Consider the following 131,701-nt stretch of genomic DNA (forward strand, 5'->3'; position numbering starts at 1 on the left):
AGCCTGACCGTGGTCGTTGCTACTGGTCCTCCTGAGTTATATTCCTTTCGTTTCACCTTCGAAAGCAATGGCTGTAAGTCTGCTCGTGTTTAGCATTATTTAGAAATGTGTTTCAGAGATCGTTTTCCCTCAATTGTTGTCATTGGAAACTCACTAGCTCAGAGTACTGCAAACGACGTAGCGACGATGCTAAATCGGTGCTAACAAGCTAATTAGCATGCGAAGATGCTGCGAAAACGCATTGTTTATCGTTGTTTGTCACATTTTGAGCTGTATTTATGTCCTTTGTTAACCCTCCTGTTGTCCTCGGGTCAAAATGACCCGTCACTGTGTTAAAAACGCCCCAAAAAACCCCTAAACGATAATTTTTTAACTTGAAATTTTATGACTTTTCCTAGATTGGCCCCAACTGCAGAAAAATTGAATTGTTGTTTTTATTCACATTTCCATGGAAGCTGTACAAAAAAAAGTACAACGGTGGTCTTTGGGTCAAAATGACCCATGACGCAAATAGGGTTGAAATCAAGGTCACAAAGTTATTTACACACCATAGAATGTTTCAGTGTTTTAGTTGTGTCTCAGATCAATTAGTAGAACACGTGAACAAGACAGTAGCAGACATAAACAAGACAAGATAGGTGGCGTTCTCGTTGATGGCAGAACTATTTTTTTGTGGATTTCAAGGGGCTATAAAAGTGCTACAGATGACAGGACTCCGAATTCTCTCTGTGCTGACGCCATGAGTGTGCATTATGACATTGAAGTTGCTCTAGAGCTGATTTTTTTCTGCTGTCCAGCAAGACAACTGATTCAGAAGAGGAAGTAGAGGATGTCTCAGAAGAAGATGGGGAGGAATATAACCCAGAATATGATGAATCATCTTCAGAACAAGAAGAAATCCCTGAAGCTGAAAGAGAGACTTTCCTTTCAAAAAAATGGCAAAATAACATGGTCCTCAGCAGCATACAACCAACAAGGCAGGCATGCAGAAAAAAACGTACAGGAGCTCCTGAGAAACCTGATGATCCACCTTCCACAGCCACTTCCCCAGCGAGGGCAAGTAAGAAGAAGAAATGCCAGTTCTGCCCTCAAAAGAAGGACTGTAAAACACATACTGTGTGCTGTAGGTGAAAGAAATATATCTGCAAAGGCTGTGCACTTGCATACTGCACTACATGTGCTAAGTAGTTGAATGGGTTATCTTATTTTTCATATTTTTGTCTTGTATTGTATTGTCCTAAATAGTTTACTGGAGGGAAAAAAAGAAAGAAACTTTCGTCATTCGAATGAATACAAATGCATCCATAACTCATTTTCGCACATTGTTTTCCTTTTCTTAAGCTATAGAAATCCAAGTGAAGAGGGAGAACTATATCACACATAATGTGGTGAAGGACAAGTTGTTTCTTCAAGTAATATGACATTTGGTGTTTAAAATTCAATTTAGCTGCTTATTTGGGGGGTTTAGGGAAGATGGGTCATTTTGACCCGGAGGACACAGGGTGTGTACAGGAAATGAGGACAACAGGAGGGTTAAACACTTGACGATTTGTGTTGTATTTGTGTACACAATATTAATGCATGTTTTAAATCTGTTCATTTCAGTTTCACTCTACAATTCATTGAGCTGATGTCACAGTTGTTCACTGTACGCCGTCAAGAAGACCGTAATAAAGGAGCAAGACGCTCACTTTCCTGGATAAATTTGGATAAAGATCCCAATGACTTCAATAACCTTCCTGGATAAAAAACTGTCTCAGTTTCATGAATAAATGAGTTTGGCTTGCTGTACCTGTGTTAACATACTCATAGTATCTAACACGTAGCGATAACAGTACATTGTATAATTTTAATGGTCCGGTCCACTTGACATCTACCGAGGCCGTATGTGGCCCACAATGTGAAATGAGTTTGACACCCCTGCACTATACTTTGACCTTGTTGCCTCGCAGCAAATCTGCACTATATTTTCAGTCACAGGTCAGTGATTCACTTTTCATCGAATGGTTAATAATCTCCAACATTTTTTTCAATTCTTTTTTTAAACTAATGAGTCTGTGATTGCAGTTATGTTTATTTTTTACAGGAAGTCGTTTACAGGAATGAGGAGCGGCTACAATGGGGAGTTGATAAGGAGAAAAAAACCCCAGTGTAAATAAAACCCATGTACAAACACCTGACAACAACTTTTTTAAATAACATTCAGCGGTTATTCTCGGTCAAAACATTGTACACTATGTAAGATTTGTATCATTTTCTGCTGTTTTAGGTTTAGAATTATCAAGAGCAGTATGTAAGAACATGTATCTACATATCTGCAATATCTTATTAGTGATCTATCTAGCTAGCTATCATCTGAATGTGTGGAGTTATTAGAAGTTTTCCCTCATTTTCATTTCATTTTCTTACTTTCCACTTCCTCTTCCTTTTGTTTCCTCCTGAGTGACCTACTTACTGTCATTTTAAAATAAGAGGTCATACCTGACAAGCAGTTGCCAGCAGTGAGGACTTCACTGTACGGTATTGATCTATCTATACTGGAACACAATCACAATAAGCTACGAATCCTCACAAGGGTCGCGGGCATGTGGGAGCCTATCCCAGTGCAGGGCACACACATGCACACACAAAGAACACATGCACACTTTTATGGCGTGGCACTTGCCATCCCAAAAGCGGGTTTCCCTTGAGGGGCTTAGAGCTTCCACATGCCAGCCCACAGCATCGTGCTTGGCTGTGCCAGGTCAGACCTGGACCTGGTTCGGTCAGGTCCTTCACCGTCCTCATGACCGCACCCGATGCTTGGACGTCATTGCCTTTGACCTCCACCAACATTCAGTTGCTATGGAGGATGTAGAACAGCTGGCACAAGACCAGCAGCGCTGGAAAAAATAGTTCATCTGGTTGGCTCAATGCACAGGAACGAGTTCCCTGTCCCTTCGATGGAGCCTTAAATAAAACAAACAGATAGTTTGTTCTCAGAAATCATGGTCCAGGAGTGTGACATGTGAACCCAAAACTGAACTTGTGCAACTTGTGAAGCTAATATGTGCTTTTCATCAAAACTTCTTGCAGTGCAAGAATAAAAAAAAAAGATACTCAGACCTTTTTTCACAGGTGATTGTTCAAAGTTGCGGTGTATTCTGTGTTACAGTTGTTAAATGAACGTCAAACATGGAGCACTCAAGTGCCAAATTATTTTTAAATGGATAATTTTTACACTTGAACCCCATCACACCCTTTCTACAAAGATATTCAGAGCTTCTCCTTCTAAGTATAGTATTTGCTTTCCAGCACGCCAGGCATGATGATGCCATCTCCATGCTTCAATCGCCGCTTCCATGAGGAGTGCCAAGTTTACAACAGCTATTTAAAAACATTATTTTCTTCACTTAAACTGCAAGTTACTATTAGTGCTGATTTTAGGCAATTAGATGTTGTGTATCCCAAACATGTGGTAAACGAAACTTCATATTTAGGGAGATAAAGGCGTTGGCAACCCAAGCCGCAGCCTCACGCGGCTGCATGTGTCATCAAAATGTGAAGCGTGATTTCAGCCTGGAGGAGAGGAAAAAAAAGCCGTGGCGGTTACCTCAATCGGTAAATCTGTAATGGTTGGCCACAAATAAGGTAAGTTACTGTATTCAAGACCCTGGAATGCATTAGACAAGGAGTGGCCGACCACCCCAAGGCAAAGAGACACAATTTTGACTGTCTTACTGCAAAGAGCCACACCATAAAAATGAGCATACATAAAATGCCCCATCCCATGCTCCCTCGCTCTTTCACATGTTTTGACGAACCCGTATGCCTTTTTAGCCCATGCAATGTTCCAAGCAAATTGATCCAACTCCTTCATAAATTATGGGAACAACTGTGTCTACTCTTCTACCTGATCTTTAAGTGAGAAACCTGTGCTTGAAGTTCAGTCCCTTTCGGAAATTCTTGGTTTGCATGGAGGCAGCCCAGTGGTCGACTGGTGAAGCGCGTCGGCCTCACAGTGCAGAGGTCGTGGGTTCGATCCCGGCTCCAGCCTTCCTGTGTGGAGTTTGCATGTTCTCCCCCGGCCTGTGTGGGTTTTCTGTAGGTACTCCGGTTTTCTCCCACATTCCAAAAACATATGTGGGAGGTTACCCGAACCATACCTGTCAACCTCGGCTAATAGCTGCCCTTATTAATGATTACGATTCCCCTTACAAAGCAACAAAACGACTTACCGGGCATGCGCACATCATGCTTTATCAATTCTACCGTACGCAGTGATGAAAAAAAATATACGATTGAGGATTACTTTTGCTGGTTTGCCGTGACAATAGTAGCGATCGACGACGGCATTTTCGTTGGCTGCCAGCAGGTGAGACGATCTGGATTTGAGCCAAAATGGTCTTTGAGAGATCGGTTCACAATTCCCCCCCCCCCCCCCCCCCCGTATAAAAGTTGTAATACAGCGTACATGATTTGAAATGATGAAAGAACGTATAAAATATGGGAAAACAGGTAACAGGTTGACAGGTATGATGGAACAAATTGTTCCGGAGAGTGAGTGTGAGTGCGGATGGTTGTTTGTCTATGTGTGCCCTGCAATTGCAGTTCAGGGTGTCCCCCGTCTACTCCCCGAGGACAGCTGGCATCGGCTCCAGTACACCCCGCGACCCTTGTGAGGATACGGGGATCAGAAAATGGATGGATGAATGGATGCTTGCATGGAGAGAACTTGCTGCTGAAGATTTTAAGCCTCGAAACGCTCCAATGATCCCCGGGCAAAATGACTTGCCATCACATTCAGACAAATCTTCACAATTTTGTTCAGCATTTTCTCTCACCTTTTTGAGAGCGAGTATGGTCGGCCAAACACTCCTCAATCTTTTTTACCTCAGGGCAGTGCTTTAATCAGAATCTGAATCAGATTTATTGCCCAAGTATGCAAGAAACACAAAAGGAATTTGCTTCCCAGTTACAACCCGTTCAGAGGAACATAAACAAGACAGCAATAACCAACATAGTGGAAACAGAACGAGAAGCCTGGCAGGTCGCTGTTAAGCGCCCCGATATCTTAGATATGAAAGGAAAAGAGTCGGGAAGAGGACTCCAACCATTCTCCTTAATGGGAGGATGCTTTGACCCAGAGGAAAAAACCTCAGGACATGTAGCGTACATTTAAAAACATACACATGGTACAACAATTATCAAGACTTAACATGTAATGAACAGAGTGGTGGAAGGAGGGGAGGAAGGTGGGGGGAGCGTCACAGTCTGTGAAATGAGCTGCACACAGTTGGTGAGATCAGTCTCCCGGTTGTTACGTGGGAGGGAGCAGTGAAGACTTTGACATTGCGCCTGCAGCTGCAAGGCCAAAACCTGATCAGTCACAGGCTTGGAGGAGTAGGGGGAAGAAGCTTTTGCGTCCGTTTGACTTTCCATCCAGGGCAAAGTCCAGGTAACAATTGTTTTGGGAACAGGCCGTCAAAAATTTCAGACAGCCTTGAATGTCTTTTAGCACTATCCATGGCGTCAATCTGCAGAATTCTTGTTTAATCAGTCAATCAAATTTCCAGGTCGGTGCAACTATTCCCGTTTTTTCCATATTGCAAAGTCACTCCTACACCACATCCACCTTGCGGTTGAGTTCGGTCAACGCATGAGTCTGAGTGTTGATCACCCGCCCCCCATCTTCTATGCAAGCCGCCAGCTTGTTGTCACCCAATGAAGCTGCTCCTGCCGGCTGAATTTTGCGATAGATCAGAAAACTGCTCATACCAAACAGCAGGATACCTGTTATCAAAAGGGCAATAATGGAGATGGATGTCTGCGATATCCTCTCCGGGCAATATTGTCAAGCACACAGTTCTTCACTTCTGTCAAGGATCTAAGGCGGGGGTCGGGAACCTATGGCCCGCGAGCCACATGTGGCTCTTTTGGATCATTACTCTGTATAAAAACACACAATATTGGAGAAAAAAAAAACAATTGTGAATTTTTGTACCTAAAAACAGCAGTGACCAAGAAAAATAGGCTTGGTGAGTCATTTTATTGTCTTTTTTTTTAATCAAGACAATAGAAAATCACTTGGTGATTCAATAGTGCAACATTTAAATAAAGTCAGTAACAATAAACCAACCGGTAGGAGCTTCAAATCTGAAACAACTGTAAATACAATACAGTACATCTTTCTACAAAATAGCAACTGCTGCAGTTGTAACAAAGCGCTTTACAGAATATTGACCATAAAATAACAAAAATAATTCTACCGAACACGTAACAAAAACATGGACAATAATGCAAAGTGATACCTCATGAACCAATGTATCAGCCAATGCGTTTATAACTCGATGTTTCATTCATATTAGCTCTTGCTGCACAGTGAGCAGTCTTGGAGTTTGTATTTGAGATGAAAGGATATCCTGAAGCATCAACATTAACTTTTTATAACTTGTTTTTCTCTCAACACATACATACATCATGACACAAATATAATTTTACAATAAAGTTGGTTGGTGAACGACTGTTGCATTTTATTGGTTTTTGTTGAAGAAGTCAGATTTTTCCAATGCCGTTGCACTTAGTCTATTCCGACACCTTGATAAAATTTCACCAGCTTTTTAGGGGCGGGAGGGGGGATTTAACATGGTACAAAGGATGCAGGGGAACAAGGAAATTGGCGCGCCAGGAGGGAAAGGCCTTGCTGTGGCTCCAGTGTGTAAGCGGGTCTTATTCTTTGGGTTTATAATTGAATGAATGGATAGCTACCTGACTGACAAAACCGACTGATTTTAATAACTAACTCAAGTTTAATAAGTCGCAAACAATACTATGCGAAAGCTCGTTGTACCTGGTCACTGTCTTGATATGTGATTGTGATACATATAGCCAACAGAGGGCGCTGTGTGTTAAGAATTGATAGCACATGACAAGGCTTCCGGTAAACACAGTTCACGGAGATCACCATGCGTGCTGGCAACAATAAAGTTGAGCTCAGGCTCATTTGTTCACTAAATTATGGCTCATCACACTAAGATGAACAACACAGTCACGTGACTTTATTCCCTCCACACGCGTAAACGAGACGTTCCCATGATAAAACGTCACCAACGAGACGCGTCTCGAAAAGAGATTTTATTTGTCACGCCCACTTTTATTCGACACAGTGTTGTCAATTTAGCAACTTCCCTGCAATATTCAGTGAGTTTTCAGAGCCCTGTTGCGACTCCTTTTCAAATCTATCATGTGTTTCTGGTGTTATTGGAGACTCCGATTTAAAAGCACGAATCTTTCACATTGTTCTCGACATGCAGCGGGTGCTTCCGTCGGCCTCTCCCCGCATCCCAAAGCACTCACAGGCGTCCCAGTCCTCTCGCGGTGCTCCTCCCAGCTGCAGTCAGGGCCGGAGATGTTCACTGTCCAGTCTGCAATTGAATCGCGCATGCCAAGTCCTCTCGCACAACGTCCATTCCAGCATGCACATGGTCATTTAGCGACCTCTAGCTACTTTTTGGACCCCCAATCGCTACTTTCCCTACTGAGGAGTGGGCAACACCGTGTTATTTTGCCCACCATTATTTGAGGATGAATAAAAATATATATATATATATTCATCCTTTTTCTGAACCACTTTATCCTCACAAGGGTTGCAGGGGGTTGGAGCCTATCACAGCTGACTTCTGGCAGTGGGCGGGGGACACCTTGAACCAGTTGCCAGCCAATGAAGGGCACACAGAGACAAACAACCACCCGCTCTCACACTCACACCGAGGGACAATTTAGACTAGAGTGTCCAATCTGCCTGCCATGCATGTTTTTGGAATGTGGGAGGAAACCGGAGTACCCAGAGAAAACCCACACAGGCACGGGGACAACATGCAAACTCCACACAGGGCGGCCGGAGCTGGAATTGAACCCGGTACCTCTGCACTGTGAGGTCGACCTGCTAACCACTGGCCAATAATAATGATAATATCCATCCATCCATCCGTTTTCCGAACCGCTTAATCCTCACTAGGGTTAAACAAGCGAATATTCTGTTCACCCAGTGTGCTGATGGACTTTTTTTATGCGTTCTTCTGGCGCCACACAAGCAACACGGAAGTTCAACGTTGAAAAAGAGAAAGACGCACTTCAAACACGCAGGAACGCCACAAGGTGGCACTGCAGGACCGGAACATTTTGTCTACACGCGCCAACCAATCATCACTTGAAAATAATAAGATCACTTTATCAGGCATTTACCCTCCTCCAACCCAAATCTTCCTGACCACATGTTACCTCTGATGGTTTTCTTCCTTGAAAGGAGAAATCAAATCATCGACTCTGTTTTTCTGCTTGCTATGATGTCAATATTTTCAAATTAAGTTTGCTCAAGGCATTCGGAATTGCATGAAATATTGTTTTAATCTTAATTTGTTTATAAAACAATACATTTACAAAACTGCAAGTGTTCGTTTTTTTTTTAAATGTTGGGGTTTGCATGCTGAAAATTTGAACAATTTGATGTTCTGAGAGTTGAAAAAAAATGGTATGCTCTTTGCACTAAATCTAAATGTATGCTGTTTTTGAAAAATGTGAAGAAATTAAGACTATAGACACAAAGTGTAGTAGTAAGCGATATCTAATTCTATAAATACAGTACTTCCAGATGGTTGCGAAGTGGAATTCATTTGTGAATCAATCAATTAAAAGCAAATCAATCAATACCCAAGAAGCTCCCAGTTCAAAAGTGCCGCCATGATCCTGTTCTTGTGAGTCTCCAACAGGTGGCAGAGGAGGGATTTCCCTCCAGCGTGCACACCTGCTGCCAATGTTTACATCAAGTTAGCCATGTGTTTAAGGACTGCCTAATTGCCAAGTCCCCGTTGGACTGTTGTCCTTGTTTGCTGCTCATGCAAGTATTGTTTTCTAGGTCTCTTGATCTTGTCATTGTCTTTTTTGCTCTCTCGTCTCTTGCTTGTAGGTATTGATATTATTATCTTTTGCTCTAATTCTTGTTTTGTTTCGTGCAATTAGACTCTTGTCATTTCGTTTATATTCTTGGATTTACTATTACCGTATCTTTGCAAGCTCTTTCTTTGCATGCATTGTTTTTCCCGGTTCCTTGTGACCAGCGATGACTGTTTATACTTTGTCGGTGCTCTTTTGTTAATAAATGAATATTTTTTGTTCTGGATTTTGTTTATGTCTGTTTGTGGGATCCAAACGCCATTCAGTTCATCCGCGAACTGTATCCAAAAGGTGGGTGCCCCCTGCCTTAGACTATATCTTGCAAGACAGTGTACTATCGCTGTTTCAAGAAATAAAACTGTTATCTCAATTATACATTCAAAATGTTGATTTTTAAGTGCAACAATTTTATATGATTACAGAACAGGGAAACACTGCAAATGTAAAAAACTACAAGGCCCACCAGCCATTTCAGATCAATCCTATAACAGTCGCCTGAACAGTTCTGTGAATAATGTCATTTATGCAGCTCTCTGTATTCCCGGGAATCATCCATTCAGTTGTAATTATGGCCGTAGATATCCAAAGGCCAAATGTCATTGTTTATTTGTTAGAGCTAAATCGTTGAATCTCTTAGGAAGGGATGAAAGGACAGCATTGTATGTGGTGGATACGTAGGTGGTGCGGCATACCTCAACGTCTGTTCGGAATTTTTTTTTGCTCACAATGGACGTAGAAGGCCGCCCTCAACTCCTCTTTCAAACCATCTCTCTTCTCTCTCCACAATATGTAAATTCTTGTACACAAAGAGTGTTGTTTCTCTTTGAAGAGGTGGTTGGCAGTGACTTGTCAAGTTGTCTTTTGTTGGATTGTTTAGGCAAGCGCGGCAGTTTTATTTATGTAGCACATTTCATCCACAAGGCGAGTCACTGTGCTTCACACGAGCAAAGATGCAACACCTAAAAGCATTTACAAACGACAGTAAATGAGTTTCAGAAGCAAAGCAGGGAAAACAAAAGTCTTACCAAAATTACTAAAAGAGCGAACAATTAAACCATTTAATCTTTACAGTTTTACAATCTTTACATTAACAGAACACTTTCATTAACAAAAACCTTTTGAAAGTAAAATACAATTTGAAAGAAGGTTCTAAAATGATTTTAATTATTTTAAATTCCTAAAAGAAAAATCATTTAAAAACAGATGAGAAGACCTTGAGCAAAGATATTGAGGGAGCAAAGTTTTTCATTTGCCGCTGACTTCCCTTCTGTTGCCAGCTTATTCTATTTGTGTGCAGCATAACTACGAAATTTCACCGTGTTGGCTTTGAACTCTGGGCTCCACTATATGACCTAAGTCTACATATTTCAGAATCCGACTGGCCGAATATTCAATCAGCATTTGTTTAACGCATTCATGAGACAAACCATTCCCTGATTTATAGACCAGTAGCAGAAGTTTAAAATCTATTCTATAGCTGGGTGGGGGCGAGTGGAAGGCCTTCTGGGCTGGAGTAATAAGTTCTGGTCTCTTTGTTCTGTTCAGAACCCGAGTTGCAGCAGTCTGAATGAGCTGCAGTTGTTTGATGCTCTTTTGAGGGAGTCCAGTCAGAGAAATAATCATCATCAATAATCAATAATAAAGACAGACTTAATCTGTAATCAAGTCTGCTGATATTTGAATGATCATAGCAGAATGCTAATTTGCTAAATACATAAGAAGACCAATTTGATGAAGATGCCGTTGGTTTGCCTTCGTACCCCTGTGGCTAACTGCAGCCTCACAGAGCTGCTTGCACAGCTGTAGACTCTGCTGTGTTGTTTAAAGTGGGCCTCAAGTTGTCACTCAGCCGGTGCTGTCCTGTAAGTGGTGCTCATGGTTGTAGGTGTCCGTGGTCTATGTTGGACCACATAGATCTTGAAGTGGCCCGGGACTGTTATGGCAAAAAAAAAGAAAAAAGGAGTCTTCACTTGTAATAACCCCACATTCTAAATAATCATGAATGTATTTTGTGTGTCCTACTGCTCAAAGGTCAAAAAGCATCGCAGAGATTTTACCTCCTGTCATGTGCCTTTGCTATTCTTTTGTCACCAGAAAAGAAACCCCATGGTTAATACGTTAGCCATTCTGCGGTCAAGCGGTGATGGAGTAACTGTGTCACGATCAATTCAGGAGGTTGCCGTGAAAACCAGAGCAACATATTTTTGAAATCCTACAAGACCAAAACTTCATGGACTGCAGCTCGCCCTCATGATGTCCTCGGAAGGTACGAACAAGCAGAATGCAAAAGTCTTTTCAGCAGACCCTTGGGATTTGCATTGTTTTAACTTAACGTAACACAGAAGGAGCGCAGATTGTCTGAACATTGTTTCTTCGTATTTATTGATTTACTTGCAACAATTTTGAGTATATGTTTAGGCAAACCACACATATAATGATCTTAAACAAAATGGGATCGCGTTGCATGTGTACAAATATTGAAATATGTTGCATGCAGACACATTCTCAACACTTTTTTTTCTTTTTTTTCCAGTAGCAGCGGGACACGAACCAGCAACAAGCTGCTTTTTGAATGAACTGTGACAAGGTGTTGTTCTTCCACCCCGCCCTCCTTCTGTCGTCTGTCTTCCGGGAACACTAATAGGCTCCATGCAGAGTAACGTGACCAATTGAATCATTCTCGGCCCGGAGCTGGAAGTTGCCGATCCGCGGTGCAGAGAGCGTCGCGCTCACTCCAGCTGCAGCAGCAAAAAAAAAACAAAAAAAAAACCCACTCAGTGGTGACACAAACGGTGTTTGTCTCAGGACTTCTCTGGGATTCATACCCTGTCCTGCCAAAGGAACTACTACAGCATTCCGATCGGTTTCGTCGGCTTTTTTCCCCCCCTTTGGCAGACCTCAGACCAGTTCATTGGTGAAAAGGTCAGCGGGCCCCTCTCGAACCCTGACTGCATATTGAGGTGAGTAGGTTAGAAAAGACACTCAGATCAGGACAATGAGTTGCAAAGTGGTCAGTCTACTTAATTTGAGGAAACTAAATAACCTGGCCTAAAATTTTAGGACAAGTGTATACTCATGCAAGGTATATACTGTATAGGTTGATGTCAGTACATATCGTGTAATGAGCAGTCGTTAGTACTATTTTTGACAGTGTATGCACTACATTTAAAATACATAGAAGGACCTCAGTGAATGAATACATGTTCAGTCTAGGAGACTGGATTTGACATGAAGCCTTGTGAGTTAGTGATTGAATCCCATTTTTTTTTACCAGTTTGACTCGGATTGGAGATAGGGGAAATGGCTGACTCGTCTCAGTCTTGTGTCATTACCTTGATGGGGGGTCAATAGAGTTGTTGTGCGTTTTCCGCCAGCCTCTGGGAATTTTTTACTGTATGTTACGCAGAGCGTGTTTTTTTAAATTTGTCAGTTTCATCAGACATTTGGACAAATAAGACATTGATTTTCATAGATAGTTCATAGATGTCATATATCATGTATTGATTTAGAGTGGACTGTGGGGTAAAAACATATTCACACATTGAATTGGAGCCATATTAGCCCCATAGACTCGACAATTGAGGGGTCATTTTAGTTTCAGTTGCCACTGTTTAAATTCATTTTAAAGAGGTCTGATAGTACAGAATAATCTTATAATAGACTTCAAATTTAGTTCTCAGGGCCCAAAACGGGCAGAGGCCAGTGTGGAGTTTTGATGGACCGGCACTCCTTGTGCTTCAGTGGATTTCCAGCAAGTACGCCAGTTTTCAGATATTGATGGCTTGTGACCAGTCCAGGGTCAGAGCTGCTTCTCGCTGAAAGTCAGCTGGGATAGGTTCACCCACCCGCTACCCAAATGAGGACAAACAATATCTAGAATGGAAGGAAAGATAACTGAAAAGAGAAGTCTTGTTCATTTAACCCTTTCATGCACAAATAATGCTAACCTGTCACCTGATAACCTGATCAAGCAATCCACTGTAGTAGCTGCTGTTACATTACTTTATATTGTGAGTCCCAAAGTTCCACTGTCCACATGGGTTGGTTATTACAGTTCACATTTAATAATACATCCATGGCTTGGTGAGAGGCTCATTGCTATGGATGCCCTGCCTGACAGATCCCACAATGTAATGCAACCAGGCCACATTGTGTGCCCAGGACGGATTTCGTGTTAGGGACAAAGAAGGTTTACAATAGCACTTTGCATTCCTTGCACCACCACTTTACAGCAGGCCCACCAGTTTTAAAGATCGCGTACCACTGAATGATTCGCGTACAGTACTTGTATTGTGTATGTCTTGATTTTTCCTACCCTATTTTTAATTAGCTATTTGGTGGATTGGACTTGTCACAAATTGAGGGTTATTGTGGTGCTTGAGGCAGAAATGTGGAGGACTCATGTGCAAGGGAGCACGCAAGCAAGCAAGGAGTGAAGGGTCTGTTTCACAAAGCAGGTTTAGTGAACTGTGAGTCTGTTAACCCTAAAATGAGAGGAAACTCTGAGTAAAGGGAGGCAACTCAAATCAGCATTTTCAGACAATTTTCTTTGAGAGCAGTACCGTTTCATGTCCATCATCAACATACACAACCTAATCTGCCTTTACATTTGCAACTTTACCAATCGTAGTCACGCTATCTCATCCCAGCAGATATTTTGTGTTGCTCTGCGTTTCTTCCCAAATTTAATTGTTTTGTGCAATGTTGGAGATGCTTGTTCAAACGGTCTCACCCGTTTGAACAATATTTTTATATTTCATCTTCAGCTGTTCCCAAGTGCCCTGCGGAATTGCACAAAAATTCAATTAATTGATAGGCAGCAGTTTTTCCCTGTTATGTGATTGTGACTGCAAAAAATTACATTGAAAGTTATAACCGGAGCAGCAAAGGTCTCCCTCGATTTAGCATCCGCAGCGGCGTTGCACTTCTTCCTGAAAATGTGTTCAAACTCACTGCATGAGCGATTTAATATTTCCAGTTGTAATGGGGTGACAAAACACAGCCCTCCTCTTCCCCGTTGCCATGGTGACTCATCAAATTGGGGATTCATTGATACTGGATTTTCATAGTTGCGGTGCACACCCTTAACTCCAGGTGAAGACAGTTGATTAAACTGTTTCATATTCGCTGCTCTGTACCCGGAAACTCAAGAGCTTCCTATCTCAGAGCAGATCAACTCGGAGTTCAGCGTTGAACACAAAGTTTGCTGAACACTCTTTGTCAAACGGACCCCTGGACTGAAAGAAACCAGGGAACTCTAGACAAACAAACTTACGAGACTGCAAGGAACAGCTGGACAAGATACAAGTGCCTGACAAGAAGACAACAACGGTACCGGGCTGACGAGAACAAGCGGACACAAAAATCTATTTAGCAAGACAAGACACAACAAAATGGACCCAGAGAAAACATGAAACAAAACATAGATCATGAAAAACTAGTGTACTGTGTCCCTAAACATAAAAATGACTTTCTGGGATGTGATACCAGTCTTGTTTACAAACGCATATTTAGAAATAGACAAACCATCAAATTTAATGTTTCGTTTTCATAATTTCACACTTAATGGGTGGGTAGACACTTGAGGAACACACATTTGATGCAATCAATTAAACCCCCACTTATGTCCCCTTTAGCCCTTTCATGCACCCTGTAACCCGATAACATGATAAGCTGTCCACTGGAGTGACCGCTGTCCCTGAAAAGGTGAAAATACATATTGGGAAAGAAATGAAAAATAATGCTAACTGTGTGTGAGAGATGCTCTGAATGTTGCTAAGGTCACTCATTCAGACAGCTCTGACAGACCGACGCAGTATAATGAAGCCTTATGCAGCATATGATTCGCATGTGACCACTTTGACAGACTCGTTAACAGTCAGCATCAGTCTGATGCTTTTCCCACCTCTTTGTTAATGTCCTCATACCGCACATTGAACAGTAGTCAGATGAACATACGATTCTTTGAAGGGGTAAATGTGTGTTTGTTAAACAGATTAGTTGTGGATATATGAATTCAACAGACTATAATGTTAATATTTGCATTTGACCTTGAAAGCATACGCTGAGCTCCAATGTTGGGAAAGTTCATTTCCTATTGTGAAGTCGTAGAAGTCCACCTCACAAATGTTGAAATGAATGCGTTCAATTCCTATAGATCATAATTGAAATTGTTTTTCCCCAAATGAATTAGTTCATAGTTATTTCCCCCCCCCCCCCCCCCCCCAATGCATTTCTGTGAGCTGTTACCCTCTTTGCATGATGGCATTTGCCCATTGTTGCCACCCATTCAGCCCACGCTAGTATCCGGGTGCAGCCATCACCTAGAGTCCCCCCAAAAGTCGGCAGTCTTATTACATGAATTGTCTTCTCTTTTTAATGAATGAAAACAAAAACAGGACTGCGGTCCTGAATCTGCAAACATAATCACGATCTGCTATAGGAACCAGGCTTAGGTCGGAAACAATCAATCAGTCTATCTTACAGCTGCACTTGGGCGATGACAACAAAGCCCCGACTGCTGCGCAGCTACTTAATGTTTTTGGGGTGTGGACTGATCAGTTGCCGCGTTTTAATTTTTAAAAGTCACAGCCGATACTGTATTTTCACCTTTCGTATCTTGAAATATCTTTCGTAACTAGAGGCAATATTTTCCTGTTGAGGCGTTTCGTAACTTGATATTTTCGTATGAAGAGACGTTTGTCAGTAGAGGTACCACTGTATAGGTCAGTTCCAACTTGTGATCGGAAGAGACAAGCTGAGAGGGCTGTCGCGAAGGAAGGAAGAGGGAGACTTGGTTGAGTGGGGAAGGCAGAAGTCGAGGCGGAGACTGATTTTCTAATGGACGAACAATTGGTCTCTCATGGCTGAAGCCAGAGGGCAGCCACCTTATGTTGTTCGTGTTTGTGCAGGTCGTGAATGTTTGATTTCTCATCAGGTTTCGTTCATGGTCGCAAACATGTTGAACATGTTCGAAATTTCCTTGCGACAAGAAAAACTGGCGGTGGCCATTAAAACTGTTGGCCAACCTCCAGCAAATGTCTTTGGGAACTTGAACAAACCCTTAAGAAAAATCTAGATCTGCTACCCTCGCAAACACTCTCAAACATTTGCCACTAAGTGGGAGATGGGCTTCACTGATATATTGGTTTTTGTTTTTTGCTGAAAATGCTGGTGAGTGTTTTATATCCTAGGACCTCTGTATGGAGTAATGAATGCTTGTCAAAGAATGCATTTCACAGTTTGGATCAACCATTCACAGTATATTATCTCAGTATCATTAATCATGATTGACATAGGTTAATTTTTATTTTTACAGCAAATTTTGTCCTGATGGGTTTTGCTTTCAATTCATTATTCGTGGCTTTGACAACATGATGCCAGTGGCGGTTCTGGATCAATTTCACTGAGGGGGCCTGGCTGGGGCCAGGGGTTTTGATAGAGGGGCACATTCAACCCAGGGCAAAAATAACAAAGAGTCAAAATATTATTTGACTTTTTATTTTCATCAAATTTTTAAACTTTTGCAGACATAACATTACAGTGAAGATGAAAAACAGCATAACTATCACAGTAGTACTGAATTAAGTGCTAAAAAAAAGATTCATATAGGTGCAGATCTCGTGGAACAGTCTTAAGCTCCCCCAACCGTATTCTGCGATTTTGGGGATTTCTGGCAAACCGTCCGAAGTGATTCAAGATTCAGTGCTTTTGACCTCCGAGACTCAATGCAAAGTACAGCAAGATTGCTTAATCTATCATCATTCATAGTGGACATGAGGTATGTTTTCCCATGATTTAATGTGGAAAAACTGCGTTCTTTTTGTGCCACTATTATTATATTGTCCACATGCCATGGACAAAGTGTCTCAGTTTCCTCATACTCAGGATCTTGATCTGTCTCTTCATTTTTAACTTTAATTATAACAATTAATTTAATTTTTAACCGTGAAGAGGAATTACACTTCAGCAACCCTACTGTTGCAGGCTTGCTTGGTTTTGTGTTGTGGTCTTACCTTGACAATATAATATCACTCGTCGTCGTGGTAATCTTGGGACTGCTTCTCTGGGGGCTGCTGCTCATTTTCGCGCTCGTCTTTTTTCAGTGGTGCAGCACTTTCGTTCCACCTTTTGCGTCAGCGACTGGGCGCTACTGTATAGTCTACGTTCAGAGGGGGGGGCCACAGGGGGGTCCAGAATCAGTGCTACAGGAGCACTGGCCCCTGTAGGCCCCTCCCCAAGAACCGTACTGCATGATGCAGACAAACCTTTGGCTAGCACACGGAAGTATTAGTAATCCCTTATTTTTCGTAGTTAATGGGGACCAGAAATGCCACGCAAAAGGTGAAACCCATGAAGTAGGATCCCTACCCCCAGCCCCCCACAGCCTCAGGATTTTTTGTGTATGTGTGTGTGGGTACCAGCATGTTTCAAATATGTAATAGGTATTTATACTTTATATATTTGAGAGAGGGTGGCTCAGTGGGCCTCACAGTGCAGAGGTCGTGGGTTCAATCCCTGCTCCGGCCTTCCTGTGTGGAGTTTACATGTTCTCCCCGCGACAGCATGGGTTTTCTCCGGGTACTCCGGTTTCCAGCCACATTCCAAAAACATACATGGCAGGTTCATGGAACACTCACACATGAATGGTTCATGTCCCGAGGTTTGAGTGTGAGCGCAGATGGTTATTCATCTCTGTGTGCCCTGCGATTGGCTGGCAACCGGTTCAGGGTGTCCCCCGCCTACTGCCCGAAGACGGCTGGGATAGGCTCCAGCACCCCCTGCGACCCTTGTGTGGATAAAGTGGTTTGGAAAATGGATGGATGGATGGATGGCTTTGCATTAAAACGAGACTTGATTTTTTTCATATAATGCTCTGAATTTACTGGTCCACATCAAACAGAGCAATGTGACCTTTGAACTACAATGAATTTGACACCTGTGAACTACTAGAGCACAAAATTACCTGAGCTTAGATGCCTGAACATTTTCATCTTGTCCAATGTGCTGTGCGAAAGAAAATCTTCAAAGATCACTTTAGAAACATATGAAATCCCAATTAAATGTGAATAAGAGCTGGCTAAGGAAATCAGTGCGGAGCTGTGCAATTGCTCCGTTTCGAGCTCCCTGCAGATGAAAGACACATTCCTACTCTGCATGTTGCTGTGTTCCTCAGACGGATTTCCAGCTGGGAACTGCTCTAATCACCTGGCAACAATATTGACATAGAAATAGAAACTCTGGAGAGGACAAGACTCCAGCTCTCTGCTTGTCACACATACATCTGGCTGTCAGAGTTCATGCACACACCGTAGGAGGAAATTCACGTTACATGTAGGTTATGGAAAATTATGGAATAATTAGATGGACATTGTAAATCTGGCGGCATTGAATAGAAATGTGAACCAGTACAGGGTCAAGAAAATAAGACCCAATACTTGGCCATGATAGAAGTAATATCCTCGCAAATGTGGTGGCTTTTTATTGATGTGTGTGTGTGTGTGTGTGTGTGTGTGTGTGTGTGTGTGTGTGTGTGTGTGTGTGTGCGTGTGCGTGTGTGCGTGTGTGCGTGCGTGCGTGTGTGTGTGTGTGTGTGTATAGGTCACAAATGTCAAAGTCAAGGCGCGGGGGCCAAATCTGGCCAGCCACATCATTTTATGTGGCCCGCAAAAGCAAATCAAGCAGGCCAAGTTCCATGATGCTTGCTAAAATCTGAACCAAAATTTGAAACTGTCATACGTAATCCATAATAACACGCATTTTCTCGTTACCAAACCCCTTATTACATTCATGTAAACAATGTTGAAACAAGTCCTTATTCTTGACTTGTGATTTTAAAACTAGTTATCCATCAATTTGTTCTGCCCTGTGTATGTAATATGTGGAGGTGATTAAACATTGATGTGGTGGCACAAAACTCATTACGGGCCTCCAAGCGAAACCGTAACTACAATGTGGCCCGCAACAAAAATGAGTTTGACACCCCTGGTATAGGTGATACAAATATGATTTGCTTGCAAATGTGCATGGAGAACATCCTCTGATGATAAACGCTTTCAGGGACGGTGGTTACTACAGTGGACGGCTTATCACTTTATCTGTCACGTAGCAAGGTGGTGGTGGACCCCAAAAAGCAGGCAGGAGGGAGGAGCAGGGTGTATTTGAAGAATTGTATTTAAAACAAAGAAAACTACATCCAAAACAAACAAAGTCCAAAGTATCAAACAAAAACCATGACTAAAGCTAAAACATAACAATGAACTAAACATGACAGAAACTAAGAGCAAACAGCAACACACATGACAGTAGCAAGAGCAACAATGATCCGACACTGAGTGTTCGGGCTGGGAGTCCTTTTAAAGCCCTAATTAGTTATGACCAACAGGTGTGCAGCTGCCGGGGGAGCCCTACAGTGCCACCTGTTGGTCCCTAAACCGAATCATGACATTATCAGGTTACAGGGTGCATGAAAGGGCTAAGGTATTGCATTGTAGCTTTGAGCACAAAGGAAACACCAAACCTGTGTTTCTTTCATTTCTTGCAGGATCTGGAAAGATGACAACCAAATCCAATAGCAGCGCTCTGGACAGCAAGGTGCCTTCCTCCCCTCTTCTGTCATCAGCAAAGAGGCAACGTCTGGTCACCAAAGAAGGGCGCTGCACCCTTCGCCCTCCGCTGTGTCCCTCTGGTTCATGGCTCGGAGCGTCGAGCCGGGCCTGGCTTTTAGCCCTCCATGACATGTGGGGACAGTTGGTGGGTTTGCGCTGGAGATGGGTCCTCTTGACCTTCTGCGCATCCTTTGTGGCCCACTGGCTGCTGTTCGCTTGTCTTTGGTACTTGCTGGCTCACATCAACGGAGACCTCGATGTGCTGGATCACGACGCCCCACCGCAGGGGCATGTGGTTTGTGTGAAACACATCACCAGCTTTGCAGCCGCTTTTTCGTTTTCCCTTGAGACGCAGCTCACCATCGGCTACGGCACCATGTTCCCCAGTGGCGATTGTCCGAGTGCCATAGCACTGCTGGCTGTGCAGATGCTGCTGGGGCTCATGCTTGAAGCATTCATCACAGGTACACTTATTTCCTCCACCCTTCTTTTGACCAACATGAAACTCAAGACACATTTGGAATTAAACAGAAGCCGAGTTGCCCATAACAAATATGTTTCTTTGGTTCTGGAAAAGATAAAACCGGTCAACAAATTTTCCCCCAAATTTTATAATTAAGTAGATGCAAGAAAACCTTTCTTGATGATTTTCTTTTTTTTTTTTTTTTTTTTGCACTTTTTTCTCAAGTACATCAGGCTTTCATCATAACGATAATACAGTAATCTATTGTGATATGTAGTCTAGTCATAAGATAAGAAAACCTTTATTAGTCTTGCAATGGAGAAATTCCCAATTCACAGCAGCACAGTTATGAAAGGAAGAAGTAGAACAACAAAATATAGGAGCTGCTGGAAAGGCAGCCACTCTCGCGGTGCCATTTTGAAGTCAAAATAACAAAAATAACACAACACAACACGTAGGACACAGACAGTCGTGCAATCTCCACCACTTTTCTGCATACATTTTGTTGTCTGAAGCAGTTATAGATGAAAGAGGAGAGGATCAAAGTGTCCTTTCACCAGTGGATCAGAGACGTCATGCTGAAAAATGTGCACACGTCTGCTACAAGCTAAGTTTTGAAAGCAAACAACAAAGCTGTAGCGTCCATTGACGAAAAGAGATTAGTTCACTTCCCCTGTCCCACGTAATCCGCTTCAAACTCCAAGCCGCGACTCCCATTTCCAAATCCGCATCGGCGCTCCGCGCTAACGCTCCTTTCTTCTCATCGACGGCTCCTCAAGACTTACATCCATCCAGTCGCAGACCGTTCAACAGCACCGATCTCTCCGCTGAACAAAGCGAGGCTGTGAAAAATGCTGCCCATATATTCCATATTTTTAATTAAGGATTAGATTCAGCAACAGGTTAATTTTTTTTCTGAAACGACATGGCTATAAATGATAACGCATGGTAAAATTCATATTGGGCAAGCTTTTGAGGGTAAAACTTCAAAAACCCTAAAAATTAAGACATCTTGATGTGCTAGAAAAAGGCCAAGACATGTTTAAAATCACCATTCAAATATATTTAGGGGCACATAGAGCCATCTGTGATTAAAATTTGCTGTTGATCAATTTCATGGAATGTGTCTGAGGCGAGGTTATTCTCGTAAATGAAAAATTATGAAAAAACTAAAACATTAATATAAAAACGGGAATACTAACTGAAAAAGACGAAAACTAACTGAAACTCCATTTTACATTTATAGGACAAAACTAGCTGTAATTTGAGCCAAAATGTCCTCCATTTTTATTTTTGTTAATTAACCCTTTCATGCACCCTGTAAACATGATAAGCTGTCCACTGTAGTAACTGCTGTCCCTGAAATGGTTAATTTCATACATGAGCTTTTCAGATTTATTTCTGTTTTACTGTTTAGTCATAGAACTACGATTGGCTGGCAACTGGTTCAGGGTGTACCCCGCCGACCGCCTGAAGTCGGCTGGCATGGGCGCCAGCACACCCACGACCCTCGTACGCTTAAGCAGACTATAAAATGGATGGATTTTCGGTCACAGAGAAGAAGGAAGGTCAAACTGTCAGTTGGGAATTGTAGTTTACTTTACTACACAGTACGTAGTGACTTTTTTTTTTTTTAACTTGCATTCAACAAGGCAAGGCAAATGTATTTATAAAGCACATTTCAGACACAAGCCAACTCAATGTGCTTCACATAACCAAAAGCACAACACCTAAAATGGGGGTCACCAATTCCGGTTCTCGAGGGCCTCTATTTAGATGTTTGCTTCCTCTAAAACACCTGATTCAAATGATCAGGTTCATTATCAGACTTCTAAAGAACTTGCCGATGAGCTAATCATTTAAATCAGGTGGAGAAGGGGCACATTGAAAACATGCAGTATGGGGACCCTTGAGGACCGCAGTTCGTGACCCTTCAACTAAAAGCATTTACAAGGAGAACAGCTGAAGACCTTGACAGGAAAAGCAAAGAGAACAAAAGTAACCTATTAAAATGACTAAAACAAATAGGACACACACACACACACGCTGATACAAGACGAGGGTCAATATTTTTTTCCCATTTTTTAAATTTATCACAAGATTTCACTGCTAACAATGTGGCAAACATCCTGCAGAGATAAAATAAACATTTTTACTGAGATTTGGGATGTCGTTTGTGTGTGAATGTATTTGGTGTGGTGAAAAATAGCCATCGCGACCACTCTTCGTGACAAGCCAACACACCCATGTAATGAAGAGCTCTTTATACTCATAACATACATGCGTTTCAAAAACAGCTGTTTGTAGTAAACTGGCAGAATGTCAATGCAACACAATACACAAAATCGAGTCCTACATTTTCTATAATGTGACAATACGAAGACAGAAAAAAATTGCGTTACATGTGTTATCTTCTGTGTCCACGTGGTACCCCTGACAATTTACTACTGTAATGTACTTTACGCTTCCACTGGAACAACTTTTGCACGTTAAACCCAAAGTTCAATGAGTTCACTGTAAAATATGATGGTAACATTTAAAACAAACATTCTTCTATGATCACCAAGTAAGCGACATGTCAAGCGTGGTGTCCAGTTTTATTGGTAACAAGCGTACAATTAAATATAGATATCTTTTTTTCACATTTGTTGTATGCGCTATTTCTTCAGTGTATTCTTGCGTTTCATACAACAGAATTTGAAAGTCGCACTGTGCATTTGCAGGCATTACGTAGTTTGTGACGGGAACAACGTCCACGTGAGCCTCCATCGTAACGCTACGTAACATGACTGACATTTTTCACAATTCTTTAAAATAGTTTTTCAACTGAATGTTTTTGTATGAAGAGAGTGAAGCTGTCTAGGTGGTAAAATAATAAATGTATTCTATTATTAATAGAATTAAAATTCAAATAATATTCTATTATTTGAATGCTAAGCGCTTGGTGCTCGGGCACCAAGCGCTCCAATATGAAACAATGAAGTATCATGACATTCAACAGTCTTTTGCGAACAAAATGCTGAGTGAACTATCATGAGTTATTCAGAACACACTGCAGGAAGGGTTCATTTAAAGCATGTATTGTTTTGACCTAGTTTTGAACAAGTTCATTTTTGGGCTATCATGCCACACTCGAGGACCATATACTTTGTGAGAACCACCCATTAACTAAAACTAATATTAAGCTAACAAAAATCAGACTAAAAACAAATTTTTTTGAAAAACAAAATTAATAAAAACTATCAAACATGCATTAAAAACTACAGAATAAAAAAAAAAATTTTTATAACCCTGATGTGAGGCATGGACAAAAATGTACAACGGGCATTTTACATTTGAGTTAGTTTGTTTTATTTCCATTTACAATCTCTGCCATGTCTCAGGTGTCAGGAGAAAACACTTTTTCCATTGATATCACTTCAGAATAATCAATCAATTGATCCATATGTAGCATGAAGCATGACATGAAGTCTATAAAGAAACAGGCATAAATCTTTGGCCTAAATACAAATGGCATTACAAAACAATAAATGAAAGACACACAAAGGCACACAAACCTTGTGGGCTCACATCCGCAAAAGGCTAAATATCTGTAGGAGTCTTGCTTGTCTCCTTCTTCCTTCGTTTAGTCAGTAGTTAACTATGCTTTTGGTAGTATCGTCATTTCATTATGGCTGCGCAGAGCTCATGAAGTAGTTGTCTGTTTGAGTGTGTGTTGCAAATCCACAACTCAATGAGGAATATAAAGAGACTTTAACTGTGGAAGTCTTTGCCTCACAGGTCACTTTTCCATTTCATCATGTGCAAGCCTGAAATGGATGAATGGGGCTTTCATTTCAAAATGTCGAGAAATCTTTTGACATCTATTTGACCAGACAAGTTGTGGTGACAGAAAAGATATTCTGGACTTGAATAGTAAAGCCGGTCCTTCTTTTCGGAAGCGTGTCACAAAATCCCAAACAAAAAGTACATCTTTGCTTCGTGAAAAACAGTGTCATGAAGAACGTAATTTGCCAATTCTCAATTGTCTACCAGGTGCATTTGTGGCCAAGATCTCTTGTCCTCAGAAGCGAGCCGGAGCCATCCAGTTCAGCCACCAGGGTGTGGTGGGCCAGCACCAGGGTCAAACTTGCCTCATGTTACGGGCCACAAACCTGCTGCGGCGTCCTCTGGTCGACGTGAAGGTGAGTGCCGTGCTCTATGAGGAGCACGAAGGCCAACCCCTGCACCAAACCTCCCTGGACTTCTACGTGGACCACCTGGGCCAGCATCCCTGCCCCTTCTTCATCTTCCCACTTACTTTTTACCATCCCCTGGACCGCCATAGCCCCCTCTACCCTGCCCTGCGTGAAGGCACGTCCAATCACTTTGAACTGGTGGTGTTCCTGTCAGCCTCGCAGGAGGGAACAGGGGACACCTGCCAGAAGAGGACCTCCTACTTGCGCCAGGAAATCCAGTTTGATCGTTGCTTTGCGCCCGCCTTGGGGCTGGATGCCTGCGGAAGGTATGTGATGAGCAACCATCACTTTGACACGATGCACTCCAAGGACCCTTTGGACAAGGACTGTGTTGTGCAGATCAACGGTGACGGCAGCGACAGGATGGAGTAAGGATACTGGAGAGGTTACATTGGGACAAAAGGGCAGTTCGTGAGGTACAATTGTGGAGGGTAGATATGGATCAGACGGTATTTTGTCAGCTGGAAAGTAGACGATTTGGGGAAATTACGGTTTGTGTTGAATCATTTTTAGTTGTTAATCATTCAATCTGTTCCCAGAGAATGATCCCAGATGAACCTGAAGGGGCTCTTTATTTTCCGTGTTTCACTCTGCGGGCCCAATTCCGATTAAAGTCCATCAATCCAGTTTCGTACTGCTTTTGCTTGTGAACGGGGGAACTTGAGGCAGGGTGGACTGGCCAGTCAATTGCATTCACATTCACGGGCCCTGGGAGAACTGAGCCAAGATTCGGACTCTCGAATGTAAGGCAGCCATGCTTTCCGCTCATCCTTCTGCCACGAATGCACATAATCTAATACTGTAATGTGTCAGATTTTTATTTTCACTATCTGGACCTTTCTTTGTGCAGTTCGTATGCGTGCATGGATTTCCTCCAGATACTCAGTCCCCTCGCCCATTCACGAAAAACATGCATGTTAAGCCACATACACGCATGCCGACACTTCAAATGTGAAAGATGTGTGTTCTTTCCGCCACCAGCCAAAGTTTGGTTCTGACCACACAAGTAAAAATTTGTGATCCTTTGACAATGTCTTACAATTGTCTGCCACAACATTTTTCCAAGAAAGGAGTGAGGGGGCGGAATTGCTGATTAGACCGCCCATGCACACAAACTCATGTTCACTCAGTGTTCGCAATTGTTTTACAGGCATCCCATCATGCGACCTTTGTTGACTTTAATCGCAATGGAGGCAATCAGCGGAAAATTTTGTACGATTAATGGGAGGTGTGTATCCAAAATGAGGGGGCACAAAATTCGTTCACGTCTGAACCTCAAGTGACATCACACATGACAACTGCTGATGGTTATTTTTTTCCCCCAAAAAATATGCACCAGGGTCAACATCTACAGTCACAGAATCTTATCCGCTTCCATTAATACTGTAGAGTAGTGTCTGTACAACCCCACTCGAGTCACACGCAGAGAACCATGTTCCAGCATTTTTTTAATTTGGTACCTTCTATACAGTCGCGCTTTCAATTGGTTCGTTTCACTACACTGTGGAAGACAAACTTATGACATTTCAAGCAGCCAAACCGTAGGCTATTTGATTAAAGCTGAAGTTTTGGCAGCTTTAATACTGTATGATTATGTGTCGGCATAAAAAGGACACTTTAAAAAACAGCCAAAACTACAGTTACCTGTGAATGTCTTCACAAAAAGGCTTCAAAGTACCTTTCATGAAGTTCTGACGTTTGTCTTGATGAGATCATCCGCCCCATTGTCTTTCCATCAAGTCAACAAAGACATTCAGATTACACTGGTGACTGCAAACATTCAAATGAACAGCATATAATGTTTTACATGGTCAGCAACTGCCAGTGTTCCAAAAATAGCCTCAAACACATGATAAAGCAAAAAAGTTACACTTCTATTTCACATTGCATGGTTTTTTTCTAACGCTAATTGAGAAAATTGAATATTTATAAGTAGGAATAGTGTGCAAAGAAGTAGTAAAAAATGAAGGTATAAGGTTTGTATGTATGGTAATGGAAAGAAGGGACAGAAAGCAATGACTGCATTGATGCTGCTGATCTGTGACCATCAAACACGAGGCTGGCATGGTTCAATATGTCCATCCAATGTCAAGTTGGTTAGTTGCATAATAAAACAAACAAAAGTAATAGCAGAGTTGGGTTCCACACAGCAATTCCAGATCAAACCCCGAAAATCTGAACCGTGAGAATGATACGCAAAACACTCGCTGCTTCACCCAAACTAAACATGTGAACTATCAACACGGGGGGAAAATTACGAACAAACACACAATCTCGTTTAACAAACAGACTGAATCATGCGACTGGAGAAACATCGTAGCTTGGGTTTAAGTGGAGAGTGTTTTGATTGAAAAGGTTTCATGAAAAACTTTGTGGTTTGGATGCCGCTACAATGGCCAACGGCAGTCCTTTATCTGTCTGACATGTTCGAACAGAGAAACTGATGAAAAAGTACTGACAACTGACTGATTTGTAGATGACTACTTTTAATTTTGAAGAATCAATTGCACAAATCATCACGTGAATCATAGTATTTATTTATCAAACATACAGTACATTTTTTTTCTGTGTGCTGTGTTATATAATTGCGTGCTTGTATTGTCAGCGGGATGATGGAGAATCACTGCACAATCAATCTGTGTTCAATAAAACCTTTTTAGCTGCTTCGGCTAAATGAAAAGGAACACTCCACAACGTATGATTGGGATGGGTGAGATGTCACGGTGTCTCACAAGTTGTGGTGCCTTTGTACAGTGTACATTACAAGAAATAAATATTTTCTAAACAAGCCTGGAAGGAGACATTTTTGGGGGCGGGGGGGGGGGGGGCGTGGGGAGGAGCAATATGAAGTCTTCAGCGGCAAGTGATATAACATGAAGGGAAAAAAATGGACTTAACTTCCACATGGAGTAACAATGCTGCCCCCGTGTGGTAGTGGGCCTAACATGCAGGTCTCTGAGCACATGGAAAATAGGCGTCAAGATATAAAATTAAGTAGGAGCGAAGACTCGAATCCCGAACCTCATAACTGGTAGTCAGACATGTTAATCTTTTGGCCACTTTTGAATAGTGAACTATTTCATGACTTTTAATTGTATATTTTTCATTTTGTTTATTTGATGAACAATGTTCATCATTATCTCTTTTACAGCGAATGAAAAGACGAAATACATCACCTCAAGAAATTACAATATGACGTCAGCAATATTTTAAATCAAGAAATTACATAGGAGCTAACCTCTGGGAAAGTCTTTTTCGATGTGTTTTAAGACTCTTCATTATTATTACTAAAGTTCCAGTGCATTGTGGGAAAGACGATAAACCAGCACATCTACAAAGAGATCCTGCTGCATTTGCTTCACGGAGTGCAAGAAGCGAGAATTTTGGCAACACAACTCGTGGCAGCTTCACCATGACATTGCGTCGACTTACAATGCCGAGCATCTGACAGTGACTGGCCAAAGGGAAAATTGCTGTGCTGGCTCTGTGTGATTGCTTCCTCTTTGCCATGCTCAAGGGGGTCATCAAGGCGCACCAGTTTTAAAGACATGGACAGCATCAAGGTGGCAGTGACAACAAAGCAGGTGGAGAATCCTGGAAGAATCCTCCTTGGAGTGTTGGAAGGTGTGGCAGAGATGGCTGGGAAAGTAGTTTAGATCTGTTTAGATCTCGTGGCCTATACTGTATGTTGATTATGAAAAAAAAAGTATGAGTCATACATGAAAATGTCTCCCCTCATACTTGCTGAGTAAGGTTGCAGAATTCCAGGATTTTCCCCAAGTTGGAAATCCCATATACACACATATTCTATTTTCAAACCTACTTATGATGAAAAGAAAATGGAATATGTGTTTTTATGTTTAAAAAAAAAAGAGCAAATGGTCTAACATGTTGGTTGAAATTCCCCAAATTCCTTTGCTAAACTTGCCAATATTCATTTTACGTGATCCCAAATATCAATAATGAGATTGTTTCACTTCATCATGTTTTAGTCTTTTATTTGATTCAGCAAGTGTGATTACAGAATATATTTTCAGATGCGGCGCAAAAATATATTTCGCTGATCATTTGTATGTTAGGCAACCTATAAGACTCTGCTAAAACAAATTATACCGTATATACCATTTTTATCTATGAAAAAATACACGGTCATTTTTCATCAAGAAAATACAAGAGGGTACGTGATACACACAGTAGTCACTCATTGCTATACAAGTACAACATGCAAGGAGTGAAAAGAGAGACAATTGAACCATTAGTGATGGGTGGTTTCACTTTTTAAATTACATTTCTGCTTTTAAGTTGTACTTGACTGCTTTTCTATCATGCATGACATTGAGGCTAACGAGTGAGTTGCATCCTCGAAAATGTTCCACAGTGTTTCTTTCTTTCATCTTTACCGCTTCACATGAAAAGTCCACGAGTAATTTGCATCTTCTGCAAGTAAGTACTCTGATGGATTTGAAAGTACATTTCAAAGTTAACACACTTTCTCAATTTTTATTTATTTATTAATTCTGCGCGCGTACACACGCAGAGAAACATAAAATGAAGCATTTACTTTGGAGGCTACACTTCCAGCTATGGCACAAAATAGCTCCAACGGATATTTGTGTAGTTAAATGAGTACAAAGCAACTCAGTCTTTTTTTAATTGCTTTTATACAAATGTTTGGGTCTCTAAAGTGAAAAAACCCCCCAAGTATTTCTTTGCTAGCTGCCAATTTTCCAAAAATGTGGCCTCGACTGAGCCATTCGACATTTGGCCAGATTGTGACTAACAGTTCGGCTAATTGACATGATGGGTTTCTCTATGGCTACGCCACTTCCACACGAGACGGACTACAGTGGAAACTTCATGTCAATGGCAAATAAGATTGGAGGTAATTGTGTTGGGCTATGTGGCTGATGCACACATCAGACACTAATTGTCAGATGTAAATCAGCAACTGGGTGATGATGCGCTGCCGCCATGAGGTCAAATACAACCCATGCTTCTATTGACTTTAATCAGAGTCACAAGTTCTTACGTTCACACTGCAGGGCGCGATGCCCAATTCAGGTTTTTTGTTAAATCCGATTTTTTTTCAATTTACTCATTTACATTGTAAAAATGAATCCAAATTTCAAATGTGAAAGCATCTGTGACGTGACACGCAAACCACAATGTCAAGTGACATACATTTAAAAAAATGTGGGGGTGGCACAGCATTGACATAAATATGGTCCAGCATGTAGTAGGGGTTCATCTTTTTCTAATCTCATTTTAACAAATGCAGCGAGATGCGGCAGGAGGTAGAAATATTTTGGGGCAATGAGGCGATGCTTTTCGTTCTCATTTCACGGAGATGTCTACGAAAGATGATGTCACGTCATTGCCACGCACAACAAACGCTCCGTCTGCGTGATTGAATTACTACTATAACCACACGTCAACTTGATGCTTCATGTTCCAAGTGGGATTGAATTGGGTCAAATGTAAAGTCAACACTGTGGCTCCAAGCAACTTTGCAGATTCACAAATGATGTCATTGCGATTGTCTGGCAACCAGTTCAGGGTATACCCTGCCTACTGCCCGAAGACAGCTGGGAAAGAGTCCAGCACGCCTGCGACCCTCATGAGGATAGGCGGATTAGAAAATGGATGGATGTCAATAGCCTCTTGAGCACTCTCCCTCAGGCAAGCAGAGGATATTGTGCTTCTGATAAAGTACAGGTGGAATGTGTACGGATGAACGTTCATAATGCACGCGCATCATTTACATATCCGATTCATATCCGCATACAAATGAGGCCCACGTCGTATGTAATAAAAAAAATAAAAAATAAATCAGAATTGTACTGTTTACACTATATGAAAAAAATATGATGCATATCACATATGGGCAAAAACAAAACAAAACAATGGAATTGACCTGCAGTGTGAACATAGCCTAAGACATGTCAGCCATTTTGTTGAAAATGGTTATTACAACTTCGAACTTCAGTCTAACCTCCGCCTATTCGCAGTTTGACAATTGTTTTTCCATGACTTCTCCCCCCCCCCCCCCCGTTACCCCCACTTCTCTTGGAAAATGTACATTTAATGTTAAAATAATGGGGGGGATCTAAATTGACCTGCAATGTGAACATAGCCAAGACTCTGCACTCAACAGGTGTAGTAGCGCCCGCCCTGAGTGTCATGGTGATTAAAAAAACAAACAAAAAAAGCATTCATCTATTGGCTCACCATAATGGTGAGGAGTGTCTGATTTGCATGAGGAACACCCCCGAAATCCAACTGATTTCAAGAAAGAAAGGGGGTAAAAGTGTGCTATAGTTTTGAACCGTCCATGCTGAGCTAACTGAATTTTTCACATCAGATTCCTGAGAATCATGACCAAAGCATAATTGCATATTTTTAAATCAGCATGAGGCAAACTTAACAGCACAGGTGTCAAACTCAAGACCTGGGGGGCCAGATCTGGCCCGTGACTTCATTCTATGTGGGCCGCAATACCTAATTATGTGCACCCACTTCATGTTTTATGCTAAAATACCAAAATTGCAACCTGTCTGAACTTTCATAAACATTGCGATATCGCAATTTTTTTTTAAATACATGAACAAAGGTTTATAGTGGCCTCTGATTTCAAAACTAGTTATTCATCAATTTGTACCTATTCATCGATGATTTGGGTTCAGTCATAACTACCGGTACTGTGGCCAGCGACTAAAATGAGTTTGACACTCCTGACTTAAAGGGATAACATACTTGGCTACTTAACCGCTCCTGCATCTGCCGCAGGTATTGATTGCTACACATCCACTCAACTGTACCCAATTTTATGAGGACAACACATGACACATGTTTTGGGAGACAGAACAAGGCAAGAAAACTGATCACCAGTGACATGAAACACAAAATGAGAAAACTTAGCACTTTTACGGACTGCTCCAAATTAGTGGCAGGCCGTGCGTATGGTGGTTGGTCATTCAGCGGGGACTTATCTGACCTGTTGGTACCATCGCGTCGCAATTAGAACAACCGTATATACAAAAACACACTACAAGGCATAGCATGACCACTCACAATAAACAGCTTCTCTGAAAAAGTCCACCTTAACTTGATGACTTTTGGGGACTTCCAAATTTCAAATGATGAATGTGTGCAGATCACGACTGACGTGGAACTTGACTGCCACAGTTCTGCTGGAACGCTTACTGGAACCAGTGCAGTCAAGAGAAATGCTTCAAAATCAAGAGAATACTGTAGACTAATAGAATATAATGATTTAATGGAAAAAATACCTTAATTTACATTAACAGTAGGAAAGGCCTACCTGGTCCTGACGGCCCCTCACTGTTCAGAAGCAACGTAAACTTAACACAAGTAAGCTGCCCAAAATAGCTAGGAATGCAGAAATGCTTGATCAATTCTTGAATTATAACATGCAATTAAGTTACAAAAAAAGTTCCAAAGGGCAATGACAAAAGATTCTGGAATCAACATGCACTCTGGTCAGTGATTTAAATATCCATCCATCCATCCATTTTCCGAACCGCTTGATCCTCACTAGGGTCGCGGGGGGTGCTGGAGCCTATCCCAGCCGTCTTCGGGCAGTAGGCGGGGGACACCCTGAATCAGTTGCCAGCCAATCGCAGGGCACACAGAGACGAACAACCATCCACGCCCACACTCACACCTAGGGACAATTTAGAGCGTCCAATCAACCTGCCATGCATGTTTTTGGAATGTGGGAGGAAACCGGAGCACCCGGAGAAAACCCACGCAGGCCCGGGGAGAACATGCAAACTCCACACAGGGAGGCCGGAGCTGGAATCGAACCCGGTACATCTGCACTGTGAAGCCGACGTGCTAACCACTGGACTACCGGGCCGCCCTGATTTAAATATTAGATTCCAAAATATTTTGAGTGAATGCGATGCAATGATCAGCACCGATGACTTTTTTGTTTGTTTTTTTGGGAGTGATCTAACTTATCATTGAAACAGAAGACAGAGGCCAGCCGGCAGCAAACACTGCGTTTTAAATTTACAGAACTGTGAATAATTTAATCAGATGTACAAAGTGCCAATTGCTGAGCAAAAAAAAAAATCTTGAGCTGCATTATTAAATGGGAAGTCAAAAACTTTCTATACAATATGTTCTGAATTGTCCACGAGTCTGAACTCGGCATTCTATATTGCGTATGTGGAAGATGAATTTGGCCGATGTTTTTATCCATCTTAGGATGCTGCCATTTTGCTACTTGCTGTCGACTGAAAATGACGACACAGCGACTCAGTGCTCAGCTTGTGGACATCACATGACCAACCCCAGAAAACAGGTGGTCTACCGTGTCTACAATACTGTGTTTGGACTAGTGGGGGCGCATAAACCACATTTTTAATTTGACTTTCCCTTTAAGAGCAAGATTCTAAGTGCTTCCAGTTCCGTATGCTAAACTGGGACAACCCCGGATGAATCCACTTCCAAACAAACATTGAAATCGTGGTATCAGTTGTCATGTCACTGTCAAAAAAAATACACGCTGCTAATATTTATGAAAAGGAAATCAATTCTGACTTTGAATGTTGAGTGCAGTAGTGCACTCAAAATATTTCTTACATTAGTCCAACAGTATGATTTGAAAAATTGCCCACTACCGCTTCAGGCTATTTTAGTTAATAATCACCATCCTAAAAAGAACGGCTTGAGTCATTTTTTTCCCCAGTTTTATTAGAAAACACAACCCACTGAAACAAATTTGGAATATATTTATGAAAATGTTAATTTCAGGGGGGCAATGGAGTGATGTATGCCATGGGTTTCCAAACAATGGGCCGGCTTCCATTTGTGACCCGCCATCCATTTTTCAGCAGCCAGTGACATGACCAAAAAAAAAAAAAAAAAACCCCAAACCAAAAATGATATTTGAATGGGCTGCAAAATTATGTTAAAAAAGGTGAAGAAGGGTGAGAAGGGAGGTTGTCAGAAAAATAGGTGCCATTACAAATAAAAATGTTTATACTGTAGAACTTCTCTATAGTGGAAGATACAAATAAATTATTTATGACACTACTTATCTTCAAAACTCTGTAGTGAATAAAGATAATTCAATTTTAGAGGCAAAATGTGTTTCTTCCACTTTGTGCTATATGGCTGATGTGTTTTGAAGATATCGCATTGATGATCATCAAGTAGACGGAACCGTTGAAAAATGGTCACTTGACAACAATTTGTTCCTTTCTTTTGGTTCTGAATGTGGAAATGGAATGCGGCTGCTATTTAGTGTAGAGCTGGATCTACTCTGGGAGCAAGACGGCTGTTGGCCACCCCAAAAATTTGGAAAGATCATCAACTATTTGCCTTAACACCTTCAACAGAAAGCTGATGGAATTAACTAGAGAATACAAAGAATATATAATTGCTTTCTTGCTGACTGACTTCAGCGTGTTTCAAAAAGTTGAAGAATTTAAAAGCGGCCCTTTCATCCTTCCATTTTTCTGCACGCAGCCCTCAAACGAAAACGTTTGGACACCCCCTGATGTTAGGCGTTTGCAGCAGAGGTGGCCAGCATCAAGAAATGATTTTGGGCACACAAAAAAATAAATAAATAAATAAAGTAAGATAAAAAAATGACTCAGGCCAGAATGGTATTGTTAGACTCACGATTCAGGCGCTAACATTGTAAGGCCTTTCTTCCCTACCAGCCTAGTGAGGCAATATCGTCACGCAAACATATATCTCAATATATTAGTCAAATAAACACACATCCTGAATATTGCAAATATTCACACATTTCAAATGTTATTGTGGAGGGAGGAAAAAAAAACAAAAAACAAGGTGAGGGTGAAACAACATGACCAAACTAGAACGTCACACTTCGTAGACCCAATACACACAATAGTACACTGAAGCCAATGAGGGGATGCGAGACAACATACACTTTACAGTGTTTACGGAAAACAGCACAAAATGAATATTTTGACTTTCGGGTGAAAATGCAAGACAATGGCACACTCACAGACATCCGCGCATCTGGACTGGTCCCTATTTGTTTTCTTATCGGATGTAGTGCATTCACCTTTCCATTGTGAAACTAAATTAATAAAAACGTTGCTCAAATATTGAAGTGAGTGTCAAACTAACTTTGTTATAAAGTGCCAAATTTTGAGTGTTATCGTTTAAGAATATCGGCAACGTGAATGTACTTTTGAATGTGCATTTTCAGGATTGCCCGTCTGCTTCCTGTCCGAGCGTCATGAGCAGAAAGCCGACTGCAGCTGTTTGAAGGCAGCTTGCCTCTCTTTTTTCTCCACTTCCTGCTTCTTGCGTTCTTCCTTCTCCTCGCGGATCTCGGCCTCAAACTTGCTGCCCACAGAGAGTGCCTGCATCTGGTGAGACACACAAACACAATTACTTTGCGTGCTTTCTTCCGTGCAAAGCATCTCTATCTTATGATGGCCTAACATTTCGCACGGTATTATACATCCATTACCCTGTTCAGCTCCCAGGTTCGAAACTGAGTGGAAGAGTTTATTTAGTCCTATCTATGCGGTCGAAATAGTCCCACTTGCGCTTTCAACAAAAATCCCAGTGTAATCCACCCAGTTAGCAGAAGCATAAGATCCCTGCCTACTTCCATAGAAGGGCATAAAATGAGGTGTCGGAGAGCTTAAGAGGGTCAAAAGGAAAATATGGCAGGTTCAGAAAATCCTCAGTAGCTCTCGGAAGAACAGCTGTTTTTAAATCAAATAGACAAACTGATTCCACATGACTTACCTGGCTGAGCACAAGACAACGTACCTTAGCTTCAAAAAAGTCTTTGGCCCCACTCACTCCCTCGGTGGAGACGTTGATTTCAGACAGTCTGGCCAGCGCCATGAGACCACTTTCTTCTTGCAGCTCCCCCGCTGCTGCTCTTCGGAAGATCAACAAAAACTGCGGGAAGGTGAACGACAATAGCTCAGTTTGTCGCTGATAAATCTTAGTTGTCGCTCTTTAAAATGCGATACCCTTAGTCCTGACAAACGTGCAGCTTGAACCATTTTCTTCACAGATGGAAATTGAGGTCACAGTTAAGTGACCGGAGGCAGTTACACTCCAGGGGTTTTCCCCTCAGGCAAGTCTGGTATCATTACAGTCAGGAAAACATTTTTGCATATTAAAATTTATCCGTCTATAAGCCCCGTGTATTGAACACACTGGCTGCTGAGTTGGGTGTCTGGATCAGGGGTCCTAAGAAAGGAACAAAGAGGAGCGGGCTACACATGGAGACTGCGTGTCAAAACAAGTGCTTTTGGTGTTATGTCTTTCAGGTCTCCAGTCAAGCTATTCAAGTTTCTGGTTCTTACCACCACCTTAGTTCAACTAACTCATAGAACAAATATTGCACACTCATGTCATATAGCGGTAATACGGAGCTCTGTTCAGCAGAACCTACATAAACGACTTCATGCTTCTCAAAATAGCCAGCTAGTCCCAGAAGGATTTTCCTTCCCCAGGAGGGCAACAAATAAATTTTCATAAAACAAACCTCAATTATTCAACTTCTCTAAGTTGGTGGAGAGAGATGTTTTGTTTTAGGGGTTTGTTTGTACAGACTGATTTGGGTCAGTAGTAATGAGCACGGATTCATATGAAATCCAACAATAGCATGTTTCGGTTCCGAAGCGCAGCTATCTAAGTTGTGACTGTGAGGGAGTAGAATTATTAGCAATTTTCCACGGCATACTTGGAACATAATGCATGCGCACTAGTGTTCCGTCAAAGTGATCTTGAAAAAGAACTGCACAAGAACCAAAGATAAATAACAGTAATCCAGCTAATACAATAATTATCTTTGTGCCTTGTGCAGTTCATAGCAAAGAACTTTGCTATGCGCTTTGTATTTTCTGACAAGTCATTGTTTGTATTATTTATACTTTTTGTCAGATGTTATACCCATTCAACCAACAAGCGTTTGAGGGAAAAATGGTTAAGATTGCACGACTGTCCGTGTTTTTATGTTATGTGTTGTGTTTATTTGATTTTTTATTTCTTTTGAACTCTTTTGTAAAGTGCTTTGTGACAGCTGCAGCCGTTGTGAAAGCGCGATATAAATCAGGATGTATTGTATTATATTTCTTTTTACTACATCCTCGGGCTCTTTTGCAAAAGAAGGTGGCGGTAACGTACCACAAGTATTGGCCTATCGCTGAAGGAACGTGAAAAAAGAAATGGACAAAGCAGTAGGAGTAGTCATGGAAAGTAATTTGGGATGCATCGTTAGTTTAGGATACAGCTTCCGCCACAACAAGGGTTTTCTACAAAGTATTTACAGCAAAAAAACGACACGTTATTGACCAGGATTCTACCTCTAGCCACAATGTAACGCTGGGTGTTCTAGGTTAGCCATTTTCAACTCGAAAGAATTTATTTCGGTAGTTAGAAGTGGAGGTTCCAAATCCAACGAGAACTCGTTTGCTATTGGGGAATGAGGATTTTAATAATGTACTTGCATAGCGCAAGCTGGCGTCTTTTACATCAGGTTAGCACCGCTGCTCTGCTCACGTGGCAGCTGACCGTTTCACTCTAGGCATGTCGAATCGAATTATCCCCAACGCAACAGTTAAAGTAATGTCAAAGCTTGATTTGAGTAGTTATGCACGGGAACTGGTGAGGGATGGAAGGATGATGTCTCAACGTCACGGCTCAATTCACGTTTGTAACAAGTGTAATCAAACATTAAAATGCCGGGGGAGGGGGGGCACCAGCAAGCATTACAAGCATATAGAAAATGTGCATCTCACCTCACAGAAGTGCTTTTTGCCACCCAATGGAATGTGCCAGCCTTGTTGCTCGACATAGGTTTTCTTGTACACTGAATAATTGTTTATATGTTTAACAGTATACTAGTGATGTGCTCAAATAATTTATGTGTGTAAAGTATTGTTTTTTTTTTAAATTACAATAATTTCATAGTTGCAAGACAAGTGCAAGTTCCAATATTTTTGTTTTGTTAAGCCAGTTTTCATACGCATGGGGAAATGGATCTTCATGCAGGAGAAAAGCATCAAATGGTGCAAATGTCTTGTCATTGCAGTAATAGCAAGCAGGTCGGTGGTGTCTCTGTGGAGTCCCAAGAAACTTGCAGTCCAATCTTAGGGTGTCCGTTTCTCCACAAAAATACATGGGGTAAAATACAATTGAAGGATGTAATGATTCAAATTTGGTTCGATTCAGTGGGATTACAATTCCAAAAGGGCTTTTGTCATGTTTATTAATACGCAACAACATGTAAAAGTCCCCCCACGCCCAAACTGTCTCAGTTAATATTAATTTGATGAAACATCAAATCATCAGCAACGTCAAACTGGTGTACATCTCTCAGATAAGACAATATGCACCTTGATACATGATGTGTGATATTAAAATACACCAATTGGGGTTGTCAAATTTAGACTGATTTTCCGATTGGAATCTTTTTTTGGGGGGGGGTCAGTGGCGGTTCTGGGGGGGGGGGGGGGCCAACGGGGCCAGTGCCCCTGTAGCACCGATTCTGGCCCCCCCTCCGAGCGTAGATTACGCAGTCGTGCCGAGTCGCCGACGCGAAAGGTGGAACCAAAGTGCGTGATTTAACATTCTAGTCGGACCCTTTAGTGCGCTGCGCCACTTAAAAATGAGCGGGAAAATGAGAAGCAGTCCGCAGAGAAGGAAATTACCACGACACGAGTGCTATTTGCGTGTGTGTGTGTGTGCGTGTGTGTGTGCGCGTGTTTGTGTGTGTGTGTGTAACTTTTTTAGTCTCCCTTTTTATTCTAATTTTTATTTAACAGGATCAATATATAAGACATTGCCTTTTAAAATTTGGATAATTATATGCATGTAAAACATCTAGCTTCAGTGTATTTGCAATTTTTGTCCCCGGCAGGCTGGTACCATATCATCCCCTGGCTTGAATATTCTCAACAGATGGACACGGCGTATTGTTACGCTTGCAGACATTTTAGCCCTCCTAATACTGTTTTTTTCTCATCACTGTAATGTTATGACTACAATTTCAAAGTCTGAAGAAATAAAAAGTCAAATAAAATTTCGAATCTGTCTTTTTAGCCCTGGGTTGAATGTGCCCCCCCCATCAAAACCCCAGAACCGCCACTGGGGGGGGGGGGGGGGGGGGGGGGGGTACGCCCCGAATAAACCTGTCTGTACTTTGTTCATGAAACTCCTGTTTGAAAGTGTGACTTGATGGCAAAGCAAATCGGCATATCCAAGCATTCAACGGGCAAGAGAGTGTTCAAGCACGCTCACCTCTCGAAAGCTCAGTTTTCCATCAAAGTCCTCATCCACCTCTTTGATCATGTTCTTCAGGCCCAGGTGAGTCTGTGGGGCACCAAGCTTCTCCATCATTAGCTTGAGCTCCATTAGGTCAATGAATCCATCTCTGCCAGTGTCATACCTAGAAAGGACAAGTCAGTTTCACTTGTGGAACAGAACCTGAAGCGCATTTGTTAAATAATGGCAATATGAATATCCAAGTCTGGGTGTGTGCTTGCCACCCGAGAGATTGATTGTTAACAACCATCTAATTTAACTACCCGCGATCACCATCTTAACACGCAGAAACTGATTTGTTGCGCATGGCTGATCACTTGTGCCACAACACAGGCAGATTCATATCACATTTGTATTTTCGTTTGGAATAGACTCAACCTTTGTGGTTCAAACGGATGGGACCATAACAGAAACATGACATTAAACATTGACATCTCTCGGCTTCATCGAGGCACAAGGTGCATTCAAATACAGGCGGAAATTTCAAATGCCAATACTGTACGTACAAATATGTAAATCAGGGGTTCCCAACCAGTCCATCACGGTTGACTGGTAGTCCGCAGACCGGTCGACCGCAAGGAGGATAGGAGTAGATGGGGGAGTTAAAGAAAAAAAATTGTCTGTGTGCGTGTTATTCATATATTTTTGTGTTAGTGTACACTGTACCCTAAGCATCCTATCAGTTTAACTTTCACAAAAAGTTGAAAAAAAATGAAATAAAAAAAGGAGGTCATCTTTAACCATGGTAGCGCACAACCTGTATCACTGGAAGTTGTTAGCGGTCTGAAGTGTGCAATTGCAACTAGCAATCCGAGCCGCGGAGATTTACTCTTTTATTTATTTATTCTCATTCAAATTTAGTTTGATCTGCAATTCACCTATGGCATGGGAATCTGGAGCGCCAGGAGAATGATTTTAAAACAGTGTACGGAGCTACCATCGTGAAGTTTCTGCACTGAACACGCAACTACAGTGCGTCACTGCCTCCGTGTGCCCCGCCTCCTACAAAGGTAGGCAGGGATTTCCTTTTCAGAAACTCTTGTATCAACTTTATTTTTCTGTTTCGTCCATGTTGTGGTCCGTTAGAGCTGTTGCTCATAGTGGTGTGTGTGTGTGTGTGTGTGTGCGTGTGTGTGTGTGTGTGTGCCTGCCTGCGAGTGTTTCTGTATGCGTACGTGCATTTGTGCACATGTACGTGTATGCGCGCACGTGCGGTAACTGGTCGATTGCAGGAGATTGGCGCCTTGACAAGTAGATGGTGACATATCAAGAAGAATGATGGGGTGAATCACTATTTCATTTAATTACAATTGATGGTGCATCTAGCCACTTATGTTCCAATACCTAATCAAATCACTCGACTACCACCCTTTCATTCTAGTGGTTGGGATGTCAAACATACAATTAGCAATTAATACTCCCCAAAGGCTTAAATAATAAACAGCAAATATTTTGGTGCCCTAAGTATATGGTAAAGTCATGGATATAAAGAAAAATATCAGTAGAATGTGTAAAAAAAAAATTGAAAAAGTAAATGGGTTTTTTTGCGTTCAATTGCTATAAAGTGTTAATTTTTAATGTTATCAAAAGCATTGTGATTAGTATCCTTATTTTGTTGAAATTATATACTGTACTGTACCTGTACAAACGTTTTAAAGTTAAGTTGTCAGATATCATTTAATTGCTTGTTACCGATCATTTATGTAACCGGTAAGCGCTGAACACACCTGGGGGTGGGGGAGTGAATAAAATTAAAATATGCAAAAAATAAAAAATACTATCTGTGCTGAGACATTATCAATAATGGCAGCACAACTGTTTGCTGTAATCTCATATTTTGTGCAAATATCTGCCTGTCCAATTCAGCTCCAATCTTGAATACCTCAGGGGGAAATCACATTGCATCAAATCAACCATGTGCGTCTCACGACACAAATGAGTTTCATTCAGTCACAGCAAAATTAACCTGAAGTGGAATAGGACTGCCCAACAAAGAGCCATCTACACTTGATATTACCAAGTAGATTTGACAAGCCAGCCGTTTTCATCAATCGGGTCAGCAATGAACGTCATGTCTGGATAGTGCATATATTTTTAGAAGCTTTCAGCAGCTGTTCGCGCATGCGTCCTGGTTTGGCTTGTTGACCTTGGAGACTTATCAGCTACCACCAGGAAACATGCCATTGTTTAATTCAAAGCCTTTTAAAGGTCCACAAGGGTATTTTTTTTTTTTTTTGTTCCCCACATAGACATGTCCAATGGGAAACGATCGTTCTGGCCTTCATTCTTCCCGGGGTTATGGGTCATAGAAGATTCAGCTAAACACAGTCCATCTTTCTTTGATAGCAGCTGTATCGTATGGTTTGCCACAATTCAACATTTGTTCCAACAGCTGCCAAACATAGCAGAAGCTCCTATTGGATGAGAAAAAAAACACAGGGTTAAGGCTCATAGAAGATTCAGCTATACGGTGTCATCTTTCTTTGATAGCAGCTGTATCTATTGGTTGGTCACAATTCAACATTTGTTCCAACAAGTGCACAAGCGAGCAGATGTTCCTATTGGCTAAGAAAAAATATCCATCCATTTTCTGATCCACTTATCCTCACAAGGGTCGTGGGGGTGCTGGAGCCTATCCCAGCTGTCTTCTGGCAGTAGGCAGGGGACACCCTGAAACCGTTGCCAGACAATCGCAGGCCACACAGACGAACAACCATCTGTGCTCACACTCACACCTAGGGACAATTTAGAGTGCTCCATTCACTTGCCACGCATGTTTTGGGAATGTGGGAGGAAACCGGAGTACCCGGAAAAAACCCCACGCAGGCACCAGGAGAACATGCAAACTCCAAACAGGAACCCTGCATCTCTGCACTGTGAGTCCAACATGCTAACCAGTCGACCGCCAGGCCGCCCTCAGAAAAAATAAATAATTTTAGAAATACTGCTTGGAACTGAAGAGGTTTGGTGAGAAAAGGCAGTAGCAGTTACATAGAATTACCTGCAAATCATGTTACACTAAATACCACGAACAGTGGCGCATCACTGATATTTAGGCACCCAAAAAAAAAACCACCACAAAAAAAAAAAAAAAGACTGTAGACGATCATTTTATGTTCTGATAATTAGGAGGATAAATGCAGCAAAAACATCCCAACCCTGAGTCCGAATATCGCAGCATGTTGTCCAAAGAGCATAAATACATACATCTAAGGCAGAAGTGATGGGGCCACTATGGATCTGTGCTGGGCCACCATGCAGCTGCAGACGTTTGCACTTAAATCAATCAGGCCATTTTACCACTTCACTCATTCTCTGTGTGTCAGGTTAAATCCATCCAGCAAGGAATGGCTTGAACATGCCGAATAAATATCCGAGTCTGGATATGTTCATGGCCACAGTCACCGCCATCTAACTTAACCAGGACTATTGTCTTTTTTAAAGGACGGTGTGTGCACATTTTGAGCTGTCTTTCTCGATCGCGCCTCTTAACTAACATGTGGCGCATTAAGTACCCACTTGGTGCATTCTGCCACCGAAGACTGCTAGCTCATCCATTTCATCCACAGGTACTGTAGATGTGCATGGGTGCACATAAAAAGTTTGGTTTGGCTCTCAAATGAGCACCACCGACCTCACGGATGAACAGGGACACTGTAGACATGTTTTTTTGTTGATTAAATCTTGATTTATCATTCATATGATAAGACATATCATTTTAATGTAAGTGATTCAAGTTTTTTTTCACAATTATATATTTCTTAATTAAACAACAAAACTGTGCTACACAAATGGCAGCTTATTAAAACAACACAATTTACTTTGATTTTTTTTTCCAAAAATTAATTCTACACAATTGAGTTAGCACTTTGGTGTGGCCCTTGACCAGCGTTTCAGTTCCTCATGTGGCCTTTGAAAAATTAATTACATAAGTTTGAAGTCCTTTGCGGAGAGCCACCTTAGTCAAGCCAGCCGACCGACGCCTTTATCATTGTTGCTAGATACTGTAATCGCGTAAACTGACTCAACTTCAGAATACAGTACAAATCGATGAGTTGCAGCGACTATTCATTGGACTTTCAACATTGCGGACGATATGGCGCGGGACCAGCGGGACGTCCGTGGATTGTGGTCAGGTCTGGCAGGCAACGTAAGGAAATGCGGGCCAGCCAAGATGAGCTATTTTGCTCATTTTAAATGCTTATAGTGAGGATAAGTGGTTTACAAAATGGATGGATTGATACTATACTCTGTCCTACATTACTTCTTAAAATGTATACAGCCATGGCTCATTTGAGCGCAGCGATGGTGAGTGAAATTTGTAATTTTGGTCCGTGAAACATGGGCCTGTCACTATATCAACTAATCACTTGATGGGGAAAAAAATGGACACTATAGTTTTTTTTAAACTCGATTAATGGTCATTTGCATGACTGTTACATATATCAACATAAACTCATGCTGCTTCCGTCTTCTGTCTCTCAACTTTTTTGCTGCTGTGGGAGTCGGCACTCACAACCACACATGCTCATCCAGACACATCGAGGGGGCTCTTTTTGTTCTATTTCATTGCTTTCCTTTATATCTAAATATATTTAAAACCTAAACGGGGTGATAAAACCCGACCAACTTTTTTAATGGTACTTGCATGCATCAAAGCTTTTGAGATTGCTCATCGCCTCACCATCTGAAGTGACAAGAGTTCAGAAAGTAGCAAAACATCCAATTGTACCTTGTCGCTGACTACTTTGTTTCATATCCTTCTCCAACCCCACAACAATATAAGAGGCAGGATTGAATGTTTTATTCTTTTAAGCTGCAACAAGATGTTTGTCGTTTGTGAAAATAATAATAGGTTTTTACTTATTGTCCAGACAAAGCACAAAATTATCACTAGAAATATTTCATATGACGCAGTGCTAATACTCAATGACATTTTATTCTGCCCTAAGGCTTGAATCTGCATACAAAAGAACTACAGCTAACGTTTTTTTAGTCATCGATTTATCTGCTGATAATTTTTGAGAATCAATCGATGAATGGGATTTTTACTTTCGAATAAGTAGCCTTCTTAATATGTGAAAAAATGTGTTATATTAACGAAACTCATTTCCTTTTGAACCTTAATGTAAAGGGTGAACCTTCTCAGGATTAGCCAGACTACAGAAAGGGGCACAGCCATGACTCATCCTGCAGGACACAAAGCATCCCTGGACAATGTCTAAATCAGGTCAAACCATCAGTTTGTCACATTTGGGTCCTGCATTACAACAATCAAAAACACATTGACCAGTCAATTTATGAATGGATTAAAAAAAAAAGTTTTAAAAAAGGCCGACTTGGAGTGGCAGAGTCAAAATCCAGACTTGAATCTGATTGACATGCCGTGGCCGAACCATCATGCTCAAAAACAAAAACCCTCCAATATTGCTGAATTAAAGCAATTCTGCAAGGAAGAGTGGGCCAAACTATCTCCACAGAGAAACTAAAGACGCATTCCCAGTTATAGAAGACACTTTTTTCACACAGAGCCATATGGGTTTGGATTTTTTTTTCTACCTTACAATATATATATATATATATATATATATATATACAGTATATTTTAAACATGTGTAGTATTTGACTAATATTTAAAATTGTTGATGATGGGAAACATTTAAGTGGGACAAACATTCCAAAAAATAAATGGAAATGGGCAAACACTTTCACACGACTGTATATTTGTTTTTCGGATGTGCATTTGACAAAACTTTAAACCATTGTACGCTTATTTGTATTTCTCTATTTTAGATATTGATGGACATGTGAAATAGCAGTTTTATATACTGTATAGGTTTATTTTACAAAGATGCAAACTAGACAACATTAACAATGCAATAATATAACATGAAAAAAAAACAATGCTCTTCAACATTAAGACATAGTGTTTACTGAGTCACAGTTTGCCATAGAAGGTGGAAAAAACCCCACATTTTTTTCAGGTTGTTTCTCTTGGCACTTCTTTCGGCCGAGTGAGCGTATGAGGTGTGCACACAGCAGCACAGATGCACAGGAGTAGCGTGACAGACTCCCCGCACAGTAAAAAAATAATAATTCAATTATTTACGTATTGACAAATATTGATTTATCAGGGATATGATATAATCGGCTCAATTAAATGGCAGCTGGTAAATCAGTTGGTGATATGGAACAATTATAATACAGCCCTTTTGTGTGTGTGTGTGTGTGTGTGTTTTCATTATTTGGAAGGTGTTCTTTACCAAGTGGTATGTGGATGTACGTTCAATGTTTTTGTTTTTGTCTTAATAAAAAAGATGCCCAGTGTGTCCATAACTCAACACTATGTTTTTATACAGTGCAATACTTAAGAGCGCTATTCTTTACATATTAAACAGCTTGATACAAATTTCTTGGTGTTTTTTGTGGCGGCAGGAACACACTGATGCCATTTTCATTCATTTCTAAGGGGAACGGTGATTTGAGTTACGAAGGGGATTATCGAATGAATGCAAAACGCAAGTTAAGGTAACGCTATACATACAAATGCCACACAAGAATACAACTCGCATGCAGGCCAATGATCAAAATGGTACCCCTTCCAATTCAAATGTGGCCCAGTAAAAACCCAGTTTCGTCTCATGGAAGGAAATTGGGCATCCGTATCTATAGTGACTATAGCGGGGTCTTAATGGAGCCAAAGCGGTTGCTTTCCTTGGGATGACGTGTCCATGAGAGACAACAACCCCTTTCTTTGGTTTCCCTTTCTGCGATGCCAGGGGCCCACAAAGCACATAAAGGGCCCACATTCCCTTGCGGTCTTCCAGCAATGGCCACACATTGATATCCTGTGACATCAAAAAACACGCTTTGCCAAAGACTTTCTCTGAGGACTATGCCCAGTGACCTAAATAACAGGCTTGCGTTTTTGTTTTATATATCTATCTATATCTACTGTATATCGATACAGATAGTGTGTGTGTGTGTGTGTGTGTGAGTGTTAAATGCTAGGCAATTGTTTTGATGAATGCATACTGTTGGCTGCAAGAAGCTGCAGTGAGACTGATTGTCAGTCTCACTGACAATGAGTCCCATGAATTTTCCCATGATCAAATGTGCGTCTGTATAGCAACCATCCAGTTCAGTTCACTTCACTTTTATGTTTTGCTCAAACTACAGGTATATGCAATACCGAATATCCTATTCCAAAGAAAGGACAAAAGACAAAAGAAATATTGAGCAAATCCAAGCATGTATCCTCAATTATGCTAGAAGGAAAACAGTCTGTTGAAGAAAAATGGGTCACTGGGTGGTGGCTGTCCCGTGGGAATGAATAGCATGTATGGGATCAGTGCAGCCCAATCAGTGAAGCTAAAGGCATTGAAGACAAACGTCATAGAGTCTCATCCAAGTTTTGAAACTAAATTGTATGCACTTGAATGAGAGAACTATGCCTACTTTGTGACAGCAAATCTCCAGTCTCACCTCAGGACTTTCTGGGTGCCCCACATTATGGCTGCAAGAGCAATTCCGTTAAAAAAAAAAAATAAGACAATAAAAGCAATCTTCAAAAGAGCAGTCATCATCATTTGACTAACCACCAGTGTAAAGCCATGGGGCAAAGCAAGTTCGCATCAGCACTTAGCTGTTTAACCACTGAACGTTTCAAGGTACAGTGTGTAGAATTTAGTGCCATCAACTGGTGAGGTAATAGACTAACAACCTCAGCTTGAAGTGTGTGCAGTTTGTGCACGCACACTACGATGCCTCAGAGAGAACACATTTCGCAAGCCTACCACTAATTTCTTCAGCAACCCAAAAGACTTCTGGTCACTCAAGTGACAAAGTAAGCGCATTGCATTTGTTCCATATGCTGGCATCATGATGTTGAAAAACCACGTTCGCTAAGTTTGTCTCTTTCGAGTGTCTGGAGCAGAAAGATGGCAACAAAACATGGCAGCCTCCTACCGGGGAGTCGTGTACTAGGGAAGAAAAAAAAACCTTATGTAATTAGCAATTACTTTAGCCACGATTATTTAGGAAGGGGGAAAAAAATTACGTTGACGTTATTATGGAAGTTTTTTTTTTTTTACATATTGAAATAGTGGGTTTTTATAAAAGGCGGCCCGGTAGTCCAGTGGTTAGCACGTCGACTTCACAGTGCAGAGGTACCGGGTTCAATTCCAGCTCCGGCCTCCCTGTGTGGAGTTTGCATGTTCTCCCCGGGCCTGCGTGGGTTTTCTCCGGGTACTCCGGTTTCCTCCCGCATTCCAAAAACATGCATGGCAGGCTGATTGAACTCTCTAGAATTGTCCCTAGGTGTGAATGTGAGCGTGGATGGTTGTTTGTCTCTGTGTGCCCTGCGATTGGCTGGCAACCGATTCAGGGTGTCCCCCGCCTACTGCCCGAAGACAGCTGGGATAGGCTCCAGCATCCCCCGCGACCCTAGTGAGGATTAAGCGGTTCGGAAAATGGATGGATGGTTTTTATAAAAAAAAAATCACATTTTTACACACTGTCTCTTTAGTTCCCAGATTAAATCGTCGCTCCACAAATCACAATTGCAAAACACAGGAGCTTCCAAATGTATTAGAGAATATAATGTTGCAAAATTTTAATTACAAAAAAGGACGTTGAGAACCAATCAACACCTATACCCCTTTCCCACTGCCACAAAACCACGGGTAAAAACGCATTTTTGGGCAGTGGGAAAGGCTCACTGGCCAGTGTCGATCCGTGTCCACCAGCAAGCCATGGGAAGCGGGTTGTGATCGTCTCCGCTCCGTATCGCTTGCAGTTTGAAAGCCTGACACGGTAGCTGCCCGGTAATTACGTGATGACATAGGGCGGTACGTGATGCGTCATAACATCGCGCGCCATCGGCTTCATATATAGCATGCCCCCCGCAATTTCGGCCAAAAATTCACGTCATCTATGTTGTCTCAGTAGTAGCAAAGAGTTGATCCTCCGCTGCTTTTCGACCATTTTGAGGACGGTAAAAAGCATGATAAAAGAGAGAACACTCGCTTCCATGTTGCTTTGTTTACCACCAAGAAATCTGTCCTATCATCTACGCAATCACAGCGTGGTGATGTAAGCAGACGCAAAGTGGTGGAAGGGGGTGGGGCCAGAATCACCTGTCGGAAAGGGACAATATGCCAATTGGTTGCGTGTCGCCATGGACCACTATGATCCACTAGTTTCAGTGGGAAAAGGGTACATAGTTCTGTTCTCAATAGTGATATTTAACAACTTCAAATGACATTTTTAGAACCAATACAAACAACGCTGAACTGATGAGCTACATACGCATGTGTGCTTCCGTTTGATTATTGCTTTTTTTTGCAACAGAAATAACAAAAACAACTTTGTTCTTGCCTATGATTCATGAAATGCTTTGAAAATTTGCTCAATGTGGAGTTTTGTTGCTCGCTTGCTTTATCTTATCACGACAGACTAATTTAGAGGCAAAGGAATTTTCTCAGTACAAAGAATATCCTGTTTTAACTGAGCAAGTTGTTTTTAATTTTTTTATTATCACTTTATTGTACTGCCATGTGACTGATCAAAGGTTCCTGACGTTGTTATTTTAGCATTGAACGGGACTTTCAATGGAATGTTTTTGACACTAAAGACCAGATTGTTTAAGAGGGGAAAAAATGAGTTCAATCCAAAATAAATGCTCCGAATTATGTCTTGATAAATGTTCTTACCATTTTCTATCGCTTACATTTCAAGAAGTCATTAATGTTGATATGAGACTAGCCAAGCCTTTCAAAGTATACAACGGCTCACCCAGTCATGACACTGTCAGCTATTAATTATTAAACTGTAGTGGTGAAACATTACAGGTGTTTGCACAATTCAAAACACTGTCGGCCTGTCTTCGCCCCTCTCCTACTGTTTTTGGTTCCAACGTCAACTCATGGGTTCGCTTACATGTACAAGAAGCAAAAGGCCTTCCATTTTTTAATTTTATTGTAAACATTAGGACTGGACATTATTTTGATTGATACTGAAATCACAATTGCTAAAAAACGATTATTCAATGATTTGGACTCCCAACGAAAACTCAACTACTCAATACTGCCATCATCAATATGCCCATTCACCCCAGCGCATTGATCACTATTCTCAAAAACATTATTGTTCCAGTCAAGTACTGTCTTTGCGCACATTTGTATCTCTTTATCGTATTTATTGTATTGTATTTTGCTGTCCTATCTTTATTTTCAGAAGTCTCGGGAGTTACTTGACTCACTTCGGGACCTCGGGAATCATGTTTTGTGCCGTATCATCTTGAAATGTATGTTGGTAAGACAATAAAAATTCCTTGAATCCTTGAAAACTCAACTTTAAATACAACATGAACGAACCAGAAAATACATTAGACACAAAGTAAAATAATAACAGTAATTTTTAAAAAAGTAGAAAAAGAAACATTGGCTGTTCCTGCTGTGCGTGTGTTGGCCTTTGAAGGGCAGTGTGATGCCTAGCTTGCATGAAGTACACACAATGAGAAGGGAAAAGTAAAAGAAAGCTTCAATTGGATTCTATTGATAGTACTTTTTTTTACACAAATATATTTGTTATATTACCTGTCTATGTATTTCTGCAGTGTTTGTGTGTGAATAATTCGTTATTTGAAGGAATAGAACTCCTGGAAGTCAATGCTAACTTCCCTTTAGCATGTCAATGGCGTTTGACATTGACTTTAGCATTACCATGGCAATGTTTTTTAAAATGAAGCATGTGTTGAATTGAAATATACAATGTGAGTAATACTTTTTGTTGTTTATTTATTTTTAAAGCCAACTGTTGTGTGATTAAACCGGTTAAAGCAGTGGTGTCCAAACGATGGCCCTTAGGCCATTTGCGGCCCATCATCCATTTTTCAGCAGTCCACGACATGACAAAAAAAAAAAAAGAATGACATTTGAAATCTTTTGTGGCAAGATGAACAGAAAAAGGTGACGTGGGCATGGAGAGAAGGAGGATGTCAGAAAAATAGGTGCAATTAATATAAATAATATAATATAATATAAATAAATTTGTCTCTATATTGTAGAACTTGTCTCTATTAAACGGTTTATTAAAGAAATAAACCTTTATGATCAAAACACAATTTATCTTCAAAATTCCGGAGTGAATGAAGATGTGTCACAGTGGACCAATTAAACTGTCCAAGTCCGCATCTCATACTGACTATTGAATTGGCCATTTGCAGTTGGAGTGTGCACGCGTGAGGAAGGGGCGGGCTGCCTGAAGAGAGAAATATGGAAGTCCCTGTGCGAACTGATGCGCAGCTGTTTGAGGAGCAATTGAAAGCAAAAGAAGAATCTTCAGTTGAGCTTAATGAACATAGATAACGAGTAGAGGTGTAAAAAATAATTAACCACTCATCAATTACTACATTAATCGACAACTGTTCAAATAATCGAATAATCGTTTAGGACCATTGTTGAACATAAAATTGTCCAAATTGTCTGATTTCAGCCTCTCAACTGTAATTAATCTGCAAGTTCTATAGTCTTTCATGAAAGCTGACTGACTATCTTTTGTGTTTAAACAAAATAAGACAATTATAATTATTTTATTATTATTTTATATTATTTATAATTAATTATAAATTGACTTTTTGTAAAACAATTTATTTGAGGTCTATGAGGAGTTACAACACACAATTGTAGTGTGACAGCACTAGTGACCATGACAAATGACCTCCTTATGGCCTCTGACAAAGGCCTTGTTTCTGGACTTGTCCGATAAGACCTTAGTGCAGCCTTGGTCACACTCGACCACCACATTCTTTAACCAAGATTACAGCATGCCACGATACAAAAGGAGCTGTCCAAACTGGTTTAAATAATCCTTATCATTTCGCTTACGGTTAGTAAATATCTTTAACAATGATTCAATGTGTATGAAATGTAATTATGGTGTACCAGGGATCCGTTCTTGGACCAATACTATTAGTTTTTCATGCATGCTCTCTCTGGAATCTCTTATTTTCATTTTAGTAGCTCAATTTGACATTCAAATTTCTAAATAAAATACAAAAGTGCTTATCAACAACTACAAGAATTCAGTGAACCAATACCAAGCTGTAAGTATGAGCCATTCATGTGACCAGTAAACTTCAGAATTTTGAATGATGATTCATTTGTAGTAGAATATTATTCAGTTGTCCTCTTTGGGTAACAATCTAGCCTTATTTCCGCTTTGGAAGAAGTTCATCATAAAAAGGGGAAATGACTAACGTTTTGGGTATCTAAATGGTCGCTTTCAACTGATCCCTATCTCCAAACTATAATTTTCCCAAATTACCCAAAGCACTGCTCAACCCCCTGCTGTTGGACTAGAGTGTGACGTAATTAGCCTCGTTAATTCGGTCATTTAGGAGGATTATTTTTTTAACCAGATTTACTTTGGCCATAAAAACAACTGTACCGCAGCAGACAGATATCGGTGGAATAGTCTACTGCGACCGCAACACAATGCCAAAGAAGCGTACAGGACAAACTGGAAGGGGAGGCTTCATATTGGCTCTATGCGAGTAGGCCCGCACCTTGCAAATGAGTAATTAATTAATTTAAATCAAAGAGCCAATTGTTTTCACCTGGGAGCTGCGCGTCAGCATCTCCATCATAATCTCATCACGAGCTTCCACGGCTCATTCGCTTCAATCCGCACGACAGGGAGACACTTCGGCGTGTTCAGGGACAGAATGACAGGACTGAAATCACTACTTGAATCAGTATCCTAATTCTTACCGTTTAAACATCACCTCCATCTCCTTAATCTGCTTTCGGGAGAACTCCTTGAATTCCGTGTAGGGGTTGAAGACGCGGCTAGCCCGAGGGGGAGCGTTGCCCTCGTTTATGTCGAGCCGTCGGTTTAGTTTCGCAGACAGCTCGGACGAAGTGTCGCCACAAGCTGCTTCGGACTCCTGATATTTGGTCGTGACGATGGTCTCCTCGGGCTCCGGCCTCTGCTCGGTCTCCTCTGATGCGGCCAGTCGCGACTGGAGCTTCTTTGCGAGCTCTTCTGACGCCATACTGTTTCAGGGACGTTGCTCACGGCGACTGACTGTCAAGAGTCGAAAGAATGTGGAGCTGGGGATATGCTTGCAGTGCTCCTGGCAAACCGCGTCTCTCTCGCCCACATGACGCAAGTAGCTTCCGCTTATGTGCTTCACAATAAAGCTCAAAGAGTAAAAACTGCGTTAGCGGAAAAGGGGACGAAGTAAATCGTCATTGGGTGTAACCTCCTCTGTTCGAAAACAGCTGCAAGAGCTTTCAGCCCACTCGGGACCTTAATAAGAAGCTGTATACAAAATGGATGGCCTACAATGCTACAATCCAAGAAAAATTGTGAACACCTTTTTATTTGGGGGTTTGAACCTCTCCGAAGTTAAAATTGTTTTTCCATTGCATGTTTTTAACTCGCAACTCTTTAACAAGTCACGAATAAACACCTAACGTTTGATAAAATAACATCTTGTGTCTTGTAAACGTGCCGCAAAATTTAATTTGTTTTCGATTATTTCGTGGCTTTAAGGAATGCTTAATAATACACCCGCTGCTGCAACATCTATTTATTGCCTTTTTAATTAGTGGCACATTGGTGTGTGTGTTTGCGTGAGAGAGAGAGAGAAAAACAAAAACATGCAATTGTGGGATTCGCGTTCGAGCGGAGTATTCTGCAAGTGTTTAACTTGTTAAAGATTGCCAAATCTTGTCTGCCAATGCCAGTTTGTATTTTGCTGCTGTCAATGAATTTTGTTTTAAGGTTCAGTTGCCAGACTGGTGTGTTTATTACAAATATGGCTCCAGGATTTTTGTTTTCCCTCACAATCATAAAGGGTTGCTTTACCAATACTGAGAAAAAGATTCATAAATATAGTTTTAAAATATGATTTAAAATGCTGGAAGGGCTAAACTGGGGATACAGCATCCCACGAGCTCTGGTGTAGCTCCGTCCTTGATTTAGTGATGAGTTCGTAGCATACGGCAGTTAGACCATAAGGTCAAAGTGTGGCAAGGAAACAGAGGTCATTAAGCTGATTCCTTTAGCGGTTGAGTCATGTGTTTTAGTGGAGGCAGCATGTCAGTGGTGCAGCATCTCACTCACTGTGAAAGAATGAGTCTTGTCATCATTTGAGGCACCCTCAGGGCAGAGAGATGTTGCTGGCCTCAGTTTTCCAACCAGTATTTCTCTTATCTGTTGATTTCTGCCCAGCTCCCATGATATGAAAATCATCACATATCAAACTATTAGCCAAAGTACAGTGTGCTATAAGATATAAAGATTTCAGGCGCATAGGATTCACATCATCATGAATCGTACGACATCATTTACAAAAATCTATGGATGACAAATTGGATCCACTCCACTTTGCATATGAAATACACTGTGGGCCAGATGATGCAGTCACTGTGCTCACCCATATTGTAACCAAACATCTGGGTCAATCAAATAACTATGCAAGAGTTATCTTTCTAGATTTTGCATTGGCCTTCAATACGTTTCAACTGAGCATTTCAACCCATATTTGATTCACTGGTATGCATCTTTTCTCATCAAAAGAGTACAGCTGGTCAGGGTAAATAAAATCCTTTCCTCTGCAATCACAACCAATGTCCCCTCCGCCCCCTCCCAGGACTGTGTGAGTTCAACTACATGCTTCACCAAATACACAGATAATTGCTGCTCATCCTCAAATATCCATCCATCCATTTTCCGAACCGCTTGATCCTCACTAGGGTCGCGTGGGGTGCTGGAGCCTATCCCAGCCGTCTTCGGGCAGTAGGCGGGGGACACCCTGAATCAGTTGCCAGCCAATCGCAGGGCACACAGAGACGAACAACCATCCACGCCCACACTTGTTTGTTTGTTTTGTTTTGTTTGTTTATTGAACATAAAACAGATATACAGTAATAATTTGACAGAAACTCACACCTAGGGACAATTTAGAGCGTCCAATCAACCTGCTATGCATGTTTTTGGAATGTGGGAGGAAACCGGAGCACCCGGAGAAAACCCACGCAGGCCCGGGGAGAACATGCAAACTCCACACAGGGAGGCCGGAGCTGGAATCGAACCCGGTACCTCTGCACTGTGAAGCCGACGTGCTAACCACTGGACTACCAGGCCGCCATCCTCAAATAACCAATTTGTAATAAAGTATTCAGATTATACCATTTTGATAACAGTGCAGAATAACTCCCCGAATCAACAGGGAGTGGACATGGTTGTGACATTGAGTCAATGCTCTGGAAATCCACACCCCAAAAAACAGAGGAAGTGGTTTTCAACACCAAACCTTCTCTTAATCTATAGTTCCCAAAGTCATTCATAATTTTTGTATAAAATAGGTGGAGTCATTCAAATATTTGGGAGTTATGATTGACTCAACATTATCATGGAAACCTCACACTGACTTCATCTGCGAAAAGATAAAACAATGAATATATATTTTCTCCATCGCCTCAAGTCATTTGGGGCCACAAAGCAGGTACTGTCATCCTTCTATTTTTCCATCATCTTCAGTGTGCTGCAATACTGTTCGGCTGCCTCACAGTCATTGCACAATCTGGACTGAGACACCTGCTTAAAATCTGGAGCAAGATTGCAGTCCACAACCTCTGGATAAACTGTTCGAAGCAACCTATCATAACAGCACCATGCGTTTGGGTAAGAATATCATCTCAGACCTCAGGCATGCCCTAAACAATGAATATGTGCTCTTACGAAATGGGCATGGGTACTGTGTGGCTCGCTGAGATCTAACTCCCACGAGAATAGACAATCTTCGTTTAAATGTTGATGTTTATAAATGGTGTTTATAAATGGAGTGCTTGCATATGGCGATGCTGCTGTTTTCATGCAAGATTAATTTCAGATCTTGTATCTGACAATAAAGTGCTGGTATCTATCTATCTATCTATCTATCTATCTATCTATCTATCTATCTATCTATCTATCTATCTATCAGCACTGTATGTACTCAACTGTATTTTAGAGCATTCAAAACAACCACCGCTGTATACAGAGCAAAAAAAAAAAAAGCATGGAGAATTAAAAAAAAAAAAAAAGAATAAATAGATAAGCGCCCGCCGTGACCCTTGTGAGGATAAAGCGGTTCAGAAAATGGATGGATGGATAAATATATAAATAAACAAACAAATAAATACAGCTGTACCGTTTTAAATCAGTGTACTGTCTGGGAGCAACAGCATCTTGTGTAAACTGTAAAAATCATGTTTCTTCCTTCAAAATAAATCAAAGTGTAAAGTTCGCAGTCATTAAAGTTTGTCGACGTTCAATTTTATTTTGAAGCAGCTCTTGCGGACGCAGCGTGAAGCACTTCCTTCTAGGGAAGCGAATGACGTTTAATGACACATTTTTATGAGTTCATTCGACTCAAGCAGGACAACTGAGATGGAGGAAAACTATTAAATGAATGACATCTAATCAACGACAGCGACTGGTTAGTGCTCTGTTGCAGACAATAAAGAGGACGGTAAGACATTGGTATATACAATATATACGAGCTGTCGCTCGATTTTACTATTTACTGTGTATACAGTATACCCGTTTAAATTGACAGCTGTTAATGTAAACACGGTGAAGAAGAAGGTCATTTACACGTGACCTTATTGCAACTGCGGTTTCAGAGGTTAGCAGCCGTAGGGTGTAAAGAAATGCGTCTCGTATAACGGATGGAATCGACCGCGGGGAAACCGTCGGAAGACGTGAGGATTAACTAGTGTATTCGGAACCAGTGTACAATACAATTCGGGATAAAATGATCTTTTCGTTGATTAATATAGCTGTGTCTTTTATTGTTTTCCCATACAGCTAAAACCCGCATGCAGTTTCCGCTGGCATTGTCGCAAACCAGAAGGATGAACTCCTCGCTCCCGCGGTAAGTTTGAATAGAGTAGAACTTCAACAAGTGTATTATTCTACTTTTCACTGAGTTGTGAATCTCCATCTCTTCTTTGACAAGCGAAACACTGTCAGAACATGAATTATGAAAAGTTTGGAAAGTCCCGGATTCGTAGTCAGGTGGTCAGTTTTATATTTAAAAATAGCCGGAATTAAAAATCGAACCATTTGATTTTGCTTGACAGAGCTTACACAGAAGTGAGCGTACGTAAATTTACTTTTCAAAATGAAACGTGTGTATGCACTCACCTTTAACCTTGACGTGTTGTGTGCGTTATTGGCAAGAGGCAGGTAGACCTATTGTCCCTTTTAGCCATTTTGTTTCAACAGCCAGAACAGAGATGCGCATGTCACATTTTTACAGTATGAGTTCTGTAGTCACCAGTATGAGTTCTGTAGTCACCACCGTGTTTTCCTCTTTGCCATCACTTATGCCATCTGTCTTTGAAAAAAAAAACCCGCAAAAGGCCAAAGAAAAAATTAAAAGGTTTTGGAGTCTCAACCCTCAGAATGTCATGGAAGCACCTCCCCTGGTGCTCATTTTAATGAGAATTTTCCTCTTGTGGATCATACACAAGTCCAGCCCATATTGTTTTCATGAGTGTACAGACCTGTCTGACTTCACCAGAACTGCAAGCGTGTAAGCAATGTGACAGCTGTCTCGAAGGTGATGTTTTAAGTGCGTGTTAATGAATAGGCCTGGTTTATGTGGGACTTAGATGAACTGCTGGTATCTGACAGAATAAAAAGGCGATGGTATGCGTTATATCAATGAGAGTTGTCATGATTATAGAAAAAGACAGCGTATGACTTAAAGAGCAGCCTGGAAGAGGTTTTAGTTCAAATAAAGGGTGGTAATTTGGTGTGCTCTCTTAAATCCAACAGTCAATGCCTCAGGTATGTTAATAATACCTGTTTCAACCTGCAAGAAGGACATTGGCAGCTGTTTTCTGCTCTTAAAACATTATGTGAAGCAGGCACGTGGCACAAACGTTGATGGGACCGGTGCTCAACGCAAAAAAAGGACCCCCAAAATTATTAACAGCAGCATTAATAGTTGTCATTTCCGTTAACCTCAAATAAATGGCCATCTGATATCAAAAGTCTTTTGGGTGGAATTGATGGAGAGTTTAACCCTTTCATGCACCAATAATGATAACCTGTAAACTGATAACATGATAGGCCGTCCTCTGTAGTAACCGCTGTCCCTGAAAGGGTTAAAAATAAATATTTCAAGTATTTATGAATATGAAGAAAAAAATTTGGCTCTTGGCAAAGAGCATATTTTTCTCCTCCGGGGCAAAACGACTGATGCTAGAACACCACAAGGGGTCTATCTGTGCATGTGCCTGATGTGAAACATAATCCTACTGAATCAGACTTACTGTCAAGACCATGATGTGTCAAGCGATGAAAGTGACACTTCTGGTTTGTGGGAGTGGAGCGTCCTATAAAGTGTATGAACAATGATTTCCTGCTGAACTGACCAGAATTATGTGGCTGTGTTTTTCTCAGACATTTGAGTCACCTTTTCGTATTTTGGAAGTGGAAGAGAAGAGCGGATGTTTGTCTATTCCCAGGTGCTGCATTTTACTGCAGGAAAGTCTGCTCCACTACAGTAGAAGCAGGTGAACAACTCATTCTGTCTTTTCTTGAGCAGCATCTAAAAGTATTGTAACAGTAAAGCTAAAGCTTATTTTTTGCTTTCGACTGAAAACATTTGGGTTTGATATAATTAAAAGAAAAAAATGTATGAGGCAAGATGGGGATGTTTCATCTTGTACTTACATCTGGATTGCCTGCTCCAGTACATTTTAGAAGACCTTTTTAGACAGCTTTTTTTAATTTCAAACCCACTGTTGTCTTGTGAGCTTAAAATATTGCCACACTACTGACAGGTGTTATTTTTTTTTTGGTGCTGTTGTATTCAGGTGTGTCGTGTTACATAAAAAAAATAAATAGTGCTGAAGGTTTCCACTCAATTTCAGGTTAAAGTTTTGCCTGTGGAGACGACATTTATACGAGTTAGAGGTGAGCGCAACATGAAAACCAGAGAGCTGCGCAAGAGTGGAAAAAAATACGCAGTTCAGTTGTGAAGCTGAGAAAAGACACATATGATCAAACAAAGCCATGAGCCCGGGGGTCGGCAACACGCGGCTCCTGAGCCGCATGCGGCTCTTTAGCGACATCTAGTGGCTCCCTGGAGCTTTATAAAAATTGTTTGAAAATGGAAAAAGATTTTGATAGTCGGCTAATGTAGCTCAAATAGATATAGATACATGTTGCAGCTCCGAAAAAGGAGAGCTGTGGTGCTGTTTTTTTTAAACGTACACTTTATTTATGCTTTTAACAGTCGACAAATACAGACACGTCTGCGTCCGACTCCGTGCCTTCTCTCTTCTCATTCAACTCGAGAGGCATTCAAAGACAGCCTCAGAAAAACGGAAATTAATGATGACTTCACTGACACTAAGAAAAGCGAAAATAATGCACCAAAACAAAATATCAAGCGAGGAAATTACAAAATAAATTCTATGGGTGCGTTTGTGAACACGCAACAAAGGAATGAATAACAAACAATTCTGAGACAGTCCAGTCTCCTACATACATACAGCCTGTGTTTCCTTCATTGTAAGTTTTATCGAAGGCTTTTATTTTTTTGCGGCTCCAGACATATTTGTTGGGGGTTTTTTTGTCCTATATGGCTCTTTCGAGATTTTGGGTTGCCGACCCCTGCATTAGCCAAACAGTGCTCTTTGCGATTGCAACCATTTAACTCGTCCTGGAGAAGAAAGAAACCACTGATGTCGAGTGTCGAAGTAACAGTCATCAGATGGGTGGAAATGTACACATACAGATGTAAACAATTCTGTGAGAAAGTTTCATCGACTGATGAGGCAAAGCTTAACCGTTATACCACTGTGATGGAAAGGCTAAAACTTTGAGAAAGCTGTAGGTTGTGTGTCGGATCCGGATGTACATTCCTGGACATGCTGAAGTTGAACTGTTGATATCTTGCCTCATAGTCAAACCCAAATGTTTCAGTCGCCAGCAAAAATAAAGCTGTTCAAATACTTTTGGAGGTGAATTACCCTGTATACCGATACCCTTATAAGACACTTCAATTATTACACCAGCACATTTTATTGTGATCCAGTAAAAAAGCCGTGTTAAAAAATGATAGATTAATGCTGTGTTTTGACTCAACGATTTGACCATGTTTACCAATATAGATTTAGCTTTCAATTAGATTGCATTTTAATTTTTTGGCTAGATGCGACTGAAATCCACAAGAGGAAGCTGTTCCTATGGTTCAGCCATCTTCCCCAGGAAGAGAAGCAGTTTGGAGGCTACTTTAGCCCAGAGACAATGCACGTGGACCCGCTGATTCTGGAGAGGAAGCCAGAGGAAAGAGCGGGGCTCCTCAGCTCCCCCCTGAAAATCCAGGAATCTTCCGCCTCTTCTCTGACAGTCGAGCAGCTTTTTGAAATGAATGGAGACCAGTGTGAGGAACGAGGATTAAACGTGCTGCTGTACGGCGCAGTCGGAACAGGTAAAAGCACAATTGTGCGGAAGATGGTGCTGGATTGGTGTGCCGGGACCACGCTGACTGACTTCAAACTGCTGATTCCCTTTTCTTGTGAGGATCTTGGCGAGCTGACAAAGTAAGACATTTTTGTATTGTGGGTAAATGTGCTTGTGTGTGTTCTCTCTGGGTACAAGTTAGGTTCTGAGAAGGCTCTAGTGGTCAAGTTGTCCGTATATGCGTCTCTTTGCGTCAACCCTTTAATATTACTGATGACCAGTCTAGGGAGTCCCCCGCCTTTCACTCTCGACCAGGGTTCACCGAGCCTTTTGAAACTGAGAGACTTCCTGGGTATCGATGCATTTGAAAGTTACTAGTTTGATACACACTTTTTAAATAACATTATTATTGTGTGTTATTATTAATAAGTACGGTCGTGATATTCATTGATGCAAAAACAAAAATCACAATACTTTTTCACCATAATTAGGAATCAGATCAATATCAATATGGGAGACTTTTTTTTTAAAATACACTATATTTAAAGCTTAGCCAGTGTTTCCATTTTCAAATAATCACTTCCAAAATATTCCCGGAAAATCACAATGTCCCCTCATTGGCGAGATATTCTTCAAAGAGTCCAGCCGGCCACTCATGTGGTCCATGGGGTCTGCCTGGTGTCTGCGAGCACCACATTGGTGACCAGCTGCTCTAGACAAACCGGGATTTGCTGTTGCTCCTGTGGAGGGGAGCTGTCCATTCGTTATGGCCCTCCTTGGACACAGGTTCTTTTATTTCTCCGTAAGGCGGAATAAAGACCCAACACCACGTTGTCTTTTCCAGCAGTTTATCACAACACCATATGAATCGATTCGGGCTTCTCAGAGTTTCAGATAACATCCGAAAAAAGCCTAGAACAAACATAGTCATGGGATTATATAGAGACAATATGATAATGAGTGGCGGGGAGATCCGCCTCCATGCAAATCCCGGAAACAAAGGAACGAATATGACATCTGACCCGGTGTGGCTAGCAAAGTTGGGAGTGGTGGGGTGAGACCGAACCACCACCACCCACCATTGTCTTCGGTCTGAGCTTCAATGCGATGGCAAACAACACAGATACTTGAGATAACAGTTCCTCACTTGATGTCCCCTGAGGGGCCCTAAAATGGTGGGGGCTAAGGGGCACTAAACAGTGATTGTGATCACAGTCGGCAGGACATACCTTCAGGTGCATACCACATTCTTTCTTTTGAGCGTTTGAACAGGTCCAACTAACAGTGTGGGGCAAAAAACCCGCAGTGAGCAATAAATTCCTTAACACTCCTCTGTGACCCTGAATCAGATGAGCAGTACTGAGAATGCGTATGTCAAAGAACAATTTCAATTGCTTTCACACGACAAGGAAAGAAAGTAAAGTAGTGGCAGGCCAATGGGCCTGAAGGAATATTTACAGTCAAGCCTGCCTCAAAAACCACCCACACATGAGTATTTTGCGGTAAACAGTATTTTCAATGGCAAAATGTTTCCAGAAAGAGACAGAAGTTTCATTTACACACTTATAAGAACATAAGTCATGAAACATTTTCAAAACCGAGGTTTGAGGAAACGATTCAACAAGAATGTTTAGATTTAGGTCAGGCCAGTGCTGCATGAAATCATTATTTGCTGCATTAGTTCAGTACTGTGATGTTGCAAGGATCCACGTACTCTCCATCCGAGGCCGATGACGATTTGTTGTCCTGGTTGACGTACGGGAGGATGTACAGTATGTCCATGCAGATCTCCACTTTCGCACCACCTCTGTATTTTTTTGGTCACTCCATCACAGCTTGAATTCTCCCATCCCATTTGAAAAAGTTCTTATCAAATGTATTTTGTTTTGATTTTGGTATTTGTGATTTATTTTGACCAGGGTTGCATCCTTGAGAGACCTTGTCAGTAGGAAGTACCTCCACTTGAAAAAAAACCCTCTACTGAGTGGGGAGGGCAACCAGGCCAAAGATGTTCTCTTCTTATTCAATGGGATGGAAAAAATGAAACTTGACTTCCGGATTGGATCCACAGAGCTTTGCAGTGACCCAAATGAGTCACTGCCCGCTGGTGCAGTGGTGGTCAACCTTCTCCGCAAGTATCTTCTCCCTGAGGTAAAACAACCAAGATGGAGCTTGCTTAGAAATTGGACGTTCTTCTTTTGTGGAAATATCTTTGTTGTCATGATCTGAAGTGTACAGACTAATTCATATTGAGTGATCAAATGTGAGTGACTTGCTTGTACTAGATCTCGTCCTGGAAGCAAACTTTCACCTCATGTGACTATCATGAAGGTTTGATCACAGGAGTTCTGTGCAAAATTCTGAATTTCAGAATTCGGTTCGATTGAATGATGAATTTGAATTAGCTCCACCTCACAGGATGTTGGCTTGAATGTGAATTACAGGGAGTGGCCCACATATCGGGGAGAAAGAATGGAATATACACAAATGGAAGTACAGAGACTGCCAAATTTCCTTAATGTTGGAAAGCTTAGCAATATAGCTTTCAAAATAAAACTTTTTACATTTGTAATGATTTTTTTTGTAAAAATCTGAGTAGGCTTTTAATGTTAATAAAAAAACATTTGTTACACTTTACCATTTTCTCGAATTCAGAATCATGCACATAAAGCCCTGACACTAATATTTGTATGAAATTCATGGTGTAAATAGGCTTATATACTGTGCTGTAACACTTAATTGTGAAATACACATAATTTTGCGTAATGAATTTCATGGGATTCCAAGTCGACTTCCTGCAATTTAAATTTCATTTGCAATCCTGGTTCCAATTTGCTCAATTCCAATTTAAGAATTGAATTGGAATTTAATGATCATTTTCAGGGCGGCCCGGTGATCCAGTGGTTAGCTCGTCTACCTCACAGTGCGGAGGTACCGGACCGGGTTCAATTCCAGCCCCGGCCTCCCTGTGTGGAGTTTGCATGTTCGCCCCGGGTCCACGTGGGTTTTCTCCGGGTACTCCGGTTTTCTCCCACATTCCAAAAACATGCATGGCAGGCTGATTGAACACTCCAAATTGTCCCTCGGTGTGAGTGTGAGCGCGGATGCTTGTTTGTCTCTGTGTGCCCTGTGATTGGCTGGCAACCGGTTCAGGGTGTCCCCCGCCTACTGCCTGAAGACAGCTGGGATAGGCTCCAGCACCCCCCGCGAGCCTTGTGAGGATAAAAATGATCAGAAAATGGATGGATGGATGGATGGATGGTAATTTTCATTTGATTTCTGAATTTCGTACAGCCGTGGTAGACACCAAAGGTGAATTTGCTACATTCATGAACATGAATATAAATATCAGATACTTCCTGGCTCACCATTCTCTAGGCCTGTGCTTTTTTTATATGCTTGCAAAGAGTGCAGATAATTTTATAGTGCATTCAAAAACCTCCAGGACTTCCTGTGTGACTCAGTATCGTTTTGTCACTGATTGTGATGTTTGATCATCTGTTACTGACATGTTTCTCAGGCCAGTATTTTGGTGACCACCAGACTGTCCGCCTTGGATCGCATCCCATCGAAATACGTGAGTCGCTACGCACAGATTTGTGGCTTCAACGACCCAAACCGTCAGCGTGCCTACTTCACCAGCCGCCTCCTGCAGCAGAGCGGGGAACTTGCGCAGGCACATGACGCTCAAGCTCTCGTACAGCTGCTCTACCTCAATCTCCAAAGGGAGAGCCAGCTGGCCGCAGCCTGCTTTCTGCCTTCTTACTGCTGGCTCACATGCGCCACCTTGCACTTCCTGCATTTCACCGACGCCATGGCACCCATCCGGACGCTGACCGGCATATACACCAGTTTCCTCAGGCTCAACTTTGGAGGGGAGGTACTGGGCAAAGCTGCTGCGGCAAGCGGACCCGGTCAGGATCTCCAAAGTTCTCTGATGTTGTACGTCGTCCGCACCGTCGGCAAGCTGGCCTACGAAGGCGTGACATACAAACGCACCTCGTTCTCAGCGGAGGAGCTGGAACAGTGGATCGGAGGAACGACCAAGACGGATGAGGAGCTACGCCAGCTGGCTGTTTTCAGAACTGATGTGCTCGACTTTTTTCTGGCTCCCTGTGTTGAAAGTTGCAAGCATTTACCCACGGAACTCTGTGAGCATGATGAGAGGCGATATGTATTTGCCGTTCCGGCCATGCAGGAGTACCTGGCGGCACTCTATGTGGTCCTAGGCGAGAATAAATCGGCTCTGGAGAAGCTGACCAAGCAGGTGTCTGTGGCCATTGGTCAAGCGAGCGAAGACGTGAGTGCCATTGTCAATATCTTTTCCAAGTTCATCCCACTCCGAATCTTTGCCGTCTTCAACTTGCTCAAGCTTTTTCCGAAGCTTTATGAGAAAATCAGCACTCGAAATAAGGGCAACATTGCACGGACGATGGCCGCCGAGCTCTTCCGCAAGGAAGACAGCTACAATGAGGACGTTCTGGATCAAGTCGAGCAAAGCCTCTTGGGAGTGCATGGTCCACCATTAAAACAACAGAGTGAGGGTCCGCCTTTTGAACTCTATCCCATCTTCATGGGTGGACTCTTGCATTATGGCAACCGAGTGCTCCTTCAGCAACTCGGATGCAGCATCCAGAGTGCCACTGTGGCCCAGATCACCCGAGCTCTTCGCAAATACCTTGTTAGAGGTGAGTAACACCTTTCCTATGTTCTGGACTACTACTACTACCTCCATGTCATGCATGCAAAATATGTATTGCAGGAGCCGATTATTCATGTTTCTTCTGCTGGCACAAATCCCTTCAGGACTAATCATGTTTTGAAGGCTTAATCTGTAAATTGAAGGGTTTAATGGCAAGTAAGCAGCATGACGAGATTTTCCATAAATGACAGTCTGAGAAATGGAATGGCTACGACAGCACATAACAAATTTGGAAAATTGGAGGTTGGATTCCGGAGAAATTGAGATTTTGTGTGGGGGTGGGGACTGCCTTTTGGGCGAACGTTTCTGTGTGATAGCCGATTGAAATTAAATTTGGTCACAAAAATGTCCTCAAATTACACTAACATAGTAGAATTTCATTATTTCTTAACCCCTTGACTCTTTGGATTTGTCTGCTTCTTGGGGAACCCTTTCTCCAATTGTCAGACAAGTTTCAGCTAAAAACATCCTCAAATGGGCTTCTGCGGGATAAAATTCCGAGGGGTTCTCCAAATCAATGTATCAAAATTATTTTGATATTTCAAACAGAATTGCTAGCTCTAAAAAAACTCCACTTATGCAGGGCAGATGGAGCATTCATTTGTTAAAAGAGCAATGTGAGCAGTCGAATCACTTGTTTCATTTCGTAATGAATATTTTTTTTTCCTAAATGTATTTATTGATGTAGGATTTTAGAGCCGTTTAAAGTGTATATTCCATTTTTCCCCCACTCAGATTGCAACCACGTTGCTACATTAACGCGGTTCACACGAACACTCTCAGGGGTCAAGGAATTCTCATATCTAAAAGAAAATGTTTGCATCGTCAGTCCTGTAGTTTCAGATTGGGGTTCCAACGAAGTTGGATTTTTTTAATCCATAAACTGCAAAAGCAGTAGATTTGGGTCTCTGTCTGAAATAGAGTAGTGACAGCAAAGTACTTGCCCACAGTATCCCATTACAGCCAAATTCATGTCACGTGAGGAGCGCAATTTGGACCCAGTGTTACATTCGGGACCGAACCCAATGTTTTTGGATTCCAAAATGCAGGCTCAGACAAAGTGTGATTACAAAAAATGTATTAAATAAAATCGCACTGAAAAAGTATACATTTAAATCGTTAGTCACAAAGTGCCAGGAAAAACAACGTATAAACAAAAAGATCTTGCAAAAGGTAATGTACTAAAGCTTATCGAGAATACACAAATAAAATGACAAAGTCCAAACACATGTAACCAAAATGAAGAACAAATAACTGCATGACAAAAATACTTATGAAACAAGGAACTAAAACAAGAGCGACTATGACCAAGATCACAACACTTGAAACAATACAGCGAGCAAGGTCAATAATCCGAAAAGGAGAAGCAGAAGTCAAAGTCCTTAAATACAAGGCTCAGCTTAATGAGGAAACTAGGCTCAGGTACACCTGTTGGAGGTAAACGCCCTTCACGCCAGATGGAGCTGGAATACAATCAAGACAAAACATGACACCCAGAAGCAGACAGGAAACACAAGTGACGAAATAAAAGTCGTTATCTTCAAAAAAATCAAAGTAAATAAACAGAGCAGGTCTGGACACAGCAGGGCATAGAAGGCTTAACACTCTGACATCATGTAACTGAGTAACTCAAGTTTATATATAGAAAAACAAGCCCAGCCCTGTGTGACCAAATAAAGGACCGAAGTCCTGCAGGATCTCTCCTGCGGGACTTCGGTCCTTTATTTGGGCTGAGGATGAGGGACCAAGAGGCCCAGGAATGTTCCTCAGGGCCGTATCCCTCCCATAGAACGAAATAATGAAAACCCCAACCACAGCGACGTACATCCAAAATCTTGCGGACAGTGTGGGCAGGGTGACCATCAATGACCAGTGACGAAGGAGGGGGCTCGGAAGGAGGGCTGAGGGGGCTTCAGGAGAGAGACATGAAAAGTGTGGTGGACTTGGAGGGAGGCTGGGAGCTTATGGATGGCGCAAGGGTGAATGACCCTCTCAACTTCAAAAGTCCCAATGGGGGCTAGCTCACGGGAATCATTCTGTCGAGCAGAGGTGTCAAACTCAGGGCTCGGGGGCCAGATCTGGCCCACCCACATCATTTTATGTGGCCCGCGACAGCAGCTCAAACATGTCAACTTCCATGGTCCTTTCTAAAATGTCTACCAAAATGTTAAATTCTCATTTGTAATAAATAAGAGTTGTATTCAAAGCATAATTCTTGTAAACACTCACGATAGTAACTTAAACAATAGTTGAATCAACAGTTATTCTTCACATCTTTATATGGTTTCAGTAATAGCAGCCCTCCAAGTGAAACGCTAACTAAAATATGCCCCGCGCCAAAAATGAGTTTGTGCTGGAGCCCAATATTAATATAGAATTAATATTAACACTGTTGTGATGATCTTTGCCAACTTAAATACACACAAAAGAACCAGCATTGTTGGTAGTATGTAGTCATACTGTTGGGGAAAAAAGACATTTAGAGAGAAAAAATGCATTGAAAAATGTTTGATTATGGAAGCAGAAGACACATTTTTTAACAGAGTTTTTTTTCCCCTTTTTTTCATTCTTAATCGGTCTAACTCTGTCAAACTATATAAACAATTATAAATACCTTTCATTTGTGTGTATGTAGGCAAACTATAGCCTACAGCCGTGGACATTTAACCCACCGTAGATTGTGTGTGCAATCAGTTGAGCGATTAGTCGCCATGAAAATGTTAAACTAACAAATTGAATCTTTGCTGCTTTTTTCTTTTTAATGCTAGAAATCAACAAGCCACAGCCACCAGAGGAGTTGATGGATCTGTTGGTCCTTCTGTACGAGTTTCAAAATCCCAGACTGACTGCAGAGGTCCTGGCTTCAATCAGAACCATCCGCCTCCACAACATACGCATGACCTCACTTAAGTGCTTTGTGTTGAGTTCTGTGCTCTCTTGTGCCCCTCCAAGGTAAGCCGGGAGTTGTGTTTTTACTCCCAACTGCATCGTCTTCCAAAATATTTGGCATATACAATTTTTGCTCATTTTCATCACGACTCCATGCACTTTATGTGTAACAAATTACCCCTGTTTTCCGCACTATAAGGCACACCTAAAAGCATTCGATTTTCTCAAAACCCAACAGTGCACCCTATAATCCAATCGGCTGAATATTAAGAGATTGTAACTCTTTTGACATTCCCCATTGAGTTGTTTCCCTGTTAGTCTTCCTGTGTCATCTAGTGGTGATTATTAGCAGGAACCAATTGTAACCTAAAAAGGGTTCTGCCCAACACTAATTGACATATGCATTCGCCAACACACACTCAAACAGACAGCTACTTTGTGAGCTCTGCGCAGCCATTATGAAACGAAGCTAATACCAAAAGCATAGTTAACTACTGACTAAACGAAGGAAGGAGACAAGCAAGATTTCAAAGAATATTTAGCCCCTTGTGGATGTGAGCATACAAGGTTTGAGTGCCTTTTTGTCGAATCAATTGTTTTCGTAACTTTTGTCTTTCATTTATTGTTTGGTAATATCATTTGTATTTTTATTTTTCATGTACGTACAGTATTTGTGACCAGCTGTCATTGTTACAGCTGCAGCGGTTTTGAAGGCTCTCTATAAATAAAGCTGTATTGTATTGTATTCCCTTTAGCACCATCTCAAGGATACATAGCGCAGCCACTATTGTAGTAGCTTCTATGTGCCTTAAAATGCGGTGCGCCCTATGTATGAAAACAATCTTAAAATAAGACATTCATTGAAGCTGCGATTTATAATCTGAAGCGCCTTATAGTGCAAAAAATACGGTATTCCAATTAAATCTGACGCTTATCTTTCTGAAAGTTTTTTGTTTGTTTGTTTTTTTAGATTTGGCAGGTGGGCTAAATATTGTGACTGTATGAAGGACGAGGATATAATAATAAGTTTTAAAATAAATACCATTGTTGTCTTGTCGTAGTTATCAACTGGAAGAGTTGGACCTCTCTTCCTGTCTTCTAACTCAGGACATGCTTCGCATGTTGTCGCCTGCCTTCCGACACACTCGGAATCTCAAGTGAGAGAAACTCTGAAACGTTTCTACTTTTCTGTTGTTTGCAGTCAAGATCTTGATGCATTTCACTGACTGGGAATGGTGTGATTTGTATTGATTTCATTTTTGGGGGGTGATGCGCACTAACTAATGAACTAATGTTTTTGTTCATGTTCTGTTTCTTCACATATTAATCTCAGTAACCTGGATGATGATCTAAAAATAATAATAAAAGACAAGATGTTAAACTAAGAACTATACATTTTGATTAAACATTGATCTTGACAACATCACTTAGTCCTTCACAAGTACCGTATTGGCCCGAATATAAGACGGTGTGTTTTTGCATTGAAATAAGACTGAAAAAATGGGGGTCGTCTTATATTCGGGGTCTAGACATTATACCCATTCACGACGCTAGATGGCATCATATATCATTGAAGCGAATGCTGAACTTCTGACTCCCCAGGCCAAAGTGAACCCCTGTCACGAAGAATAAAAATAAAAATAGCGGTACCACGAAGAAGAAAAATGAAAACTAGCGGTAAGAAAGAAAAGAAAAGAAAATTATAGAGGAGATAACAGGAAATGGAGAAACGTAGTGACAATCTGGAGAAAAGTGGGTCGAGGATCAGCCAGGTTAACCGGCAGCTGAGGAGAAGTTATGATGTAATTTACATTTCAAAAACCAGAAGCCATTCATTTACGAATGTGATTGCACTTTAGTTTACATATTTAAATGGTCAGATATTAAGATTTGAATGAGGCAAAGTAACATGCTTTTTCTCTCAAATATATTGTTATAATCATTTGTTTCAGATGTACTGTAATTATTTTCTGTTTAAAGTTAATTTGGTGTTCAAAAAGTCTTTTTTCAAACTTGAGTTTTGAAAAAGAGGGGGTCGTCTAATAATCAGGGCCGTCTTATATTCGGGCCAATACGGTACTCTAGGAACTCTTAATAAAGACCCCTACTAATTATTCACTGACCAAACTTGACCAAACAGTATTCTGCATGATCAGTCATTCTTTAAACTCACGTTTCCTGTTACGCTGTGTCACATATTTCGTCATCACCGGAAACTGGTCGCGACAGTGGACATGTTACTGCTAAGGACTAAAAGTAAAGACAGACAAAGTCATTGTTGATCTGGATTTCTAGGTTTTGTTTGTCACGTAAAAACCTATTTTGTCCTTATTTTTGAACAACTACAAAGATGAGCACTATCTGGGTTACGACTTGACTTGTGATGATGCTCGCAAAGCAGTCAGCATGGATATGCTGTGTTTGTTGTGATTTTTGCCCCTGCCTGTCTTTGTTGTCCTCAGTCTGCAGTTTAATAGCCTTGGCCCCGACTCCTGCATCTTCCTGAGAGATCTGCTTCTGGATTCCAAAAGTTGTGTTAGAGTGCTACAGTAAGACAACCCTTCAACACATTTCTTGTCTCTTGACTAAATGTGTCAAGTTGCTGAAATCCATCAGTTAATCATGCGACAAGATGGACAATCTCTCAATTTATGTTTTATGCACATTTTTAGCAGGAGAGTAGAAAATGCCAAATGCTGCATGTTTTTCAAGAATTAAATCTTTATTCCAAGTGAAAAATGTGTACTCAAGACCGATGGCAATTCAAGTTTTGGGGTGGCGGAAGGTAAAGATAACTTTTTCCAAACAAGCTAAACCTTTAAAACATCAGGGTTAGTGAGCTTTGTATTAGCAAGACCTAGGAGCTGCTTCACGGGAACATTTTGAGACCATATTCCGCAGAGTAAAATCCCATTCGTATTCCTCAGCATGTTTGACTTTCTCAATCAGACCTTAATAGGGTGGACTTTTCCTCCGACTACACACTATTTGTACGATCCTTTACAGAATATAAGTACAGTATTGAATGCTTGACAATGAGTGGTAAGTGTGATGAGGACAAGCAGTACAGAAAACAGATTGATGGAAAAAGTACTTTATTTTCCGCACCTAAAAACATTCCATTTTCTCAAAAGCCGACGGTGCACCTTATAATCCGATGCGCTTTATATATGGATCAATATTCTGATTTCTTGCACGTAGTATTTTCAATGTTCTGTGAAGCGCTTTGTTACAGTTGTAGCAGTTGTGAAAGCGCTACATAAATAAAGCTGTATTATGTTGTATTGTATTCCCTTTAGCGTAGCTCCATCTAGAACAGGGGTCCCCAACCGCCGGTCCGCGCGGCATTTGGTACCGGGCCGCACAATAAGAACTTACATTAATTCCGTTGTATTTATTTTGGAATATGAAATACATTTTATTTTGAAAAATTACCAGATTCTCCGTTACATCCGTCTGTGTCACTCTTGACGCACGTTAAACCACGCTTCTGCGTCACGTGACTGATTACGCTAAAAACAAAATGCCGGAGCTTGCTAAATGAGTAAAATAAACTGCTGGAGATCGCAGATGACGGCGGCCTTAAAAGTACGTTCGAGACAACAACTATGCTGGCGTTCTGGATTCAAGTTATGGCTGAATACTCTGAGATCGCCACAATAGCACTGTTGCTATTTCCGACATGCTACCTGTGTGAGGCGGAGGTTTTGTGCAGCAACGGTGACTAAAACAAAATTACAAGTAGACTCAACATAAAGCACACACTTCAGGTGTCATTGGCTCCGATTACCCCGAGATGGGACCCTGATTCAGCATTGTGGTGAGTTGACATTTTCATGCACTTTGAATTTGCGTTGTATCGTATTTTGAAGGCATTAAACATTACCATAGCAATCAGAGTGTTGCGGCGAGATTAGACGCTACTCGTGTTGATTTTTATCTCTCGAAAACACCACAATGTTCATGCAACTCTTACCATATTATTTTGTAGTATTTATCTGCCACACCTTAAATGCCGGTCCGTGAAAACATTGTCTGACATAAACCGGTCCCTGGGGCAAAAAAGGTAGGGGACCCCTGATCTAGATGCATAACACAACCTCAGCCATTATTGTAGCTTCTATTCCATGCACCTTATATGTGGTGCGCCCTAGATATGAAAACTGTTTTAAAATAGGCCATTCATTGAAAGTGCGCCTTCTACTCCGAAGCGCCTTATAGTGCCGAAAATACGGTACATGAAGTTTATCATCGTGACTTGTGCATCTGATCATATTAGATGTTGGATCGCAAAATTGGTTCCCTAGTCAGTATCATAATCTGTCATCATGACATCAGTGTCTTAATTTGTCCCCATGACCATGAATTGAATAGCATCCATGTCTGACTCTCTCCCTGTCTGTACTTATAGACTTTGTGACAACCCACTGCTAGACTCTGGAGCCTGCCTTCTTCTGGAAGCCCTTCCGGAGAACCAGTCCTTGAGGCATCTGTCCCTCATGCACACGGGCCTAGGGGATAAAGGGGCCCTCGAGCTGGCTGAGAAACTTCAGCAGCACACTGGACTCCAGGAGCTCAACGTTGCCTATAACAATATCGGAGACAACGCAGCTCTGGCCCTAGTGGATGTGTGCAGGGAACATCCCAGCATTCACACTGTGCAGTAAGAGTCGGTCCAGCAGCGGTGTCTAATTCTGCCCTTAGTTCAAACAGTACGAACATACTGTACCTTTACCTTTACTAACCATCATGTTGAATGCACTATTTGCAGTCATTGTGAAACATGTCTGCATCTGTGAAAGTGTGGTAGTTACTGAGTCAATATCATAGGATAGTTTAGCTTGTAGAATTACACACTCAAAACATTTGGATCCCCCCCCCACCCCCCCAAAAAAAAGCGTCAAAAAAGGAATAACACAACTGTTTGGGCTATTCTTTTAACCCAATAAGTTTGGTCAAATGAATAACCCACAAAACAGCTTGCTTTTTTTTTTTTTTGCCTTGTTTGGTGCAAAAATGAGTTGTCGGAGGTTTGTGCAAAACAACCCGATTATTTATAGGCTGCTTTGCAGGTTATTCAACGCAAAAAGTTGACTCACGTTGAGTTATTTTGGACCCAATTGTCTTTCAAATGTAGCTAAGCTATACTAAACAGATGGCTCCACAGATAGACATCATATTGATCAGGGTAGGTGAAAAATATGGTTAGGAGTCATCATTTTATTCCAAAATAAGCAATAGCGTTCTTTTACTGTTTGGTTAAAACTCTGTTTTTGTCTGTTTGTGTAGTTTGTACCTAAACCCTCTGAGTGATGTTGGCAAGCAGTCCTTGTATGTCCGCGGCATTCCCAAGCGCCACAACGGCAGTGGGCAGCGAGTCAGGGTGCTGGCCGCTGTCACTGAAGGTTCTGACCTCTCAGAGGACTGGCACCCCATTCTCAGTGTGATTCGTGAGAACATATCCTCCTGGGACAGGGAGCGAGTTAAACAGCAGCTTAAGGTAAACTCCCACGACAAATATACAGGTACTGTTGAGCAAGGAATTGTGGATTAACTGACTTTTTCCTTTCATTGTCATGATACAACTTTTTTTTTTTTTTGCCATCCCCTTTGGCCCACAGTGAGACTAATGTGTTCCATTCCCCATTCCACATCCAACTCCTGCTCTCACCTACAAAATGCACCGACAAAAATATGACAATGTCAATCGGTCATTCCTAAGAATAGTTGCGGCAAGGTGCAGTGTCACTATTACAGTTGTTCTAGTCAAAACCCTTCTGTAAAAATGCAAAATATATACAATATGTATTTACGAAGGCGGCCCGGTGGTCGACTGATTAGAGCGTCGGCCTCACAGTGCAGAGGTGTAGGGTTCAATTCCGACTGCGGCCTTCCTGCGTGGAGTTTGCATGTTCTCCCTGTGCCTATGTGGGTTTTCTCCGGGTACTCCGGTTTCCTCCCACATTCCCAAAACATGCATGGCAGATTGATGGAACACTCTAAATTGCAACCGGTTCGAGGTGTACCCAAAGACCGCTGGGATAGGCTCCAGCACACCCCGCGACTCTTGTGAGGTTAAACAGATGAGAAAATTGATTGATGGATGGGTGGATTTATGAATCTATATTTACTTTTATTTTTTTAGAAAGGGAGAGTGCCTTGGTAGGTTCATATAACATCTTAAGACAAAGAAATGATAAAAAATGATTACTTTAAAATTAAGTATTCTTGATATGAAAATATTCAAGTCGGTGTGACTTGTCCATAAAACTGTACTTTTTTGTATTCTGAAAACGTGTACTGAGTGACAGAATGAAGCACACTTCCAAATGATCATCAGTCATGTCATCATCAAGTTTGAACGTAAGAATCTTAATTTAGGAAAAGGTGACTCACACAAAGACGTGGGGTCGAGAAATGCCATCAATAAAGTAGCACTTTTCCTTTGTAAGTTCCGTGAGCCCTGGACTTGACCTCAAAGTCATTCTCAGTTGAGAATATCAAAATTGCATGAATCACTCCAGAGGAGTTCAGATGAAACAATGTTGCAATCGATGCAAGTAAATGACAACGTCAGTTTTTTCCTAAAAACAGTTGCATGGGAATGTAGCCACCGGCTCCAATAAAGCAACGTGGATTTTAGCTTTTTCCTCCTTTCTCCGTTCAAGCTCAATTTTCGGATGGAAGTCCGCGTTGTAACTTTAGTAGCCGGCAGATTCCGACCGATGTTTTACTTCCTTCACATAGCGCATGAAAATGATTTGGTTGAACCGCCATCATGCATGTGTAACAAAATCTTGTGAGACTGAAAATTTGTGATAAAAGATGAGATGGATACCGCAAATGTGAATGTGGAGTTTTAACTCCCGGTCACAGGCAGAAATATCCACCCGAACGTCTCTGCCGCAATTGTGGTCATCATCACAGTTAAGAGTAAACAACTTGGTGTTCTTCCAATTTTCGCTGTCCAGCAGTCAAGGTATTATGTTCAAAAGCACCACACATGACATTGGCTCACCTGTCTTCAGCTCCCTGCATTAGCTCCTGACACATGTCATCAAAGATCTTTGTTGGCTTTATTTAGCGTTGTTCAGAGTGCTTGCAGAAATGTTCAAGGCACTGACTCAATGACTCATGAAATAAGGCCAGGGGATCCAGACAAACTTTTTTTAAACTTGAAGCACAGTGACTCTGAACCTGGCATTTTAAAGGAGCAAGTAAAAAATGTGAAATACTTGAAACATTCCTTTCAACGATTTTCACGATATCACTGATAAATGGGTTTGAGGCAGAACAAGTGATATCAACAGAAAAAATGTAAAGTGTAAACAATGCGGTGGGACAAGATTTGATCTTTTTTTAAAAATTAATCATTAACAGAGGTTTTAATGATGGCAACAGATGTTGAAATGCGCCAATTTAACCCTTTCGGGGACAGCGGTTACTAGAGTGGAAAGCTATTTACATCCTGTTTCTCGTATATTAATTCATCTTAATGTCACAGTTGTGCATCAAGCACTACAAGTGGACTGTTGTGTGTTGCCACCCATTGCCATTATTTTTTTTCATGCCTAAAGACTAAATAAATAAAAATAATTGAGAAAAAAAATCGGTATTATTTGTGCATGAAAGTGTTAACATCCTGCTTCTAAAGACGAACAAATAACAGGTTGACCGGGCACCACAGATGGCTACACATCTAAATCAAACAGACCAATCACCTGTTTCAGTACATCTGCATTTGTAAATTTAAACTTGCACAGGAAGTCAACAATGTCATGAAGTCCTCCTGTAGCAGTCCAAAGTATTCAAACTTATTGCCTGTAAGCACCCTGTCACATTATTGTTAGCAAAGTAATTACATTTATGAGCTAAGATTGCTGTTTGATAAGGTGACGTAACTTTGTTTGTCACTGGCAGTCATGCGGCCCCTCTCCTGTGCAGGTGTTCCTCAGGGATCTGGAATGGGGACGGCAACAGCAGCAGAGCCTCTGGAAAAAGCTTCATTTCCGAAGGGTGGAGAAAGGCATCCGTCAAACGCTACGAATGTTGGAGAAAGACACGCCGCCACCATCTGCATGAGCCAATAAGTAACTGGAATACTGTACACCCAGTCAGTCATTTTTTTAAGTCATCACTATAGGTGGAGTCCTCCAGATGGGCGTGAGAGTGTGTCATCACTATTTCGTAATCACACACACACACCTGGAAGACTAAAAAAACCTTACTGAGCAAAATGTGTGTGGAAAAAAACAACAGACATTTACTCTACCACTGTTCAAAAGATGGAAGAGAAATATTCATACATCACCAAAGCAAAGGAAAATATTCCTGAAAATACTTCTCAATGGTTGGTTGAATCATTGACTTAAGGTCCATTCTGGCAAATGGTTTTGTCTTTTCGTAAAGAGTTCCTTAACATGCATGAACGCATTTAAAAAGGCTTCCATTCCAGAAGTTGATTTGATCAATGATTTGCTCTTCCAACCTTTACCACAGATCCAAAAAATAATAATTACGCTGAATGTGTTGCTCGTGTGACAGCTGCAGGAAGCCGGCTGTGAGATTGAGGAAGTGAAACATACGGTAACGCAGAAACAAACAAAAAGGATTTATATAGTATGGAGTCAGGAGTCGCATGGTCCAGTGTTAATGATTAGATCAACATATTGAGAAAGCGATTTTGCTTTCAGCTGTTCTTCACTGTGAATATAAAGACAAGATCAAACACATATAGCACTTCCTGGACGCCGAAATAAATCATTTTAACGTGAAAATAGAAATCAGGATTGTTGTGTCACTAAGATAATGTTTGGTGCTCAAAGCAGAAGCAAGATAGTTTTCCAAAGTACATTCTGTTAATAAATAATTTTTAAACTTGTAAAGATGCGTCATTGTGTGGATTAGCCATCACATAGAAAGAATGTTTCCCCTGTCCTTTGGTATTTTGGAGGACCATTGCATTATTGTTTTGGGGCCACAAGTTTGTTTTTAATTTGTTGATTTTAGGGTTTTTTTTTCTTTCTCTGTCTGTGTGTGTGTGTGTGTGTGTGTGTGTGTGTCTGTGTGTCTGTGTCTGTGTGAGGAGAGCGAGACTACATTTTTTTTGTTTATGTACTGCCAACATATTTCTGACACGTATATTTGTACTTGAAAAAGATTGCTTAACAATGGTGCAATGCCGTCTTATTTATTTGCATTAAATTTTTTATGATAGGATATGTCGTCAAATAACAGTGTTGTGAAGTGTGACCTCTGCTCTCTTCGAAAAAACAAACAATTGTCTCTCTGTAGAATTTCAATTCACACCATTTATGATAAATCTTATGCCATGAAGAATTTTGCCTTTGATTTTGTAAGAATCTCACGCATATATTTGAATCTATCTAACAGTTCATCTTCAATAAAGATTTTTTTTTCTTTTGCTTGCCATCGCTTTCTCAATTGAATCAGTATTGAATGCAAAATAGATAAATCGTAACCACCTGGCAGAATGCGGAAGCCTTCAGTCCTTCAAAGGGGAAATCAACCCCCATATTGACTTTCCAAGAAAATGTTCAATGCAGCCCCACTAAACTTAACGTGGCATTCAGATTAATATTTCACTTGTGGAATATGAGTTAAGCAGAAAAATCTATCCGTTTTTGTCCATCTCAAGGGACGGCCATTTTGGGTTGACTTCCCCTTTAATGCGGAGTTGCCACAGGGTTGAAGTCAGGGCTCTGTGGGCTCACGTCAAATTCTTCCGCACTGGAACCGACCATCCCCTTGTCGCCTTCCTTTGAACACTGGAGAAAGTCATATTTTGTCATGTGTGATGCTAAATTCATTTCTTTTCATGTACTCTGCCCTCAGCATGCAAAGCATTTGTGTCGTATGCGTATGTGCACACTCCAAAGGGTTTCAATTCTACTTTTCTGTTTTCAGTGCACCACAATAGATGTTTTTGGTATCACTGTCATACATCCAAAAATACTGGGTTGGTTTTCCAATCCCTTTTCTGGGTAGCTGTAGATTTGGGGCAGATTAGGTTAATTTTATTTAAATATTTTTATTATTTTGACCCCATGAGTCTTGAGAGAACTGTTTTCAGAATTTCTGATTATGTTTACTCTCGTGAGGAGATCAAAAATGAGACGTCACCGTGTTGCCTGTTTCACACAAACTCTGAGCATACATAGCTTGAGTTGTTTAAACCACCCAGTGAGTAAATATTTAAACATGGTTGTTTGGAAAGGAGCCTCCAAGTGACTTGCTGATAACGTTTTTTTTTTTTTTTTTTTTTTAATTATCCCTTAACTCCAAAGCTGGTCTCTCAACTGCTCTTTAGTCTGAGCCGATAGCGAGGTGGGAACACCATGAAGCCAAGATCAGGTAAGCTACTCTTCCTCTTTCAGGTTTTTTTTTTCCTGAACAAAGCACTTACCGTTATTTCACCTGAAAGCTGCTTTGCATGAAAAAGAAGTCTGTGACAAGTATGGCTGTGGTATGTTTCATTTGTGCTGTCGATCGTGTCTTCGCAACACGGCAAGATCTGTTTTTTTGATCAGTGGAGGAAAGAGTTCAGAAATAGTTTAAGGGGTTTGCTATGTGTGAAAAGTTACCATCGTACATATGAGCAAAAACTGAACAGAAGTCTACTAAGTAATTGTGTTCCAGAGTGATCAGCTCAATTTGATTTAGACAGTATAGCACCAAATCCCAACAAAATAATCTCTTTCCAAATAGAGCAGGGTCAGGACAATGCTCTGTTTAAATTAATCTAAACCGAAATAAATCAGTATCACTTTACAGGAAGAATAGGTTTTTTTTTTTTTAGGGATTATGAATTATTTTTCGATTAATGTACTTCTTAATCAGATGATATGCGGCATATCGTAAAACCACTTTATCTCTACTTGTTTTGCCAATTTGCTCTATGGAACTACTTTATTTGCACTTTAAAATATGGGTCGATTGTGTTCGATTTTGATAGACTCTGCTTATCGTGACCACAAGATCAGAACTTTAACATAAAATATTTTATGAGACAATAACAACCTATTTACAGCGTGAGGAAGGAATTAAGCCTGGCGGTAAATTGGTTTCAATTAAACTGACTGAAGCTGTGGGCAAGAGTGTACAGTTGCCTCTGGTTTTAATGCACACCATTTAAAATTGTTTCAAAATACATTTTGAGCTGGTCCACATGATACTTTTTATTATGGTTCTGTGTACTCCTTAGGCTGCCAGGATGTGACTGAGCTTCCACGGTGAGTAAATCCTTAGCGTTGCCTTCTTAGTGGCAGAATTCAGTTTAAAGTCGAGAGGTCAAAGCAAAGAATGCACGGTAAGGTTGTACCCAAGAGCAGTTTGGGGTTAGGGTTAGGACGAGATCAGTTATGATAATGATTATAATGCTTACTTTTCTGACCCTGCTTCAGAGTGGTATAGTCTTTTATTTGATCAGAATCAGATTTATTGGTCAAGTACAGAATGCAACCCCCCCCCCCAAAAAAAACAACAACAACAAAAAAAAAGGAATTTACTTCCCAGTTACAACCCATCCAGAGGAACATAAACAAGACGGTAATAACCAACATCAGGGAGACAGCACGAGAAGCCTGGTGGGTCACTGTTAAGCGCCCTGAGATCTTAGATGTGAAAGGAAAACAGTTGGAAAGAAGAAGGAAAAAAACCGGATAGACTCCAATCATTCTCCTTAAATGGGAGGATGGTTTGAGCCAGAGAAAAAAAGCTCAGCACATGTAGCGTACATTTAAAAAGTTAGGACAACAATTCTTGAAACTTAACGCAATGAACAGTGCGGGGGAAGAAGTGGAACGCGTCACAATCAGTGAAACGGGCTGCTAAAGTCTCTCTAGCTGTGCCATGGGGGAGAGGCGGGATCCAACGTTAACATTGCGCCTGCAGCTGCAAGGTCGAGACCTTATCAGTCACAGGCTCAGAGAGGAGTGTAGGGAAAGGGAAATAGGAATACTCGCGTTCGTGTGTTTTTCCATCCACGGGAAAGCCCAGATAACAATTGTTTTGGGAACAGGCTGTCTACAATTTCAGACAGTGTTGAATGTATTTTAGCATTTGAATTGAATTGAATACAACTTTATTGTCAAATGTGACTCCGCGTGGCGTCAGTCTGCCAAATTCTTGATCAATCAGTCAATCAATTTTCCAGGTCGGTACAACTACTCCTGGTTTTTCCGTTTTGCGAAGCGACTCCAACACATCCACTTTGCGGTTAAGTTCGGTCAACGCAAAGTGTATCCAGCAACAAATGTCCCAGAGGGGCAAGAAGGCTCCCCACCGCTTGCTGTTTTCGTCGAAAAAAATTGTATCCATAGTTCTGAGAGTCTAACTGACTAGTTCCATGGTTTGTCTTTTCGGAAGAAAAAAATACAGAGGCTATATCAAGACAGAAGACAGCACATTAGACAGAGTCAGCAAAGCAGAGGAGTAAAGAGGAGGGGGCAGTAGAGCAAAACGCGTCCGCCTTCACTGTGAGAGCCAGAGCTTTCTTTTGTTTTTTGGCCTTAATCCTGTTCAGGGGTCATCACAGAGGGTCATCCTCTTCCATTCCTCCCTGGCCTCTGCATCTTCTGCACTCACTCCAGCTATATTAGTTGAAAGTCTTCCCTCACAACATGCAAAAATCTCTTTGATGTGCCTCTTATCGAGCAGCTGAATTTCCAGCAGACACTACTTGCAAATACTTCTTTATTGCAGGGGTCGGTCGGGAACCTTTTTGACTAAGAGAGCCATAAAAGCAAAATATTTGGAAATGTATTTCAGTGAGAGCCACATATATATAACTGTATTTTACTGTATTTTAAAAGTGATTTCAACAAAATGTCAGTATAATAAGCCTCTGAATGTCCATCCATCCATTTTCCGAACCGCTTGATCCTCACTAGGGTCGCGGGGGGTGCTGGAGCCTATCCCAGCTGTCTTCGGGCAGTAGGCGGGGGACACCCCGAATCTGTTGCCAGCCAATCGCAGGGCACACAGAGACGAACAACCATCCACGCTCACACTCACACCTAGGGACAATTTAGAGCGTTCAATCAGCCTGCCATGCATGTTTTTGGAATGTGGGAGGAAACCAGAGTACCCGGAGAAAACCCACACAGGCCCGGGGAGAACATGCAAACTCCACACAGGGAGGCCGGAGCTGGAATTGAACCCGGTACCTCTGCACTGTGAAGTCGACGTGCTAACCACTGAACTACCGGGCCGCCCGCCTCTGAATGTATTTTTTTTAAATAATTTTGTGTTAATACTCACCATTAATGTAAATGGTTTTCCGTTTGCTAAAAATCCAGCAAAACTATCGGAAGAAAAGTCATCTTGCCGGGTCCACACGCGAAGTTACTGCTAGCTAGCTTGCACACAGCTCAGTAGCTTGCACGATTCCTTTCGGCCGTCTCTCGCACAGTATTTTGATGCGAACGTAGCATGGGGCGTGTCAAAGTGCCGCTCTGCATTCAACCGTTTCATCGATGGTATTTTGTCATTGCAAATCAGACACACCCCAAAACCCGTTCTCTCCACAAAGGCGAATCCTTTGGTCCATTCGTCCTGAAGTCTACTAAACTCGTCATCTTTTTTTCTTTTCGCCATCTTATTCGCTAAGGATTAGCTTTGAGCTCATGGCCGAGTGGGTTGATTCAAAAGGGGGAGTATACCTGTTTCCACAGCAACGGCAATGTTGGCCAGTATCATCCAATCAAAATGGCTCCTGGAGCCAACTGCAGCCCAAACAGGAAATAAGCAGTGAAAAACCAATCGATGGATGCATTAATAAACCAACGAGATTTTTATTTTTTTTTTTGCGAGCCAGTTTCAATCATCAAAAGAGCTATATATGGCTCGCGAGCCATAGGTTCCCTACCCCTGTCTTATTGCATGTCACTACAGACTACAGTACAGTGGATTTCTTTGCAGGGGAAATACACATGTACAGTACCATCATATCTCACAATATTCTTCGGCACTTGATAACATTTCGTCCGTCTACCAATCCACTATCTATAGCTATTGTAGTTTTTAAAAATTATTTTGCGATTGTGCTATGCGGTTGCCGAAAGTGCGCTTTTCAGTGGTCAAGACATATATCGCTGTCTTAGCGACATCCCTGATTGGCTAGGCTTCATAATTAATAATAATAAAGAACAGAGATGGCCACTTTATCCTATTTTGCCGGTCCGTGCTCTGTCCGTGACCCGGGTACCCTTCTGTCATCATCCCTTCGTCCTTATTCATATAATCGTACTTTTACAGCGCTTGTCCCAGTCCCCACCTTCCCCCTCTGGGGGAAAAAAAAAAAAAAAAAAAGCATCCGTGCATGATGCCGTGGGAAAGAGGCATGGGGTTGGGGGGCGGGGGGATTAATACCCCACAGACGAGACTAGCAATCTTGAATGGCGCCTTTTGGTACAACCGCAAGCAAGTATTATCATAGACAACAGTTACATTACATATACCACAGGTGTCAAACGCAAGACCCGGGGGCCAGATCTGGCCCGCCACATAATTTTATGTGGCCCGCGAAAGCAATTCAACCAGGTCAACTTCCATTACGCATGCTAAAATCTATACCAAATTTCAAATTGTCATCTGCAATAAATCATCGTGTTGAGCTACTGCAAGCATTTTCTTGTTTTTACATTATTACATAACAACAGTCGAACGGACTCGTCTCCTTGACTTTTGATTTCAAAATTATTTATCTATTAATTGTGTACTCTATATGTAATAATACAATGAGGTTATTAAACACTGATACGGTTTCACAGTCAGAATGGCCCTCCGAGGGAAACTTACTACAATGTGGCCCGTGACCAAAATGAGTTTGACACCCCTGCACAAAGGAGCTTTCCTAAGTACGTCGACGCTGCAACCGTATTGGATATGGCAAAGCGAAGAAAATTATGAATATGCTTCCTCCTTGGAGATGTATCATCAAGCAAAAACACACTGGATTAATGGTGAAATTGGGTTTCCATAGGTACTTTATGTTCTCTGACTGTACACTAGGTGGCAGTGTTGCTAGAAACACGAAACGTGGTACAGTGAAACTCCTCTACAACGAAATCATGTTTGCAGCAAGAAATTTTTCACAACAGGGGTTTTTCACCTGTAGCAAATTTGATCTCAGATGTAAGCACACACACACACACACACACACACACACAAACAAACGTATGTGTACACGCACACACAAATGTATGTGTACTCTATTTTTATTCCAATAGTGCATAAGTATGAGCACACACTTATTTGACACTTTATATTGTCAGTGTAGAAAGAAAAAAAGGGAAAGAAATTACGAAATTTACGATCAGCATTCACTTTCACTTACATCAATTTCTTGGATCATGTCTTTTATTTTGCTTGCTCCGTCTTTCATTTTGATCGCTTTTACCCTCTCTTCCAGCATCAGAGCTCTTCTTGTCTTAGCTGCTTGACATCCAAAGGTCCGTTTTGTAGCCATTTTAGCAATGCAACGTCCATGCTCGTCTGAATCTAACAATAACAAATACTTCCTGGACCCGGTGGCTTTTCTTTCCACCATCTCACTGCCTCTAACTCGACCTCCCCTCGATCGCCACCCAAGACAGCGTTGCTCAGCTGATGACATGCAATGAACTTTTAAGCCAGCCTCGGGATGCTTCGTAGTCCTCGATGGCCATAGTTAGCTCTCGAAGGCTAAAAACCTTACGCTAACTGGAGCGCTTCTCTCTCATTAGCGCTCCAGTGTAAGGTTTTTAGCATGATAACAAGTAAAGCATTCGAGGAAACGTTCGTTTCGTTTCGTTTGTTTATTGAACATAAAACATATACAGTAATAATTTGACAGAAAGTAAGGTAAGTAAAATAGTAAAAAGGAAAGAGAAATCAGTCATCATTCAACACAGTTATGTTCAAGAGAGTAGGAAGAAGTAAAGAACTTATCTCGTCCTGCCCCGTATTATGTGTTTAGATCTAATAAATCATTTTTATATCAATCAAAAAGGAAAGAAAGTAAGAAGAAAGAAGTCTCCATTAAGGCTCATGCTTTACCCATAACCGTGATATTTTTACAACTTTTGGTTTGTATCGGGATTTTATACATACACACTGGCACTGTTGTGTCAATTTTCTCTTGTATTCATAATGGATATTTGCATACCTTTCTCGTTGATTTGAATGTCCGTCGAGCCATAAGCAATTTACTCTGAGCAGCTAATCGGATGCATTCCACTCTATCTTCTACGGATCTAGCTTCAGTATCTACACACATAGACAGTGAGGTCCCTCTTGGCCAATCGGAGGCCAAAATGATGCTCGGTAAGCCAATGGCAGAGTAGCTATGAGTATGTTGCGTTCAGGAAACTCGCAGCTGTGACCGAAATAAACATCGTTCACTATGTAAACCAGTGTGGTGCTTGCTGTTGCCGTTGCTGAACGAAGCAGTAGAGGTCGCTGTTGGATTTGACTTCGTTGTAGTGAATGTCTTCGCGAGGCTGCAGCAGAGAAAATGATTTCGTATAACGCAACAGAGGGGGTTTTCGTCTTATGGGCGGGCAGTAGAATGGGAATGGTGTTCATGCATGAAGATTTTTTCACATTAGGGGGTAATTTTGCCCATGTCGGTTTCGTTCTAGAGGAGTTTCACTGTATTGTAAAATAGTATACACACATGTGGTGTGTGGGGAAAAGCCCACAATGTTAATATTTGCTGTGGTTACTAATTTGCATACTTTGTATAACGTTCTTGTGTGAAACCCAAATTGACATGACAGTGCAGCACATTATGGAGTCTGGATGTAGTGTGGACACGGTGCTGTGAGTTGCTTTAGAAGTGTGCGTTGATGACCAAAAAAAAAAAGTTGTGTGATTCTTATTCACGAGTCTGTAAGCATGTTGTTAGAACCGACAAGAATCTGTTCCATCAAAATATTTTGTGCGACATTTTTCATGTTCCCACGATACCGCGTCGTGATTATACTAAGTCGTCAGGTCGCAGTCAGGCACCAGAAGTGACACAAATTAACTGTCACATTCAGAGCACATCCCACAAGTATTGCTTAAATGTTGCTAGCTAAACCACAATTTGTTTAATGTGTTTGATAAGTCAGTGTTTTTCAATCTTTTTCGAGCCAAGGCACATTTCTTTCATTGAAAATAATCCCGCAGCGCACCACGACCTGAAAATTTGAAAAAATCTTATTTTAAGAAGTAAGTGTTACGATAAGCGTTTTTTAACATTGAAAATTAACACATTATAACACATTGAATAGGAATCAAATCAACATCAATGCAATATTTGGTGCATTCATTTTAATGGCAAGTAAAATATAGTCAATTACAACTTTAACTTGCTCAGTGTCTGATTTTTTTCTGTGTGACAGCCGGTCATTCTCCCGGTCGTTTGCACTCTCCCACAGTATTGTACCAATCCCTTTTCCCATCTTGAGTCTTTGTATCATCAACATCATTCAAATGACTTTTCTGATGAATGTGTCCAGCTTCCATTTAGTCCATATTTTTCGATCAGAAAATTTGCTTACAGCTTAAGTTTTGCTGCATGTTTTACAGAACACACCTTTCTCACTCGAAAAAGAAAATAGAATAGCGGAGAACACGCGCAAGTACTATCAATGCCGTGATTGGCTGCATAGCGTCATTGCATCGTATCGTGTGATTGGCTGCACACCTGTCACTCACTGAATTACACAGCAAATTGATACAGAAAAAAAGGTTCTATATCTAATTCATTTGCAGTGCGTTCACTGCGCTGGATAGGTTTTCTTGTGGGCTGAGAGTGTGCAACCTGTGCGCAATTGCGCAGCTTAGAGGCAACATTGGTGCCGTTGCATCTCCGGCCAACGTAAATCTAAATGACAGATACCTTTCGTTGTAATGCCTCATGCCGGAAACTTCGCTTGTCTCGAAGCATAAATAATTAGCTAGCTGCTGCTGCTCCCTACCGGTATGGAAGAGTCCTACACGATTACAATGTCAGGCGATAGACCGCACAGGCATATATTGGAGAATTTCCCATGGCACACCTGACAATATCTCCGCGTGTGCTGCGGCACAGGGTTTGAATAACTTAACTGTGTTAAGTAAAAATGTCTTCACATATAAAGTGTAGTCACGTTGCACGTACATACGCGAGTGTGAAGACAGCTCATTTACCCGAATCAGTGAATAAGTAGCAGAAATCCCCAACAATCATAGTTTTTATTTTTGGGTGAAGAAATCCTAGTGCTGGGTTGTTTATCGCTCAGAAATTAAAATTACAAAGAAACAATCATGTTTTTTTACATTAATGTGAATCTAATGTGCATCAGTCGGTTCAAAATGTGTTCGTATTTGCACTCACTGTTGCGTTCGAGCCTCAAAGGCACACACGTATTCACTTGATCGGGTAACAATAATTCAGCACCCCATGAATTTCATGTGCCCACTAAAGGGTCTGGAGGCGCGGAATATGGCCCATTCCTCTATAGATATTTGCATGTTTAAGTGTTTATGTATGTACAGTACAGACGGGAGGGAGAGAAAGAGAGAGAGAGAGACAGACAGACGCTGACATGTGAACAGTTTTTTTTTTTTTTTAAATGTTGAGTATATCACAGTTACGTCTTCCTAGATTTTAGTCTGGTTCAAATTAGTTGAGTTCGTAAACACACTGTCCTTGATGGAAATGCATGTTTCAGGTCCAGTGAATTTCTGTCCTACTATTTTTAAAACATCCATGACTTTTTCACATTTGTGCTGACAGTTTTACCTTCAACCCAAAGGAAGGGATCGATAATCCAGCTCTGGTCATCACTGATGATTTTGGTAAGGTTTCCATGAAAAGGTCATGCAATGGTGCATCAACGTGCGCCCTGTCATACTGAACTTGTTTTGAGAACTTTGTGTCCAGAATCAGAACAAAATCCTCTGCCCAAACTGTACCACTTGAGGCGTGTGGAGGGGCAGAATTTTGGCTTCTACTTGCAGAGGGTCACAGAAAAGCAAGGCTTAGAGATCACAGATGTTGACCCATGGAGCCCAGCTGAGCACAGTGGACTTAAAGCGGGCGACAGAGTGTTGGAGGTCAATGATGACTATGTGGTCAACATGAACTTCATCAAGGTTAGAGTGCGGATTCCCCCACAGCGCAAAATGTCATGTCAGCTGTCCATCCCATAGAAGACTGGTCGAAACAGAAGCCGCTATCCTACTTATATTAATCATTAGAGCCTTGTGATATCAAAGCAAATCAATAAAGAGTTTGCTAAATTCTGAACAACCTTGAAAGACATTTTGGGGCCAAAACCTGAGAAAACAGCTGCCATGATGCAAAATGAATTCCATCCTGCTGATTTGTCTGCGTAACATCTGCTGGCTAAAGTGTCACACTGCAATTATCTGACAGGTGGCAAGGAAGATCCAGTCCTCTGGCTTACATTTGTTTCTCCTGGTGTTGACGAAAGTTGACTATGAGCAGGTACCAGAAAAACAGCTACCCTTCAAGTTGATATAACATGGCTCGGACTAAGTATTACACAACTCCACTTGAAAGTTTCATTGAAGATTAAAAATAGATATACTGTATGCATATGGGGCGGCCCGGTAGTCCAGTGGTTAGCACGTTGACCTCACAGTGCAGAGGTATCGGGTTCAATTCCGGCTCTGGCCTCCCTGTGTGGAGTTTGCATGTTCTCCCCGGGCCTGCGTGGGTTTTCTCCGGGTACTCCGGTTTCCTCCCACGTTCCGAAAACATGCATGGCAGGCCGATTGATCACTCTAAATTGTCCCTAGGTGTGAGTGAGGGTGTGCATGGTTGTTCGTCTCTGTGTGCCCTGCGATTGGCTGGCTACCAGTTCGGGGTGTCCCCCGCCTACTGCCCGAGGACAGCTGGGATAGGCTCCAGCACCCCCGCGACCCTAGTGAGGATGTAGCGGTTCGGAAGATGAATGAATGTATGCATATGTGACCTAGGTGGCTCGGTGGTTGACTAGTTAGCGCGTCAACCTCACAGTGCGGAGGTACCGTGTTAAATTCCAACTTCGGCCTTCCTGTGTGGAGTTCGCATGTTCTCCCCGTGCCTGCGTGGGTTTTCTCCGGGTACTCCGGTTTCCTCCCAAATTCCAAAAACATGGATGGCAGGCTGATTGAACACTCAAAATTGTCCCTAGGTGTGAGTGTGAGCGCAAATGGTTGTTCGTCTGTGTGTGCCCTGCGATTGGCTGGCAACCGGTTCAGGGTGTCCCCCGCCTACTGCCCGAAGACAGCTGAAATAGCACCCCACCGTGACCCTTGTGAGGATAAAGTCTTTGTCACCAGACTTTATTTACCACATGAATTTTAATAAGTTGCAGTTTAGGACAACGGGCAATGGCTAGTAGGGGGCAGGCACACCACCGTAAGTCCAAAGCACACAAACGGTGAGAAATAGTGCACCATATGTTACACTCCTCCCCATGAGCAGGTCTCATAACATGAGTAAAAAGCAATACAATTCAGCAAATACATACAATAAGGTACACTAAAACATCTGACTATACACGTGATCAAAATAAAGTTCAATACCAAAACAGACTTGCCATCTAGAACTGGCGACTGGAGAGACTGGCAGGGTAACTGGAAGCTATAGGAGTACGTAGTAAAAGTTTGAATGATCCAGCTTGACTTCAGTGCAGCAACCGTGTATAAAATTCAAATGACATGTTCCCCATATCCGAAACCCCTGTTTATGGCAACAAATCACACAGTGCACTTCGGGGCTGTAACGAGAACTTTAAAGCTCAAACACACTGAGAAAGGGGTGCACATATTCGTAAAATGATATCCCGTATTTTCCGGATTAGAACTTGCGCCGGAGTATAAATAGTACCAGCCATAAAAAGCATCTTGGGCTATATTGTAGCCCAAGATGCTTGTAGTCGCTACAAGAACTTCTGACTTGTAACCATGCCATGCCACCTTGATGCTGTCATTGATGCAAAACAAGGCCCAACATAGTACTTAGGGCATATTACTTTCATACACTTTTCAGAAGGTCAACATTTTTATGCTTAAGATCATTTGCCATTCTAGTTTTGTGAAACAGTAGATTTCTTATTTTTGCGTCTTTCTGCCATAATCACCAAAATTGAAACAAACAAAGGCTTGAAATATTTCACTTTGTGTGCGGTGAACTAAAATACAAGTTTTACCCCCTTATTGCCATCTGTGCCAGGGGTAACAGTTACCTTGTATCTTTTACTTTCTCTACACAAACACTCAACTTGTACGGATTGCGTCTCTGTTGGTCCAATGCAGGCAGTTTGTTCAGGTGCGGACCTAAAGATGCTGGCTACAGCTGCCAAGGGAGGCCCTTGTTCTCGGCCCAGACTGTGTCACATCACCCGGCATCAGGGCTGTGGCCTGGGCATGACCCTGATCTCAGCGGAAGGTACCAACACAAAATGGAACAATTATGATGCACAACACTGTTCAAATGCCTGCTTTTCTTGAAATGTCATGCCATCAGAGTTTTAAAAAAACACAGAATTGGATCTTTTCAGTATCTGGCCTGCTCCAAATGTGGGTAATTCATATCTGATATTGGAACACACAAGTAGGATATAACACGAAATACAATCAATGTTGACGTCAGCACATGTAAACGACAGCATTAACCCTTTCAGGGACAGTGGTTACTACAGTGGACAACTTATGTTATCAGGTTTTCATGATTGGTGCATAAAAATGAACATACAATTCAATATGGTGTAAATTACATGTACTTTGGAATAACCCTGGGGGGGGAGGGGCTGCAGTATAAATTAAGCCCATGTTTCACGTGTTTTTGCAGGCCTAAAAGGACGCTGCATACTGAGCGTAGAAACTGATGGTCCAGCAGAGAAAGCTGGAGTCACCAGTGGGGACAGATTGGTCTGGATGAATGGCATCATGACATCCCATCTCACACACGACTCTATCAACAAATCAGTAAGAAACTATTTTGTCATATTCATAGTTTATTTTAATATTTTGCTCGATTAAGACTGTGAGTGAGTCCTGCAGTGTGTTTGGTTCTCAGCTGAAGAAGAGTGCAGACTCTGTGACCGTGTTGGTCATTGATGGTGAAAGCGAGTCTTGCTATATCAGGAGGAAGATGCCCATCTTGCCTGTGCTGGCAGGCCACTGTAATCTCCCACACTCGGCAAAGACAATGCATCTTGTTAAAGGTCCTGAGGGATATGGTTTCCTGCTTAGGCAAGAGAAGATTCCAGATAAACGACAAACAGGTAAGACAGTCATGATGGACAGAGTCGGAGTCAATTGAGGAAATCTATGAAAAGATCCTCAAACAAATGTAAAGATCAGACAAAGATAAGCAAGGTAAATATAAAATGCATATTTTAAATAGTGGTTTGATACATTGTGGGTAGCGGGGGGGGGGGGGGGGGGGGGTTGCTTTTTCAAATTTATTGTAGCTATTAGTTAGATATTTCAGTTCATTTTCACTAACCACACCCAAGCCTGATTACCTCCAGATCCGCTCAGTCAAGAAATCACCTAAGTAGAATGAAGTGGGACAAAAGATCTAAAAATACTGCAACAAAATGACATGAGTCAAAGTCATTCAAGAACAGATGAGAAATAAAGTAATTCTATCAGTCTGGTAAGGGTTACGAGCAGTCACAAATGTTACATCTGCCGTAAATGTGACCGGCATTTAGAGAAAAAGAATACCATACAGTAAAACGCGGTAGGGGTAGTGTGATGGTCTGGGGCTGAATTGTTTCTTCAGGACCTGGACGACTTGCTGTGATTGATGGAACCAAAAATTCTGCTCTTGACCAGAAAATTCTTGGCCATCAGTTTGTGACCTCAAGCTGAAGCGCATTTAGATTCTGCATCACGACAGTGATCGAAAACACATCACGTCAACTTCTGAATGGCTTAAAAAATGGTTTTGGAATAGCCTAGTCAAAGTCCAGACTTGTATCTGATTGAAATGCTGGCACAACCTTTAAAATACGTGCTTCAAAAACCCTCCGGTATTGCTGAATTAAAACAATTATGCAAGGGAGAGTGGGCCAAACTATCTCCACAGAGATGTGAAAGATTCATTGCCAATGTTAGACCAGCTATTAGATTTAGGGGGCAATCACTATCCCCCACACAGGGTCATGTAGGTTTGGAGGGTTTTTTTTCTCCCTTCATAAAGCCTTGATGTCAAAACTACATTTTGTTTTTACTTGTGTGGTCTTTGAAAAATATGCACATTTGTTTGATGATGGCAAACATTTTAAGTGTGACAAATAAGAAATCAGGAAAGGGGCAAACACCACATTAAGTACATTAAATATACTCCTGATAAACATATACTTAAACATGGTCTATTGTACTTGAAGGATTCCATCTGGTGGTAGGCTTGGTGAATAGCTGTGGAACAGCTGGGATTTTTCAATGCCATCTTAACTAAGATTCGTTTAAAAAAATGGATGTTCAATCAACCTTTAAAAAAATAAATGGTCTCTGGCTCAGTTCACGTGCTTCGGGAGGTGGACAAGGGGAGTCCGGCAGAAGAGGCGGGAATGGAAGATGGAGATCTACTGCTTGCAGTCAACGGAGAACTAGTGGAGTTCTTGGAGCATGATGATGTTGTCAAAAGGGTTCGAAAAAGTGGGGAGAGCGTCACCTTTACTACTGTATCGATACAAGGGAGAAGGCTCTTCAGACAGGTAGGTTCCAATACAAGGTGCCCCCCCCCACCCCAAAAAAAACGTGCATTAGAAATGACCTCTCTATTTTGTTTTCCCTGCAGCTTGGCATTTCACCCCTGTTCTTTCATGGCGAATTCATACACCAGGATGACTGTGTCCTAGGTCAGGCCGGAATTCAAACAGTACAGGTATTACATCATCTCTACGTCTATGGAGAAAAAAAAATACATTTGTTAATGGACATTCATTTCTACCTCCTGTGTAATGATCAAGTGAAGTACCAGAACAGCACGATTCCCACAAAAACAGCATTCATTGATTTGCTTTGAAAGGCAGACGAAGGTCCGAAGGCAAAATATTTAACCTGCTGCGGATATTTGCAAGTAAATGGAAGTTCGTAACCACCGGAACTCTTCCTAGAGCTGGTCGGCAGTTCAATTGGAGCAATTGAGCGCAAAGGGACTCTGTCAGGGAGCTGACCGGCAACTTGGCGGTCACTGAAGTAGGAAAGCAGTTTCTCGTCAACGATTCTACGGAACATGACCTCATACCTTGGCCCCTGTGCAGCAGTAAAGTCACCCTATTTCTTCAGCCAACAAAATGTTTCATCCTCCATACTTAACGGTGCCGATATGATTGATAGAATGTAAAACAAATCAGTGCAACATAAATCTGACTTTTAAATAACAAATTTAGTTGACAGTTGAAAATCCACATATAATTGGCACCCATTGCATCGGGGGGAATTGTTTTATACAGTTCGATTTTTTTTTTTTAATCAGCCGATTAATCTGTTTCAAAAACCGGCATTGGCCTCAACCTAAAAAAAAAATAATCCACATTGGTTGGGCCCTAAACCCAACGCTAACTGCGCATGCAAGGCCCATTTAATGTATTATTTAAATATTTGTTGTTGCTGTTGTTTTAGATGTAATTTACCTTCTTCATTTCTGTTTATCAACAGTGGACAACATAAGAAAAATCAGCTCTATGTCAAACATTTTCTCCAACAGTACATCGAATCCTGCTGCCAGGCTGTGTAGTACGTGATTCCAGACTCAAGATTTGAGTCTGGACTCGACATGTTTTTTTTTTTGTCTCAGACTCGGCCAATATTTGGATCCACTGGACCAAGTCCAACAATGTTTTTTATTCCTGAAAGTGAATGTCTTCCTTCAAAAGAAACGTGAAATAAAGTTTTTCACAATCAAAATAGCCATCTGATTGGCCGACCTGACTGCATGCGCAATCTCACACACACGCGCACACACACAAATTATTGGTTATCAAATCTGATGTCGTTTTTCAGGCCGTACAATGCAGGATATTATTGGTTATCGGTAGGGTTGAGTTTTTTCATTATGTGCATCACTAGTTAAAACTTACTAAAACGAACTACTGTAAACTAACCAATGTACTTTTATTGTTTTGTGCAGCCGCAAATGTTTGGTGAAGCCCTCTTGTGACAGCTCAATGGAAATGAAGGAAGCAATCCATCCGAAGCAGGACTTGAATGTTCAAGGAGATTTTGGCTCAAAAGTGAATCAATCTCTGTAATAAAGATTTTTGTTATCGTCTAAAATGTCAATTGTCTCCATCGAAATATTCAGTCGAGCTAGAAACAAATTCATTTCAAGTTCTTTGAATTGAAGACTTCAGATAAAAACAAAGCAGTCTGGTCATAAGATACAAATAACAGTCAGACGAATGATACACATTTCTTTAAATGTCACATTTAATTTTGTTAACATTTCCCGCATGAATTTGGGGCCGGTTTCACATCTCCAAGCTGACAATCATTAAATGGATACCTCAACATTGACCTTGATTTAAGTTCAGGAGGGAATCATTGAATAAACAGATGTATTTTTGTATGGATGTACTGTGTGTGTGTGTGTGTGTGTGTATACCGCAGATTTATTCAGGATACAGTGCATCTGATTAAAACATCAAACATCATACAAATATTTTTCAAATAGCAAATTAAACAAATCCAGTGGTTGCAACATTTGTGGTTAGTTTCACAAAAAGGTATGTCAGTTCGGACTCATCAAATATTTCAAATGAGTATAATCGGATTCAAGTACTTCATTCCAACGCAAAATAAAGCAAAAGGCATCATTGACAAGATGGGTCATGGAAGCGATGGCAAGGGAGAGTAACAACTTGGACCACGGGTCGTGTTCATTCCTGAGAAATTTCACTTCGGTTTCCAATTAACACTTGCAGTTTGTTGTCCATTGGGGAATTTATGGAAGGCAATGGTCTGTCAACGGTACCGAGTGTGACAGGGTAGATGTGACGTCTGAACAAGTTCCACACATCTGTTCATGGATATCTTCACATTACATTATTTATATAATGAAAAAGCACTTAGCTAATTGTATCTATTTTCAATTGTGTCGTTGTCTTTCGGTAAAAGATGTTCACTAAAAACAAAGTTGGATGCCGATATACCACTTCAGTAAATATACCATATTTTCCGGATGATAATCCGGTACCCCCCCACCCCCCACTTTTTTGAACCCTTTTGGGTTTTGATGTGCCGTGGTTTTATTTATGAATTTTCACTGACAAGCTTCAAGAGGTCAATAGATACAGTATATCAACAGTCTCATCACATCTGTCCAATTAAATTACCAAACACACCACGGCGGGCAAATCAAACAGCTTCGAGCCTGCCCTCATACTCAATATTCATCTGACAAATGCTGTTGGAGTGCGCACGTTGCCTGTGCGAGACTAATACGGCAGTGCTGTGTGTATGTAGCGGTACGTATGCAGTAGTTTAGGACTGAACATAGAGTATATAGCATAGAGTTGAGCGAAAACAAGCATCTTGAGTTAAGCTGAATGAGCGTAGGGAACAAGTGCCATAAATATAGCCCCTAGCCCCCCCCCCCCCTCCCAAAAGATGTAGCCAACTGTTTTCCAAAGGCTGCATTGCTGCGTGGTGATGCACACTGGCGAATTGGCCTCGTGTAACGACATCTCCCTGCGTTCAAGGTAAATAACGTTTTGTTTAATTCATCTGTGTGACCTGTTTGCAAATGGAGACCCACGGCTAATAATATGAAACAAACAATGTGTACAAATGCGTTTTGATGGCTAAATTGAGTTGTCGCAGCTTTTAATCAGGTTAGCTTTGTAGTCCGGAAATCACGGTACAAGCAGCCATTTAGCCTTGCCTAGCCTTGCTGAAAAAGGATCTGACAGTCATACACTAATCGGAACATCATTTAATGTGCATTCAGACATGCTTGTATGAACATTTATGTTGCGGCCTTTTGCTAAAAATTCAGCCTTTCAAATCCTTCGGAAAGCAATTTAGATTCATTGAGTGGAACACCTCAAAGATGATCCACAGAAATTCATTATTAATGCCACACTGACATGGATGAACAAAACTAGGGAATAAACAGAATCAAATCCATGACGATAATTTAGTTGAAAGAAACAAGGAGAATTCTGAAAGTGCAAGATTTCAAAGCTAATTTACAGAAACAAACAAACAAAAGAAATATTTGTACACAGTGGCTTGCGAAAATACTCACCCCCGTGAACCTTTTGACATTTTGCCACATTTCAGGCTTCAGAAAAGAAATACAATTTGATGTTCTTTTTGTGAAGAATTTGCACCAAGTGGGACACAATTGTGAAGTGGAACTAAATTCATTCCATCATTTACATTTTTGTTTCTAAATGAAAAACCAAAAAAGTGGGGCGTGCAAAATTATGGTAATGTTTTGCATTTTGCCCAAAAAGCCCAATTTTGCTCTCATCTGACAAGAGCATTTGATGCTGTTGTTCATTCCACTTCACAAATGTGTCCACCCTGGTGTTGATCCTTCCCAAAAATTCCCAAATGTTTGAAGTGCACGAGGTATACAAAGCAAGAAAATTGGCCCTGAAACAGCTCGTTGGGGCACTCGTAACCCAATGTATCAGTGTATTACATTTTCTTAGTTTTTGCAGTTTTTTTAAGTCATCAGTCCAGCACAAGGCTGCAACAAAAATCATTTCTGAATGCACCGTAAATGCTGAATAAAACCATATTTTTGTTTTGTTTTGTTTGTTTTTTGTTTTCAACTGAGCTAACATGCGAATTCCTAGTTAAAGTTGATCGCATTCTGGAGCTACTGGCCCCTTTCATTTTGGGTAAGCGTGACAAAACCTCTGACAGCATCAACAAAAGCATCATTTAAAAGAAAAAAGAGTGTGCTTTGCTCCGCGCATATACACGTAGAATGTGACAGGTTTTAAACCTTCGGTATCCAGGTTTGAACACACAGCCAGTTGGGGTTAAATAAGTAACTCTTCCTCGCCAAAAGCTAGTGTCCTATTATTATTATGGAGCTAAAACTAGCTAACAGTCAGGTAACCCTTGGCTACTGATGGGTAAATCCCCCCTCAAAAAAAAACTACAAACCAAAAAACATTGGATGACTCAAATTTGGAGTTGAATGCTTAGTTGAACATAAGGGAGAGCGCGACGGGTGGGTCCCGAGACTTGATCATTTCCGTATAAAAGCTTGAATGGACATTCAAGTGTTTTTTTTTTTTTATTCCTCTCCGTCAACATTTGGAGGTAATCAAAACCAAGTCGGAGAGCTCAAGAGGTAGAGAGCAACACGGTGAATCCTCAACATATTCACGCGGCGTTGCCGCAAGTGACAGAGTGAACATCGCTAACAAAACGAGGCTTCTCCTTTCTATTTATGTACAAATTTGCTCTACACACAACATACGGTCGATATTACTGCGTATTCCACTGGACAGCGCCGTTTGTCCTCTAAGATTTCCTCGTTGTGGGGTAAAAAGAAAGAAAGTATGTACAGTTGTATGCAAGGTTTAAAAATAAAATCAACTTCACAGCCTTAGAAATGTGCAGGCTAACACAATTTTCTATACAGTGGTACATTGTGTGTGTGTGTGTGTGTGTATTAGCTTCTCTATTTCACATATATACATAAGCATACTTTCTGAGGTGTGAGGAGAACGCATGCCTTCCCAACAGGAACAGGATAGGAAATAACTTCTAAAAATATATTAAATAATTTACTTCAAAGCTATTTCTTCTGGATACAGTGTACAAGTATGAAGAGGAGCCGGGCAGACCTGGGACTTTTATGACCATTTACAAACAACAAGTGAAATATGCTACTTATTTCCTGTTGACGCTCTCGGTGAGCTGAAAGTCCGTAGTTAGATGGTGATATAAATTCCAACCTTGAGAGAATGCTATTGCTGGTTTTACTGCTTTCTAGCTTGGAGCGGTTTCTTTTGGATGACGAGTCCCCCGTTTATCCCTACAGTCCTCAGATCGACAAAGCATTCGAAGAAATGTTTCAAAATAGAGCAGTTTCCAAAGGACGGGCTGGATCTTGCCTACTCTAAGCCGTCACTTTTTTCTCTGCTTGCTTTATTTCTAAGCGCAAAACTTTGCCGGAGATCTTTTCGTCGGTCCTCCCCTTTTACACGTACGACGTTGACCTCAGCTAAAAACGATCAGATCACTTCCTCGTGCGGCGCGGACGTCGAGGAAAGTGGAGGGAAAACGGCGATTGAATTGGAATTGCAGAAAAGACTCACATCCTGTTGTAAAAGTGTCATAGGGTCGTCCACAGAAAGGGTCTGCGGCATACAAAATAAGTCACTAAGTAGTTCTGCAAGATGGATGTCCTTTTTTTTTTTTTTTTTTTTACCAAACCCGCTACATTGCTTTTTTTTCTCCTTTGTGTTTCAGGGAAGAATAAAGTCGATAAACATTTCAGTTCCCTTCTAACTGGCCGTTGCTTCTTTCGATACAACTGAACTTTATAGTGCTTTCATTATCCTACCGTATTTAAAGACACACGGATGGCAACGAAATAGCAGCGAGTTGCGACACACAGACACAATCAGGCTAATTTTGACATCTTTGATCAAGAATTACAGAGAGTGAGTCCAGGAAAAGCTCATAGACAACATTTTTTTTTACTTCTTTTTGCACTAGAAATGTGCTGTTTATGAGTGAGGTCAAGATGAGCGTGTTTAAATTAGAGGAGGTGCATATACGATAAATATTACATGGCGGCCAACTTATTTTTACTCGGTAAAATTGAAAATGTTACTTTAAAATTTTACTATAAATACATATTTGCATATTTCATCCATTTTGTCCCCCTATAAGTATTTCTTAAGTCATTGCCTAATTTTTACTCTTCACATGGCATGTGTGGCCTCAGCTGAGCAAGCGTGTTTATATCGCACAGCAGCATGTGAAGCTCCTTTCTACAAAAAAAAAAATTAAAAAGACTTAACTCGTTGAAAAACTTCGGCTGTTTTTTTTCTGGTGTTATCCGACTCGTACTGGTGTAACTGCGGTTGACCAATTCAAATTGTAAGTGCCTCTCCCAGAAAATTGGTTTGCATATATCATCTCTCAAATTGCATGCATGACAGCATGCATTCATTTTGAGTGGAAAACCTCACATACATGTTCAAATGAATTCCATTCCTGCCTCTGGAAATTGCAAATTTTATATATTCCCTTAATCAAAATGACCTCTGAAACCGATACAGAGTGCGATTCAGAAGTTGAGGATGTAGCCCAAAGAAATATTTCTTCTTTGTCATAATGCTGACTTCAAAATTGGCCTGATATTGAAGAACACACCCATTTTGCACACAGTCGGAATATTTTGACTACTTGCGTGTATGTCTCATCATCTTTGGTAATTAAACTTACTACAAGTACAAAAAAAAGTGTGGAGGAGTACAGTATCAGTAAATTCATTAATGTACTCAGGAACATTGTTGTTAAGAAAAGTTCCCCCCAAGAAATCTGATGATGTAGCTACAGTCGATTGTCTGAATATCAGGTTGGGTTTCATGCCAATTTGGTTCACTTAAAGTGGAGACCAAAAGACAGCTATAGTAGTCCAAGCCTTGTCACAAGGGGGAAAGTCACAATCACATCTTATGAAAAGCACATTTTTTAAAATACAAATCCGTTGTTCAAATATGTACATTAAAAACAAATGGACTTCATTACAGAGCAGTGTGATGTTAAATCTTAGTGGATGACACGACATTTACCACATTCTGATTTGGTCTACAAAGTATTTTTCCCCCCCTAAATTTGCGACCTTCTTTCTTTTTTCTTTCCTTCATATTTTAGCATATGAGCAGCAGAACGAAGAGCCCTGCTTTCCAGTGAAACGCTACCCAGGTGACAGAAGACATTGAGACGCTTTCGTGATTCCGTTTTAGCATCTTCACAGTTGGCAAAGATGACCGCACTCACTACAGCAGCTATTCCCACACCAGTGGCGAAGGAGGCATTTCGGAGGGCTGAGCCACTGTGGAACTGAGATGGCAAGCAAGAAGTGGGTGAAGTTAATATTAGTAATGCACAAGTGTATTACTTCAAAGCATATTGTATCCTGACTATGTCCGTGGGCCAGGGAGGCTTAATAGCACACATTTCACGGCTGAGCTGCTTTTAAATTGACAAACAAGTGTGACAATTTGGATACGCTCTTTTTATACAGAGGTCTCAGATTATGACTCAAATGCCATCGGCAGATACTCGAATAAAGTGACACAGACTCTGGTAAATAAACCCGATCGGGACATCGCTACGAAGCATAATAAAATCAATTTTCCTAAACATTTACCGTATTTTCTGCACTACAAAGGCACACCTAAAAGCATGCAATTTTCTCAAAAGTCAACAGTGCGCCCTACAATCTGATGTGCCTTACGTACAGTGTTACACAGTCTCGTTACATTTCCCATTGAGTTGTTTGTTTCCCTGTTAGTGTTCCTATGTCATCTAATGGTGATTAGCAGGAACCAATTGTAACCTGAAAGCGTTCTGCCCAACACTAATTGGCATGTGCATTTGCCAACACACACTCAAACACACAATTACTTTGTGAATTCTGCGCAGTCATAAGGGGTGTTCACACGGCACACATTTGCTCCGGCGCTGCACCGATGTATTTTGTTGCGATATATTTAGCGTTCACACGTACAAAGCCGCTGAGGGTGTCTGCACCGGCACAGCGTCGGTGCAGCCCCACTTGCGTTCACACGGCAGTTTCTGCAGCGGAGCAAAACGACAGAAAACAAATGAGCTGTCGTGTTGGTTCTTTTTAAAACTTATACACAACTCAAGCGACTACTGGACAGGCACGTCCTTCTCCTTCTCGGTCTCCGTGCCTTCTGCTCGAGAGTGACTGCCCCCGAAAACGTAAATCAACGATGACTTCAATGACACTCAGAAAAGCAAATACGTAATGCGCCAAACAGAAAATCAAGAGAGGAAATCACTAAATAAATTATATGGGGTGCGGGGGGTTGTGAACACACAACAAAGGAACAAACTACACTAACAACTCCGAGACAGTCCAGTCTCCTACAAAAGGAAAGATGTTACCAGCCAAGTCTCGTGTCATTATTAAACAAACACATGACGGAAGTCCGACAGAGCGCGAAAGCAACGCATTCTCGCCGTACGTACGCTTCACAAGCATTTGCTCTGGAGCAAATTTAACCCAGTTGCGTTCACACGTGCAAATTTACATCGGTGCTGCTTCGCAAACGAGCATTTGCTCCGGAGCAAATTTTTAAACCACCTCCCTGAGGTGGATCAAATTTGGTCCGGAGTAAGCCTTTTTCCGGGGCTACGCCGGAGCTAATTTGCACGTGTGAACGCTCTACTGGGGCAGCCCCGGCGTAGCACCGGACCAAATCTTGCCGTGTGAACACCCCTATAATGAAACTGAGATAATACCAAAAACATAGGTAACTACTGACGAAACGAAGGAAGAAGGAGACAAGCAAGACTTCGAAGGATATTTAGTCCCTTGTGGATGTGAGCCTTTTTGTTGAATAATTGTCTTCATAACTTTTGTCTTTCTTTTATTGTCTTGCAATGCCATTTGAATGTATGTTTCATGTCCGTGTTTGTGGCCAGTTCTGCATGGCTTTGCTCTATATAAATAAAGCTGAATTGTATTGTATTGTATTGTATTCCTTTCGCATAGCTCCATCTATGCATAGCGCAACCGCAGCCATTATTGTAGCTTCTATTCTATGCGCCTTACGATGCGGTACGCCCCATATATGAAAACAGTTTTGAAATAGGCTATTCATTGAAGGCGTGCCTTATAATCCGAAGCGCCTTGTAGTGCAGGAAATACGGTAATTTGAAATTCTTTCTTTGGCAACAAGCAGGTTTACATTAGAAGCTGCTCTATTGAACGAGAAAGACGGTCATCGTCGTGCCCACCTGATAAAACTCTTGAAAGCAGCTGACAGAGGGTTGATGCACAGTGGTACTCGACTCCCTTTTTGCTGTTCCAAAATGAACTGATGGATGATCTCTGTGGGGCGGAACCAGATAAACGGAGATTATGGAACTGAGGGATTCTTTGTCAAAAATGATGAAGCCGCAAATCTTATCTCAAGTCTGATTGGCATAATGAGCATTATTCCACACAAGAAAAAAAAATTCAGGAAAATGATCACAGAATAACGTAAATAGTAATAAGTAAAGTTTCAAATCTGAATTTATGAGGGACTGATTTGTACTCACTCACACTATTTTTATAAAAACACTCAAATCTCGACGTTTTCGATTTAGAGCGATGCAATTTGATTTTGGCACGTTAAACAGTACTGCATAATTGACTACCATTTGATGCATACAATTTACTTTTCATCCAAGCGCCCTCTTGTCAGCGGTCTTATCAATTTCAATTCAGTGCATGGCTGAAATCAAACCTTTTGAAAAAGCAGGGGAAGAAAACATTCATCAGGATGTGACCTTAAAATTTATATATCTGGGAAACAATGGGGCTCAAGTACGATTCCACGGAATATTAAGTCAGTTAAAAACAAGACAACTCTTACATTTAGAATAACATGATTTTCCAAATGCAGTTAATCCATTCACAGACTGGAACATAGCAATATAAGTCTTAACATTATATTCAAATAAATACTGGTTCCATTCTTGATTGTACTGGATCATTTTTTAGTGAGAACCCTATTTTTCATCATCGTTTGCTCAGCTCAACTAAACTTGCCCTCAACCATATTTGTGTGTCGGCAAGGTCGTTCGTCGGTGCTAAAAAAGCAACAGGGCTTACCTTTGACTTGTCTCACAGAGCTTAGATTCTTTTCAAAGCCATCATCAAACTTTGGGTTGGTGACAGGCTCAAAGTCACTTGTGTAAACGCGGCCAGAGGACATCGTGTAGCAGCATTTGCACATGCATGTGTGGTAGCGCAGTCGACCCTCATCCAGGTACGGGTGCGCCAGGGCATCCTTTGCTGAAATCCGCTTCGACTGCGGACCAAATAGTCAGTCGTGAGTTTACTGTATATCGTACATTAATAAACCCGCACTCGAACTTGCATGTTTTTTTTTTTTTAAATTAAAGAGAAGTTTCTCTGTAATACCTGCTGTAAACCTGTTTCGGTTTTCATCCACTAGTCACCACGGGTAGGGACTGAAAGTACCACTGAAATTTGAAAGAGGGATATTTGAGCAAGATGTTTTTGCCATGGACATCCAGGGATCGATTTGGGGTTACCTTAGGTCACCCGATGGCAGAAAGGCCCTGCATGGGTTTTCTGTCTGACAAATGAATGCCTCTCAGGAGTTTGATCCTTGTTGACATGTATTATCTTTCGAGAATCGCCAGTTATCAAAGTAATGGCAGAGTGATAAAAGGATTTAGAACGGTTTGAATGAGCCAGTCATAGTCTCACTGTACAGATGCGCGGGTACTTAAGACTTGCATAGCCGAAACTTTGAGACAAGCAGATATTACTGGCAGGATCAGTTAGGTAGCCTGCCATGCCATGCGAAAAAGCAAGCGCGACGACCCGCTTGCCGTACTTCCTTCGCTGAGGCAAGGCCGAAGCTGAGCAGCAGCAGGGAAGGAAGCTGAGAAATTCGGTGACTGCCAAATGGCTCACCAGCACAACCCCTCAAAGGACGGCAGCCTCTGTCGCCGCCCCCCTCAAAAATAAATAGAAATAAAAAGTTGGAGAAAAAAAACAAGTCTCTCAGCACGGCAGACACGGCTCATACTCCACACGCCTAAAAGGTATAATATAACAAACTGGTAAAGTGGGATATGTGTTGACAGTATTGCAGTATTTTTTACAAGTGCAGACATATTGCAGCAGCACCAATACCACTAGCCCGAAAAAGAACATGCCTACATGTCAATTTACATGGCAAAAATATCAATACCAATTCAAGATGGGAGAATATAAGCAACAATGAATTCATTAAATCAATAACAATTTAATCAGCGGTTGTGTAAACGTGCAAATCCTGAAATATTTGGTTACACCTTTGATCAAATATTCAGCCCCTGAGGAAGGAGTCAATATCAGCATAATGTGCACTTCCTTATTAAGTACACACACATTTTTCAAACATACAGTATAAAGAAATGCTAATTGCATTAAAGTCACTGAGCGTTCCCACACATCTTTTGCTCTGCTGTATTGTTATTGATGGAAACACAGGCTATGGCTACAAAATGTCCTTAGTTATCTGAAAATTTTATGAATGCACATCATACTTTCCCCGAACATAAGTTTGATTCTGCACAGAAAAAAAAATGGTTATGCGACAATATTTTCCAAGCAATTGGAACATGCAACCAGTAGACCCACGTTGGAGAGTCACACGTTCTAGAAAAAAAACTAACAACAACAACTGGATCCTGAACGCACTGTAGTGTAGTTCGAGCGCTAAACAAGTTGGTAATGAATCTTTAACATACAACACTGACCTTTGACAAACTATAGGAATAATGAAATACAATCTAGTCGGGTATAATAACTCACCGGATCAAACACCAGCATCCTGCAGAGGAGGTGGACAGCTTCATGAGTCGCTTGACTGGACAGTGTGTAAAGAACAGGAAGGGATGGCTGGGAACCAAGCAAAAATCATGACATTAACCATCTGCGTAAATCTCTTTTCAATTGTTGCAAGATAATATATTGCACAGCATATTTCAAGCAGACAGAAAGGTTACTGTTACAATTTCACAGACTTTAAATGAGTAACAAGTAAAATGATAATCCCCTCCATCAGCTGTCACTTGATCATGGTGGAGTGTGCTTGTGTGTCCTAATAATCCGAGAAGCTAAATTGTCTGGTTCACAAAATTCATAAGCTTAATGGACAGAATTTTTAGGCGCAGCCAAAGCATTGTGAGAGTGTCCGCTTTGGTGGCCTCAGTATTGCATTTCAGCTTTTTGCAGATGATGTGCTTCTGTTGGCTTCATCAAGGCATCATCTCCTACTCTCACTGGAAAGGTTCGCAGCCATGTGGAAAGCGGTTGGGATAAAAATCTGCACCTCCGAACCTGAGGCAATGATCAGTCAGAAAAGGGTGGAGTGCCCTCTCCGGCTTGAGGATGAGTTTCAGTATCTTGGGGGTCTTGCTCATGAGTGAGGGGAGGCCGATCGACAAGAGGGACCATGCTCATGAGGCGGCCATATCTGCAATGAGTGGAAAGAGCCTCGCAAACCATATGGGGTGCAACAGCCCACAATTCTCCTAAGTCACCTTGGCCTCCACCGCTCCAAGGGACAAGTCGCAAAACCAGAGCAGCGGGAAGATATCCTGGTGATTCTCCTCCAACTATCTTTGGGAAGGTCTCGGCATCCTCCGCATTGTCCTCCACGTTGGAAGGCTTGCCATGCGCCTCAAAGAGCTAATTGAACAGCTGCCGGAAATCCATTTCCGCATCTTCCACCAAGTTGCCCCAAGAGACACTGGTTGCAGCCGGTCTGTTCACTGCAGCGTCAGAGACAGTTCACTTTTGAGGCCTTAGCTAGACGCAGCAGACGCTCCTAAATCCTCCTCTGCATAGTGCAGTCATTGCTTGCAAGATTCCAGGCCGGTAAGAGAAGCTGCACATGTTTTGCTCCCAAAGGGGATGAAGAAATGGGGAAGTGGAAGTCTATTACAACACCCACTAGAACACAAAATAATCCTTATTTCAATAGAATAAATTGACAACTCCAGCTTCACTGTTGAGACAAGTGAGAATGTGGGTATGGCACCACGGTGTTTTAAATGCCCAATAACGAAAATGTTTTTTCGGTCACGTGCTTCAAGGTATTGTTATGCCCAAGCTTCTCATAGATACTTAACAAGACAACTAATATTTACTTTCATTTAATTACAGCACTTACACATTCATTTGGCATGTAACTTCTTGAACGGGAAATATTTAACCACTCCAAATCTGTGAAGACTGCCAGGATATTGCAGTAATTGCAAAATCGATTTCTCTTCTGGCGAAGCCAGTCTTTTGTTGAATTTTGATTATGGGTGGAAGAAAGAATAGATTCTGAACCCAATACACAAAGAAAATCGGGTTAATTTTGAGCTTGATTTCCCTCTTCCCACCAAAGTCACAAAAGGTCTCATTATCTCATCATTTGATGTCTGCTAGACTTCTAGTTGGGAGACAAGACTTTCGATCATTGGTAGGGATCGGAATGTGTGTGTGTGTGTGTGTGTGTGTGTGTGTGTGTGTGTGTGTGTGTGTGTGTGTGTGTGTGTGTGTGTGTGTGTGTGTGTGTGCTTTGTTGGTCTGGAGTAAACCACAAACAATCAGTCATGGGGGGGGGGGTATCTCATGGTTAAAGAATTGGTTAAGTTCAAAGTTAAAATTTGGACATCTGTATCGCTGGCCATAGGACACTGCGAGACAGATTTAAATTATGATGAGTAATTTAAGAAATCGAAATAATATTCAAATAACTGAAAATCGTGGAGCAGCGCCCTCCCTGAACTGTTGTGCATTGGTCTTGTGGTACAGCTTGAGGTGTAATGTCATTCATTGTTCAAGTGTGCAAAGGTCATCAGCAAAACAAAGGCGTCGTGACAACTCAGCATGACGGACAGAAAAACACATTTTTCGGAGCAAATTGATTACCTGTTTGTTCGGTCCTCTGAGAATGTGTGCACGAGCTCCTTCGCACGCTGTCCTCATCGCCTCCATCGAAGGAGTCCCCAACAAGTCAGTGATCAAGTCCAGCTATTGAGCGACCAAGCAATGTGTTAAAACAAGGGCATCTAAATATTAGATAGCTGTGCCTGGCTCAAACCACAAGTGAGATGATGAATTTACTCAAAATGGTTTTACACAGAATCTAGAAAAGTTAATTCTTTATTTAACCTTTGCATGTATCCTGTAACCTGATAACATGATCAAATGTCCACTGTAGTAACCTCTGTCCCTGAAAGTGTTTAGCCATATAAAAGAAGTGTGTCCAATTATTGATCGCTCTTGTCTTTGAAATTTGGAGTCCAGGCAGAGTTACTTCCTGTACCTCATTGGAGAATGCCGTTTGAAGGTCCAATATATTGCTCTGCACCCTGACTGATCTTCCTTTTGAGAAGTGATTTCAATAAGGTTAAGGGTTTGGGGGGGGGGGGGGGGGGGGGGGGGGGATGGGGCCCACACCATGAGATTTTTTTCCACTTTTTACCCAGAGTGGCTAAAGCTTCTATCGTCCTTTTGAGACCTTTGCATCCACTGTTGAAAAATAGTCTTCATGCATTTCTGGGCCCATTGCAAACATTTCTCCTTGTGAGACTTGGTAACAGGTGGCCAAAATACAGCTTCATGCATGACACCAAGACATCAGCAGCTTCAGTGTTACTGTGGCCCTTTATCAATTGCTCTTTCAATACTGACAGAAAGGTTCCTTCAGAAGCTTTGATCAGAATAAACCACTTGTCTCCACTGAGTCACACGCAACATTTTTAACTGTCCACGGACATCGGTTTTCTTCAAGTGTCGATTTGTAGGAACGAGCCCATCAGTAATGAATTGGTAACGCTCACCAGGGAAGCAATCAAATCAAATGGGAGAAGCCTATGCAATTGTTTATTTAAGTAAAATGTTGTATGGATAATAATTAGCTGAACAGTGTGTATATTCAGTTCCACTGTTTACCTGCTGGATGGGACTCTGGGCTTGAAAGAGAATTCTTCGCCCCAGCAGCTCAGCAAAGATACACCCAACAGACCAGATATCAATGGAGTTGGAGTAGTGGCGGCTCCCCATGAGGATTTCTGGTGCTCGGTAGTATTGCGTCACCACTTCCTGAGTCATGTGCCGCGACTCATCAGTCTCTTCCACTCGTGCCAGGCCAAAATCACAGATCTGAAACAGAATGATTCAAAGTTTCTATTCCAGCGCCATATAAATCAGCATGTATTGTATTGTATTATTTTTGCTGTTGACTGAAAACATTTGGATTTCAAACAATCAAACAGATTCCAGGTTTTCACATCTGATTCTGATTCTCAAGCTAAGGTAATTGTTTGTAAACAGCAAAAGTAATTCATTCATTCATTTTCCGAACCGCTTTATCATCACTAGAGTCAAAAGTGATACAACAGAAATGAAAGAGAGAAGACATTTAATTACAAGGGGCGGCACGGTGGGTGACTGGATAGCATGTCGGCCTCACAGTGCAGAGGTGGAAGTTTCGATTCCGGCTCTGGAATTCCTGTGTCGACTTTGCATGTTCTCCCAGCGCCTGCGTACGTTTTCTCCGAGTGCCCCGGTTTACTCCCACATTCCAAAAATATGCATGACAGGTTAATGGAACACTCAAAATTGTCCCATGGTGTTATTTTTAAGGGCAAATGAGTGCCCTGCAATTGGCTGGCAACCAGTTCAGGGTGTACCCCGCCTACTGCCCAAAGACAACTGGCTCATATCTACTTTTGGGCAAATTAGAGCGTGGCCTACCTATTCTTCTTGGCAGTAAGTGGTTTGCATCATCTGGTGTGTCCCCAAAATAAACAACCACAAGCAAAAAATGTGGTTATGTCAATGGGACACATCCTTAAGTTATTTATCTGATCTGGGAGAAAGCAGTACAGGTACCTGGAAATAAAACCTGAGCTATTGATCTCCCACTTTCATCTTCAATGTCAAACTCAAATGAGCTCAGCGTACAGCAAAAACAACAGAACTGGCCTTACTGTGCCTTGTCTTTTATAATGATTGTATCGCACTGCCACACACCTTTAGCACACAGTTGCTGTTGACCAAGAGATTCCCAGGTTTAATGTCTCGGTGAAGAATGCCAGCCGAATGAAGGTACTTCAATCCTGGTGATAATTAAACAAGAATGGCAAGTTAAAACAGATTCAAAGTACAGTATTTAAAAGCACCCACACAACATGCTATGTCTAGAAGACCCCCCCCCCCCCAAATGTTAATCAATAACCTCAATAGCCAGTAAGTTAGACCATAACAAACAACAAAAAACCTGACTGGAAAATCTTACCTCGTAGAATCTGATAGAGAAAAACCTTGGCGTGGTCTGAGCTCAAGGGCTGTGGTGACACAATGATCTTATGGAGGTCACTTTGCATCAGTTCAGTCACTACGTATCTGGCCAATGGGAAGTTAAGTCAAAATAGAAAACGAAACCCAATAGCATAAAAGATGAAGACAGCCAAGCCTTTATTATCAGAATCAGGATCATCTTTCTTGGCCAAGTATTTGAGGATAAACACAAGGAATTTGCCTCCTGTAGTATAGGCTACACTAGCATTGCAATAACAAATAACTACAATAAACAAAGACATGATGTAAGTATCGAAAGACTTTTCTTCATGTCCGGGTACCATTGTGCCATAGTACCACTCAATGACAGCTGCGTGACAATGTGCAGAGTCATGGAATAGAGATAAAGTGAATACTGGTGCAATATACAATGACAGTTGGGCAGTTGGTGCGGATAATCAATGCACCATTTTTTAAATGACCAGTAGCGGTAATTGTCGTACAACTTTAGATGTGTAACTATACAGAAAGTCCTTGAGCGCTTTAAAGTGTCTGGTGCTGTGGAATATTAATTAATGACAATTGTTCAAGTCTGTAGAGAGCTGGAGCTACAATGATCAGTGCGGTCGTACTGTTCCACAGTGGTGTGCAAAAATGGAAAGAGCCACTATAGATTTGAGTTACCGTTTAGAATTCGGCCAGCCATCCATCCATCCATCCATCTTCTACCGCTTATCCGGGGCCGGGTCGCGGGGGCAACAGCTTTAGCAGGGAAGCCCAGACTTCCCTCTCCCTAGCTACTTCTTCCAGCTCTCCCCGGGGGATCCCGAGGCGTTCCCAGGCCAGCTGGGTGACATAGTCACTCCAGCGTGTCCTGGGTCTTCCTCGGGGTCTCCTCCCGGTGGGACATGCCCGGAACACCTCACCAGGGAGGCGTTCAGGAGGCATCCGAATCAGATGCCCAAGCCACCTCATCTGGCTCCTCTCGATGTGGAGGAGAAGCGGCTCGACTCTGAGCCCCTCCCGGATGACCGAGCTTCTCACCTTATCTCTAAGGGAGAGCCCGGACACCCTGCGGAGAAAACTCATTTCGGCCGCTTGTATCCGGGATCTCGTTCTTTCGGTCACGACCCATAGCTCGTGACCATAGATGAGGGTTGGAACGTAGATCGACCGGTAAATTGAGAGCTTCGCCCTTTGGCTCAGCTCCTTCTTCACCACGACAGACCGATACAACGTCCGCATCACAGCAGACGCTGCACCGATCCGCCTGTCGATCTCCCGCTCCCTCCTGCCCTCACTCGTGAACAAGACCCCAAGATACTTAAACTCCTCCACTTGGGGCAAGATCTCTCCCCCGACCCGGAGGGGGCACTCCACCCTTTTCCGACTGAGGACCATGGTTTCAGATTTGGAGGTGCTGATTTTCATCCCAACCGCTTCACACTCAGCTGCGAAACGCTCCAGTGAGAGTTGGAGAGCCCCGTTTGAAGGAGCCAACAGCACCACATCATCTGCAAAAAGCAGGGATGCAATACTGAGGCCACCAAAACGGACGCCCTCAACGCTTCGGCTGCGCCTAGAAATTCTGTCCATAAAGATTATGAACAGAATCGGCGACAAAGGGCACCCTTGGCGGAGTCCTACCCTCACTGGAAACGATTCCGACTTACTGCCGGCAATGCGAACCAAACTCTGACATCGGTGGTATAGTGACCGAATAGCCCGTATCAGGGGGTTCGGTACCCCATACCCACGAAGCACCCCCCACAGAACTCCCCGAGGGACACGGTCAAACGCCTTCTCCAAGTCCACAAAACACATGTAGACTGGTTGGGCGAATTCCCACATACCCTCGAGGACCCTGCTAAGGGTGTAGAGCTGGTCCACTGTTCCACGGCCGGGACGAAAACCACACTGCTCCTCCTCAATCTGAGGCTCGACTTCCTGACGGACCCTCCTCTCCAGCACCCCTGAATAGACCTTACCAGGGAGGCTGAGGAGTGTGATCCCTCTGTAGTTGGAACACACCCTCCGGTCCCCCTTTTTAAAAAGAGGGACTACCACCCCGGTCTGCCAATCCAGAGGCACTCTCCCCGTTGACCACGCGATGTTGCAGAGGCGTGTCAACCAGGACAGCCCCACAACATCCAGAGCCTTGAGGAACTCCGGGCGGATCTCATCCACCCCTGGGGCCCTGCCACCGAGGAGCTTTTTAACCACATCGGTGACTTCAACCACAGAGATAGGAGAGCCCACCTCAGGGTCCTCAGACTCTGCTTCCTCCAAGGAAGACGTGTTGGAGGAGTTGAGGAGGTCTTCGAAGTACTCTGCCCACCGGTTCACAACGTCCCGAGTCGAAGTCAGCAGTGCCCCATCCCCACTGTACACAGTGTTAGTGGTGCACTGCTTCCCCCTCCTGAGACGTCGGATGGTGGACCAGAATTTCCTCGAAGCCGTCCGGAAGTCGGCTTCCATGGCCTCACCGAACTCTTCCCACGCTCGGGTTTTTGCCTCGGCGACCACCGAAGCTGCGTTCCGCTTGGCCAGTCGATACCCGTCAGCTGCCTCTGGGGTCCCACAGGCCATAAAGGCTCGATAGGACTCCTTCTTCAGCTTGACGGCATCCCTTACTGCTGGTGTCCACCAGCGAGTACGGGGGTTGCCGCCACGACAGGCACCAACCACCTTACGGCCACAACTCAGATTGGCCGCCTCAACAATAGAGGCACGGAACATGGTCCACTCGGACTCAATGTCCCCCGTCTCCCCCGGAACATGGGAAAAGCTCTGTCGGAGGTGGGAGTTGAAACTCCTTCTGACAGGGGATTCTGCCAGACGCTCCCAACAAACCCTCACAATACGTTTGGGTCTGCCAGGACGGACCGGCATCTTCCCCCACCATCGGAGCCTACTCACCACCAGGTGGTGATCAGTTGACAGCTCCGCCCCTCTCTTCACCCGAGTGTCCAAAACATGCGGCCGCAAATCCGATGATACAACCACAAGGTCGATCATCGAACTACGGCCTAGGGTGTCCTGGTGCCAAGTGCACATATGGACACCCTTATGTTTGAACAAGGTGTTCGTTATGGACAATCCGTGGCGAGCACAGAAGTCCAATAACAAAACACCACTCGAGTTCTGATCGGGGGGGCCGTTCCTCCCAATCACGCCCCTCCAGGTCTCACTGTCATTGCCCACGTGAGCATTGAAGTCCCCCAGCAGAACAAGGGAGTCCCCAGCAGGAGTACTCTCCAGCACACCCTCCAAGGACTCCAAAAAGGGTGGGTATGCTGAGCTGCCGTTTGGTGCATATGCACAAACAACAGTCAGGACCCGTTCCCCCACCCGAAGGCGGAGGGAAGCAACCCTCTCGTCTACCGGTGTGAACCCCAATGTACAGGCACTGAGCCGGGGGGCAATGAGTATGCCCACACCTGCTCTGCGCCTCTCACCATGAGCAACTCCAGAGTGGAAGAGAGTCCAACCCCTCTCGAGAGAACTAGTACCAGAACCCAGGCTGTGTGTGGAGGCAAGTCCGACTATATCCAGTCGGAGCTTCTCTACCTCACACACCAGCTCGGGCTCCTTCCCTGCCAGAGAGGTGACATTCCATGTCCCAAGAGCTAGCTTCTGCAGCCGAGAATCGGACCGCCAGGGTCCCTGCCTTTGGCTGCCGCCCAGCTCGCATTGCACCCGACCCCTTTGACCCCTCCCACGGGTGGTGAGACCATGAGAAGGGGGACCCACGTTGCCTCTTCGGGCTGAGCCCGGCCGGGCCCCATGGGTGTAGGCCCGGCCACCAGGCGCTCGCCAACGAGCCCCACCTCCAGGCCTGGCTCCAGAGGGGGGCCCCGGTGACCCGCGTCCGGGCAAGGGAAACTGAGATCCTTTAATTTTTTTCATCATAAGGGGTCTTGGAGCCGTGCGACAAATACAATCAATTCAAGTCCAACTGTGATGTGGGAACTCACTCTTCCCAAGCTCACGGTAGACTGGAGCAAGTGCTGTCACCCTCTGAGTCAGTCAGACTCTTGTCTCTTGCCAGACACCAATTTCTTCAATCAGGTCAAAATGACACTAACATAGTTACCCGGAGTATTGACAGGAGAGGATGTGATTACGTTGAGCACTTCGGAGCAAATCAAAAGCGCAACCGTTATCAAAATGTTAGACAATCCTGTGTGTGAAAATGATTTTGCATATTGGTAGTGTGTCCTCCCTCTTCCCCAAGGAGCACAGAGAGGCATGCATGGGTAGAGCTTTTCATCAAATACAACATCCCCCTTGCTGGAGCCGCTGCAGTGCAGAGGATTTTCTTAAATCCCCAATTGTTTTTTGCCGTTTATAGTCTTTTAGCATCGCTTCAACGGTACCTCTGCATCGTGATAATATCAAGGTAGCATTGATTGATGATTAGGAGGTCATATTAATGCACACACCGCAGCACTCAATTGGATTACCTTCTGAATACTACATTTTAGATTTTAAGATATTTATTTACATGAAATTACTGAAAAGCAAAGTGTCAGCAGTCAGTCACGTGTGACAGATGCTGGAACTAATGCAAAAGCTTAAACCTAAGGAGGATCGCATCAGTTAAGTTGGACTTTACGCTCTTCTATGAAGTCAATATTAGAAGACGTTCAAGGAAGAGACAAAACACAAACCCGTTGTGGTTAGCTCTGTTCGATATCCTCCTTAAAATGTCAGTTTGAGCAACAGACAAGACTAAGGCAATTGTAAATGTGAAGGATACATTTCTTCAAAGTAGTCAATGTGTGGAGGTTGCAGAATGTCAAGAGCAGAGAGAACCTGAGGAGAGAGCATTAACATAGTTGAGACCACATCTGCATCACTGCTTCACTGTACGTGCAGTGATTGGATCCAAACCTCCTATTAAAACCGATACTCTGATTCTGATATTTTATCGTCAGCAATAACTATAATGTAAAAGAATGTATAACATTTTTTGCATTCACACTGACATAATTCTTGCGAAGACATTCATCATCAAGACTGATCTGATCATTTCACACACACAACACACAGACACACACACACAGACGACAGCAGCAGTAAGAAGACATATGTAGATTTTCTTGTTTGTGTAATAGTCTGTGGGTTCTCTCACATTTAAAAAAAGATTCATAGGTTGACCGGGCTTGAGATGAAAAGGAACTGTGCTAGCTCAGGTAAAGTTTATAATTCTATACAGTATAACTGTGTGGTAATTGGTTCATTCTGAAGCAGCTACTGTACATCCACAAATACAAAAGGGGAGCACACCTGTACATGAGTGTCATCAAGAACTTGTGTTGATCATTTATGATTTTTTATTAGACATCTACATTATCGGCCTTCTGATAGCAGGTATGCTGCAGTTTTGGTGTTAGCAGTTTCCCGTTCTATCGCAAAATCCAACCGACGGGAGCAGCTTTATTGGAAGTGAAGAAGCTGCCGGTCATTCTCGATGGTCTAGCGCGAATGTCCAACACTCAGACTCAAGCGGTGACTGAGCTCAACCGCAATTGCGGTTCTGGAGCGTCTCCGTACGATCGACAACAACATGGAGAAGTTGGAATTCTCGCTTCGAAAAGGAATTGAGGATTTGGCTGATCGGCGCCAGTGAAGGGATACAGCCACGGACTCAAGGCCACCTGAAATTGTTGGCGGCCGTCCCTCCAAAACAAACAACGCTATTTGGACCCCTTTCCCCTGGATGGAAGGTATGCACGGAAGCTAGTGCCCCCACCATCACCCCCTCCTTCTCGGCCATGGACTGATAAGACAGGACTGTCTTCATGAGCAGACCGTGACGAAGCAGCTGCGGCCTGTTCACGCATACACAACCAGACAATCACACGCGCATACACATCCTTATCATCACCGTCTTCATCGTTCCTATTCTTTTCCCCCGCGACGTGGAATGATCTGCAGAGCGCTCGGTGGACCGTGCAGCTGGCCGCACGGGCCGCGTCGCCCCTCCCCCCTTCCCCTCCCCCTTCCCATTCATCCGCCCCCTCATTACATGTTATGTCTTGTGACTTGTTGTAACTGTCATATGCTTATTTATGTGCTAGGGTCTTTTTTTTATCCTGGAATTAAATGATCCTCAGAAGAGGAGTTCGAGCGTGGTTTTTTTCCCCTCTCCCTACCTAGTGGTTTCCTTTCTGAACTCTGACTGTAAATTTCCCCATTGCGGGACAAATAAAGGATATCTTAATCTTAATTTTTCCCTGTTCTGTTTGATGTCATGTTTGAATTAAATATGCAAGTACTCACATTTTCATGTTTAAAGAAACATAGCATCTTCAGTTCTCGAAACACCCTCTTGCAGGAAACAAGGTTTTGGAAGACATTGGGCATCTTTTTCAGGGCGACTCGCTTTCCATCTCTGGGATCTGTGACTGACCTGAGGGAAGAGTACAAAAGTTATTGAGTAATAATCATTTTCGTGAACAGCAATCATCGATTTACATTTCATTTCAATGACCGTATTTATAATCAACCATCGGGACTGATGATAGAGAGCAAGGCTGCATGATCAAAAAAAGAACAAACATCCTCACATCTGAAGTTAAGCATCATGGTTCTATGGGGTCAATAATGTACTGTGTTCCACTCTAGCCATTTCATGAAGGAATGGGTTGAGGCTTTTTTTTTAACTTCCTGTGGGTGGAAGAGGAGTCATGCAGCCTTGGTTTAAAAAATGGTCAGGTTTGAACACCTTTCCACTGATGAGTCAAACAAGATTTAAATCCAGGGATATCGAGACTGAAGCCTTGTGAGGAGCACAGTAGGGCTAAGTAAGAGCATTTACACTGAGCCCCTCTCAAAGCATCCTTCAGTAAACCTTCTCAAATAGGATCAGTCAAGGAAAACAGATGGCACAGGAATGAAAATCCCTGCCTGTACCAAGACTGCCACTCAAACATCTCTCAGAAGTGCCAAGACCAGTCGAAGGAAGCATGCAAACTTATCGTGCAGCCATACTTGCACGTTAGGTTCCTTTTTTGGGGGGTCATTGAACTGGTTTTCACTGCAATCGGCTCATTGAATTTAGAGGAGTATAAAACTCAAAACTAATTATATTTTGCCATTTTCAATTGTGACTACAATTGTCAAAGAAAACTGTTTCATCGATGTCAATGTTAGAGCTACACCTGTTGTGAAAGCGCAATATAAAGATGTACAGTATATCATCCAATCCTATCATGGATAAATAAATAAAATGTGGCTAAAACAAAACCTATTGACCAACAATAACAGGGGCACCGACAGATATTTGAGGCCAACCACTGATGTGCTTTCTGAGAGCCCCGGTCAGTTGTGGGCAACTTCAAATAATTATCACCAGCAGCATAATACTTGTACTATAACCATGGCCTTTACGCCCAATTTCAAGGTTGCCTAATATAAAGTAGAACCTCAAAGATTGAGCGCAATACCTTCCTGGATTCTTGTTGCTACAACATCAATTGACTTCATCATCAAAGGTGTATTTGGAACATGTGCATCACCTGAAGTGATGTAGACTCTTGCTTCGTCCCTCAGTCACGGTTTCAAAATATTAAGGCAAATTTAAATTTTAGTCTTTTAAAAAATTTTAATTCCAAGACTCGAACGAATGCACAAGTCAAAAAATGTAATGTTTTTAGCATTTGGCCTAAATTATACCTATACATTTCAAAATTAAGAAAGTAAACATTGTTTATTAGTAATTTTTAGGTTTTGATTTTGTTTGGGGTTTTTTTTTTTTGTTTGTTTTATGTTTGCAGGGCATTAGTTCCGTTCGGCATTTTTCCCCATAATACCATGGGGTAGGCGCATATACAAGTCAATACCCTGTAGCTATATGATGTCAACAATCAAATGACCCTGTTAAGGTATGGCTCCCTTGATACACAGAGAAATTACCTGCAAGTTTTGTTGTATTTTATTTTTTAAGCAAAATTTAAAAGGGAATTACTATAATACGTTCTGTGCAGCCCCAATAGTCCAAATATGATATTCTGATTAAAATAAGAATGGAATATGCGTTTAGCAGGAAAAGCCACCCATTTTTGACCATCTCAGGGAGCGGCCATTTTACCACTTGCTGTTTACTGAAAAATGACATCCCAGTTGCTCAGAGCCCAGGTAGCACCTTGCGTTGCGAGCATTTTAGCATGCAACATAAGAATAGTCAGGTCATGGTTGTGTGTTCATGATCTTAGACCAGCTGAGTAGGAATACGACAAATAGTCAGTAGGACAGGTTTTGGAAGTGTCAAAAGATCTAAAATGAAGACACAGGTGTCAAACTCAAGGCCCAGGGGCCAGATCTGGCCCGCCACATAATTTTATGTGCCTCCCCCACTCCGAAAGAAAATCATGTGTCAACTTGCACAATCCTTGCTAAAAAAAAATGTACCGAAATGTCAAATTGTCATGTGTAATAAATGACATTGAGATTTCACAATAATTTTGTTACCCTTAGAAGAAATAATGTGATAATGAGATTAAACATCATAACGTGGCCCGCAACAAAAATGAGTTTGACACCCCTGCCTGAAGAGGAAACAGTTGAAATGGGAAACTATATTAAATTGAATATTTCAGTGTCTAGATTGAGTCCCTTGTTAGATCAAAATCTTCAAGAAGGCACTTAATTACTTTATGTAGCTCAATTTTCGAGAATTGGTGAGAAACAATATTAAAAAGTATTTGTGGAAAATATTATATTAGCCACCTAACTTAAACTGTCTGAAATTTTTGAGTGAATTGATTTGCGGTCACCTGTTTCCATGGGCCATTGCTTTCATTAAAAGAGCCGCTTTAGAGCGGTGTGACGCGCAAATTGACGTAAGCATCACGATTACTATTTTACCGCTGTAGTCGCGATTTTTTTTAAACACTTTTATTAAAGCAACGGCTTGATAAAAAAAAAAATTCAAATAGATTGAAACAAGCTCTCCCATCAGAAACAAGCTCTGGTAGGACACCGCCATTTTCAAGCGTATAAATGATGACGTCACTACGCATTAACTTCCAGACAGTGCATGCACAGAGCGGAGAAAACAAGCATTCGCTAGCGATGGCCACTCTGACGATCTTTTTTTTTTCTTTTCCTTTGTAGAATTCGTAAATACTGTACCTCAATGTGTGACGGGTGTTATAAATTAGCTTTCAGACAGTGATTTCTTAATATTTGGTAGCCCTGCCCTTTCACAGTTTTGCTTTTCAGTGGGTCAGTTTGAAGTGTGAAATAAACATTTTAAATACGAAACAGCTTCTTCAAAGCCTTGCCCATGTATAGTTGCATGGCGAGCAAAAGACACGAGGCGCTTGCCGAGATTTTGTGTGGCATAGTAGGGCTAAATCTAAATACTAACAAACGGTACAATTAGAAATAATTTAACATACAATGCTTCACCAAAAAATGCACTTTCTGAACAAATATCAGTATTTGTCAATGGACGCTACAGCTCCTTGTTTACTTTCAAATTTACCTTGTAGCAGACATGTGACGTCATGCATGCTGTGATCATGACCTCTGAACCACTTATGAAAGGACACTTTGATTCTCTCCTTTTTCATCAATAACCGCTTCAACAACAAAGTGCATGGAATAAATGGAATAGTTACGCTTGTCGACATTTTATGTGATACAATGCGTTCTGTCGTATCATTATTAAATGTTCTGGAAAGGGATGTGTTATAGCTGCAGCTCAAAGTGCTGAATAAATAAAGGTGTATTATAACCCAGAACGCCTTATGGATGAAAATATTTTAAAATTGACCCAGTCATTGATATTGTGCCGAACAACACTGTGCGCCTAATGGCCCATAAAATACAGAATGGATAAATTGGTCAACTGTAGCAATTTGGGGAATTTTACTTTACTTTTCCCATTGGCAATAACTGTTCGGTGAGTATGTAGCCTACATTTTCACAAACATAACCAACATAAAAAGCATAAAATACATCTTAATTTATTAGAGCGCTTTCACAACAGCTGCAGATGAAACAAAGCGTTTTACACAACATATAAAAATATTAACAATAAAACAACACAACACATAAAACATTGACAATACAATCTAGTATAACCATAATTATTTCTATATACGCCTTGTTGATTTAAGTAGTTATAGATGAGTGGAGGAGAGACTCAATCTTGTCATACATATCTACTAAAGAGGTCCAAGGAATTAAATGTATATACTCGCTTTGCAAAGAAAAATTTGGGCTCAAACGGTCTAAGTGGCCCAACAAAAATCCCATCACCGTTTTGTTGGTTACAGTGTCGTGATTGTGTTATGTTACCACGAGAATCACCAAGCGATTTTTTCCCCAGATTATTTTATTTTGAAATTTGAGACTATTTACAACCATAAATTCCCATTTAGGTGTAAACAGTTTTAGAGACTTTTGATAGATTGACTTAAGACAATTTAATGCCAAATAAGGGCTTGTGGGAACCCTACTCTGACCACAGATTGTATGTTAGACAAACGTTTTTTTCATAGAATGCTGAAATGATTCTGACCTTTTCGGGGAGGAAAAAGGAAGGCATACAACCATGCCCCAACTTGGATCTTCAAAGGGGAATATGTGGCTACCACAGCAGGGAACCTTTTCTGAATTCGTAATAAATAATCATTTCTACTCACAATATAGCCAATGACCACATCAATAACTATTGGCACATCTAACAATCTTTTTGGTTTGAAACACCACCACAATTGATGCAAAATCAAACGAACAAGATGCGCTTTCACTGTGTAGACTTTCAGCTTTAATTTGAAGGTATTTACTCTGTACAACCAAATCAGTTAAATGGTGACTTTTAAGGGACCCCCACTTTTTAAGGGACCAAAAGTAATGAGACCATTCGCTATTCAGCTGTCCCATGGCCAGTCGGGCATGTTGTGTTGCTAATGGAATTGGTTCCCTTCCATTTAGAGATGATGTGACTGCTGACACAGGCCCCAGGATGAATTCTGAAATTTCGGGCAATATTATGTGGTCATATTTAGTCAAATTCTTCAGAATTCATTGGATGGTCTTTCACAGTGCAGATGAACAATGATCCCAAGCATATTGAACATGAATTTTACAGGACCATTTGATTAAAACCGCCTGTCTGATATTACATGATGTATTTTTTCCAGTGCAAAGGGCTTTCTTGCATAAAAATTATTGAAGTACGAAAAAAAAAAAACATTGCTCAACATGAAACCAACACTAAGTGCAATAACTCATTTTGCGCAAGGGAGGGTGGTTCAACTTACTCAAAATGTTTGTAGGATTCAGGTGCAATGTTTGTCCATGTCATGCCAAATCCCCCCAAAATTATGAGGCCTACTCACAGTGACAGTATAAGACTTGGTGCAAGTGCCACCACACCATGTCTGCCATTTAGGAGGGAATGCTGATATTACAACTTAAAACTACACAGCCGACAAATAGTGCAAAACTGCGTAGGACCGACGCATTCTTTTTTTTTTTTTTTTTTTGTAAATCCCACAAATTCCCCCCCCCCCAAAAATGCAGATAAACCTAAAAAAAACAGGGTGTTGCCCCCCCCCCCACACACACACACAAAACAAAACATTTAGAAAATCTGAGTGCGGCAAATAAGTGAACCCGCTGAGCTGTGACTATGCAGGGGTCAACTGCTGTCGAGGACACATGCTTGCGCCCCGAATGTTTTATTTTATTATTCATTTTGGAAGGGTTGGGGAATTATTCAAGGGCCCGGTCAGAGTGTGTTCCATGGGCTGCTATTTGCCCATCCCTGGTATTGATAGCACATACTTTTGCTTTTTCAGTACACTTTTTTTTCTAGGAGGACATGGTAATTTGATTGCCATTGTCTGAGAAGTAAGTATTAATTTGACAATACAGTCGACCCCTGCTTGTCGCAACGGCCAGCCTGTGAAGAAAAAAAGCCCCACACATATAATTGAGGCCTGTTATAAATGCACTGTAAGTTGGCGTCAGAAAATCCTTGAAAAAATGCAGTGAAACGACCAATAAGCGCTTTCTTAAAAAACAAGTTTTGTCGGAAAAAAGAAAATTGCAAAGATTTTTTTCTTAAATATTGGGATTAAAACAAACACGGACAGATGAATCCACGGGTGCTGAACCGCGAAAATGTGGGGGTCCACTGTTGGTTAAGTGGAAGCAAGCAGTGGTTGTAAACTCCTAGAAACATTTCTATCATTTTAGTTATTGATGATAGGGGCCCAATATGTGTAATTTCTGATAGTGGAACTTAATACCAATGTGTGATGTGTACTTGATGAAGCTCTCTGTAAAGGCCTGCTTAATAAAGTGACTTTTACATCAAAACAGTTCTTTTCAAGATGGTGCCGCAGTTGACAGCCGTCTGCAAGAGCTCTGCCTTTTTGTTGTTTTGTCTTTAGTTTTGTTATATGGTGTTTGTTGTCCTTCGTGTGGACCCGCTGTGGACTGCTTTCAGCGTTTTGGCCACGACATTGGAGAAGAATCTGTCTTTTAAGGTTGCACCTTCTCGACAGCACGCGTGCACCAGCACAAATTTTGATGGGGTGAATGTCAGTGCTATCTGACTGTTGCCGCTTGACAGCCGCGGTGCGCTAGTGTATTTTTTTTTGGGGGGGGGGGGGTTGCCTGTAATGGGCAGCATTTTTCACAGCCCCGTTTTATTCAGCGGTGTCAGTCTGTGTTCATGCAGCTGAATGGATGGCTGCTGGAGTTGAGGATGAGGATAGAGGAGCGTCAGTGTGGAGCGCGGATGCTTATTTGGAACTGAGAGTCGGGGCTTGGAATTGAAGTGGATTTACATGGGATAGGAGAAGTGAACCAATCTTTTTTTCGTCAATGGACGCTAGAGCTTGTTTACGTTCAACCTTAGCTAGTAGCAGACGTATGGGACGTTATGCACGTTTTGAGCATGACGTCTCTAAGCCACTGGTGAGAGGACACTTTGATACATTCCTTCCATCTATAACTGCTTCCAACAACAAGGCGTATGTAGGGATCGTGGTTATGATTGAATGACTGTCCATGTCTTGTGTTGTTTCATGTTACCGTATTTTGTTAATTTATGTTAACTGCTCTGTCAAACGCTTTGTTACAGCTGCAGCTGTTATGAAAGCGCAATATGAATAAAGATGTACTGTCTTGTATTGCATCAAAGGGTACTTACCAGACTACCCCAAACGCACCATAGCCAATAGGCCGGTCAGGCTCGATATCAAGCTGCTGCTGCAGGTGGTGTGTGTGCTGCTGCTGATGGTGGTGGTGGTTGTGGTGATGATGGTGAGCTTTGACAGCTGCGGCTTGAACTTGGGCTGGAGCCACAGCCGCCGCGGGCCCTGGGGCCTGTCCAGGGGCCGGAGAAGGGAAGTAAGGTTGCTGCTGACCGGGGTTGAGCATCACAGCAGCAGCAGCAGCAGCAGCAGTGGAGGTGTGCTGTTGGATGGTGTGAACGGCAGCGGCGGAGCCCGGGTGCTGCAAGTGATGCTGGCCCACGTGGTGGTGGTGATGCATGTGTGGAGGCGGGAGATGCTGCAGCTGGTGGTGGTGGTGAGGGTGATGTGCAGCCACGGCCGAGGAGCCACCATTATATGCAGCCATCATTTTTGTAACATTTGAAGCTGTTGTGCCACAAAGAGTCATTCACTAATCAAAGTCGAAGTGATGATAATGGCTACCAGGCTCCGACAGTACAATCAATGCAACTTATAGTAAACATAAAGACAGCATGACTGGGGGTTTAGATTCTCTGACTGTCTCTTTATCTACAGGGATTCCTGCCATTCTGGTTCAACAAGGATCTGGCGGAGGGAATAACGGACATGTGAAAATATGACTACACAAGTGTCTTACTTCTACCAAGACCTAAAAGCACCAGGATGTACTACCAATAAGGTAAAACCAAAATAAATAACTGAAAACAACCCGCCCACCCCTCAATAAATAAAAACGGAAGCCCTAAATGTCCCACATGATCATGTTGGCACCCCCTCCCTGCTGATTGAACTCTGCTTCCTTTCAGTGTGGTCTGATGCTTGTCACATGGGAAAACGAGCTCTCATCTTTTTGAAGTGTCCAAGTTTGCCGGACCCTCTGGTCCAGCACTGCTGCCGTTCTTGCCACCCGTGCTCCAGGCTGCCTGGAAATTGCATCTATTATTCCAAACGAAAGCCTCCCTCTTCGCGGAAGTCAGTGCAGGCCCAATAGCTACTCAGTAAACAGTGGTAATCTCCGAGCCCTAATTATCGCCGCTGATCCGGTACAGAAGAGGTGTATCCTCACCCAGGCCCCAATACGGCAGGCAGGCCCAGGCCTTGTGACCCACCTCACTCACATATTACACAGAACTACTGAACTGGGCGCCTTCGAAGACATCCTCCACATTGTGACAGCGAACAAGCACCGAGCACACGTCAAAATAGCAGGGGAGATATCCTCGCAGACGGGCTGACTGGCAACTTACTTCCCCCATCGACAGTCTTTGGCTTTTCTAACACACACGCTGTCCTCTTGGGCTCGACAAAGTTCACCCAGTCACTGGGCGGTGTTAAGAAAAAGTTTAATCCTTTAAAACGCTTGCATGGAGACTCTTGTGGCTGAAAAAGACCGCGACACTGAACCTGACAGCTCAGTGTTAGCTCCTGGGTGTCAGTGTCTCCAAATCAAAACAGTAATCCCTACGTTCTTTCGAGAACGTGTCGCGGAGTCCGGTTGTCAGCAAAGGAACGGGAAGGCAACGCGACAGAACTACACTTTTAGCCCACGACGAGTACTTGTCACCGGCATGATACGCTTTTGTACCCAGAGCGATATAATGATGATGAACACTTGATCCAACATGGTGAACCAAACCTCGGGAACTGGACAGTGAGATTATGGTGTGTGGCCAACCAATCGGTGACGGCAGAGTCATGATGTAGCCGTAATCTTCTTGATTGACACTCGAGACAACCTACGGCAGGAATGATTCCTGTGTTGTCACGTCCCTTTGAAGCATCAAGAGTTGAGCAAAGACACGACGGTTTTAGACACGGTGAACGTATCACTGACTAAATTAAGAGTCACGGGTTTTATACGTCAGTAAAATCTCTTTGATACAATGTTGACATCTATGAATGTTGAATTCAGTTGTCCACAACAACCAGTTTTCATAGATATGGAAACAGTTTACATATCTAGTAGGGCTGAGCGATTTAGAAAAATAATAGAATTGCCTTTTTTCAGTCAGTATTGCAATTGGAATTGAATGTGTGATTCTTTTTTCACGGTCTTTTTCCATAATATTTTTAACAAACAAGCAATAAATTAATATGTATTACAGTATCAGATTTATTTGACAACCATGAATTAATGTGAGGCAGTCCATCTACCTCAACTAAAGTTGCTAATTTACCAACGACCAACCGAAATGACTCAGTTTTTTTTTGGTGGGGGGGGGGGTTGCAAACACCACACTTTGAGATTTTAAAAATTGCATTCTTCTACATTGCAATGTTTGAATCGAATCAATAGTTCAGACCTAATATCCACCGGTAAGTAGAATTGAGAAAATAATAGGTGTCAAGGGAAATTCTTTATTTTCACTTATTTGTCATAAAATTACTTATTTTGAATATACAGTGCCTTCCATAATTAGTGGCACCCCTAATTATGTTTTCTTAAGATTCTAGTTCTGTTTTTTTTTCTAAATACAGGACCAAAATTTAAAAAAAAGGGAAAATATCTTAATTCAAGTGCATTTATTCAGTTGGGGGATCTCAAAATTATTTTACATTAAATCATGTGGGCGGCCCGGTAGTCCAGTGGTTAGCACGTCGGCTTCACAGTGCAGAGGTGCCGGGTTCGATTCCAGCTCCGGCCTCCCTGTGTGGAGTTTGCATGTTCTCCCCGGGCCTGCGTGGGTTTTCTCCGGGTGCTCCGGTTTCCTCCCACATTCCAAAAACATGCATGGCAGGCTGATTGGACGCTCTAAATTGTCCCTAGGTATGAGTGTGGGCGTGGATGGTTGTTCGTCTCTGTGTGCCCTGCGATTGGCTGGCAACTGATTCAGGGTGTCCCCCGCCTACTGCCCGGAGACGGCTGGGATAGGCTCCAGCACCCCCCGCGACCCTAGTGAGGATCAAGCGGTTCGGAAAATGGATGGAGGGATGGATGGATTAAATCATGTGTGCCACAAGTATTAGCAACTCCTGTGTTACTATTTTCCTAGCAAAACAGCACAAACCTCTGTTTCACAAGATGGGAAAATACAGAAAGAGGGATGTTCCACCATTCCTCTTCACACAATTTCTCAAACATTCAGTGACCTGAGTCCTCTCCTCTGCACTCTGCTCTTTAGTCACCTCCACAGGTTTTCGATGGGGTTGGATATTGGATATTGGATACAACTTTATTGTCAAATGTGCATACAGCACAGATGAAATTTCTTCCCTCTCAAGACAACATAAAACAAGAAGTCTGGTTACTAAAATGGCCATGGGAGGAGCTTGATACTGTGTCTGGTGAACCGTGTTTACAATGTTCAGTATGAGTGTATGCTTCTGCAATAAAAACAATTGCATTCATTTCAAGCTTTTGACATCTTAACCAGTGCTGCCAGTAATTAAGGATGACACTGTATTTTATTCCATCTATCTATGCCAGCAAAGCATAATGACAGGTAAAATGAATCAATTATCTTCCAGTAGAAAGGTACAATAAACTTATGGATCCATCGATCTTCCACCCATTTTCTTCCAGTAATTCGGGATTGGGTCGCAGGGGCAGTAGCTTGAGCAGACTGTCTTCTCCTCAGCCACTTCGTCCAGGGGCATCCCAAGCCGTTTCCAAGCCAGTCCGGGGACATAGGGCCTCTTCGAATACTCATTTTTGCCAAGGAAATGTCCTTTTCTCTTCAAGCAAGATGACCCAGAAGTAACTGGTGCATAGGAGCGTTCAAATACTACAAAAAAGAATTTGCTATATGTAAGCCCCTGAGCATAGGTTACTCTTGATCAAACTTTATGAGTGGGTTTTCTCCAGGTATACATTGTCCGGATTACTCATTGTGTCAATAAATGTCTCTCCATTTGTTGCTATTTGGGGGATTTCAGTAGACTTTGTGCGGTTTACACTCATTCAACGGCAATTTTTGTCCTTCAAATCTTTGATAGTAAGACTTTATCTTCTTTACCAGTGGAAGTCCACTCTTCCACAACCTAGTTACCTTAGGACAGTGTTTCTCAAATAGTGGGGCGCCCCCCAGGGGGGCGCGAGGCTCCATCAAGGGGGCGCGTTTGACCTCGGAGAACATGCTTTTTTATTTTTTTACTGTCCTAAAATAACGTGCAGTTGCACCTCCACTACGTTAGGGGGCAGTAGCGCTCTCATTGGCAGAGTTTGCGCAGGGAGCATTCTCAGGGAGGAAATATGACGAGGCGTATGGAGCGCTTGGCTTCAATGTGACTGCGGTGGCAGACGAGGAAAGATTAATGTGCTGACTGTGTCTAAAAATTTTGGTAGCGGACAGCATGAAGCCAAATATATTAAAGCGTCACTTAAAGACATTACACCCCAATCACGCTGATAAGCTGCTTGAGTTTTTTTCACGTGCCGAATATTGCCAACAATCATGCCGCTTTGTGACTGCTACTTCAGTAAACTAAAATACAGGTCCTGGCTACACATTGAGCAGGAGCCGAGAGTTGCTGTGTCCTGCTTCAAACCTCGCTTCGAAAAGCTGTGCACTGCAAAACGTGCTCTTTGTAGCCATTAATACAGACATCATATTTGATTTAAAAAAAAAAAAAACAAGTTATTTTATATAGTTTTGTTTTGCTGGTTAAAGTTTTTTAAAATATTGTGCTCTGAGATAATGTTGGTGATTAGTTTGAATGCATTATTAGATATTGATTTTATGTAATTTTATTTTTCAGTATCGTATGGTTTGACATGGTCAGTCAAAAAATATTTATTGTTAAATTCAGGATTTAATGTTATTTTTGAGTTTAAATATTTTCTGTTCCATTTACTAAAGCTATTCTTTGTTGTAAGTTGGTTCATAGAGTTGGTCCATATTTCTTTCTTTTTTTATTCTCTTATACGTTAATAAGGATACAGTGTTATGCAAAGGTGCACTTATAACAATTTTATAGACAAATTATACTATTTATAGTCGTGCGGGGGGGGGGGGGCGAGATGTTTTCCTCTTCCTTGGGGGGCATGACAGAAAATAACTGAGAACCACTGCCTTAGGATGAGGGATGTCATGTCTTTTCTAAAATTGGAGAAAATCAAATAGTCAAAAAGTGATAATTTTACTAAATTCCAGAAGAAATGCCCCCACCTTCATTCCAGACTCCTTCGGATACCTATTCACAGAATGATCGAGAGCCCCTGCCTCCTCTTTGTCTCATTTTCTTCATACACTCCTTCAACATCTGTTTTATTTTTATTTTAGTACTCGGTTTTTTGTTCATTTTATATGTTTTTTGTTTGTTTGTTTGTTTGTTTTGGAGACAGCGCTGAATGAAAATGAATCACTATTCTGTATAAAACATTAAAATGCAGCGTGAGAGATAGGCATATTTTCACTGCACCGCCATCTGGTGGATGTGTTACCGCCACGCAATCTATCCATTCATTGGTTGCCTGAGATGTCAGACTCGTGACTGGCTGCCCATCGTTTCACTCCATGTTTGCTGGCATAAGTTTTATGTTGAAGGGCTGGGGAGGAAGTTCTCTAACATCCTTTGCCATCCTTTCAATTTACAGCAAAGTAGTTTCCTATGAGGCGTGATTGAATGCCACGTCAAGTATTCTACTCATTTTTCCAGCGTGTTTTGAATTACCATGCCAATATGAATGCTGTTTAACAGACGTTTTGGTGACTGCAATAAACCACAGAGAAGCTGACAAAGGTATTTTTTTTACGTGGAACTCCAACGCAGTCCGTACTTGGAAGGTAACTCCGTTCAACTAACATAACTCTTCGTAAGTAGTTTCCTGAAGTTTCCTGACAATACTATGGCAAGCATGTTATCAAGTTACTGTGTTTGTAAGTAACACGCATCCTGACCAACAGTGTTCGCTTTTTACTGAAGCATTTTATTCTCCATACGCATCAATATCATTATGTAGTGAGGGAACGAACGCAAAATTAAGCTTGCGAGTACACAAGGCTTCCCCTTATAGACTGCGAAGAATGGGTGGGATTTAATACATGAAATGATAATTTAGCATTACCATGATATAGCAAAATGATTTCATTTGTGTTTTATTCCCTGACATCATGTCTAAGTAATTTTTCGAAACATAAAACCCACGGTTACTGTTGAACTGTTTTCTAATAAATACTTTGGTACTGAGCTGTTAATTAATACTTCACGACTATACACTCACTTTCTAAATGATGTTAACAATTAAATTAGGATGCCTCCTGGACGCCTCCCTGGTGAGGTGTTCCGGGCATGTCCCACTGACAGGAGACCTCGGGGACGACCCAGGACATGCTGGAGAGACTATGTCACCCAGCTGGCCTTGGGATCCACCAGGAAGAGCTCGAAGAAGTGGCTGGGGAGAGGGAAGTCTGGGCTTCCCTCCTAAAGCTAATGCCCCCACGACCCGACCCCGGTTAAGCGGTGGAAAATGGATGGATGGATGAATATGCATATTGACTAGACTTTGAAAGTGGTCGGAGAGACGGGCAGGAGGCTACTTGGTTTGTCTTCTGGTGAGAAAGTGGAGGAGAGACTTGGTGGTGGAACCAGGAAATGCAGGAGACCATACAGGGAAAGGTTAACTATGAAGAAGAGGGACACTGAGTGCTGAGGAGAAGTGACATGAATACAAGGAACAAGGAAATGTGAGGAAAGTCAAAAGCTATACAAGGGGCATATGATGGGCATATGATGCCCCTTGTATATACTTGTATCTCAGTTTGGTAAGGAAAGAGGGAGAGACTGGTTTAAACAGGTCGGAAATGTGTTGACTGGTTACAATGGTGAATAATTGGAATCATAATTGGTGGAATTGGCTAAATGGAAAAAGTACTTCAGGAGAGGGCTCAGCAACAAATAATGTCTCAGTACTAAGGATGGGATTTGATAAGATTTTTATGATTCTGATTCCATTAGTCATTCTGTTTAATTATTAATTATATTATAATTTAGCTTTTCAATACTTTTTCTAAGGAGATTAGCATCCAGTTTATATTATGTCTTAATTGTTAATTGGAAACAAAAATGCATTTTTAATGTACCTCATAAACCTAACAATGTGGTCACTGTGGTCATCCGAGGATTCCTTCGTGGGGTGTCATGGGATGTCCTAGAATAAAAAAAATAATTAAAAGTGTGTGTGTGTGTGTGTGTGTGTGTGTGTGTGTGTGTGTGTGTGTGTGTGTAATACGTATGTATATATCTATATCTATATCCATATATAGATATAGATATATACTGTATATACACACACAGTGAAACTCCTCTACAACGAAATCATGTGTGCGGCAAGATTTTTTTCACAACAGGGGACTTTTCACTGTAGCACATTTTATCTCAGACGTATCCACGAACACACACAAAAAAACATATGTGTACTTTTCATTTTTATTCCAATAGTGCATAAGTATGACCATACACTTATTTGACACTTCAAATAGCCAGCGTAGAAAGAAGAAAGGGAAAGAAATTGCGGAATTTACGATCAGCATTTACTTTCACTGCTATCAATTTCTTGCATAATGTCTTTTATTTTGCTTACTCCAGCTTTCATTTTTATTACCTCTATCCTGTCTTCAAGCGTTAAAGCTTTTCTTTTCCATTTTTTCGCCATTTTAGCAATGCAATGTTTGTGCAGCGTCTGGAATAAATACTTCCTGTACTACTGCGCATGTGTAAACCAATGTGGGGGTTGCTGTTGCCGTTTCCGAATGAGGCAGTAGAGGTCGCTGTGGCATGCTGAGTTTGGATTAGACTTTTGCGGAAGGCTGGTTTTCGTTGTAGTGAATCTCATTGCGAGGCAAGAGCAGAGAAAAATATTTCGTATCACGAAACAAAGGGACTTTTTGTTGTAGGGGGAGCAGAAAAGTGGGAATGGCTTTCATGCATGAACATTTTTTCACACTCGGGGGTATTTTCGCCCATGTAGGTTTCATTGTAGAGGCGTTTCACTGTACATACATACATACATACATTTTTGTATGTATGTATAGGCGGCCCGGTGGTCCAGTCGTTAGCGCGTCAACTTCACAGTTCAGAGGAACAGGGTTCGATTCCAGCTCCGGCCTTCCTGTGTGGAGTTTGCAGGTTCTCCCCGTGCCTGCGTGGGTTTTCTCCGGGTACTCCGGTTTCCTCCCACATTCCAAAAACATGCATGGCAGGTTAATGGAAGACTCGAAATTGTCCCGAGGTGTGAGTGTGAGCGCGGATGATTGTTCGTCTCTGTGTGCCCTGCGATTGGCTGGCAACCAGTTCAGGGTGTCCCCTGCCCAATGTTCCCTCGAAATTTCCATCCGTCTGAGCATTCACATCAACTCCCTGAGCATTCCTTGGACCATGGTGAGCAACATCAGACTTGCTCACGACAGCCAAACCCGTATCACACCCATCCTAAACCTGCGGTCAGAACAAGCTACGTGATGTCGTATGTGATGAAAAAAGTCTATTCACCTTTATCTAAAAATAGCATATAAAACACATCATTGAATAGAGATTTATGACAGGAATAAAATAGGCCCAAGTTAGTTACTTTTATTTTACCACACACGTCATTTTAAGCACAATTAATGAAGCTACCTTCTATAACTACACTCATAAATAATGGAAAACATGTCGTTTAAAAAACACATCAAAAAAATCCTAGTCAGCTGACCTTGGAAACGTGCGAAAGAGCCTCATTATAGGGGCTGTCAACTATGTCCATATTTGGACTTCCTGATTGTACTGAGCAGTCCGCGAGTCGCCTGCAGCCTCTCGTCTGTGGTTGGGTGTGAGTGAATCTGTGTCAATGTACGCATGAAACTACCGTAGATCAACTGAGCGTGCAACCTCGCTCGCACTACTGAAACTGGAATGGAAGCGGCAATAGTGTGGCGGAAATGAAGGAAGGAGCGTCGAAATGTTGTTTGTGCGTGGTGCGCACCTGCTGTCACGGTGTGCACCGAGAGAGTGAATGAAGTGCGCAATTGCTCACGTGCGCAGCTTAGAGGGAACGTTGCCCCTGCCCATTGCCCGAAGACAGCTGGCATAGGCTCCAGCACCCCCCCACCCCGCAACCCTTATGAAGATAAAGCAGATGGGAAGATGGATGGATGGATGGATGATCTGAAGAAATGTGCAGCATGTTGCCCAGCAGAATAAAGCATTTGTAAAATGACGATGTGACATAAGATAAGTTTCCCTGGATCAATAGTGCCAAAATCAACGAATGAATTAGAAGAGGCAGTCAAAATAAAAAAACACCTGAATGAAAACTTCACTGATTTATGGAACAAAAACTCTTCTTCAATGAGGAGCTGCTGTGGTCTTCCCTTCACCCTCCTTAGTTAATGAGCAACAATTATATCATTTGGTCGTTTAGTGTGCTATTTCTTTGTAATTGTGTTTTCACTTGTTTTTGAATGGTGCTACATTTATTTTTCACCACACACTGATAAAAAAGGGAACTATTTTCATTCATTTAATTGGGAAACATTACCTTGGTTTGCAAACGATTCAGGTTGTAAACGGGCTCATGGAACCAATTAAATTCTCAATCAAAGGTTCTATACTATTTACAAAATCTATTATTATTATTATTATTATTACAGTAAATCAAATCATTTCAATAGATATATATTGCATCATCCTGTGATAGGACGAAAGTTCTTCTATACTTGCTGATCGGTGGTTGGTGATCGGCAGGGGCCCAACCAGAACTTTTTCAGTGGCACGGGTAGGATGACACAATACCTCAGTGAGGAGTGGGCATGCGTGTGTCCATCCGACCATCACAGTCAGGGTTTCATGAAATAAAATTCACATATAACCAGAAAAATGTCCATCACACTCATAAGGCCAAACAAAAAAAGAGTGTTTCCGGTAACCTGAAATTTCAGCATAGGGTCGGTAGGTCGGACAACGTTTTTTTTTTTTTCCATTAAAAATGTAAACAAAATAACCATAAAACATAAAACAAGAAGACATTGAACCCGCCGCTCCGCGGCCGGCGCCGCCGCCACCTATTTAGTTTTCTCCCCGCTCCGGACTCGGGGGGCCGGGGCGCGCCGCCGCCTCCGCCGACGTCCTCCTGCGCCCTCCTGCGCCCTCTGTGTTTACTTGGCCCGTGGTGTTCATCAAATAGTTCACAGATTTTTTTCGATACATCAATGGATGCTATTTTCTTAACATTACGGTGCGAGCATGCAACTGTAACACAGAAAACGCGGTTTAAACTGTTGTCGCAGATCGCGGCCGCCGCCATGTTTCAATGTTGTTGACAGACGACAGGGCAAACGACGCACGCGCTCAACTTGAATATCGCGAGAGTTTGCACTGATGTAAACCCTCTACACAAAAATGTAGAGGGTTGTTTGAAAAAAATGCAGACCGTAAAGTTTTTTTTCGACGTAGAAATTCTCGGTCGGTCGGGTTACCGGAAACACACTACTTTTTTTTCTACGCCTAATCAAGCAGGAACAAATCTAAGTAAAGAGCACCGTTGTTCTGAGCTTAATTTATGAGATAATGACTTTTTATTTTATTTTAATTTTTGCTTGGCATTGCTTTTGTGTCGTATTTCATCCATCCATCCATCCATCCATTTTCTGAACCGCTTTATCCTCACAAGGGTCGCGGGGCATGCTGTACCCTGTCCCAGCTGTCTTCGGGCAATAGGCTGGGGACCCTCTGAATCGATTGCCAGCCAATCGCAGGGCACACAGAGACAAACAACCATCCGCGCTCGCGCTCACACCTAGGGATAATTTTGAGTATTCAATCAGTCTGCCATGCATGATTTCGGAATCTGGGAGGAAACCGGAGTACCTGGAGAAAACCCACGTAGTCACGGGGAGAACATGCAAACTCCACACAGGAAGGCTGGAATTGAACCAACTACCTCTACACTGTGAGGTCGATGCGCTAACCACTGGACCACCCGGACGCCTGTCGTATCGCAAAATCTACTTAATTTTCCTGCACTGATTCGCTAACAAACAGCCAATCAGAGTGATCAATTGTCACAGACCCAGTGATAATTTCACAGTTTGAGCCCTGCGAGTCCCAGGGACTCGCTGGTCAGAAAGGTATGAGTCCCATTATGCATTTGGAGCAGTGTTTCACAAATGGGGTGCGGGGGGGAGACTCCGTCAAGGGGGGGGCGTTTGACCTCGGGGAACATGCTTTTTTACTTTTTATAGTCCTATAATAACGTGCAGTTGCACCTCCACTACGTTAGGGGGCAGTGGCGCTCTCATTGGCAGAGTTTGCGCAGGGAGCATTCTCAGGGAGGAAATATGACGAGGCGTATGGAGCGCTTGGCTTCAATGTGACTGCGGTGGCAGACGAGGAAAGATTGATGTGCTGACTGTGTCTAAAGATTTTGGTAGCGGACAGCATGAAGCCAAATATATTAAAGCGTCACTTAAAGACATTACACCCCAATCATGCTGATAAGCTGCTTGAGTTTTTTTCACGTGCCGAATATTGCCAACAATCATGCCGCTTTGTGACTGCTACTTCAGTAAACTAAAATACAGGTCCTGGCTACACATTGAGCAGGAGCCGAGAGTTGCTGTGTCCTGCTTCAAACCTCGCTTCGAAAAGCTGTGCACTGCAAAACGTGCTCATTGTAGCCATTAATCCAGACATCATCTTTGATTTAAAAAAAAAAAAAAACACAAGTTATTTTATAATATTGTTCTCCTGAGATAATGTTGGTGATTAGTTTGAATGCATTATTAGTTATTGATTTTACGTAATTTTATTTTGCAGTATTCGTATGGTTTGACATGGTCAGTCAAAAAATATTTATCGTTAAATTAAGGATTTAATGTTATTTTTGAATTTCAGATGCACT

General features: G+C 41.9%; 5 protein-coding genes across 7 annotated transcripts; 3 read left to right on the top strand and 2 right to left on the bottom strand.

Moving 5' to 3' along the window:
• Window positions 1-19,485: 19,485 nt before the first annotated feature.
• On the top strand, window positions 19,486-24,900 carry kcnj13 (potassium inwardly rectifying channel subfamily J member 13). Its single transcript, XM_086125592.1, has 2 exons — window positions 19,486-20,002; window positions 24,037-24,900. Exons 1-2 carry the CDS (start codon window positions 19,486-19,488, stop codon window positions 24,609-24,611), a joined length of 1,092 nt encoding a protein of 363 aa, XP_085981718.1. The 3' UTR covers window positions 24,612-24,900.
• A 3,320-nt stretch (window positions 24,901-28,220) lies between these two features.
• Window positions 28,221-51,696, bottom strand: efhd1 (EF-hand domain family, member D1). The gene is made up of 4 exons (XM_086125612.1): window positions 51,314-51,696; window positions 38,517-38,664; window positions 35,031-35,165; window positions 28,221-34,618 (listed from the first exon to the last, which is right to left on the bottom strand). The coding sequence occupies exons 1-4, from the start codon at window positions 51,595-51,597 to the stop codon at window positions 34,484-34,486; spliced, it is 702 nt and encodes a 233-aa protein (XP_085981738.1). The 5' UTR covers window positions 51,598-51,696; the 3' UTR covers window positions 28,221-34,483.
• A 3,258-nt stretch (window positions 51,697-54,954) lies between these two features.
• Window positions 54,955-76,039, top strand: nlrx1 (NLR family member X1). The gene is made up of 12 exons (XM_086126113.1): window positions 54,955-55,065; window positions 55,404-55,470; window positions 57,009-57,121; window positions 58,768-59,158; window positions 60,938-61,169; window positions 62,539-63,706; window positions 66,489-66,672; window positions 67,671-67,766; window positions 69,072-69,158; window positions 71,021-71,272; window positions 71,899-72,109; window positions 74,554-76,039. The coding sequence occupies exons 2-12, from the start codon at window positions 55,415-55,417 to the stop codon at window positions 74,689-74,691; spliced, it is 2,928 nt and encodes a 975-aa protein (XP_085982239.1). The 5' UTR covers window positions 54,955-55,065; window positions 55,404-55,414; the 3' UTR covers window positions 74,692-76,039.
• An 832-nt stretch (window positions 76,040-76,871) lies between these two features.
• Window positions 76,872-91,893, top strand: LOC147197686 (Na(+)/H(+) exchange regulatory cofactor NHE-RF4-like). 2 transcript variants are annotated; one of them, XM_086124760.1, is made up of 11 exons: window positions 76,872-76,983; window positions 77,834-77,861; window positions 85,379-85,440; window positions 85,526-85,737; window positions 86,021-86,092; window positions 87,910-88,042; window positions 88,445-88,581; window positions 88,673-88,880; window positions 90,127-90,323; window positions 90,407-90,493; window positions 91,742-91,893. In XM_086124760.1, exons 1-11 carry the CDS (start codon window positions 76,968-76,970, stop codon window positions 91,769-91,771), a joined length of 1,182 nt encoding a protein of 393 aa, XP_085980886.1. In that variant the 5' UTR covers window positions 76,872-76,967; the 3' UTR covers window positions 91,772-91,893. The 2 variants fall into 2 exon arrangements, with proteins under 2 accessions (XP_085980886.1, XP_085980887.1); XM_086124761.1 differs by having other exon boundaries at window positions 76,962-76,983; window positions 85,603-85,737.
• A 125-nt stretch (window positions 91,894-92,018) lies between these two features.
• Window positions 92,019-121,517, bottom strand: nlk2 (nemo-like kinase, type 2). 2 transcript variants are annotated; one of them, XM_086124759.1, is made up of 11 exons: window positions 119,838-121,517; window positions 112,943-113,072; window positions 111,417-111,472; window positions 106,653-106,759; window positions 106,388-106,473; window positions 105,305-105,514; window positions 104,279-104,380; window positions 102,167-102,253; window positions 100,448-100,646; window positions 99,586-99,679; window positions 92,019-97,656 (listed from the first exon to the last, which is right to left on the bottom strand). In XM_086124759.1, the coding sequence occupies exons 1-11, from the start codon at window positions 120,308-120,310 to the stop codon at window positions 97,602-97,604; spliced, it is 1,599 nt and encodes a 532-aa protein (XP_085980885.1). In that variant the 5' UTR covers window positions 120,311-121,517; the 3' UTR covers window positions 92,019-97,601. The 2 variants fall into 2 exon arrangements, 1 of the variants encoding a protein (XP_085980885.1); XR_015102406.1 differs by lacking the exons at window positions 92,019-97,656; window positions 99,586-99,679 and having other exon boundaries at window positions 100,513-100,646; window positions 100,760-102,253.
• Window positions 121,518-131,701: the final 10,184 nt, after the last annotated feature.

Source organism: Hippocampus guttulatus, chromosome 12 (genome assembly GCF_054856545.1).
Source record: "Hippocampus guttulatus isolate MCC_2025c chromosome 12, RoL_Hgut_1.0, whole genome shotgun sequence".
Taxonomy (NCBI): domain Eukaryota; kingdom Metazoa; phylum Chordata; class Actinopteri; order Syngnathiformes; family Syngnathidae; genus Hippocampus; species Hippocampus guttulatus.

Excerpts from the sequence above, each read along its gene's own strand:
- nlrx1 (XM_086126113.1), top strand. The coding sequence starts at position 55,415 with ATGCAGTTTCCGCTGGCATTGTCGCAAACCAGAAGGATGAACTCCTCG. Across the intron at positions 69,159-71,020 it reads AGTTGTGTTAGAGTGCTACA|ACTTTGTGACAACCCACTGC; the intron begins GTAAGACAACCC and ends CTGTACTTATAG. Across the intron at positions 71,273-71,898 it reads CCCAGCATTCACACTGTGCA|TTTGTACCTAAACCCTCTGA; the intron begins GTAAGAGTCGGT and ends CTGTTTGTGTAG.
- nlk2 (XM_086124759.1), bottom strand. The coding sequence starts at position 120,310 with ATGACTCTTTGTGGCACAACAGCTTCAAATGTTACAAAAATGATGGCT. Across the intron at positions 106,760-111,416 it reads ATTGACTACTTTGAAGAAAT|ATACGTAGTGACTGAACTGA; the intron begins GTATCCTTCACA and ends CCCATTGGCCAG. Across the intron at positions 102,254-104,278 it reads TCAGAGGACCGAACAAACAG|CCATCCCTTCCTGTTCTTTA; the intron begins GTAATCAATTTG and ends CTTGGTTCCCAG.
- efhd1 (XM_086125612.1), bottom strand. The coding sequence starts at position 51,597 with ATGGCGTCAGAAGAGCTCGCAAAGAAGCTCCAGTCGCGACTGGCCGCA. Across the intron at positions 38,665-51,313 it reads ATGGAGGTGATGTTTAAACG|GTATGACACTGGCAGAGATG; the intron begins GTAAGAATTAGG and ends TGTCCTTTCTAG. Across the intron at positions 34,619-35,030 it reads AAGACTTTTTTGAAGCTAAG|ATGCAGGCACTCTCTGTGGG; the intron begins GTACGTTGTCTT and ends GTGTCTCACCAG.
- LOC147197686 (XM_086124760.1), top strand. Across the intron at positions 85,441-85,525 it reads GGTCATCACTGATGATTTTG|AATCAGAACAAAATCCTCTG; the intron begins GTAAGGTTTCCA and ends CTTTGTGTCCAG. Across the intron at positions 88,043-88,444 it reads GACCCTGATCTCAGCGGAAG|GCCTAAAAGGACGCTGCATA; the intron begins GTACCAACACAA and ends GTGTTTTTGCAG.
- kcnj13 (XM_086125592.1), top strand. The coding sequence starts at position 19,486 with ATGACAACCAAATCCAATAGCAGCGCTCTGGACAGCAAGGTGCCTTCC. Across the intron at positions 20,003-24,036 it reads GCTTGAAGCATTCATCACAG|GTGCATTTGTGGCCAAGATC; the intron begins GTACACTTATTT and ends ATTGTCTACCAG.